General features: G+C 42.1%; 8 protein-coding genes and 1 long non-coding RNA gene across 23 annotated transcripts; 6 read left to right on the top strand and 3 right to left on the bottom strand.

Annotated features, from left to right (window-relative positions):
- Window positions 1–11,527: 11,527 nt before the first annotated feature.
- On the top strand, window positions 11,528–51,649 carry LOC133118087 (transmembrane protein 26-like). Of its 12 annotated transcripts, none has more exons than XM_061227798.1 (8): window positions 12,870–12,985; window positions 13,174–13,193; window positions 16,026–16,122; window positions 17,856–17,915; window positions 19,356–19,421; window positions 24,806–25,014; window positions 27,202–27,281; window positions 50,191–51,649. In XM_061227798.1, exons 1-8 carry the CDS (start codon window positions 12,983–12,985, stop codon window positions 50,556–50,558), a joined length of 903 nt encoding a protein of 300 aa, XP_061083782.1. In that variant the 5' UTR covers window positions 12,870–12,982; the 3' UTR covers window positions 50,559–51,649. The 12 variants fall into 12 exon arrangements, with proteins under 12 accessions (XP_061083776.1, XP_061083777.1, XP_061083778.1 ...); XM_061227796.1 differs by having other exon boundaries at window positions 12,879–12,985; window positions 13,153–13,193; XM_061227797.1 differs by having other exon boundaries at window positions 12,889–12,985; window positions 13,171–13,193.
- On the top strand, window positions 19,443–23,233 carry LOC133118088 (uncharacterized). 4 transcript variants are annotated; one of them, XR_009706360.1, is made up of 3 exons: window positions 19,443–21,036; window positions 21,536–22,952; window positions 23,110–23,233. XR_009706360.1 is itself a non-coding variant. In XM_061227808.1 (2 exons), exon 2 carries the CDS (start codon window positions 21,665–21,667, stop codon window positions 22,487–22,489), a length of 825 nt encoding a protein of 274 aa, XP_061083792.1. In that variant the 5' UTR covers window positions 19,443–21,036; window positions 21,602–21,664; the 3' UTR covers window positions 22,490–23,227. The 4 variants fall into 4 exon arrangements, 3 of the variants coding, with proteins under 3 accessions (XP_061083792.1, XP_061083790.1, XP_061083791.1); XM_061227808.1 differs by having other exon boundaries at window positions 21,602–23,227; XM_061227806.1 differs by having other exon boundaries at window positions 21,536–23,227.
- On the top strand, window positions 42,759–48,025 carry LOC133118089 (uncharacterized). Its single transcript, XR_009706361.1, has 4 exons — window positions 42,759–43,050; window positions 43,610–43,688; window positions 46,262–46,327; window positions 47,153–48,025. It is a non-coding gene; the product is annotated as an uncharacterized LOC133118089 (long non-coding RNA).
- Window positions 51,650–56,952: 5,303 nt separating the features above from the next.
- On the top strand, window positions 56,953–62,309 carry LOC133117875 (transmembrane protein 26-like). Its single transcript, XM_061227359.1, has 6 exons — window positions 56,953–57,349; window positions 57,701–57,797; window positions 58,114–58,185; window positions 58,844–59,052; window positions 59,755–59,834; window positions 60,430–62,309. The coding sequence occupies exons 1-6, from the start codon at window positions 57,162–57,164 to the stop codon at window positions 60,702–60,704; spliced, it is 921 nt and encodes a 306-aa protein (XP_061083343.1). The 5' UTR covers window positions 56,953–57,161; the 3' UTR covers window positions 60,705–62,309.
- Window positions 62,310–66,980: 4,671 nt separating this feature from the next.
- Window positions 66,981–72,700, top strand: LOC133117874 (transmembrane protein 26-like). Its single transcript, XM_061227358.1, has 6 exons — window positions 66,981–67,265; window positions 67,611–67,707; window positions 68,292–68,363; window positions 69,163–69,371; window positions 70,080–70,159; window positions 70,750–72,700. The coding sequence occupies exons 1-6, from the start codon at window positions 67,030–67,032 to the stop codon at window positions 71,022–71,024; spliced, it is 969 nt and encodes a 322-aa protein (XP_061083342.1). The 5' UTR covers window positions 66,981–67,029; the 3' UTR covers window positions 71,025–72,700.
- Window positions 72,701–77,543: 4,843 nt separating this feature from the next.
- On the bottom strand, window positions 77,544–98,537 carry LOC133118094 (phosphatidylinositol 3,4,5-trisphosphate 3-phosphatase and dual-specificity protein phosphatase PTEN-like). The gene is made up of 9 exons (XM_061227813.1): window positions 97,549–98,537; window positions 88,584–88,668; window positions 88,001–88,045; window positions 87,829–87,872; window positions 87,481–87,719; window positions 86,971–87,112; window positions 84,851–85,017; window positions 82,364–82,582; window positions 77,544–80,646 (listed from the first exon to the last, which is right to left on the bottom strand). Exons 1-9 carry the CDS (start codon window positions 97,625–97,627, stop codon window positions 80,461–80,463), a joined length of 1,206 nt encoding a protein of 401 aa, XP_061083797.1. The 5' UTR covers window positions 97,628–98,537; the 3' UTR covers window positions 77,544–80,460.
- A 2,642-nt stretch (window positions 98,538–101,179) lies between these two features.
- On the bottom strand, window positions 101,180–104,178 carry LOC133118095 (multiple inositol polyphosphate phosphatase 1-like). The gene is made up of 2 exons (XM_061227814.1): window positions 104,156–104,178; window positions 101,180–101,565 (listed from the first exon to the last, which is right to left on the bottom strand). Exons 1-2 carry the CDS (start codon window positions 104,173–104,175, stop codon window positions 101,205–101,207), a joined length of 381 nt encoding a protein of 126 aa, XP_061083798.1. The 5' UTR covers window positions 104,176–104,178; the 3' UTR covers window positions 101,180–101,204.
- A 1,405-nt stretch (window positions 104,179–105,583) lies between these two features.
- Window positions 105,584–108,857, bottom strand: LOC133118411 (multiple inositol polyphosphate phosphatase 1-like). The gene is made up of 5 exons (XM_061228411.1): window positions 108,176–108,857; window positions 107,820–108,014; window positions 106,622–106,719; window positions 106,405–106,535; window positions 105,584–105,965 (listed from the first exon to the last, which is right to left on the bottom strand). The coding sequence occupies exons 1-5, from the start codon at window positions 108,759–108,761 to the stop codon at window positions 105,605–105,607; spliced, it is 1,371 nt and encodes a 456-aa protein (XP_061084395.1). The 5' UTR covers window positions 108,762–108,857; the 3' UTR covers window positions 105,584–105,604.
- Window positions 108,858–110,292: 1,435 nt separating this feature from the next.
- On the top strand, window positions 110,293–135,302 carry LOC133118380 (phosphatidylcholine:ceramide cholinephosphotransferase 1-like). The gene is made up of 6 exons (XM_061228331.1): window positions 110,293–110,578; window positions 126,637–127,425; window positions 128,033–128,150; window positions 129,783–129,936; window positions 130,653–130,819; window positions 131,642–135,302. The coding sequence occupies exons 2-6, from the start codon at window positions 126,869–126,871 to the stop codon at window positions 131,816–131,818; spliced, it is 1,173 nt and encodes a 390-aa protein (XP_061084315.1). The 5' UTR covers window positions 110,293–110,578; window positions 126,637–126,868; the 3' UTR covers window positions 131,819–135,302.
- Window positions 135,303–143,385: the final 8,083 nt, after the last annotated feature.

The raw sequence follows: 143,385 nt of genomic DNA, 5'->3' as shown, positions 1-143,385 counted from the left end.
CTTTGATATCGTCCAGCAGAAGGCCATGGACGTTCTGTACTGCAAGAAAAGAATTGAGTCACTTCTTGCTTTTGTCAAAGAGAAGAGGTCAGAGGGGGCTTTCCAGGCTGTTTATGCCAAAGCAGCAGGTCTCACATCCGACCCACGAGATGAGCCCATGAGAAAGCGCCGTCTCTCCCAATTCCAGGATCCCCAGGAGCGCTACACAAATCTGTACATGGCCATCCTTGATAATCTCATGGAGCAGATTCCTCAGCGTTTTTCAAATTTGGAAAGTTTGCGCTTCTTAGAGTTAGTCAATCCAGGGAAGTTTGATGAGATGAGAGAAGTGTTTCCAGAGGAGGCATTCCAGAGTGTCCTGGAAAGTTATGGCCAGTACTTTGATTCAGGGAGACTGAGGTCTGAACTTAACATAACGCAATCCTTCATCCTATAGCTTCAGTGCAACTTGCACAGCATATACTACAGGGCATGTAACCATAGTATACAGTCCCTTCAAAAAGTATTGGAACAGTAAGGCCAATTTCTTTGTTTTTGCAATACACTGAATACATTTGGGGAGATAAAAAGATGAACACGAGAGTATTTCAGATTTTTAACACATCTAGTATTTACACAATGTGTTAACCTACTTTCAACATAGCACCTTTATCAGACCACCCAATTTTAGTTGAGCAAAAGTATTGGAACAGGGGTTCGCTGCTCCTTATGGAGGGTCTTGGCAGGGTTAGCTGATCGCCGCACATTAAGCACCTCAGAATCACGGACACGATTATGAGAGTCTTGTAGAAGGCGTGTAGCTCTTCCTCGGGCCGGCAAGGGGCTGGGTGTGGATGCTGTAAACTGTACACTGTGAACTAATATTTAGTTGCATAACCATTGTTTTTCATAACTTATGTGCATCTGTGTTGCATCAAGTCAACCAACTTCTGGCACCTAGAAACAGGTATTTCAACTACATTCCACAGCTCCTGTGAATTTTTAGGTTTTTCTTCAGAAACTGCATTTTTAATGTCACCCCACAAGTTTTCAATGGGGTTGAGGTCGAGGGATTGAGCTGGCCTGTCATGTTTCATGTTTGTCATGTCATGTTTTATGTTTAGTCATTGTCTTAGTTACGTTATTGTCATGTCACATATTATGTTAGTCTAGCCTCGCCATGTTTTTATGTTTTATGTTTCATTGTCATGTCATGTTATGTTTCATGTTTAGTTCTTGTTACCATTTATTTCTTAGTCTTGCCATGTCATGTTATATAGTTTATGGTCATTGTTTTGCAAATGTTATGTCACAATTTATGTTCCATGTTATGTTGTACTGTTCATTGATTTAGCATACACTTTTTCGTGTCTTTCTGCAAACCTTGCATTCCTGCTTTCTCTCTCTCCCTTACTGTCACTCACACCCTAATTGTTTCAATTTCCCTTGTCTATTTACTAACCTACTAATGCTAGATCAGGATTGGGTAATACTAACATTCTAATCATGTGTTCATGTTACCTTACGTTTCTTGTGCATGTCATTTACTAATTTACTAATGCTAGGGCAGGATAGGTTTATTACTAACGATGACTAATTACCTTGTTAACTTGTCAATCCTCCACACCTGATTTCCATTCTCTTGCTGCTCTCAAACTAATTGTCTACACCTGTCCACACCTGCATATAAGCTCAGTTTCATGTCATGTCTGTGCAAAATTGTTTGCCTCCTGTTTGTCAGTACAGTCTTTTGAGCGGTTATACCAAGCCATTCTACTCGTTACGAGCCAAGCCTGCTTACTGACCAAAGATTATTGACTTCTGTTTTGTTGACCATTGCCTGCCTGTACAACGTCTTTGCCTGCTGTTTTTGTACCTTTGCCCCGCGGAGCAGACTTCGGTCTTGACTCTTGCACCATCATTGACCCTGAGCCTGCCTACCGTCCGCCTGTACAGCTTTCCTGGCTACCGGACTTCCCGCATGGTGTACCGACGACGAGACTGCCTTCTCCCTCGGTACTGCACTTTGGTTTTCTGGCTGGATATTTTTGTGTATGAACATTGCTTGTTTTTTGACCATGCTCTCTGGATATTCCCCGAATAAAGCCCTGACGGGACTTCATTACATCATTGTTTCTGAGTCGTGCATTTTGGGTCCAAACCCCCCCATGCACCCGTCTCATGGCCAGTCCATTACCTCAATCCTTTTTGTCTAAGATGTTGCTTGCTTTGATGTTGCTTACTCGTGTTTGGGGGTCGTTGTCTTGTTGAAACACCCATTTCAGGGGCATTTCCTCTTCGGCATACGGCAACATAATCTCAAAGTATTTTGATGCATCCCCATACCATGATTTTTGCGCCACCATGCTTCACTGTCTTCAGCGTGGACTGCAGCTTGAATTCAGTACCTGGGGGTCATCTGGTTCGACTGTACTTTTTTTTTTTTTTTTTTTTGATTTTGAAGTGTAGCAAAATAAAAGAAGATGGCTGCATCGTAAGAGCCTGTTTTGTCTGTTCGGTCTTTGACATTAACGGATCAGAGCAGAACTATTTAACTTCATAGGGTTCCGATGTTCATTCGGTCCCATACCACAAGCAACAAGTAACCACCGACACATCCTCTGCCACATGACTGGAAAAAAAGTGATGTCATCACAAACTGGAAAATTACTGGCAATTAAAAGTATAAATGCATACACAATTGAGTAAGCACCGATGCTTTTGTACATGATACATAATTTAAGCTAATCTAGTAGAGAATACAGTACAAAGAACTGCACAAGATCCAATCCTTGTGCATGTTGGGTTCGTGTGTGCTGGGATTTGTATTGGTGTAGGGCTCAGTATCATGTGGCCTGTTGCTACCAGGTCGTAATTAAGGGCAGGTAATCTGACTGCTCCAGTGAAATGGTGAAAATGGAATAGGGGGTCGTTGCTCAGGTTGCGATTCGGTTGAATCAGAATCTTGGATGAACAGACGCGGGGAAACGTCCACACTCCTCAGTTTTGCCTTTCATGCCGAAGAAGTGACCAGTTTGTCGAAGGAAGGCCTTTCTAGCGGATAGGCATACGCTGATTTGCCACTTCCTAATTCTCCAGAGGCCTTCTCTGTCCTTCGAACCCCACTCACAGGAGATGGGCGACCAAGGAATTTGCTTGGGGGGGGGGGGGGGGTCTTATTAGAATTCAGCCATTGCAGCTGGAGTTTGGACTTCGAAGTGGAGCAATAAAGTTTACCATTGTTGTCAAGCTAGAGGCTCATTACATTACATTACATTATTGGCATTTGGCAGACGCTCTTATCCAGAGCGACCTACAACAAAGTGCATACACATAACCAGGGATAAGTTCGCTGAAAGACCCTAGAGGGAAGTACAATTTCAACTTCAACAACAAAGATAAGGATGAGGGCCTTTTTCTTTTTTTTTGAGAACAAAGAAACAAACAAACAGAGCAAAAGTGACCAAAGTTAACTATCCAAACACTGCTTACCTAGCCAACTAAAAATACCGATACACAAAGTCACAGAAACAACAATTGAGGTTCACAGGGAGGTAGAGAGGGATGGGGAGAGGTGCTGCTTGAAGAGGTGTGTCTTCAGCTTGCGCTTGAAGGTGGAGAGAGATTCTACAGTTCTGAGAAGGAGTGTTCGTTCCACCACCGTGGAGCCAGAACAAATAGTAGTCGTGAGCGTGAGGTGGAGGTTCGGAGAGGGGGAGGTGCCAAGCGGCCTGTGGAGGCTGAACGAAGAGGTCTGGCAGGGGTGTAGGGTCTGATGATTTTTTGCAGATAAGCTGGGGAAGACCCTTTAACTGCTTGGAAGGCTAGCACCAATGTTTTGAATTTGATGCCAGCCATGACAGGCAGCCAGTGGAGGGAAGTAAGCAGGGGGGTGACGTGTGAGTATTTGGGAAGGTTGAAGACCAGACGAGCTGCTGCATTCTGGATGAGTTGGAGGGGTCTGATGGCGGACGCTGGGAGGCCAGCCAAGAGGGAATTGCAGTAGTCCAGGCAGGACAGAACCATCGCTTGGACCAGGAGCTGGGTCGAGTAGGGGGTGAGAAAGGGGCGGATTCTCCGTATGTTGTATAGGAAGAACCTGCAAGACCGGGTCACCACCACAATGTTCTCGGAAAGGGACAGTCTGCTGTCCATCACCACGCCGAGGTTCCTTGCACTGGGTGACGGCGTGAGTGTGGTATCCCCGAGGGAAATGGAGAGATCCAGATGGGGAGAGGTTTTAGCAGGGATGAATATAATTTCAGTCTTGCCTGGGTTGAGCTTTAGATGGTGGTTGTCCATCCAGCTCTGGATGTCCCTCAGGCAAGCAGAGATACGGGCTGAAACCTGCGTATCAGACGGTGGGAACGAGAGAAGAGTTGGGTATCGTCCGCGTAGCAGTGGTAGGATAGCCCATGTGCAGTGATCACAGGGCCAAGGGAGCGAGTGTAAAGAGAAAAAAGAAGCGGGCCTAGGACTGAGCCCTGGGGAACTCCTGTGGCGAGGGGCCGAGGTGTCGATACCGAACCAGCCCAGGCAACCAGGAAGGAATCCAGTCCAGGGCTGTGCCACAGATGCCCGTTGCTGACAGGGCAGACAGGAGGATGGAGTGATCCACAGTGTCGAAGGCAGCAGAGAGATCTAGAAGAATAAGGGCAGAGGAGAGGGAGGCTGCTCGTGCGGCATGGAGTGACTCACTGACGGAGAGGAGCGCAGTCTCTGTCGAGTGGCCCGATCTGAAGCCAGACTGATGGGGGTCTAGCAGGTTGTTGTTAGAAAAGAAAGAAGAAAGTTGAGTAGAAGCGGCTCGTTCTATAGTTTTAGAAAGGAAAGGAGGAAGAGATACCGGGCGGTAGTTCTGGATGATGGAGGGATCCAGAGTAGGCTTTTTTAGCAGCGGAGTGATGTGGGCCCTCTTGGAGGATGCCGGAAAACAGCCGGAAGACAGGGAGGAGTTGACAAGGGAGGTGACAAATGGGAGAATGTCAGGTGTGATAGTTTGGAGAAGAGAAGAGGGGATAGGGTCAAGGGCACAGGTTGTAGGGCGGTGGCAGAGCAGGAGTTGAGAAACATCAGAGTCTGTAAGGGGGGAGAAAGTGGAAAAGGAAGGGATGGGCCTAGAGGGGGGGAAGGGCACAGTGAGGGGGGCGGTGGTTGTAAAGGATCTGCGGATGACTGTGACCTTCTCATCGAAGAAATCAGCAAAGTCATCAGCAGCGAAGGAGGACTGAGGAGGAGGAGGCGGTGCGTTGAGGAGAGAGGAGAAAATAGAGAAAAGTTTCCAGGGGTTAGAACCAGAGTTCTGAACTTCCTCAGACTTCCTGGCAACCACACTAAATTACCCAGGCTTTCTGTGGGCCTAGAAACAGCCCACTGTTCCTCAACAAAAAGGCCATTCAGGCAGGGGAGGATGGCCTCTGTAGGTTCCCCAAAGCTAACTTTATGCCAATGAATGTCTGCTGAGGGCTTCCCAAGAAAATGACCAGTGTGGAAAATGGTAGTGATGTGATTATGAATGCATTTCCAGTGTTTTTGTTGTGCCCCTCTCTTTTTCCCCCCTCCCCCTCTCCCTCTCTCCTCTCCACTGTTCTCTTCCTGTTTCATTTAAGCCCATTATTAGGAGCCTCAGAATACAAAACAAAAAGCCCAGGACCCCAGTGCGCCACTGTTTCCATGGATATGTGAAAACAGTGCTGTGGGGCTTCTGTTCCCATTGAAACGAGTCTGGGAGAGATGGAGGAGGAGGGAGGGGGATGGATCAGCAGGAATTTGGACACCTTAAAAACAAATTTGTAATCCTTCACACTCTTTTTTTTTTTCCTCCCCAAAAGAAAATGTTGGCATGTCTGGTTTAGTTTGTTGCTTGAGGAAGATTTCTTTGCTGTCGGAACTAAGGACGTTTAGTACTTCCCTTCAATGTTGGAAAAAAACCCCATTGTTAAAATCAATCAATGGCAAGTAATGTAGAAAGAAATACCAAGGGTACTCTAAATAACTATTTGAACTCCCTTGGAATCAAAATGTGTATTTTTATATACAAATATGACTATGTAGAGTGGTTTGGCAAGGTTAAGAACACTTTCATTGCTTGTATATGGTTTAGTTTACATTACAGAATATATGGTGTCTATTTCCTATTCTCTTGTCGCCTGATTTGAATTGTGTCAGTCAATTAACTGACTTGGTTCACCCGTGAGTGATTTTCCTTGGCATATTCTTTGGCAGTCACTCACAATTATCATATTCCCTGATGTGCCGAGATGCACAGTCATTTTTTCTGCATCGCTGTGAACAGCTTGTCCTCACGGAATCGAGAGTCTGTTTCACCTGTGGCTTTGTCTGTTCCTGACGGCCGTAAGGTGGCCAGTTCTTACAAGCATCCTCCTGGCCAGGTTGTGAGCGAGGACAGGTGGTAAGGCTGGAGGGAGAGCTGATTGCCTTTGGAAGCATACCTGCTGTATTTTACACTCGTAAGGAGGAAATGACTGGCTTCTCTACTGAGCCAACCTGATGTCAACTGCTAACGTAAGTTTAACAGCAACACAAGCACTGCGTACTTGGCCGCTAGCGATATCACAAGGACTGGACATTTGACAACACACAGGCACAAAAAGCTTACTTCCACCTTTATTTTGCTTACATCCCAGTGTAACATGGTTAGCTCAGCTAGTTCGCTAGTAAGCACGGATCGTGCAGTGAAAAGCCGCGCGGCAGCCGCGGATAGTTAAGCTTAACTTTCCTTAACTTTTCCCATTCATTCTCAACGGAAGTTCTTATCACTTCGGATGCGATATATTCTTGGCCGCACGTTGATATCGCGGCGCTGTTCCGAGAAAAACGAACGACGTCCTTACAGTGCGGATTCCTTAACTATTCGAAATCGCCTGGCGCGAATCATTTCCCTGGGCTCCTTTTGGTAAGTCTATCTAGATAATTATTTTACTATTAACGGGTCCTCGAATGATATTTATGTTGTTGAGGTATTCCCGATGTATTATTGTTATTTTGAATGTTCCAATTGTTCGTTTTTTATGTGGGAAAATTACAGGTAAACGGGATAATGTCTCTGCATGTCTGTTTCTCAACGTCGTAGCCAGCTACATTAACATGCGATCACTTTACGGTTTTAAAATATCACCGTCATTAATAGTATTGACAATTTGTATACACGTTTGATTCGTGAAGGTTTAGACATAAAATGTATTATTGTTGCTCTTATTTCACTGCCAATTGTTTATTGACATAGGCCTAACTTACTGTCATTCAGACATCTTGGTATATGTTCCTTTATTTTCCATTAATATATTATTATTGTTGTTGTTGTTGTTGTTAACTTGCCCATATTATGTAGTTGCCCAGCTAAGTACTTAAATAATAGAGCAGTTTCCACAATTATTATATTATACAATATTTACACCCATGTTACCTTAAATTATATGAATGTACAGTAAATACATATACTTTTTGTTCTGTTTTTTCTTTGTTTAGTACAACAATGACTGTAATTCCAGGCATTGCAGTATAATTAGGCACACAGTATAATTAGTACAGGTCTCTTGGTTACTTTCATACATTTGATAACTAATGTTACTTTGATATCTCCAGGTGATCAGCATGTGGAGGCGTCTATATTTTCTCCCAGGTAGGCGCAGATGTACTTCCGAAGAGGTCTGTGAAGTCCTTGGCAAAATCGGAAAAATACCAGTACTTCAGGAGACCCAGCCTTCACCTTCCCTCCTGCCCTGGCTATTCCAACTGCCCCAGTCCCAAGCCCAGTCTCCTTTAATACCTATGCATATCCACCATGCTAATATTGTTACAAACAACAATATATAGTTATTCGTTGATATTTTTGTTGCTGTTGTTGTTTTTATATGTTCATAAGAATTGTAATATGCAATGCCCTCCGTAATGCTTGGGATAAAAACATTAATTTAGCTCAGTACACCACAATTTTATATTCATAAACAAACGATTCAAAGTGCAAGTTCTCATATTTTATTAAAGGGTATTTTTATGCATTCTGGTTTCACCATGTAGACATGACAGCACTTTTTATACATAATCCCCCATTTCAGGGCACCATAATGTTTGGGACATATTTATGTGATGTAAATTACAGTCATGTTTACTGCATATTTTCTGTCTGCATGACTGGTTGAAGTCTGTGACCCACTGAGACATGACTGTGGTCTTTTGTGGACAGTAGTCTCTGACACATCCACGCCTGCCTCCTGAAGGGTGTTTCTGATCGGTTGGACACATGTTTGGGATTTTTCTTCATTATGATGAGAATTCTTCAGCTATCAGCTGTAGAGGTCTTACTTGGCTTGCCATGCCCTATGCCCCATTACATGTTCTCTCTCCTTAATGCTGTTCCAAACAGTTGATTTTGTTACACCTAAGGTTTGGCATAACAAAGCAGACATTACAGACTTTTTATTTTAATTTTTCAGTCTCATAATGGCTTCCTTGACATTCATTGGAATTTGGACATTCTGGCCCTCATGTTTAATGCCAACAATAATACAAACCAAAGGCAAGAAAAAGCCGAGAAAAATATGATGTTTATTGTTACTATATATAAAACACACTGTAATTTCAATATGGTGAAACCAAAGTCTGTAAACATGCCCTTCAATATTTGCTGAGAATATGCATTTTTGATTACAAATCTAAAATTGTGGAGAACAGAGCCAAATAAAAATATGTCTTTGTCCTAAACATTACAGATGGCACTGTATATAACATTGTAATCTTTTTTTGTGTATGTAATGAATTGCAATCATTGATCTAATGTCAGTAGTGATGTAATGTCAGTTCTACATCTAATGTGGAACTTTCCACATATTGTTATACACTGCTATTTTCACATACATACTACTGTACTACTTTTATGTTGCCTCATTGTGTAAGTGTAAATATGTTCATACGGTTCTGTACTTTAATAAGCTATACCCTTCACCTCAGTTACATATTTTGCATGTTCTATTTGAAAATATACACTCACTTTATTGGGTATTTATTAGACGTATTAGGTCTTCTGCTGCTGTAGTCTATCCACTTAGAGGTTTGACGCATTGTGTGTTCAGAGATCTGTTCACTGATATGTGCAGTTATTTGCATTACTGTCACCTTCCTGTCAGCTTAGACCAGTCTGGCCCTTCTCCATTACCTCACTCATCCTCAAGCCATTTCCGTCTGCAGAACTGCCGATCACTGAATGTTTGTTTGTTTTTCGCACCATTCTGAGTAAACTCAAGAGACTGTTGTGGATGAAAATCCCAGGAGATCAGCAGTTACAGGAATACTCGTACCTTGCACCAACAATCATGCCACAGTCAAAATCACTATTGGTGGATATGAACATGAACTGGAGCTCCTGACCCATATCTGCATGATTTTGTGCATTGCACTGCTGCCACGATTAGGTAATCGCATGACTAAGTAGGTGTACAGGTGTTCCTAATAAAGTTCTCAGTGAGTGGATATTTTGGCAATTGTCTGTACCTGTGTGCATGGATAGTAGACAAGTTGTAAATATTGTTGTCCTTCAGTTGCCATAAAAACTTTTACCCAACATCCAACCAGCTGCCTACCTTTCATTTTATTTCCTGCTTGATATTATTATGTACTTCATTATCGGTCACGACCTGGCTCATTGGCCGTGACAAAGAGGGAGACGCACACTGACGCATTTAAAAAACAAGGTCAAATTTATTTGAAATAACCAGTTAACAAAAATGTGTAGTGTGAAAGTCAGTTGCATCAGTAGTGTGAGTGAGTAGATGTGTGAAAAGTATGCTGAAGCAATGTTGTCTCATGCAAACCCAAAAAGAACCAACAGGTACGTGGGAAGAGAGTTCCCTCCTTCAGGCAAGAGTCAGGTACATTTTAACATCTGGTCACAGGTGCTCCCAATTGCGCAAATGACCTGGTACTCCACCAACAAGGCACCTGTGAAGTAACGCCAGAATAAGTAGCACAGAGCAGGGGGCCGTAACATATCCCTAATTTTAACAATTGTTAAAATTATAAAACAATAAAATTAAGAAATTTAAAAAACATTCTCAGAGTTACAATAACAGCCATTAAAAACAATGTACTTTAAACAAATTGCATATCCCATATTGTTCAGAGTGAACAGTGGGGGACAGAGCCAAATACCTTAATTGTATTTGAGATAACTATTAAGTAGAATGATGAAAAAAAGGATTTCCTATCCATAGTGAAATCGAGCTGGAGATATAATGACACGACAAACATGATTATGGGACAATTCTACAAGGAAATAGTTTCCATTATTTATGTCATGGTTTGGCAAAGGGCGGATTTGAGCCGTGGTGACCATCGTAGGGCTCTACACCTACACACGGCTGGCCAGCGAAGGCTGGTAGCAGATTACCGTGACAACACTCCCCGATGACGTAACCCTCAAATTCAAAAGAAGGTTGTTGCCCTTGGCTAGTGGCGAGTTCGTCTTTAGCTGATTGGTAACGCGTTCGTTCAACAAATAATTTGGACAAGTGAGAGGCCGGGGTTCAAATCCCACCTCGGACTCAGGCAAATTTCTCACCTGTTACACCAGACAAGAGCTGAAAATATCAGCAAGGCAATAGTTTTAACATTAATGCAAATCAACGGCCATGAAAAAAAGTTTTCCATTGGAGATTTATTAAAAGAAAAGAAACAGGGTGTGTCACTGCTGTTAAACAACTCCCATTACCCATTCTTGAAGTGAAACGGGTTTTAGGCATTTGGCAGACGCTCTTATCCAGAGCGACATACAGTTGATTAGACTAAGCAGGAGACAATCCTCCCCTGGAGCAATGCAGGGTTAAGGGCCTTGCTCAAGGGCCCAATGGCTGTGCGGATCTTATTGTGGCTACACTGGGATTAGAACCATCAACCTTGCGTGTCCCAGTCATTTTACCTTAACCACTAGGCTACAGGCCGCCCCACAATTAATTTTATTAATATGAACAAAATGTTTCAGTTCCTGTAGATGATGTTTATGTGTATACTACAACGTTGTCAGGAATCGTTCCAATTGAACAACAAACACAATGAAGTGTTTGTACTGGAATCATCTTCTCTGGCAGGAAATCAAAGCAAACCATGTTATGTGCTGTGAGGCAGAGGGTCCCAGCTCTTGACCCACTTTTTACTTGGACTTCACTTTTTCAGCAAACACATGTGACCCACCCTTGTTAAAACTCCATCTAAAATAAACAAAAGCCAAGTTTGACCCAGGAAAGCATCTGGCTAAGTAGCCGTACGTATTTATATGGTAATTTGAGTTTAATTGAGACGGGTGCGTGGGGGTTGGACCCAAAATGCAAAGCCCATACACGAAGATCCAGCCAAACAAACAGTAAACAAACAAAAAGCACGGTGCCGAGGGAAGAGGCGAACTCGTAGTCGGTAGGCGTGCAGGGGGGTCCGGTAGCAGGAGAGCTGTCAGCGAGGCAGAAGTACAGGCGGACAGCAGGCAGGGTCGTACTCGAAGGCGAAGCATAAGTCGAAATCATAAAACAAACAGCGAGGCAAAAGTACAAAATCGGTAGGCGAGGACGTGGTAAAAAAACAAACGATGGTCAACAAAACAGAAATCAATAATCGGTGGTCGGTAAACAGGCTTGGATCGTAACGTGTAATCAATCAATGTAAATGCTCAAGCGCTGCGTTGATAAACAAGAAGCAGACAATTTCGCGAAGAACCGTAGTGCGACTGGGCTATAAATGCGGGTGTAGACAGGTGTAGACAATTAGTTTAGAGAGCAGAAAGGAAATGAAAAACAGGTGCGATGGATGACGAGTTTAACAAGGTAATTAGTATTCGTTAGTAATAAACCTATCCTGCCGTAGCATTAGTAAATTAGTAAATGACATGCACGAGAAACGTAAGGTAACATGAACACATAATTCGTTTGTTAGTTCTACCCAATCCTGATCTAGCGTTAGTAGTTTTAGTAAATAGACAAATGGAAACAATTAGGGTGTGAATGACAGAAAGAGAGAGAGAGAAAAGGCGGAACACAAGGTTTGCGAAAAGACGTGTAAAAGTGTATGTTTAAACAGTAATCAGTCTACGTAACAATAAACATAAATCAACATAACACAAAACGAAACTAAGATGATAACCACTCAACGTAACAAGGTAATATAATTGTAACGAAACATAACTAGACATGACGAGAAAATAAATCGTAACAAGAAATAAACTAAACAACATGACGAACCTAGACTAACATAAGACATGATAAGACAATACGTGACTAAGAAAAAATGAATAAACATAAAACATGGCAAGACAGACCTGAAACGTGACAAGTAAACGTCATACAATGTGCTGATGGTAAATAAAGTGTATGACTCTATTGTAATATATAACAATGTGTTTTTTAATTTATTTAATTCAATCCAAAACCTTGTCCGAAAATATCATTATTACCTTATTTTGTTGTTCAGTTGGAACGATTCCCGACAACGTTGTAGTATACACGAAACATAAGCTACAGGAACTGAAACATTTTGTTCATATTAATAAAATATGTTCAAAAATATGTTATACGATATGAAAAGGAGTATATCGAGTGTGACAGAAGCATACAAAAACGGCCATAACTTTATTTGGACAAAGGACTCCTGGGAAAACGGGGGACACACAAGAAGGGCGGAGTTTGTATCCGAGACTGCCGAAAATGACATACCTACTAAACAAAACGAGTATAAATAAGATTACTGTCCCGGATCGTATACAGTTCTAATAGCCCAGGAACATTTTCATGTAACGAGAACGTACTATTCAGAGCATTATGATTCCAACATTTATACGTGCGATTATAACCAGATTATCTTTCATCATATTATCACTCATCGCTATATGGCGAGTGAAACACGTTAAAAATGATAATCGTTTTTGGTTTCTGACATTTCTCTGGTTGCCTCTCATTGTGGAGATGATAATAAATTTAAAAGTGAGAATGGGAAAAGACTACAAATGGTGAGTTAAATGTGTTGTGCAGTTGAATTTGTAGAACATTATTATTCCAAAATGTGTATGTGCGATTAAACGATTTAATTTATCACTATATGGCGAGTGAAACACGTTAAAGGTGATAATCATTTTTGGTTTCTGACATTTCTCTGCTTGCCTCTCGTTGTGGAGAGAATAATAACTTCAAAAAGAAGAAGGGAAACGACTACAAGTGGTGAGTTAAATGTGTTGTGCTGTTGAATTTGTAGAACACTGCACGTCAGCAGCAGAAACATTTGCAGCAGTCGTTCTTCGGCGTGTCAAACACATTGTAACCTAAACCGATGAGGGAAATGGTTTTCTCCTCAGACAAAAGTTATTCGTGTAAATAAAAAGTACCTGAGGAAGGTACTTCACACACACACACACACACACACACACACACACACACAGTAGAGCAGAGGCGATTTCTCTAAGACTTCAAGAGAAGCTCAGCTTCCCCTAAAATGTCAAAAAAAAAAAAAAAAAAAGTCAAATATGTACAGTTGTGTTAACTGTGTTAACTGTGCCTTGTTTCAGTTTAAAATAATTTAAACATTTCTTGTTCGAGTTTAATATCGTTTCGTTAGTTCGTTTAATCATTCATACTGTTGGCTAGGTTGGAGTGAACTAGCTATCCAGCTAGCAAGGTGCACACGATGGCAGACGATGCTAATATTGTCGACCTGATTTTGGCAAGGCCATTTGATAGACTACCATACGAGGAGAAACAGAATTAAACAGCAGGGCTGATCAACACCTAAGATTGACTTGGTGCAAAAAGTACGGGAAAGTAACAGGTCTTTTCAGCTCTCCTGGTATAACAAAGTTAGCTGGCTAACTGGAAGTGCTGTGACAAAGAAAGTGTACTGTTGGCCATGCCTCTTGATGAAACCATCTCGGGGATGTCTTGTTGTCTGGTCAAAAGTGGGTTTTGGGGATCTGTCTATCTTTGACCGGGCATATAAAAGGCATGAAAAGAGCAATGAACATGTGAGTGCATGTGCAAGGTTAAGTTGCCTGGGCAGGGTCAAGGCTGAATATGCAATTAATGAAGGTGCTCGCATTCAAGTGGCAAAACATAATGAGACAGTCAAACAAAACAGGGCCTTCCTAAACCGCCTTATTGATGTGACATCCTTGCTTGGTCGGCAGGAACTATCATTTAGGGGGCATGATGAGAGTAGTGAATCATCCAACAAGGGGAATTACAGGGAGTTCACAGAAACATTATCTAAGTATGACTCTGTCCTGGCCACACAATTCCAATCATCAGCTGTGTTTTCTGGTATGTCTCATTCTATTCAAAATTACTTGATCTCTGCTCTTGCTGCCACTGTTTCTGATGAGATCAGAAATTCAGGCTGCTCCCTGATGGCAGGTGGATGAAACAACTAATATTGTTTGCCGTGCCCAACTCTCTATCATTGTTCGCTATGTTGATAGTGCAAAATTCAGGAGCGCTTTATTGGTTTTTTTTATGTTTCTGAGGGTCGAGATGCTCAGTCTGTTTTTGAAGTATGCAGGGCTACAATTTTAGGGATAAACTTGTAGCACAGACATACGATGGCGCTGCTGTCATGGCGTCAGCCCTTAATGGTCTGCAGGCCAAAGTAAAGGCAATTGCCCCCAGTGCAATGTTTGTGCACTGGAGCACTGACCTGCAGTGTTCTACACACAGTTAATCTAGTGCTGTCACAAGGGGCTAAATGCTTATCTGAGTGCAGAATATTTTGTGCATCACTCTCTCGGTTTGCCACATTTTTCTCCTAATCCACAAAGAGGACAAATTTTCTTGAGTCTGCAGGCTGTTCAAGGTTGCCCAGAAACGCTCCTACTCGATGGAATTTCACATCACGGATAGTGAGCACTGTGGCAAACAACTATGGCCTCCTGCAGACTTTTGACAACATCATTGCAGATAAGACAATTGATGATGACACATTGGATTGTGCCAAAGGTGTTGTAATGAAACTGGAGGATTTTGAGTTTGTGTTCATGTTGTACACATATGAACAAATCTTCTCTGAGACTGATGTGGTCTTTGATATCGTCCAGAAGAAGGCCATGGACGTTCTGTACTGCAAGAAAAGAATTGAGTCACTTCTTGCTTTTGTCAAAGAGAAGAGGTCAGAGGGGCTTTCCAGGCTGTTTATGCCAAAGCAGCAGGTCTCACATCCAACCCACGAGATGAGCCCATGAGAAAGCGCCGTCTCTCCCAATTCCAGGATCCCCAGGAGCGCTACAGAAATCTGTACATGGCCATCCTTGATAATCTCATGGAGCAGATTCCTCAGCGTTTTTCAAATTTGGAAAGTTTGCGCTTCTTAGAGTTAGTCAATCCAGGGAAGTTTGATGAGATGAGAGAAGTGTTTCCAGAGGAGGCATTCCAGAGTGTCCTGGAAAGTTATGGCCAGTACTTTGATTCAGGGAGACTGAGGTCTGAACTTCAAGTCCTGTATTCAAATCAGGACTTGCAGGGTAACAGGGGAAAGCTGTGTGATTTCTTGGTTTTTCTAAAAGACATGGAGTTGGACAGTGCAATGCCCCAGTTGTACAAACTGTTATCATTAGTGGCAACAATTGGAGCTACATCTGCGGGTGTAGAAAGGAGCTTCTCCTGTTTAAAAAAGCTTTAGTCTTACACCCGCAACACAACGGGCCAAGGCCGTTTAAGCAGCCTAGCTCTGCTGGCCATTGAGAGGACACTGGTCAAGTCTCTGGAAAAGACACCTAGTTGGTACGACAGGGTCACAGACCATTTTCTTGAAAAGGAACGGAGGGCAGAATTTACGTATAAATAAATTGACAACTTTTATGATGTAGGCCAACAATGAGCTTCCCCTCTTTGGAAGACCAGCAGCCGCCACTGCAGTAGAGGTAGCTGAAAACTTAACGGCAAAGTGTGAGGTCAGGTGTAACAATTCTCTGTGAAACCACCAGAGCTCAGGTCAAATTTCCGTGCCTATAGAGATATACTCAGATTCGTCTTCACCTCATCGTAGTTGCTTTTGTGTATCTGATCCAGGTTCTCACCGACTATCCTGCTGGTTCTCATCACCATTATACCGCCAATCTGGATATTGGAACTGCACCATCGGCATGACGAAAAGCTTGAAAACAAGGTACAAATATTTGAAAAGGAAAAATAACTTTTCTGTAAACGTATTTGCAGTTGGTGAATTTCTGTGTGAGAAAACTCACATATGTCAAACAATCAAGTATTTTCATAAATATGATCAATTTCCATTTGTATAACCCACTTAAGTGCAATTAAATTAATTAATTAATGGGGAAATTTTAGTAGCCTACTGTTATTTGTTTGGTACATAACGCAATCCTTCATCCTATAGCTTCAGTGCAACTTGCACAGCATATACTACAGGGCATGTAACCGTAGTATACAGTCCCTTCAAAAAGTATTGGAACAGTAAGGCCAATTTCTTTGTTTTTGCAATACACTGAATACATTTGGGGAGATAAAAAGATGAACACGAGAGTATTTCAGATTTTTAACACATCTAGTATTTACACAATGTGTTAACCTACTTTCAACATAGCACCTTTATCAGACCACCCAATTTTAGTTGAGCAAAAGTATTGGAACAGGGGTTCGCTGCTCCTTATGGAGGGTCTTGGCAGGGTTAGCTGATCGCCGCACATTAAGCACCTCAGAATCACGGACACGATTATGAGAGTCTTGTAGAAGGCGTGTAGCTCTTCCTCGGGCCGGCAAGGGGCTGGGTGTGGACGCTGTAAACTGTACACTGTGAACTAATATTTAGTTGCATAACCATTGTTTTTCATAACATCTGTGTTGCATCAAGTCAACCAACTTCTGGCACCTAGAAACAGGTATTTCAACTACATTCCACAGCTCCTGTGAATTTTTAGGTTTTTCTTCAGAAACTGCATTTTTAATGTCACCCCAAGTTTTCAATGGGGTTGAGGTCGAGGGATTGAGCTGGCCTGTCACGTCTCATGTTTGTCATGTCATGTTTTATGTTTAGTCATTGTCTTAGTTACGTTATTGTCATGTCACATATTATGTTAGTCTAGCCTCGCCATGTTTTTATGTTTTATGTTTCATTGTCATGTCATGTTATGTTTCATGTTTAGTTCTTGTTACCATTTATTTCTTAGTCTTGCCATGTCATGTTATATAGTTTATGGTCATTGTTTTGCAAATGTTATGTCACAATTTATGTTCCATGTTATGTTGTACTGTTCATTGATTTAGCATACACTTTTTCGTGTCTTTCTGCAAACCTTGCATTCCTGCTTTCTCTCTCTCTCTCCCTTACTGTCACTCACACCCTAATTGTTTCAATTTCCCTTGTCTATTTACTAACCTACTAATGCTAGATCAGGATTGGGTAATACTAACATTCTAGTCATGTGTTCATGTTACCTTATGTTTCTTGTGCATGTCATTTACTAATTTACTAATGCTAGGGCAGGATAGGTTTATTACTAACGATTACTAATTACCTTGTTAACTTGTCAATCCTCCACACCTGATTTCCATTCTCTTGCTGCTCTCAAACTAATTGTCTACACCTGTCCACACCTGCATACAAGCTCAGTTTCATGTCATGTCTGTGCGAAATTGTTTGCCTCCTGTTTGTCAGTCTTTTGAGCGGTTATACCAAGCCATTGGCTACTCATTACGATCCAAGCCTGCTTACTGACCAAAGATTATTGACTTCTGTTTTGTTGACTATTGCCTGCCTGTACCACGTCTTTGCCTGCTGTTTTTGTACCTTTGCCCCGCGGAGCAGACTTCGGTCTTGACTCTTGCACCGTCATTGACCCTGAGCCTGCCTACCGTCCGCCTGTACTTCTGCCCCGCTGACAGCTTTCCTGGCTACCGGACTTCCCGCATGGTGTACCGACGACGAGACTGCCTTCTCCCTCGGTACTGCACTTTGGTTTTCTGGCTGGATATTTTTGTGTATGAACATTGCTTGTTTTTTGACCATGCTCTCTGGATATTCCCCGAATAAAGCCCTGACGGGACTTCATTACATCATTGTTTCTGAGTCGTGCATTTTGGGTCCAAACCCCCCACGCACCCGTCTCATGGCTACTCCATTACCTCAATCCTTTTTGTCTAAGATGTTGCTTGCTTTGATGTTGCTTACTCGTGTTTGGGGGTCGTTGTCTTGTTGAAACACCCATTTCAGGGGCATTTCCTCTTCGGCATACGGCAACATAATCTCAAAGTATTTTGATGCATCCCCATACCATGATTTTTGCGCCACCATGCTTCACTGTCTTCAGAGTGGACTGCAGCTTGAATGTTCCTTGGCATATTTTAACCAATTCTGTGCATGCCCTGTTCACAACAATAGTGCTTTACGGCGGCTTCTTGCTGATAGCTTAGCTTCGATTAAACATCTTCTGACTGTAACAGCACTTACAGGTAATTGTAGATCATCTTTGATCTTTCTGGAACTGATAAATGGATCACTCTGGATCAAAACATGTCCTGTGTTTCAAAAAACTGAATCTTTGCCATTCTGACTGTTCTTCGATCCGTTTTAACAGTAGTTGCTCGTTTTCTTCCGCTTGTTTCGGGTTTTTGTTGCGATTTTAAAGCAATCATTTTAGCTGAGCATCCTATAATTTGTTTTTCCCCTCTCCAATCAAGTTTTTAATCAAATGACGTTGTTCCCTCTGAACAATGTTTGGAACGGCCCATTTTACTTGCCAATTCAGAAGGAAATCTATTTCATAACAATGTGTAACACATTTGTTTCCCTTCTTCCTTAATAAATTAAACTATTTTCCTTGGTCGACCTGTTTGATGTCTGTTGCTCAGTACCCAAGCAGTTTCTATCTTTTTCAGGACATTCCAAGTTGTTGTACAAGCTATCCCAAATGATTTCCCCTCTTTTCTTAAAAATGGTTTTCTTTTCTCCCAAAGACCGTGCTTTTGTCTTCATGTCGATTATCTTTTCAAAAATAAATAGTCGTCACAGGCAAAACCCAAGCTAAAACCAAGAGCAGACTTTCAGAACAATTTATTGTTTAACCAATCAATCTAACAAGACACATTGGGGTCACAGGAAACACCTGTCAGTCACATGTTTCAATACCTTTGCTCACCTAAAAATTGGGTGGTCTGATACAAACGGTGATATGTTGTTTAACAAATCTAGGTAAAAATACCAGGAAATAAAATCTGAAATTTGGGTCTGTCATCTCATGTACATCTTTTGTCCTCAAATTCAATTGTCTCCAATGTATTGGGAAAACAAAGAAAGACTATGTAGCATTGCACCACCAAGGTTCTTAAACTTTCACCTTCAGGGTCTGAACCGTATTCACTCACTTCAATTATTAATATTTTTAGTGCAAGAAATTGGATTCGTGGGACAGTGTGGAAAAGATGATGTCTTCCAATGACACCGTGCTCAAGGTAAACAGTTCTCATCTTCTTTGTCTTTGTCCTCTTCTTTGCATTCTTCTAATCCTATTAAATCTGTTGTTCATTTGACATTCTAAATGCGAGAGATTAAATTGGTGACTCAAGTAATTTCACATCCATTGTAGTTTTGTTGTGACACACTTAAGGCATTGCCTCATTAGTTATCTCGAACAGTGTCTGTTTAATGGTTTTTAAGAAGAAAAAGGAAGGTTTCTCGAACTTGAACCCAGAATGTTTTTATACCATTCCAAGCCTTGATCAGGAATGTTCAACACACTTAATAGGAGGATGCCGATAATCTTGTGATGCCTATCAATTAGGCAGTCGCGTGCTGGCCATCCTGCTGTGACTGAAGTAGCATGTCTGTTGACTGCTTGCTGCTTATTGGAAGAGGTCATGCAGTACCAGAACGGGCATGGTTAACAAACACTTTAAATACAAGTAAAGGTCTTCAAGTGACAAAGTTATTTGTATACTCAAAGTATACATTTTTACTAATTGGCATTTCGTTTTTTACAGAAGGCCTAAGGACCTGGCTTAGCACCACTCAGAGAAAGTTCTCTACAGCCAGTGAACCAAAAGTGATTTGGATAATTCAAAATTACTTTCTGTTATGAACTAAACTATTGCGACAAGACAGAACAGAAGTTGTTCTTAATGGGATTAACAATATACACAATGCAACATGCATGCATTCGCACAGTACATTTACCGTACAGTCTGCCATTGAGCAGATATTCTTATGCAGAGCAACATATACAGCTAATCCATTTAACATGCCACCCTGCTATACAGCTGGACAGCTGTCCCGCCTGGACTACTGCAATTCCCTCTTGGCTGCCCTCCCAGCGTCCGCCATCAGACCCCTCCAACTTAACCAGAATGCAGCAGCTCGTCTGGTCTTCAACCTTCCCAAATACTCACACGTCACCCCCCTGCTTACTTCCCTCCACTGGCTGCCTGTCATGGCTCGCATCAAATTCAAAACATTGGTGCTAGCCTTCCAAGCAGTTAAGGGGTCTTCCCCAGCTTACCTACAAAAAATCATCAGACCCTATACCCCTGCCACACCTCTTCGTTCCGCCTCCACAGGCCGCTTGGCCCCCCCCCCCTCTCCGAACCTCCACCTCACGCTCACGACTACTGTCTGTTCTGGCTCCACGGTGGTGGAACGAACTCCCCGTTGAGGTCAGAACTGTAGAATCTCTCCCCACCTTCAAGCGCAAACTGAAGACGCACCTCTTCAAGCAGCACCTCTCCCCATCCCTCCCTACCTCCCTGTGAACCTTAATTGTTGTCTTTGTGATTTACGTAGTGTTTCGGTATTTTTAGTTGGCTAGGTAAGCAGTATTTGGATAGTTAAGTTTGGTCACTTTTGCTTTGTTGTTTGTTTGTTTATTTGTTGATTATATTGTGGCACCCCTGCTCCTGCATGTTGTGCCACGTGGGTGGAGAACCCTGGAGGGGCCCGTGCAGGTCAACCGCGCAGACGTCACGCATTGGGAGAGGTGTGCGAAGGAGTATATCTGCCTAGAGAGGTGATGGGGAGATCAGCACCTTGGAGAGAGATCCCTCTACCTGCGGTCCAGGACCCCGGACAGCGCACGTGAGTGAGCAGAGTGGAAAATCACTGACTCAGCTGCAGCCTCTTTTCCTAATGAGCAGGGAATGGGATTTAAGGCGCGGTCGAGGCTGCAGCCAGTCTCAGTTGGTGCCATTCCTGAGCATGTGAGAGTGTGGAAGGCAGAGAGAGGAAGGACCTGCAATGCCCTGACATACTGAAACTGAGGAAGACCCCACCTTCAGGGACGGCAACACCGAAGACCTGGAAACGGACGCCGGTCACGTGAGCCAGATAAAATCCCTTCCTATTCACCCCCTGTCTTTGTGTTTCCCGCCAGCCCTGACGCTGTCGAAGAGGGGAGGAGGGAGGAAGCCCTGGAAAATACCCCGGTCTGGGAAGAACCTTCGTTTATTTCTCCAGTTTTCCCCTACCCTTGCCCTGTGGGGGGGCGCTATCACCGATACCCCGGAAAAAAAAAACACGGAAAAAATAAAAAGAAGTATTTTTTCTGACATCTGCTATCTCCTGTGTTGGTTTCTAGCTGTGCCCACCCTCTGCACCTCAGGATCCACCCCGAGGCACCACATATGGTGGAGAATGCCGGCAGACTGATGCCACGCTGTGGAAGCTGATCTGGGCCGAAGAACCAACACGGGTGAGAATTGAGTGAATGGAAGCCACACCCCTTGGGGAAGAGCGACGAAGGAGACGATTGGCTGCCCCTACTCTCGCTGAGATGCAAGACGCGGAAGCAGAGGAGGGCTCCCGAGGGATGATGGAAGCGGCCATCACTGAGCTGGCGAGGTCCCAGCGGGCCCTGCAGGAAGCGGTGGTCGAACTCTGCCGCCTATCCCCCCGTGACGGATCGAGACGAACCCCCCGAGATGCGTTGACAAAGATGACAGCTGATGATGACGTTGAGGCGTACCTCCAGGTGTTTGAGCGCGCCGCTCAACGTGAAGAATGGCCACAGGCAGACCGGGCGGCCATACTAGCCCCCTTCTTGACGGGGGAGGCCCAACAGGCCTATCGAGATATGGACATGGCTGACGCCACCGACTACCTCAAGTTGAGGAGAGCCATCCTAGCCCGATATGGGTTCAGCCTAACTGCCCGAGCCCTGCGATACCACGAATGGTCCTATGACGCCTCCCAGCCTGCCCGGTCCCAAATCGCCGCCCTGACCCACCTGACCAAGAGCTGGCTGGCTGAGGGAGAGGGGCCACCCCTGTTGGAGAGGGTGGTGTTGGACAGATGCACCCGCGCTCTACCCAGGGAAGCCAAACGGGATGTAGCCCAGGTGGGACCCGCCTCCGTAGAACTACTAATGGGCCTCCTCGAAAACCATCAGGTCACTCAGAAGATGCTCCAACCTGAACGCACCAAAACCCCAAGCCGCCCAGTTAGGTGCCCAGCACATGTGAAGCACCCACCAGCCTGCCCTGACCCAAATCGGCGGGGCAGGGAGACCACGGCCAGAGTGGAGATGCTATAACTGTGGAGAGGAGGGGCATCTAGCCAGGAACTGCCCCGGGAGGGAGGTGTCCATGCCCACCGCCAGGGGTTCGAGCAGCCCAGCGCACCCCTGCCTGTACCTGACCACCTGCTGGGCGCACCAGAGTACGGAGGCCCCCAGGTTCCCGATACGAGTAGGGGGACAGGACACTGTAGCAGTGCTTGATTCGGGCAGCGCCATCACCCTAGTAAGACCAGAGTTTGCGGGAGAAAAGAGGGGTGAAGAGGTGGCCGTGGCGTGTATCCTTGGGCTGCCCACCAGAACCCCCTACCAGTCTGGGCCGCGACGTCTGGGGACAGTGAAGGAGAGGCCCTGCCACCAGAGAGGGAACCCAGCACCCCGGGCCGCCAGTGGAACCGTCAGTGCATCCGAGAAAGAGCTTGGGGAGGCCCTGCCCCCGGAGAGAGACGTCCGTCTAGCCTTCTCGGAGGGCCCCCAAGAGGTGAGGCCGAAGCACCCACCCGCTTTGGCACTGCCCAACTACACGAGCCAAAGTTCGCTCAGGCCTGGAGAGATGCCCGAGACATTAACGGGGTACCACAAGGGCCGTTGAGTACACCATCGTATCCCTTATCCCTTCTGTGTTGCGGCCCCACCAGAGGTATGCGGCAGCCTACCTGGATGACATCGTCATCCACAGCACCGACTGGGACAGCCATGTCGACAAAGTCGAAGGTCCCTGAGGGAGGCCGGGCTGATGGCTAACCCTGCAAAGTGCCGCCTATCTGGGCCACACGGTCGGGAGGGGGCGGGTGAAGCCCCAGTCGAACAAGGTCGACAGCATTGCCACCTGGCCCCAACCGGCCACAAAGAAACAGGTGAGAATGTTCCTGGGTCTGGTGGGTTACTATCGGCAGTTTATTCCGGAGTTTGCAGCAGGAGCAGCCCCCCTACACGACCTCACCAAAAAGGAGCAGCCCAACCGGGTCCAATGGAACCCCCTCGCCGCTGCAGCCTTCCAGGACCTACGGGCCACTCTAGGTGAGAAACCAGTACTAATAACTCCCAACTTCCAGAAACCCTTCGTGCTGCAGACCGACGCATCGGAAGTGGGCCTGGGAGCGGTCCTGTCACAGATCCAGGATGGGGTGGAGCATCCAGTAACCTACATCAGCAGAACTCCTCAGCCATGAAAGGAATTACGCCACGGTCGAGAAGGAATGCCTCTCCATCAGATGGGCGGTTGGTAAATTACGATATTACCTACTCAACCGTGAGTTTCTGTTGGTGACCGATCATGCTCCCCTCAAATGGATGTACCTTAACCGAGACAGCAATGCCCGAGTAACCCGCTGGTTTTTAGAGTTGCAGCCCTACCGGTTCAAGGTGGAGCATCGCGCTGGGAAGCTGCACCAGAATGCTGATGCGCTATCCAGGAGGGAGGATGGCCTAGGGGTAGACGCTCCCGCCCGGGGCTTGGAGCTGAGGGGGGGGGTATGTGGCACCCCTGCTCCTGCATGCTCCTGCATGTCCACAGAAAAAAAAAAAGTATTTTTTCTCACATCTGCTATCTCCTGTGTTGGTTTTTAGCTGTGCCCACCCTCTCTCAGGATCCACCCCGAGGCACCACAATATATAAAAAAATAAAAATAGGCCCTGGTCCTTATCTTTGTTGTACGGGTAGCAATTGAATTGCATTTCCCTCTCGGGTCTTTCAGCGCACTTACCCCTGGTTATGGGTATGCACTTTGTTGTACGTCGCTCTGGATAAGAGCGTCTGCCAAATGCCAATAATGTAATGTAATGTAATGTACACCTACAGAAGTAATTCAGACTGAGAGGCTTGCGCAAGGAGAATGATGGCAGTGTAGAGTTAAGTGACGAGATCAGCATGCAATGAATGCATCTGCTATTAATTTCTTTCGGGGTGGAATTTCCCTCCTGGAGTTCTAGTTTGTGTGCCATTATCTGATATAGCCTCAAAATGTACATGTGGTGGTTGTTGTTGTCAGTGTACAGATATGTACTTAATTGGTTGACTCAATAGAGGTCTGGAATGAGCAGTCTTTCAAAATGCATGATGTTGCATCTACTTCAGCATTAGATTAGACCGTTTAAAGTAAATAAATTGTTTGACGTGCAGTATGGGGAAACTCAGTCATCTTGTGCAAATGTGGTAAAAAACAGCTCAGAATTGTACTTGCGATAGCCACTAAGCCATTCTTGCTTCTCTCTCTAAAACGGGTGTTGGTTAGTGCTTGCTCAAAACATTTTGTCACTGCCTTAGTAGTCTCAATGCATGTAGAATTCTGTGTGCATCAAACAACTGTGTTCTTTTCCCCTCTGGTTCTGAAGCAAGTCAAAGCACTGCAGCATAAACTCTGTCCTGATGACTGGATTCTGGGGCTGCACCAAACATTAATCATCCTGCTGATTCTGGGGAAATGGGCGATGCCACAAGCGAACGACCTCACCAAGGACAAACTCCCCCAGCTCCTGCTAATTTTTGTTGGTTTGGGTGCAGACATCCTGGAGTTCACCAATGAGACGCTCTCGGATATCAAGTGAGTTTCCTGTTCGGAGAAACAAATGGTACATGTTCTACCTTCATTTCACCAAGTAAAGCAGTGGGGAACTCAATTCACATTCACAGTATTCCCCTCTGAAACATTAATATCGCAATTTTTCTTAGCCGCTAACCTCTCATTATCACTGTGTCTCTGCTACTGCTTCAGTGGAGGCTCCTCCATAGAGGTGGAGGAGGCCTGGCCTCCCCAATAATTTGAGAGAAGAGAGAGATTTAAAAAAAACAATAAATATATTTATTTTATTTATTTATTTTAACAAAAAACATATTTTTTATTTTTTATATTCATATTATTTTAGTTTTGTTCATAAATCTAAATTTTCCCATGGCTAAAACCCAATATTGCAATTGTAAAGCAACAGGCCAGATTTCCCTATCAGTTTGTATTAAGGGAGGCCAGGCCAGGCCAGGCCTCCCCTAGGAAATGAGATTCTCATAGAAGTCAATGTAATGCATTTTTTTTCTTGCCAATATGTGATTGGCCAGATCACTGAAAATGGGTGGGCAACGGAGGCCTGGCCTCACCATGCATTGTGTCCAGGGCAAAGATTGACATTTTGTTCGTCCAATCACATGCTACTGGTTCATTTGGAATCAACTATCCTTTCCTTTCTATTCAACACAGAAGCCATTTTGAGAATTCGCTAGTCACTTCAGTCAAACAAACACTCGCCATAGTGGCTACGAGTGTCCTATCAACTTGTGCTTTTCAGGAAATTTAGAGAACTATCTGGCTGGCTATCATCCCTGGAGTTTATAGCTCATTTGGCCAAACACTTTTGCTTAAAACTACCTCGGAAGTCGGCGAGATTCTAGCGCAATTTGAGCTCTTGGGCTGGAGATATGCAGATTCCAGATACTAGGGAGTGAGAATGACATTCAATAGGTCATGTTAGACACCATTTGGGATTTATTGAACAGTTTTATTTTTAATGTAGTCCATTTCGTTTTATTACAAGTCAATTTAATAATCTTCCATATCAAATTACCGAATTGTTGCTCTGTGAGGAAATTCACTCTAAATACGAATAGAGTGCTGCCCTCTAGTGGATAACGTTAACGTTAGATAAAGCCAACTGGAACCATATTTTTACATATTTTATATTAAATATATTGAATAAAACTACATATGATAAAGAAAGTGTTCTTATCTTTTTTATATGCTAAACTTGATTAAATTGGTGATTACATGTTGAAGCTGTAGAAGAATGAAAAATGTAAGCTAAACAAAATTGTTTTTAACTACATAATTAAAATTCCTGCCTTTTACACATGTTCACTTGGCATTTATATTACATCCAAATGTCATTTCTCAGCTTAATTATCAGGCAGGCTCATAGACTTACAGCAATGTCATTTCTTCAGGAAGGCACAAGGCTAAGCTCTGCACAATGAATTTCATCAGCCAGAACTTTCTGACTGTAGCTTACACTCCAAATAGTATGCCTTTGGCCAGCACAAAGACAGATAAGAGAACAGGGAACATTCCATCGCGAGTGAAGTGAGCAAGCGGAAAAAAATGGCCTCCTCAATTCTGGAAGTCACCAGCCTCCACTGTACTGCTTGTATTTATTTTCCTGTTCCTGTCTCTATTATGCCATTTCACAGAGGACGTGTCATTGACAAGATTGAAGTGTAACAAAAAACATTACATCAAAGTAATAATGAGACAAATAGAAAAGCAACACACAAGACTAATGTATAATTTCATTACGAGTAAACGCAGCACAATATTTAAAAGACTCCTGAGGGGCTGTCATTCAGATAGTGTACAATAGACTGCCACAGATAAATTATGTTGGTCTGTCGTTTGGTGATCCTTATGGAAGACACAGTTCTAGTGCTTGGATGGACCCCATGGTTTGAAGGGGAATGGAAAATTGACAGGCATTTGCTTGGCATAGGCCCACTGGTACACGATGATGTAACAAAAAACAAAAAAAACCTTTGGTATGAAAAGTACAATTTTATACTTTTTTTTGGAATATATACTTTAAGATGTGTTTGTATGGTTACAAAGAATTTACTAAATTGAGAGGAATGTTACATTTGATTTCAGCTTGTCTTTAAACATGAACAAAAGAGAAGTTAGCAGCAACCCATTGTGGACAAGTCAACTGCAATGACCTTGATTAACCCTTTCCGATACTTGTGCTTTGAACAGGGAGAATAACCCACAAATGGCGTATGCAATTCTGGGAGTTTGGACATGGAGTATGCTGCAGTTTACACTGCATCTGGCAGGTATGACTCTGAACTCTTATTAAATCTTATTAAAATCCTTATTGTACCATGTATGTTTTCAAACTAAACATGCATGGGGATGTATTATATAGTCATACAGTGTCCTCTATAATATGTGGTATAACGACAGTATTTTCTCTTGATTTGGCACCCATTTTTGACATTTTTAGATTTCATTCTTAGTTATCAAGCAATCCACATGTGATTAAGGTGCAGATTCTGTTTTTTGTAAAGGGTATTTTATTAATTTTGGTTTCATTATGTGGAAATAACAGCACATTTTTATGGGAATAACAGGATGTTAAATACGGTAACTACATAAATGAGGTCTTGAGTTTATGACTTACAGTCCTAAGTCACAGTAAAATATTCATTGTTAAATAAACTCTTGCGTAGTGCATATGGTCCATACTGGTCTCATATGCACTCTGTTGTGAGTTGAATGAAATCAGGAAATGTTATTGTGCACAAGTATTATGCTCTCATTTAGTATTATATTGTACTATTAAGAGTAAGGTAGTGTTTTATTAGAATTGTACCATTATTTAGTTTGTTTAAGCTGAGGGAAAACTAAATGCTAATGCTTGTACTGTACACTGTGTGCATTTCCCTCAGTGGTGTCCGAATCCAGATCGGATAAGTCCCCTGCCATGTGGAGCATCGCGGAGAGCATCTTCATCCAGGACGGTCCCTTCCTTGTGGTTCGACTCATAGTCCTCATCCGCTACAAGATATTCCACCAAATGCTGGTGTTCTTCACCTTCAAGAACTTACTGGTGGTCACCCTGAATATATACTGGTTCTGTTTCGTCTGCCGTGATAGAGGTAGCACTCCTACTTCAACTCCTAGAGATAGTATCAGCGTGTAATCACCCTTCGGCATTAAAACTGCATCACTTCTCTGAGATAGCCAACGCTGTCCTGCAGTTCTATAAGACAATTAGCAGGGAGGTTGTTCCAAGCATGTTGGAGAACTTCTTCTGCAGACTTTGATTGTTTTTATGTAAAAACTAGTCAATGGCTTACAGTAATATGTTACTTTTTTAAATACAGAAATGTCTCTGTAAAATTAAATCCTTTGGAAAATGAATATGATGGATGAGGATGATGTTCAAGGACTTTAGATTTGCATCTGTGCATTTAGCAGAAGCTCTTATCCACAGCAACTCACACAGTCTGGATTTGTACATAGAAGTAATTTCTGATAAAATGCCAAGGGTACAACAGGAACCCTCTAGCCGGGTATCTCAAAAACCAGATTAGGTGGAATAGCTATGTCATTAGTTGCTGCAATTAACCATTTAATTATGTCAGAGTAACCAAAAAAAAAAAAAAAACCCCAGAGTTACTGAGTTTTCTGAGTTGTTCAAGTCAGAAACATTTATAATATCCTGAAATGTGAAAATGTGAAGTGTCTTTCTCTATATAACTATTATATTAATAGTTAAATAGAGAAATGTTATATTGCCATTTCTAACTGCAGGAACTGAATATCGTGCACTGATATTGTCTATGTATACCTTTGGTGAGAGGACTGGAATAAAGTAAAGTAAATCTCATCTTAAATGACCAGTACTGTAGTTAACCAAGGTGGAAACATGACCTGTAGATCTCAGTCATTCCCTCTACAGAAAATAATACAGGAAGAACAAGCTTAAGCATAACAGCTCTGATTTCTAGTTTTTGACATGAATGAATTCTTTTGCCTTCTCTCTTGGGGTTTTGAGCATGTGTACATATGTGTGCATGTGCGTGTATGTGTGTGATTTCTTACATAACAGCAATAAAGAATATTATATTTAGCTAAGATGCCAACACTGTCAGACTTTATGACAAATGCTATACACAATGTACAGCACTGATGATAACAGAAATTCATAATGAAGTTGTTGTTTTTTTTGCATGCAATTCAAACCCATTCCACATGGAGGGGTTTTAAGTCTGCCTAATGCCAAGCCTTTATCTTCACAAAGCCATAAACCTCATCACAAATAATTATACCAGGTGATGAAAAGTCATTATATTTAATACATTGACAAATAAGTCATTATAAGAGTACTGGGGTTTACTGCGGGGATGGTTTGGTTTAGGCCAGCGATCATCAACTCTGGCCCTTGAATTCAAATTCTCTTCCGGGTAATTAGTGGTACTGATTGGACAGACTGCCTTCACACCTGACTCCCAGGTATAGGGAGGGTGCAAAAGCAACAGTTCTCAGCCCTCAAGGCCAGTGAGTTGCTGATTCCTGTTTAAGCTTTTCAGAGTTGAGAGACCCAGAAAACTGCAATGGGCCTATTATCCCCGAGGGAGGGGGGTAGGCCTGGTGGAAGATAAGAAGAGCTGGAACACTTTTGTTGGAGGTTCAGAATGGTAAACATGTACATATACCCCCATTGAGCACTTGACGCATTGTGTGTTCAGAGATGCTCTTCTGAATACCACTTTTGTATTGTGTGTTTTTTTTACTTTTGCTGTCAGCTTCCTGTCATCAGTTTCTGAGGTACTCAAACCACCCTCTGTCTGGCACCAACAATCATTCCACAGTCAAAGTCACTTAGAGTCACTTGCCCATTCTGACATTTGGTTTGAAAAATAGCCAATTGACCACATCTGCATGCTTTTATGCATTTAGTTGCTGCCATATGATTAAATATCTGCATTAACAAGCTGGTGAACAGGTCTACCTAATAAATTGCCCACTGAGCATAAGTGTTTGCATTGTCATATATAACCCCATCTGGTTGCCTTAGATACACCACAGCGTTCAGCCCTTTAGCCCAGAGGAGAAGTGCCTTATCTCTTACTCATTCCTTTGAGTTCTAAGGCCAAATGCCTCTGCTTCAAAGTCCTGACCGCCAACTAACCATTCTATGGGAGTGACCCAACATATTGGGTTTCTGATTGCTGATCAAACTTTCTCTTGGACTGCCCTGGAAATGCTCTCGGTGTGTGCGCTAATCGGTTACTGAATTGTCACTTATTGGGCCTGCTGTTGCTGTTTCACACTTTGGGGTTTCTGGAGTCTATCTTGGTGGATGCTCTGTGTGTTTGAATCAGCATCAAAGAGCAGAGGCCAGACTCTAGGAATCGGCACAGTGAGGTTTCATTTAGCTGGGTTCCTCTCGAGATTCCTTCCCATTGGGGAATTTTTCCTCACTGCTGTTTGAGGGTTTTTCTGCCCACTGGGGAGTTTTTTTCTCTCACACTTGGGGGTTCAGGCCTGGTGTTTGCCCTTTTCTTTTTGTCTGTCTGTTACACGGCAACATCTTTGTGACAGTATTCGGTAAAAAGCACAATACATATTGAATTTAATTAATAGTGACGGTCTCAGGGGAGCTGGTAGCAGTAGGATAGGCATCTTGGGTCGAGCTGTGGGTCTGGACGTTAAGGGGTAGCTGCAGGGGCATTATTTGAGGGCCCACTGACAGTGTCAATGTCAGGTTATCGGTAGGGACGGTCAGGCCAAGCCTCCACTGGCTTCCTATTACCGCACGCATCCGAGTCAAGGCCCTAGTGTTGGCATTTCAGGCTGCTAAGGGGCCTGCCCCACCTTACATACAATCCTTGATCACTCCCTACTCCCCAGCTAGACCACTCCAGTCTGCCAGCTCTGGTCGCCTTATGGTTCCCTCTCTACGTGCACCTGGCGGTCGAGCTGCACGTTCACGCCTGTTTTCCGTTCTGGTTCCTCAGTGGTGGAATGACTTGCCTACTACTGTCAGGACAGCAGAATCCCTCCCCCTATTTCGACGCCGACTCAAAACACACCTTTTCAAACTCTACCTTAGTCCTCCCTCCTGATTTCCCCCGCCCCCCTTTCTGATATCCCTATCCTCCTTGTCTACTGCACTTATGATGACGACTATATGTTTAGAACAGCATTCCATGTGTATTTTCCTAGTTATGGATGTGATGCTTTGACTTGTGGTAGAACCTATGCACTTGTAAGTCGCTTTGGATTAAAAGCGTCTGCCAAATGACAAAAATGTAAAATGTAAATGTAAATGTGTTGAGTATCTACTACAGGCGGAGGTGCAGGGAGCACCCCAGCCTGTGTTAAACTGGCATAGGTCAGCACTTCATGTGCTGAGAGTTGTGGGTGATTTTTTGATCTGAGAGTGAAATCTACTGCCCTGAAAGTGGAAGAATTTTACAGATGACTATTCATTTGTAAAGTTTGTAAAGGCTATGAATTCTTCAACAAGTCACTAAAAAGAGGACTAATTTCAAGTCACGTGACGGTACCGTTGTCCCCCGAAACCACGGCAGACAAGGATGAGATAAATTATTTTCTTAAAAATCGAAACCTATGTATACCTCGATGCATACGCTACCATAGTGGGAAGACTGGTTTGCACTTATTGCACAGTATTGCTCCGGATGTATGCAGACCTAAATATTATCTCAATTTAACGCAGATTTAACTTCAATTATGGTTCTAAAATATATATGCGCGATTGCAACCAGAGTATTGTTCATCAGTCTCGGACTTATCGGAATATGGCGAGTCACACAAGTTAAAAAAGATAACCGTTTTTAGTGTCTGATGTTTCTTTTCCTTCCTCTTATTGGGGAAATGATCTAAAATGATTTAAAAATGAAAACGGGGAATGTCTACAGGAGGTGAGTTGAACATTTTTTATATAATTGTTGAATTAGCTAAGTCCCCTATTTGTCTTTTCCCGCTTAAAAACCTCGCAGTGAAAAACTTTTATTTAGGTCGCCATTTACTCTTTGGATTTCTCTTTGCGAATACGTTGTAGCAGCGCTGAACGTAGCGGCAAAACACATCCGGTTATTTATCTGGTCACTACTTGTTCAGGAATGTATCACCCTATAACTAAGGGATCTTGGAGTAAATGCTTGAAGAACCCCTCAAATTACCATGCGTTGAGCCTATGGATTATCCGAACTACACAAAGTCATCACATCACATACTCCTGTGATCCAGGTTCTCGCCGGCCAAAGGAACCCATACAAGATATTAATTTCTTAATTTATAGTCCATGATGAAATACTAGACTGATTTTTCATTTGGTATTTTATTTACTTTTTGAGAAAGATCAAATTTATTGATTATAATTTGATTTGCGACAAGACTTTTGTCCAGGTAGAAACTGGCTTGTTCATCATTATCAAGCAATAAACCTTATAAGCATCTATGAAATTTTTGTTTTGCTAGTATCTAATTAGTTGGGTAATTAGCAATTGTCACTTTTGTCCACTCATGCGACAAAACTTTTGGCCGGGACTGTAATTCCAGGCATAGCCACACATCACCAGAGACTATGCTGTCAGCGGCTCATGCTGGAGTTTCACTCGAAAATGAACTGTGCTCATGTGCTTTCATTTGACCTGCACACTACATAATGTCCAAGCAAATCCCTTAAATGTTGATTGCCATTTCCCTTTAGTCAATTCAATCTTATTTTCTAAATTTTCTAAATTGCAATTAATATATTGAGACATGGGACATCTGATATAGTTGATTGAGTAATAATGCAACACAAACAACTACTACTACCACTATGACTACCACTACCTCTACCACTCCTACTACATATGGTAATAATAATAATAATAATAATAATAGATTAAAACTTATATGGATCCCCACAGCAGCACTATATCCATATTGTATATGACAGGAGAGCCACACACACATGGTATCATGTGAATTTAGAAATGTCCATTTCCTGGTACATCCTGGAAAATGGGTTATGCCATTCACCTTTACCGCCATGCCTGTTATTTACAATGTCAGCTTGATAGCAGGTTTGATCTATCTCATTCATCATTCATCATTAACGCGGCCGCCTCTAATCCCCGCAAACTGTTTTCAACTTTCTCCTCTCTTCTGGCCCCCCCTCCCCCCCCCACCCCCCTCATCACTCACACCTGATGACTTTGTCTCCTTCTTTGAAAAGAAGGTCGATGCTATTCGCAATTCCTTCTCCCAACCCTCCACCCCTGCTGACCCTCCTACCCTCCCCAACTCCCTAACCTCCTTTTCTCCCCTCTCTGACGCCGACACGCTGAAACTCCTTACTTCCCACCGCCCAACCACCTGTCCTCTTGACCCCATCCCCTCTCCCCTCCTACAATCTATATCTGAGGACATTCTCCCTTTTCTCTCCTCTCTAATCAACACCTCCCTCTCTTCCGGCACCATGCCCTCTTCCCTGAAGAGGGCCAGAGTCACTCCCCTCCTCAAAAAACCTACTCTCGATCCCTCTGCCCTGAACAACTACCGGCCTGTCTCTCTTCTTCCCTTTCTTGCTAAAACCCTGGAACGGGCGGTCTGCTCCCAACTGTCCACTTATCTTCTCCACAACAATCTCCATGACCCCAACCAGTCTGGCTTCAAGAGTGGCCACTCCACTGAAACCGCCCTGCTCGCGGTCACTGAGGCACTCCACTCTGCTAAAGCAAAATCCCTCTCCTCTGTCCTCATCTTCCTCGACCTGTCGGCCGCCTTCGATACAGTCAACCATGAGATTCTGCTCTCATCGCTGTCTGGGATGGGTGTCACAGGTTCTGCACTCGCTTGGTTTTCCTCCTACCTCTCTGGTCGCTCCTACCAGGTGACTTGGAGGGGCGCACTCTCCGACCCTCAACCCCTACGAACTGGAGTCCCGCAGGGCTCGGTTCTTGGGCCTCTCCTTTTCTCGCTATACACCATGTCTCTTGGTTCTGTTATCTCTTCCCACGGCTTCTCTTATCACTCCTACGCTGATGACACCCAACTCTTCATTTCCTTCCCCCCTGACACCCAAATCACCACACAGATCTCTGCCTGCTTGGCTGATATCTCTGCATGGATGACTTCCCATCACCTGAAGCTCAACCTTGCCAAAACTGAGCTTCTCTACATCCCTGCTAAGTCCTCTCCGTCAATCGACCTCTCACTGACTGTGGAGGACTTTGTAGTTTCCTCCTCCCGTACGGCAAAGAATCTTGGGGTGACTCTTGATAACTGCCTCTCCCTGGCTCCACAAGTATCCCCCACTGCCAGAACCTGCAGGTTCTTTCTGTTTAATATACGCCGCATCCGTCATCTCCTGACGGAGAAAGCCACCCAGCTCCTAGTCCAGGCGCTCGTCATTTCCCGCCTGGATTACTGCAACTCCCTCCTAGCCGGTCTCCCAGCGTGCGCCATCAAGCCCCTCCAGCTGGTCCAGAATGCTGCAGCCCGCTTGATCACCAGTCAGCCCAGGTCGGCTCATGTCACCCCGCTTCTCATTGGCCTCCACTGGCTTCCTATTGCCGCACGCATCCGATTCAAGGCCCTAGTGTTGGCATTTCAGGCTGCTAAGGGGACTGCCCCACATTACATACAATCCCTGATCACTCCCTACTCCCCAGCTAGACCACTCCGGTCTGCCAGCTCTGGTCGCCTTACGATTCCCTCTCTACGGGCACCTGGCGGTCGAGCTGCACGTTCACGCCTGTTTTCCGTTCTGGTTCCTCAGTGGTGGAATGACTTGCCTACCACTGTCAGGACAGCAGAATCCCTCCCCCTATTTCGACGCAGACTCAAAACACACCTCTTCAAACTCTACCTTAGTCCCCCCTCCTGATTTACCCCTATCCCTGTCTAACCCCCCCCCCACAAAAAAAAAAAAAAAAAAAATTGCACTTATGATGACGACTATATGTTTAGAACAGCAGTCCAGGTGTATTTTTCTAGTTCTGGATGTGATGCTTTGACTTGTGGTAGAACCTATGCACTTGTAAGTCGCTTTGGATTAAAAGCGTCTGCCAAATGACTAAAATGTAAATGTAAATCGGACCTTTCATTTGGCCCATTAGAAATCCTCCAAGACATTTTACTGGAACATAACGAGTATAACAGATCACAACATGGAAACTATATTTAGGCTCACACTGACAGCAACTCGCTGTGAATCACAGTCAATGACACAGAGAGCAAACCAATAGTTGCATAAATAATTATACACTTTGGAGATATTGTTTTAAGACCTGACAATCAGAGAATCAGTTGAATTGTATGAATGGAGTACTATACATGAGTAAGCTCTAATGCAGCATAAAATAGCAGACAGGCAAGAGTAATATTTCTATTTTCATATTTCTAGAGATCGCAAATCTATCCTGGCTGCTAATATCTGCAGTGAAAATGGCTGTATTGCATTGATTAATGTATTTTATGAATCATACCAAATCTGAAAGAAGTAATAAAACAATAAGACATATAGGATAATTATGTTTTCTGGAGTATGTTACAATGCGCATAATAAAAGTTCAGCGTTTAATAAACTAAAAAGTTTTAGCCTACAGTGACAGAGTTAATAACAGTTAAATAAAGGCCTCTGTTCAAAACAGTGTCAAGTTAGTGTGAATTATTAGTATATATGGACTACTAAACATGATGTAATATGTAATAAAAATGTAATAATGTAGTCAATGTACACTGTGTACCTAATTATTATGAGGAAAAGACAAAATAGTTAACTGGCTTTCAGAGGGATACAAAACAATTGAAATTGCAAAGAAGTTGAGTCGTGATCACTGCACAAGTGTCCACAGGGAAGGCAAAAATGCGTTGAGATCTAAATGCGCAAATTAACCTCAAGAGACTTGAGAAGAATTAAAAAGTGCCATCATCTTCCAGAACTGTAACCTTCCTGGACTGCAGAAGCACAAGGTTCAAAGTGCTTCACATGATTGGCAAGGTCAGAAAGGTAAAAAACCAGCCTCCCTTAAATACTAAACACAAGCAAATGCGTCAAGAATGGGCAAAACAATACATGAAGATGGATTTTTCGAAGGTGTTGCGGACGGATGAGATGAGTGGATAGACCTGATGGGTGGGCCCATGGCTGGGCCTGATGGTGGGTCTGTAGCTGGATTGCTGACCGACATCACACACCAGTTTCACTGAAGCACCAGCAAGGTGGGGGAGTGATAACAATATGGACTGGTACTATCGATAGTGAATTGGTTGGACCATTTCGAGTGGAAGGTGGATTGAAAATGAACTCCAAAAACTACTGTCAGTTTCTGGAGGCCACCTTCCTCAAGCAGTGGTACCAGACGAAGCCAGCATGATTCAAAAGGTCCACGATACTGATGCAAGACAATGCTCCATCCCATGCAGCCCAGTACACCAGAGATTGGCTAGCCAGCAAAGGGTTCAAAGATGGCAAAATTATGACTTGACATCTTGCTCACCTGATTTTAACCCAGTTGAAAACCTGTGGGCCCTCCTAAAAGAGGGAGATTCACAGTCAAGGTAAGCATTACACATCTCTGAACAGCCTGTGGGCATCTCTGTCTGCTGCTTCAGCTGAAATCGAACGCGATCACATTTAAGAAAACTGGCAGAATCTGTGGATATGAGGCTAATACAAATGTTAGAAAAGAAAGGTGGCTATATTGGCAGACTACTGAATTAATTATTTTTTATAATCATGTAAAAATGCTTTGTTGTTTGGTTATGTAATAAATTGGAAAAAAAAAAAGTATTTCCCAGGTGCATAATAATTGTGCACACCTACCTTTTGGAAAAAACGATTTTCCCCTTGTAACATCAAAATCTGTGTTTTTCTTTGTATAACATTTATTTTTCCTGCAAGGAATTAATTTGGATCACTCATACTGTTGTGTCTTTTTATCTGCCAAAAACACATTTGCATACTAATTATGTACACAGTATAAATATATAGTGCAATATATTACTCGTCGATCTCCAGCAATCCATTATTTGTTGCCATATTTTTATTCAACATTATAGTAATGTATTTGTGATATTATATTATTCATTAAAGTATGTATTGGGGGAAATTCAACTATATGTTTCGCTTTAATCTATGCCCAATATGTCATTTTAAAGCATCTGATTTTTGATTATAGTATATCAAACAGTGTACATGTACAGTTGTGTTCAAGAAAATAGCAGCACAACATCAGTAACCTGATGAACCACTGTAATTAGTAGTAGTGATATTTCTGCATGGCAAATACTTTACTTATAGATGTAGTAGTGTAATACAAAAACAACAGACCCAATTGTCATGACATGCATGCCGATTCATTCATTGAAAGGGGCTTGTTCAAAATAATAGCAGTGTGGAGTTTAATTAGAGAATTCAGGTGTCATTAATTGTCCTTTATTGAGGAAGGGAAGAAAATGTTTCACACATTGTTATCAAATATATTTCCTTCTGAAATGCTAACTAAAATGGCCCGTTCCAAACATTGTTCGGGGGAACAACATCATTTGATTAAAAACTTGATTGGAGAGGGGAAAATGTATAAAGAAGTACAGCAAATTATAGGATGCTCAGCTAAAATGATCTCAAATGCTTTAAAATGGCAACAAAAACCTGAAACAGGTCGAAGAAAATGAGAGCAACTACTGTTAAAACGGATCGGCAAAGATTCAGCCATTCATTAGCTCGAGAAAGATCAAAGATGATCTACAATTACCAATTACCCGTAAGTGCTGTTACAGTCAGAAGACGTTTGATGGAAGCTAAGCTATCAGCAAGAAGCCCCCGTAAAGCACCATTGTTGAAAAAAGGGCATGTGCAGAAACAGTTCAAATTAGCCAAGGAACAGATCGATTGGCCCAAAGAGAAATGGTGTAACATTCTGTCAGACGACCCCCGGGTACTGAATTCAAGCCACAGTACACTGTGAAGACAGTGAAGCATGGTTGCGCATGGTATGGGGATGTTTTTCATACTATGGTGTTGGGTTCATATACCAGGGATCATAGATCAGTTTGAATACATCAAAATGCCAGAAGAAATTATGTTGCCGTATGCCGAAGAGGAAATGCCCCTGAAATGGGTGTTTCAACAAGACAACGACCGCAAACACACAAGTAAGCGAGCAACATCTTGGTTCCAGACAAAAAGGATTGAGGTAATGGAGTGGCCAGCTCAATCCCTTGACCTCAACCCCATTGAAAACTTGTAGGGTGACATTACGCAGTTTCTGAAGAAAAACCTAAAAATTCACAGGAACTGCGGAATGTAGTTCGTTCATCCTGGGCTGAAAAACCTGTTTCTAGGTTCCAGAAGTTGGTTGACTTGATGCAACGCAGATGCACAGCAGTTATGAAAAACAATGGTTATGCAATTAAATATTAGTTCAGTCATTTAAAGTGAAGTTAAATCTTGAAAGATTTCTTCAGTTTATACAGTTTGAAGAGAGTTTGAAGAGAAAAATGTTGCTACTTGAGACGGGTGCGTGGGGGTTGGACCCAAAATGCACGACTCAGAAACAATAGTTAAATAAAGTCCCGTTAGGGCTTTATTCGGGACGAATCCCAGGAGCGTAGTCAAAACAAGCAAAGTCCATACACGAAGATCCAGCCAAACAAATAACAAACAAACAAAAAGCACGGTGCCGAGGGAAGAGGCAAGCTTGTAGTCGGTAGACGTGCAGGGAGGTCCGGTAGCAGGAGAGCTGTCAGCGGGGCAGATGAACAGGCGGACGGCAGGCAGAGGCGTAATCGTGGGCGAAGCGGGAGTCGAAACCATGAAACAATCAGCGAAGCAAAAGTACAAAACGGTAGGCGAGGACGTGGTCAAAAACAAACAGTGGTCAACAAAACAGAAATCAATAGCCAATGGTAGTTCAATATTATTTAATTCCAGACTTTGTTCTTGTTACTTTTTTCTGTCCTCTTTTGCTTCTTCCATATAGGCTTTATGGGACATTACATGAGAAAGAGTCTGGTGGGGATATATATAGATATATATATATAGATGTTGCTCCTTACTGAAGAGGTGTAGCAGAGCCAGAAACCGTTGGAGGAATTTGGGTGGTTCTAAACAAGAATGAACTCGGTGGAACCTGTCATGGAGCCAAGTGAGAATAAGTGAAGCGAATTACACTGATTCATACACAAAGAATGTCGCACAGGTATACACATGAAGAAATACAACAATCTAAGAGGTCAAAACAGGAACTGACAGGAAAGAAAGGGTGTGCAGATTGTTGAGGCGCAGCAATGGGATTCTTGGTTTCTAGTTGACTCCAGGAAGGGGATTTTGGCTGATTTTGAAAGGCGGAAGATTCAGTGAGACCACATGCACATCTCTTGTAATACATTTTCTTAGTAAATTTGTCTGCAAAGAGGAGCACACATAATACTAATAAATAACGAAGGACTGAGTGAATTCACCAACTTCATTTTCAGAAATTAGCTTTGGATGCATGGACTCATATATTCACATGCGAACCTGTTAAAATACAACATATGATTGATAAAAGTGGGCTAGGCTTGGGTGTGCAGCATACAAGCATACAAGAATCACTGATCCATCCACACCTGCCTCCAAAAGAATGTTTCTGATCTGTCAGATGGGTTTCTCTTCATTGCGGCATGAATTCTTCAGTTAGTTGCAGACATCTTCCTTTGCGATTACTGAGCTCACCAGTGCTCTTTTTCTTCTTAATGATATTCCAAACTGTTTATTTTTGTGAGCCTATTGTTTAGCCTTTTTGTTTTTCCTCATTTCCAAGAACATTTTTTTCCCTTCTTCCTTAATAAAGGACAATTAATGACACCTGAATTCTCTAATTAAACTCCACACTGCTATTATTTTGAAAACGCCCCTTTCAATGAATTAATCAGCATGCATGTCATGACAGTTGGGTCTGTTGTTTTTGTATTACACTACTACGTCTATAAGCAAAGTATTTGCCATGCAGAAATATCACTACTACTAATAACAGTGGTTCATCAGGTTACTGATGTTGTACTGCTATTTTTTTGAACACAACTGTACATGTACACTGTTACTATACTATAATCAAAAATCAGATGCTTTAAAATGACATATTTGGCATAGCCTCATAGTGGCTTTTTTGACTTTCACTGGCACAACTCTGGTCCTCATGTTGATGAACACCAATAACAATCAAAAGAATCAATACTAGATACTGAGAGCTCTCTTATACTTGCACTAAGAAAGGGATTGAAGACAGATGACTAATCATACACACCTGAGAAGCCATTTATGGTGCCCAGAAATGGAGGGACAATGTGCACACAAGGCTGTAATTCCTAAATAGATCATCCAATATGGACATGACAGGCTACACTTTAACCTCATACAAATTTCTAATCTAATGTGCTGGACTACAGAGCCGGAACAACAGAAATTGTGTCACTGTCCAAATACTTACAGACGGCACGTTATGGCCTCCACAGGCACCTGATTCGCAGCATAAATGTGCAGCTGAGAAATATGCAGGAACTGCGTGGTGCTATCATATCAACTGTAAATCATTTTGAAGAAGAGCATAAACTAAAGATCAGTTCAACCACAGTACAAAGTTCAAGTTAAATTTACGGTACAAACGTGCAGCCAGCAAACCAGCTGCACCTGTCATGGACAAAACTGTGAAAACAAAACTGACTTTGAGTTCAATGCCAGAAGGAAAAGTATTGGCGTTTAGTTTCTGAAGGACATTAGAGTCAGTGCTTAGTGTTAAGTGGCTGAAGAGTACTGGAGTCAGTGTTTAGTGTTTAGTATCAATGATATGAGTGTTTTTATGTCAGAAAGTGCCTTCTGAATTATGGCTGACCGACCAGTAGAGGAAAGTTCATACTGAAAGCAATATTTTACAGCAGAAGTGTAATCTGATGTGAGACTATCTAAGGTGACATTTAAATTTGAACTTTGTCTCTTCACTGAAAGTCAGGACATATTCTTCAATTGTGAGCGCACTAGTGGATAATTATAAACCGAGCTGGACCCTTTTGCACTACTGGCTCAGAGGGACAAAATCCCAGACAAGTCATGGGAAAATGATGGGAAAGACAAGACTGGACATTGTTACGACAATAAACTGCCCCGTAACCCACGGACCTTCAAGCACACTGTGCAGTTATGAGCGGTTACAGGGTTTCCCAGATTGAAAATGTATCAGACTCTCTTCTCATGTTCACAACACCTTTCCCACGTGTACTAACCTTTTCTGCTAAACATTCCAGTTACAGGATTTACATATGGATGCAAATTCTTTTCATTTTTCCTTCCAGCAATAAAATATTAACGGTTTTGTGACCGTTTTGTGACTTTTTCAAATATATACTACATTCTTCTTTATAAACATATTTGAAAATAGAAGCAAAAACTGTTCCGGACATAGAATTTTTTACCCAATAATTTAATTTATGTATCTTTCAGACTTATTAAGTCTTCTGCTGCTGTCGCCTATCCACTTACAGGTTTGACGCATTGTGCGTTCAGAGATGCTTGTCTGCATACCACTGTTGTAATGTGTGGTTATTAATAGTTGCTGATTTGATTTGAAAATAGTTGAATGTGAATACATTAATGCAAATCAACGGCCATGAAAACCAGTTTTCCATTGGCGATTTCTTTAAAAGAAAAGAAACAGGGTGTGTCACTGCTGTTAAAAAACTCCCATTACCAATTCTTGAACTGAAATGGGGTTTTAGGCCAGGCCAATGAAATGTTTGTACTGGAGTCATCTTCTCTGGCAGGGAATCAAAGCAAACCATGTTATGTGCTGTGAGGCAGAGGGTCCCAGCTCTTGACCCACTTTTTACTTTGACTTCACTTTTTCAGCAAACACATGTGACCCACCCTTGTTAAAACTCCATCTAAAATATAAACAAAAGCTAAGTTTGACCCAGGAAAGCATCTGGCTAAGTGGCCGTACATATTTATATACTATGGTAATTTGAGTTTAATGTTACCATGGCGGCGGCACGGATGGTGCAGTGGGTAGCACTGCCGCCTCACAGCAAGAAGGTCCTGGGTTCGAATCCCCATGTGGAGTTTGCATGTTCTCCCCGTATCTGTGTGGGTTTCCTCCGGGTACTCCGGTTTCCTCCCACAGTCCAAAGACATACAGGATAGGCTGATTGGAGAGTCTAAATTGCCCGTAGGTATGAGTGTGTGAGTGAATGCTGTGTGTGCCCTGCGATGGACTGGCGACCTGGACCTGTCCAGGGTGTATTTCGCCCAATGTATGCTGGGATAGGCTCCAGCCCCCCTGTGACCCTGTTCAGGATAAGCGGGTTAGGATAATGGATGGATGGATGTTACCATGGCCACCAGTTGCTGCCAATGTGTCAATACCAGAAAACGTCATACAATGTGCTGATGGTAAATAAAGTGTATGACTCTATTGTAATATATAACAATGTGTTTTTTTTAATTATTTCATTCAATCCAAAACCTTGTCCGAAAATATAATTATTACCTTATTTTGTTGTTCAGTTGGAACGATTCCCGACGACGTTGTAGTATACACGAAACATAATCTACGGGAACTGAAACATTTTGTTCATATTAATAAAATATGTTCGAAAATATGTTATGCGATATGAAAAGGAGTATATCGAGTGTAACAGAAGCATATAAAAACGGCGATAACTTTGTTTGGACAAAGGACTTCCTGGGAAAACGGGGGACACACAAGGGCGGAGTTTGTACACGAGACTGCCGAAGTTGACATACCTACTAAACAAAACGAGTATAAATAAGATTACTGTCCCGGATCGTATACAGTTCTAATAGCCCAGGAACATTTTCATGTAACGAGAACGTACTATTCAGAGCATTATGATTCCAACATTTATACGTGCGATTATAACCAGATTATCTTTCATCATATTATCACTCATCGCTATATGGCGAGTGAAACACGTTCAAAATGATAATCGTTTTTGGTTTCTGACATTTCTCTGGTTGCCTCTCGTTGTGGAGATGATAATAAATTTAAAAGTGAGAAAGGGAAAAGACTACAAATGGTGAGTTAAATGTGTTGTGCAGTTGAATTTGTAGAACATTATTATTCCAAAATGTGTATGTGCGATTTTAACCAGATTATCTTTAATTTATCCCTATATGGCGAGTGAAACACGTTAAAGATGATAATCATTTTTGGTTTCTGACATTTCTCTGCTTGCCTCTCGTTGTGGAGATAATAATAACTTTAAAAAGAAGAAAGGGAAACGACTACTAGTGGTGAGTTAAATGTGTTGTGCTGTTGAATTTGTAGAACACTGCAGCAGAGTCGTTCTTCGGCGTGCCAAACACATTTTAACCTAAACCGGGGAGGGAAATGCTTTTCTCCTCAGACAAAAGTTATTCGTGTAAATAAAAAGTACCTGAGGAAGGTATATGACACACACACACACACATAGTAGAGGTAGCTGAAAACTTAACGGCAAACTGTGAGGTCAGGTGTAACAATTCTCTGTGAAACCACGAGAGCCCTCCAAATTCCAGGACAAATTTCCTTGCCTATAGAGATCTACTCAGATTCGTCTTCACCTCATCGTAGTTACTTTTGTGTATCTGATCCAGGTTCTCACCGACTATCCTGCTGGTTCTCATCACCATTATACCGCCCATCTGGATATTGGAACTGCACTCTCTTTATGACGTAAATTCTAAAGTCAAGGTACAAATATTTGAAAAGGAAAAATAAGCTAAACGTATTTGCAGGTGGTGAATTTCCGTGTGAGAAAACTCACATATGTCAAACAATCAAGTATTTTCATAAATATGATCAATTTCCAGTTGTATAAACTTAAGTGCAATTAAATTAATTAATTAATGGCGAAATTTTAGTAGCCTACTGTTATTTGTTTTGTACATAACGCAATCATTCATCCTATAGCTTCAGTGCAACTTGCACAGCATATACTACAGGGCATGTAACCGTAGTATACAGTCCCTTCAAAAAGTATTGGAACAGTAAGGCCAATTTCTTTGTTTTTGCAATACACTGAATACATTTGGGGAGATACAAAGATGAATACGAGAGTATTTCAGATTTTTAACACATCTAGTATTTACACAATGTGTTAAACTACTTTCAACATAGCACCTTTATCAGACCACCCAATTTTAGGTGAGCAAAAGTATTTGAACAGGGGTTCGCTGCTCCATATGGAGGGTCTTGGCAGGGTTAGCTGATCGCCGCACAATAAGCACCTCGGAATCACGGACACGATCATGAGAGTCTTGTAGAAGGCGTGTAGCTCTTCCTCGGGCCGCCAAGGGGCTGGGTGTGGACGCTGTAACTCACACTAACTATAATTGGAATAGAGATAGAGAATTGGGGGGTCCAATTGGTTACCAAATTGGGAGAAAAGGGAAAAATCTTTTCAATATTTCATATGTAGTGGAAACATTACACATTCAATTCCAAATCAAAGCATTAGAAAATTGTATCAAGTCTGCGTTATTCTTTTACAGGAAGCAAAGAAAATGAATATTAATCTGGTCAAAAAAATGTCAGCCCCACATTTTTCTCTTCAAACTGTATAAACTGAAGAAATCTTTCAAGATTTAACTTCACTTTAAATGACTACACTAATATTTAGTTGCATAACCAACTGATGCGTTGCATCAAGTCAACCAACTTCTGGCACCTAGAAACAGGTATTTCAACTACATTCCACAGTTTTTCTTCAGAAACTGCATTTTTAATGTCACCCCACAAGTTTTCAATGGGGTTGAGGTCGAGGGATTGAGCTGGCCAGTCCATTACCTCAATCCTTTTTGTCTAAGATGTTGCTTGCTTAGATGTTGTTGCTTACTCATGTGTTTGGGGTCGTTGTCTTGTTGAAACACCCATTTCAGGGGCATTTCCTCTTCGGCATACGGCAACATAATCTCTTCAAGTATTTTGATGCATCCCCATACCATGCTTAACTGTCTTCAGAGTGTACTGTGGCTTGAATTCAGTACCTGGGGGTCATCTGACGTACTGTCGATGACCACAGACCCGGAAAGAACAATTTTACTCTCATCAGTCCACAGAATATTACGTCATTTCTCTTTGGGCCAAATCAATGTGTTCCTTGGCAAATTTCAACTGATTCTGCGCATGCTCTTTTCTCAACAATGCTTTACGGTGGCTTCTTGCTGATAGCTTAGCTTCGATCAAATATCTTCTGACTGTAACAGCACTTACAGGTAATTGTAGATCATCTTTAATCTTTCTAGAACTGATAAATGGATCACTCTGGATCATAACATCATGTCCTGTGTTTAAAAAAACGGAATCTTTGTCATTCTGACTGTTCTTCGAACCGTTTTAACACTAGTTGCTCGTTTTCTTCCGCTTGTTTTGGGTTTTTGTTGCCTTCTAAAGCATTTGAGATCATTTTAGCTGAGCATCCTATAATTTGCTGTACTTCTTTATAGGTTTTCCCCTCTCCAATCAAGTTTTAAATCAAATGACGTTGTTCCCCCAAACAATGTTTGGAACGGCCCAATTTACTTGCCAATTCAGAAAGAAATATATTTTATAACAATGTGTAACACATTTGTGTCCCTTCTTCCTTAATAAAGGACAATTAATGTCACCTGATTTTTCACAGAATGAATTAATTCTCTAATTAAACTATTTTCCTTGGTTGACTTATTTGATGTCTGTTGCTCAGTACCCAAGCAGTTTCTTTCCTTTTCAGGACATTGCAAGTTGTTGTACAAGCCATCAACCATGATTTCCCCTCTTTTCTTAAAAATGGTTTTCTTTTCTCTCAAAGACAGCTCTTTTGTCTTCATGTCGATTATCTTTTCTAAAATAAATACAGTCGTCACAGGCAAAACCCAAGCTAAAACCAAGAACAGACTTTTTTATTGTTTAACCAATCAATCTAACAGGACACATTGGGGTCACAGGAAACACCTATCAGTCACATGTTCCAATACCTTTGCTCACCTAAAAATTGGGTGGTCTGATACAAACGGTGATATGTTGTTTAACAAATCTAGGTAAAAATACCAGGAAATAAAATCTGAAATTTGGGTCTGTCATCTCATGTACATCTTTTGTCCTCAAACTCAATTGTCTTCAATGTATTGGGAAAACAAAGAAATTGACCTTGCTGTTCCAATTATGTTTTGAGGGGACTGCATGTAGCATTGCACCACCAAGGTTCTTAAACTTTCACCTTCAGGGTCTGAACCGTATTCACTCACTTCAATTATTTATATTTTTAGTGCAAGAAATTGGATTCGTGGGACAGTGTGACAAAGATGATTTCTTTCAATGACACCGTGCTCAAGGTAAACAGTTCTCATCTTCTTTGTCTTTGTCCTCTTCTTCCTCTTTGTCTTTGTCCTCTTCTTTGCATTCTTTTAATCCTGTTGAATCTAATGTTCATTTGACAAATTCTAAATGCGAGAGATTCATTTGGTTGACTCAAGTAATTTCACATCCAGTGCAGTTTTGTTGTGACACACTTAGGGCATTGCCTCATTAGTTATCTCGAACAGTGTCTGTTTAGTGGTTTTTAAGAAGAAAAAGGAAGGTTTCTCGAACTTGAACCCAGAGTGTTTTTATACCATTCCAAGCCTTGATCAGGAATGTTCAACACACTTAATAGGAGGATGCCGATAATCTTGTGACGCCTATCAATTAGGCAGTCGCGTGCTGGCCATCCTGCTGTGACTGAAGTAGCATGTCTGTTGACTGTTTGCTGCTTATCGGAAGAGGTCGTGCAGTACCAGAACGGGCATGGTTAACAAACACTTTAAATACAAGTAAAGGTCTTCAAGTGACAAAGTTATTTGTCTACTCAAAGTATACATTTTTACAAATTGGCATTTAGTTTTTTACAGAAGGCCTAAGAACCACACTGGCTTAGCACCACTCAGAGAAAGTTCTCTACAGCCAGTGAACCAAAAGTGATTTGGATAATTCAAAATTACTTTGTTATGAACTGAACTATTGCGACAAGACAGAACACAAGTTGTTCTTAATGGGATTAACAATATACACAATGCAACATGCATGCATTTGCACAGTACATTTACCGTACAGTCAGCCATTGAGCAGATATTCTTATGCAGAGCAATATAGACAGCTTATCCATTTATCACACCACCCAGCTATACAGCAATTCAGACTGAGAGGCTTGCCCAAGGAGAACGATGGCAGTGGCCGACTGGGGAATGGAGCCAACAGTCAAGTTACGAGCCCAGTCATGCTCCACTGCATCCCCCTTTCACTGTGATGGAGTGCATCTGATCAATCTTGGAATCAGATAAACGTAGAGTTAAGTGACCGATCAGCATGCAATGAATGCATCTGCTATTAATTTTGGGGTGGAATTTCCCTCTTTGGAAATCTCCATCCTGGGGTTCTAGTTTGTGTGCCATTATCTGATATAGCCTCAAAATGTGCATATGGTGGTTGTTGTTGTCAGTGTACAGACATGTACTTAATTGGTTGACTCAATAGAGGTCTGGAATGAGCAGTCTTTCAAAATACATGATGTTGCATCTACTTCAGCATTAGATTAGACCGTTTAAAGTAAATAAATTGTTTGACGTGCAGTATGAGGAAACTCATCTTGTCATCTTGTGCAAATGCGGTAATAAACAGCTCAGAATTGTACTTGCCATAGCCATTAAGCCCTAGAAATTCTTGCTTCTCTCTCTAAACGGGTGTTGGTTAGTGCTTGCTCAAAACATTTCGTCACTGCCTTAGTAGTCTCAATGCATGTAGAATTCTGTGTGCATCAAACAACTGTGTTCTTTTCCCCTCTGGTTCTGAAGCAAGTCAAAGCACTGCAGCATAAACTCTGTCCTGATGACTGGATTCTGGGGCTGCACCAAACATTAATCATCCTGCTGATTCTGGGGAAATGGGTGCTGCCACAAGAGAACGACCTCACCAAGGACAAACTCCCCCAGCTTCTGCTAATTTTCGTTGGTTTGGGTGCAGACATCCTGGAGTTCACCAATGAGACGCTCTCGGATATCAAGTGAGTTTCCTGTTCGGAGAAACAAATGGTACATGTTCTACCTTCATTTCACCAAGTAAAGCAGTGGGGAACTCAATTCACATTCACAGTATTCCCCTCTGAAACATTAGTATCGCAATTTCTTAGCCGCTAACCTCTCATTATCGCTGTGTCTCTGCTACTGCTTGTATTTATTTTCCTGTTCCTGTCTCTATTATATCATTTCACAGAGGACATGTCATTGACAAGATTGAAGTGTAAGAAAAAACATTACATCAAAGTAATAATGAGACAAATAGAAAAGCAACACACAAGACTAATGCATAATTTCATTACGAGTAAACACAGCATAATATTTAAAAGACTCCTGAGGGGCCGTCATTCAGATAGTGTACAATAGACTGCCACAGATAAATTGTGTTGATCTGTCGTTTGGTGATCCTTATGGAAGACACAGTTCTAGTGCTTGGATGGACCCCATGGTTTGAAGGGAAATGGAAAATTGACAGGCATTTGCTTGGCATAGGCCCACTGGTACACGATGATGTAACATCTTAAAAAATCTTGTATTCCAGGAAGTGGATGTAAAAAAAAAAAACCTACAATTTTATACTTTTTTTTGGAATATATACTTGAAGATGTGTTTGTATGGTTATGGGGGAATGTTACATTTGATTTCAGCTTGTCTTTAAACATGAACAAAAGACAAGTCAACTGCAATGACCTTGATTAACCCTTTCCGATAATTGTGCTTTGAACAGGGACCATAACCCACAAATGGCTTATGCAATTCTAGGAGTTTGGACATGGAGTATGCTGCAGTTTACACTGCATCTGGCAGGTATGACTCTGAACTCTTATTAAATCTTATTAAAATCCTTATTGTACCATGTATGTTTTCAAACTAAACATGCATGGGGATGTATTGTATAGTCATACAGTGTCCTCTATAATATTTGGGATAATGACAGTATTTTGTCTTGATTTGGCACCTGATTTTTGACATTTTTAGATTTGTTATCAAGCAATCCACATGTGGTTACGGTGCAGATTCTGTTTTTGTAAAGGGTATTTTTGTGAGGTCGGGGCTGGGCGGAGAGCCAGAAGGGACTAAGGGTAAAACCCTTCTAAGCGAACGTGTTCGCCACAAAATTCCGGGAGATGAAGGACAGGGATACACAGAAACGGAAAATAAATCCCAAAACAAGGGGAGGAACAGAAACTAACCCGAAGGTGATTTTGAATGAAAACAGAAATAAAGCCCAAACGGCTGTTGAACATAAATCAACCCTTATAAAACAGGGCGAACCCCCAAACCAAACTTAGTGCTTAAAAGGCGAGCACCGACGGTTGCAGACAGAGAATCAAAAGAAAATACAACCTAGCGAAAAAAATACTAGGCACGAAAAATAAAACCCTTGAGACGCAGCTCAGGAAGAAAAAAGAAACGAAAATACATTACCAGGGACAACGTCCCTCTACCACCGGCTCACACGAGCCCAAAATAAAAAGAAAGACACAAAGACCCTTAAGGAAGGCTTCAGTGTACAACCCTTAATACTGAACGCCTTCCTTACCTGTTTTGTTTTGTTTAGTAAAGGCACACACACCAGCACAGTAACTGACAGAGTCTACCTTGTGCTTATACCGGCTTTGCGCAAGAGCGAACAGTTGGACACAAAAGCCTTGAAAGACTGTCAGTACCGGCCTTAAATACTCTTCCGTGGGAGAATTCCCCTGGCGCTAATGAAGCCCAGGTGAAAACAATGAGCCCCTGCCCTCTGGTGGTTACACTGGGTCATTACCTCCCACCATGACAATTTTATTAATTTTGGTTTCATTATGTGGAAATAACAGCACATTTTTATGGGAATAACAGGATGTTAAATACGGTAACTACATAAATGAGGTCTTGAGTCTGTCACTGTAAAACATTCATTGTTAAATAAACTCTTGCATTGTGCATATGGTCCATACTGGTCTCATATGCACTCTGTTGTGAGTTGAATGAAGACAGGAAATGTTATTGTGCACAAGTATTATGCTCTCATTTAATATTATATTGTACCATTAAGAGTAAGGTAGTGTTTTATTATAATTGTACCATTATTTTGTTTGTTTAAGCTGAGGGAAAAACTAAATGCTAATGCTTGTACTGTACACTGTGTGCGTTTCCCTTAGTGGTGTCCGGATCCAGATCGGTTAAGTCCCCTGCCAGTCACTGCCTGCTCTCCAAAAGCACCACCGACATGTGGAGCATCGCGGAGAGCATCTTCATCCAGGACGGTCCCTTCCTTGTGGTTCGACTCATAGTCCTCATCCGCTACGAGATACTCCATCAAATGCTGGTGTTCTTCACCTTCAAGAACTTACTGGTGGTCACCCTGAATATATACTGGTTCTATGTCATCTGCCGTGATAGAGGTAGCACTCCTACTTCAACTCCTAGAGATAGTATCAGCGTCCCCTGCAATACAGATGACGCTTTGGAGGACGACCCAACTCCCATAAATAATACCAGCATTATTTGCAAAACAGATGAAGCATGATAGGACTACAACTCCCATACATACAGTACTGTGCAAAGGTCTTAGGCACCTGTATAACATTCTATACAGATAAGATTCTTTCAAAAATAAAAAATAATTAAATGAAATGTCCTAAATAAACGTACTGTACATTTTACATTACATTTTACTAATTTGGCAGGATAGATAGAATCAAATCAATATCCTTCCTTCGGCATTAAAACTGCATCACTTCTCTGAGATAGCCAACGCTGTCCTGCAGTTCTATAAGACAATCAGCAGGGAGGTTGTTCCAAGCATGTTGGAGAACTTCTTCTGCAGACTTTGATTGTTTTTATGTAAAAACTAGTCAATGGCTTACAGTAATATGTTACTTTTTTAAATAAAGAAATGTCTCTGTAAAATTAAATCCTTTGGAAAATGAATATGATGGATGAGGATGACGTTCAAGGACTTTAGATTTTTTTATTGAAGCATTTCTGATAAAATGCCAAGGGTACAACAGGAACCCTCTAGCCGGGTATCTCAAAAACCAGATTAGGTGGAATAGCTATGTCTTTAGTTGCTGCAATTAACCATTTAATTATGTCAGAGTAACCAAAAAAAAAAAAAAAAACCCGTCATTTCTTTGATTTGTAATCTTTAAAATTTATCTTAAAATTTCTGAGTTACTGAGTTTTCTGAGTTGTTCAAGTCAGAAACATTTATAATGTCCTGAAATGTGAAAATGTGAAGTAGGGATCTACCTTTCTATCTTTCTAATGTTATATTGCCATTTCTAACTGCAGGAACTGAATATCGTGCACTGATATTGTCTATGTACACCTTTGGTGAGAGGACTGGAATAAAGTAAAGTAAATCTCTTCTTAAATGACCAGTACTGCAGTTAACCAAGGTGGAAACATGACCTGTAGATCTCAGTCATTCCCTCTACAGAAAATAATACAGGAAGAACAAGCTTAAGCATAACAGCTCTGATTTCTAGTTTTCGACATGAATGAATTCTTTAGCCTTCTCTCTTGTGGTTTTGAGCATGTGTACATATGTGTGCATGTGCGTGTATGTGTGTGATTTCTTACATAACAGCAATAAAGAATATTATATTTAGCTAAGATGCCAACACTGTCAACACTGCTATACACAATGTACAGCACTGATGATAACAGAAATTCATAATGAAGTTGTTGTTTTTTTTGCATGCAATTCAAACCCATTCCACATGGAGGGGCTTTAAGTCTGCCTTTGGCACCTAATGCCAAGCCTTTATCTTCACAAAGCCATAAACCTCATCACAAATAATTATACCAGGTGATGAAAAGTCATTATATTTAATACATTGACAAATAAGTCATTATAAGAGTACTGGGGTTTACTGCGGGGATGGTTTGGTTTAGGCCAGCGATCATCAACTCTGGCCCTTGAATTCAAATTCAGCCCTGTTTGTTTTCTCTTCCGGGTAATTGGTGGAACTGATTGGACAGACTGCCTTCACACCTGACTCCCAGGTATAGGGAGGGTGCAAAAGCAACAGTTCTCAGCCCTCAAGGCCAGTGAGTTGCTGATTCCTGTTTAAGCTTTTCAATCTGAGTTGAGAGACCCAGAAAACTGCAATGGGCCTATTATCCCCGAGGGAGGGGGGTAGGCCTGGTGGAAGATAAGAAGAGCTGGAACACTTTTGTTGGAGGTTCAGAATGGTATGTACATATACCCCCATTGAGCACTTGACGCATTGTGTGTTCAGAGATGCTCTTCTGAATACCACTTTTGTATTGTGTGTTTTTTTTACATTTGCTGTCAGCTTCCTGTCAGCAGTTTCTGAGGTACTCAAACCACCCTCTGTCTGGCACCAACAATCATTCCACAGTCAAAGTCACTTAGAGTCACTCCCCCATTCTGACATTTGGTTTGAAAAATAGCTGAACTAATTGACCACATCTGCATGCTTTTATGCATTTAGTTGCTGCCACATGATTAAATATTTGCATTAACAAGCTGGTGAACAGGTCTACCTAATAAATTGCCCACTAAGCATAAGTGTTTGCATTGTCATATATGCATCTGCCCCATCTGGTTGCCTTAGATACACCACAGCGTTCAGCCCTTTAGCCCAGAGGAGAAGTGCCTTATCTCTTACTCTCATTCCTTTGAGTTCTAAGGCCAAATGCCTCTGCTTCAAAGTCCTGACCGCCAACTAACCAAGGCCATGCTAGCAGGCACCTAGACAAGGGGAGTGATAGAGTGGGAATCCTGATGAGGCAATCGCCGGGGGAATTGTGGTTGGAGGATGGCTGGTTGACCATGTGATGAGATGTAATTGGTGGATACATTCTATGGGAGTGACCCAACGTATTGGGTTTCTGATTGCTGATCAAACTTTCTCTTGGACTGCCCTGGAAATGCTCTCGGTGTGTGCGCTAATCGGTTACTGAATTGTCACTTATTGGGCCTGCTGTTGCTGTTTCACACTTTGGGGTTTCTGGAGTCTATCTTGGTGGATGCTCTGTGTGTTTGAATCAGCATCAAAGAGCAGAGGCCAGACTCTAGGAATCGGCACAGTGAGGTTTCATTTAGCTGGGTTCCTCTCGAGATTCCTTCCCATTGGGGAATTTTTCCTCACTGCTGTTTGAAGGTTTTTCTGCCCACTGGGGAGTTTTTTTCTCTCACACTTGGGGGTTCAGGCCTGGTGTTTGCCCTTTTCTTTTTGTCTGTCTGTTACACGGCAACATCTTTGTGACAGTATTCGGTAAAAAGCACAATACATATTGAATTGAATTAATAGTGACGGTCTCAGGGGAGCCGGTAGCAGTAGAATAGGCATCTTGGGTCCAGCTGTGGGTTAAGGGGTAGCTGCAGGGGCATTATTTGAGGGCCCACTGACGGTGTCAATGTCAGGTTATCTGTAGGGACGGCCAGGCCAAGCCTCCACTGGCTTCCTATTACCGCACACATCCGATTCAAGGCCCTAGTGTTGGCATTTCAGGCTGCTAAGGGGCCTGCCCCACCTTACATACAATCCTTGATCACTCCCTACTCCCCAGCTAGACCACTCCAGTCTACCAGCTCTGGTCGCCTTATGGTTCCCTCTCTACGTGCACCTGGCGGTCGAGCTGCACGTTCACGCCTGTTTTCCGTTCTGGTTCCTCAGTGGTGGAATGACTTGCCTACTACTGTCAGGACAGTTCGATGCAGACTCAAAACACACCTTTTCAAACTCTACCTTAGTCCTCCCTCCTGATTTCCCCTGCCTCCCCTTTCTGATATCCCTATCATCCTTGTCTAACCCAAAAAAAAAAAAAAAAATTGCACTTATGATGACGACTATATGTTTAGAACAGCATTCCATGTGTATTTTCTTAGTTATGGATGTGATGCTTTGACTTGTGGTAGAACCTATGCACTTGTAAGTCGCTTTGGATTAAAAGCGTCTGCCAAATGACAAAAATGTAAAATGTAAATGTGTTGAGTATCTACTACAGGCGGAGGTGCAGGGAGCACCCCAGGTGGTGTTACATTACATTACATTACATTATTGGCATTTGGCAGACGCTCTTATCCAGAGCGACGTACAACAAAGTGCATACCCATAACCAGGGATAAGTTCGCTGAAAGACCCTAGAGGTAAGTACAATTTCAACTGCTACCTGTACAACAAAGAGAAGGACAAGGGCCATTTTTTTTTTTTTTTTTTTTTTTTTTTTTTTTTTTTTTGAACAAACAAACAAACAGAGCAAAAGTCACCAAAGTTAACTATCCAAACACTGCTTACCTAGCCAACTAAAATACTGATACACAAGTCACAGAGACAACAATTAAGGTTCACAGGGAGGTAGGGAGGGATGGGGAGAGGTGCTGTTTGAAGAGGTGTGTCTTCAGCTTGCGCTTGAAGGTGGGGAGGGATTCTATAGTTCTGACCTCAACGGGGAGTTCGTTCCACCACCGTGGAGCCAGAACAGACAGTAGTCGTGAGCGTGAGGTGGAGGTTCTGAGAGGGGGAGGTGCCAAGCGGCCTGTGGAGGCTGAACGAAGAGGTCTGGCAGGGGTGTAGGGTCTGATGATTTTTTGCAGATAAGCTGGGGAAGACCCTTTAACTGCTTGGAAGGCTAGCACCAATGTTTTGAATTTGATGCGAGCCATGACAGGCAGCCAGTGGAGGGAAGTAAGCAGGGGGGTGACGTGTGAGTATTTGGGAAGGTTGAAGACCAGACGAGCTGCTGCATTCTGGATGAGTTGGAGGGGTCTGATGGCAGACGCTGGGAGGCCAGCCAAGAGGGAATTGCAGTAGTCCAGGCGGGACAGAACCATCGCTTGGACCAGGAGCTGGGTCGAGTAGGGGGTGAGAAAGGGGCGGATTCTCCGTATGTTGTATAGGAAGAACCTGCAAGACCGGGTCACCGCCGCAATGTTCTCGGAAAGGGACAGTCTGCTGTCCATCACCACGCCGAGGTTCCTTGCACTGGGTGACGGCGTGAGTGTGGTATCCCCGAGGGAAATGGAGAGATCCAGATGGGGAGAGGTATTAGCAGGGATGAATATCATTTCAGTTTTACCTGGGTTGAGCTTTAGATGGTGGTTGTCCATCCAGCTCTGGATGTCCCTCAGGCAAGCAGAGATACGGGCTGAAACCTGCGTATCAGACGGCGGGAACGAGACGAAGAGTTGGGTATCGTCCGCATAGCAGTGGTAGGATAGCCCATGTGCAGTGATCACAGGGCCAAGGGAGCGAGTGTAGAGAGAAAAAAGAAGCGGGCCAAGGACTGAGCCCTGGGGAACTCCTGTGGCGAGGGGCCGAGGTGTCGATACCGAACCAGCCCAGGCAACCTGGAAGGAGCGACCAGAGAGGTAGGACTCAATCCAGTCCAGGGCTGTGCCACAGATGCCCGTTGCTGACAGGGCAGACAGGAGGATGGAGTGATCCACAGTGTCGAAGGCAGCAGAGAGATCTAGAAGAATGAGGACAGAGGAGAGGGAGGCTGCTCGTGCGGCATGAAGTGACTCACTGACGGAGAGGAGCGCAGTCTCTGTCGAGTGGCCCGATCTGAAGCCAGACTGATGGGGGTCTAGCAGGTTGTTGTTAGAAAAGAAGGAAGAAAGTTGAGTAGAAGCGGCTCGTTCTATAGTTTTAGAAAGGAAAGGAAGAAGAGATACCGGGCGGTAGTTCTGGATGATGGAGGGATCCAGGGTAGGCTTTTTTAGCAGCGGAGTGATGTGGGCCCTCTTGGAGGATGCCGGAAAACAGCCGGAAGACAGGGAGGAGTTGACAAGGGAGGTGACAAATGGGAGAATGTCAGGTGTGATAGTTTGGAGAAGAGAAGAGGGGATAGGGTCAAGGGCACAGGTTGTAGGGCGGTGGCAGAGCAGGAGTTGAGAAACATCAGAGTCTGTAAGGGGGGAGAAAGTGGAAAAGGAAGGGATGGGCCTAGAGGGGGGGAAGGGCACAGTGAGGGGGGCGGCGGTTGTAAAGGATCTGCGGATGACTGCGACCTTCTCATCGAAGAAATCAGCAAAGTCATCAGCAGCGAAGGAGGACTGAGGAGGAGGAGGCGGTGCGTTGAGGAGAGAGGAGAAAATGGAGAAAAGTTTCCGGGGGTTAGAAGCAGAGTTCTGAATTTGCGTTTGATAGTATTTTGCTTTGGCGGCAGTGACATCGGAAGAGAATGCCGCCAGGAGAGACTGGTAAGTCATGAGGTCGGAAGCGTCTCTGGATTTCCCCCACTTCCTCTCCGCTGCGCGGAGGCTGGCCCTGGAGGTACGGAGGGTGTCAGATATCCAAGGACTGGGAGGGGATGTGCGAGGTGGCTTTGAGACAGGGGGACAGAGAGAGTCAAAGGCGGAGGAGAGAGATGAAAGGAGGGTGGCAGATGCAGAGTCAGCGGGGAGTTTGGAGAAGGATTCGAGAGGGGGGAGTGAGGCGGTGACGGTGCTGGCAAAGGAAGAGGGTGAGAGGGAGCGGAGGTTACGGCGGGCTGAGGAAGTGTGGGAGGGAGGAGGGAGAGGAGGATGGGTTGTGGTGAATTTTTGATCTGAGAGTGAAATCTACTGCCCTGAAAGTGGAAGAATTTTTCAGATGAGTATTCATTTGTAAAGTTTGTAAAGGCTATGAATTCTTCAACAAGTCACTAAAAAGAGGACTAATTTCATCTGCCTAACTGATAGTATTTCATTTTATCATATGAAGAACAATATATAGGCTATATATTTTAAAGTTATACTTAGTTTCATGAGGATTTAAAGGTGGTGTTAAATAGCATACTGTAACCAAAAAAACTGCTCAAAGTAGACCAGTTCAGACCAGCTGCACGATTAACGTGGTTTGACCATCTCAAGCATTGAAGCAGCTGGTAGTTCGAAATTTCAAGGAGGTCATAGGGGGTTTTTATAACAAGGAAGTCACGTGACGGTACCGTTGTCCCCCGAAACCACGGCAGACAAGGAGGAGATAAATTCTGTTTCTTAAAAATCGAAACCTAGACTTTTATTCAATTGTCTCGATGCATACGCTGCCATAGTGGGAAGACTGGTTTGCACTTGTGGTTGTTGAAGTTGGCTGACATAACCGCACAGTATTGCTCCGGATGTATGCAGACCTAAATATTATCTAAATTTAACGCAGATTTAACTTCAATTATGGTTCTAAAATATATATGCGCGATTGCAACCAGAGTATTGTTCATCAGTCTCGGACTCATCGGAATATGGCGAGTCACACAAGTTAAAAAAGATAACCGTTTTTGGTGTCTGTTGTTTCTTTTCCTTCCTCTTATTGGGGAAATGATCTTTAGTTTAAAAATGAAAACGGGGAATGTCTATAGGAGGTGAGTTGTTATATAACATTTTTTATATAATTGCTGAATTAGCGAAGTCGCCTATTCGTCTTTTCCCGCTTAAAAATGTGCTAAAAGCTTTAACCTCGCAGTGAAAAACTTTTATTAAGGTCGCCATTTACTCTTTGGATTTCTCTTTGCGAATACGTTGAAGCAGCGCTGAACGTAGCGGCAAAACACATCCGGTCATTTATCTGGTCACTACTTGTTCAGAAATGTATCACCCTATAACTAAGGGATCTTGGAGTAAATGCTCGAAGAACCCCTCAAATTACCATGCGTTGAGCCTATGGATTATCGGAACTACACAAAGTCATCACATCACATACTCCTGTGATCCAGGTTCTCGCCGGCTATCCTGCTGTTCCTCATCACCGTTGTACCGTCCATCTGGATATTGGAACTGCACCACCAGAAAAACAGAAATGACGAACCCCAGGTAGGCCTACATACATTTTAAAATAAAAAGTTGGTGCATTTTTTGTAAAGCATTTCTTCACAATGATGCTTAAAGTTTTGGTCTTGCTATGATATAATTTAATCAATTTATATTACTGTTATTTTATATAACTAAGACTATTTGCTTAGCTGATAACTTGTGTCATTTCCCCAAGATTTGTTGGAACATTAATTGTATAGCAGTACATCAATTTATACAGTGCCATGGGCAACAGTACAACCATAAGTGATTTGACCCTTCAACCTTTTGGGTCAAAGCCAAATTCACTCCCCATTAAAATGATTTCTATTCATAGTGCTTGAAATTTAACTCCTGGGAGGACGTGAAAAACATGACGGTTTCCATGGAAAGTCACCAGGTGTTCCAGGTAAAATATGTTAAATAATTTCATGTCATCTTAATATTTTTCAGTTCCTTTGTTGTCTTGATGCTTTAACTTGTGGAAGAACCGATGCACTTGTAAATCGCTTTGGATTAAAAGCGTCTGCTAAATGACAAAAATGTAAATGGCATACAGATTGTGAATGCTGCCTCCATGCCATTTAATGTGACAAATCCCGAAACCTTTTTTTAAAATGAAAATATTGTTTAAATGTGCTCCTATGAAGGATAAAATCTCAAACCAGTGAAACAAAGTGCAACTGGATTTGTCTTATGAAAGGAATCACACTGGTGTGAAGGAAATTTTAATTTTTCTGTCTCAAAGGACAGGCCTCTGACTCTGTGACTGCTTGCGTCTCAAATTTATTTTAGTTTTTTGCAGCTTGTGGTTTCACATCTGCAATACACAGTCCATTTCCTGCTTTCCCATCCACCTAGACTCTTAGATTTGCTCGTCTCTTCCATTGTCATATCTGTTTGTGTCAGAAAATGTTCCATAAGCTCACGCTTCAAGTTACACACAGTCTTTCTTCCAGAGCCCTAGAGCCAACTATGGCAGAAGCTGTGTGTGTGTGTGTGTGTGTGTGTGTGTGTGTGTGTGTAAAGACTTTAAAATAGATCTCAAGTCTCATTCTCCTGTGCAGGGTGCAGGTAAAGTGGAGACCTCTCTGTGTCCTGATGACTGGATTCTGGGGCTGCACCAAGCCCTCCTCATCCTGCTGATTTTGGGGAAATGGCTGCTGCCACTAGGAGGCGGTGTCACCAGGGATGAACTCTCCCAGCTCCTGCTCATCTTTGTTGGCACGGCTGCGGACATCCTGGAGTTCAGTACCGAGACACTGTCGGATGTTAAGTGAGTTTCCTGTTCGGAAAGAGTGAAACTCTTTTTCTGAATTTTTGCATTAATTTAACCAGGCAGAGATATTATATCAAAGCATTTAGCTGTTTTTTACACAAAATGGTGTTCACGACAATGGATAACGGTTACTTTATGTGAATTGTACCTTTTGTCACTTTGGATTAAGACATTTCTGTTAAAGAAATTGTAATGTAAAAGCAATAATGAGACAAATAATCATCAGGCAAGACCAGTACACAATTCCACAGGAAAACTAAAAATACTCCCAAAGGGCCCTCATTCAGACACTCTTACAGTAGACTGGCACGGATAAATCCTGTTATCCTGTCTGTCTACCATCTTGAAATAGAAAATAGTTGAATAGAAAGCCAAACCACAGCCTCTTCCATTGGACATGTCAAATAGGTCCAGCATACGTGGTTTAAATAATAAGTATATTTTCAGACCAGTGGTCACTGTGTGGAATAGCATGCCAGGTGACATAGTGGAAGCAGAAACTCTTGGGGTTTTCAAGACCAGGCTTGATACGAGACTAGAAACGATCAAGATACTATCTATCTTTCAGGTAAACTAAGCATCTAATGTTACGTTACGTTACGTGACGTGACGTTACTGTATGTCATGTTATGTTATGTTATGTTAAGAGTGCAAGAGATAGCTATGTCTAACTTTCTACACTTCTTATGTTTTTAACAGGGAGAATAGCCCCGAGTTGGTGTATATAATTCTCGGGGTTTGGTCTTTGAGTATGCTGCAGTTTCCTACCCATCTGGCAGGTAATAATAATAGTCCCTGTATAAAAACCTTTTCACTAACATATGCAAGGCATGAGTTATCAGTGCTATCTATTCATGAATTATACTCTAAAGTGGTCAAGTGATTTGACTCATGTGTTCCTAATTACATATGTTAGAAATTCAGTTACAGCTCTGCACAGCCTTCAAGAAATATTATTACAGTAATGTATAGTAGGCAAGTCTCTGGTAGACATTTAAAGACAAGCTGAAACAGAAGTTAGAGCAGCACTAGCTTCCGTGATAGGACACGAGTGAAACGGATCTTTTGGGGGAACTTTTGAAGAGCGGGGAGTCGATTTCACTGACATCAGACTCATCAGAGTGATATCTTTACTTGGAGAGTCAAGTCATATCAATTAAAATGTACACTGTACTGTATGTATAGAAACATTGATGAAAATATGTTCAACTTATATATTATTTTTCCCCCCCAGAATTCAGTCAGTGTTCTAGAACTTCATTGCTTTCAGTTACCAGTATTGATCATTTTATCATTGGAATGTCCAGTTGAGGACACTGTAATCTCTTATCTGTGGTCATACAGGGTTAACACTTGTGCACTTGTGTTCCTCAGTGGTGGCCCCAGACGAGGCCGTGGACCCTGCCAACGACTCCCTGGTTTACAGACGCAGCACGGACATGTGGAACATCATGGAGAGCCTGATCATTCAGGATGGGCCCTTCCTGGTGGTCCGGCTCTTGGTCCTCATCTACTACCAACACCTCCACCTCATGCTGCTCTTTTTCACTGCTAAGAACTTCCTGGTGGTTATACTCAACGTGTACCGGCTGGCTGTCATTTGCTTCGATTACAGGAACAAGTACAGTAACAGAAACGATATCTTTTAGTTTGATCTCACGCACTCCGTCACAAATCAAATACGAACCTGTATAAAATGAAAGAAAAAGAAATTGAAAGTCAGCGAAATAAGTGAAATAATCTAAATCGAAATGATTCTAAATGATGAATGGTGTTTCTTGATATCTTGGTAAAGTATTGTTTGTAAAAATGCCAAAACAACGATTTACAAAAGTTTTGAATAGAAACTATGAAAATATTCCTAGCTGATTCAACTAAATTCTAATAACTTGTTAGCTTTGTATCCAAATGAATATGAACAATAGTATTGAAGTAGACTCAATGGAATTAAGCTTTTACATCTGGAGGAAAATCACATTGGTTGCACTTAAAATAGCTGCGTTGACAATCTGTACGAGTCTGTCATTGTCTGACAAAAAAGATTAACAGCATAGCTCAAGAATTTATTTACATTACATAAACACTTGAATCGGTACATGAAGAGGAACATCCATAGTAGGTCACGTCACACAAAGTATTTCTTAATGTGCTGTAAATCTACCATTTCTGAGAATGGGCCATGGTCTAAACTTCATGGACTCAGGCCAGGGATACTAAAATCACTGCCTTCAAGGACAGTGGTACTTTTCTCTTTCGTTTACATTCAGAAGGTAATCGGTCCTGGTTAGAGAGGAGGAGTAAAAGCCAGCATTACCATTGACCGCAAGGGCCAAGTTTGTCCCTGGCATATTCACTGGTTTAACCAAGCTTTTGGGATCTACTGCATTTCAGTGACGTATTCGTGATCCCAGTCCTTGAAAGTGCTTGAATAATCCCCCAGCCCTCCCTACCCTCCTCCAGAGACTCTCTCTCTCTCTCTCTCTCTCTCCCTCTCTATTGAAATTTGATTTCCCTCGAGTGGCGCTACATACAGTACAGTATTTCCAACTGCACATGGTACATTGAGTCAGGGCTCACATATTGCCACATGGGGGTGCCAATTCCTCTATGCTGCTTAGTAATTAAGTTTTGATGTGTGAAATACTGTACTGGTGACCACAGTGGATTGCTTTTACCCAAGTTTCGAATGGGTGTAAGTTTCTTATTTTTTCTATGGGCTGACTATTCTGCAATAGTCGCTATTGCGATGGCTATTGCATTAGTACTGTAATGGGTCTTAAATAGTCATTGAGTACCCTGTGGATCTTATTGCTGTGCCAATCTGCTGTTGAGTGTTATGATTTTGCATTGAATATATTCAGCTAAGTATATCTTAAGGTGTCTCGAAGTAAGCAATTGTAAGCATTTTTAAGGATTGCTTTTACCCAAGTTTCGATTGGGTGTAAGTTTCTTATTTTTTCTATGGGCTGACTATTCTGCAATAGTCGCTATTGCGATGGCTATTGCATTAGTACTGTAATGGGTCTTAAATAGTCATTGAGTACCCTGTGGATCTTATTGCTGTGCCAATCTGCTGTTGAGTCTTATGATTTTGCATTGAATATATTCTGCTAAGTATATCTTAAGGTGTCTCGAAGTAAGCAATTGTAAGGATTTTTAAGGTGTTTTTAAAAAAATATAAAACCTTTTTGTTTTTTGCTCTACTGTCTATATGACAGACTGTTGCTTTAAAATAAACCTGGGAAATGGTCTAATACTGTCTCGTGAATTATATTGAATTACACTTGATGACTTATTATACAGAGGTTAAACTGACTGGTTGGAAGACAGCTTGGTTTAAGGCAGTGGTTCGAATGATAAAGTTGTAAAGTTTAGAGGGTTTGATTTTCCCTGTATTCCCATTCATGTTATTGGCGAATATGTTTTCCTATTGTAGGCTATGCAGCCAAACTTCCTCATCTTCACAACTTTCCTCAAAGGATTGCTGCAATATTTACAATACATAACACATTATCTTACAACAATAATTGAGCAAAGCGCTATGCATTTATTTTAATCCTGCATTTATTTTAACACACAGCTGTCTTCCACTCATGCACACTCATAGGTATTGACTTCATCTGGAGTTAATTGCTCTGCATCCGCTCCAGTGTCTCTGTTGCCTGGCCTTGGACCTGGCCTGTAGGTGGAGGAGGCTGGTGTGGGCTCGTTTTCATACTCCGGGCTTTCTGCCTTCTGTTCTGTTTACAAATTTACCATTTACAAAAACCCCCAAAGGAGTTTACTATCTCTGTAACTCCTTTGGGGGAAAACGACTTTGTGACCTTCTCTCTCAGAGCACCATTTTGATTTTCAGGACCAGGAAACGCTGCCGGAGAAGATAACGATGCGGCCAGCCAGACTGACAGAACAAAGAATGCCCGTTCATATTCACCCATTAATAACTCATGTGCTTCTCTCACCTTTTACACACATGCTAGTTAGTAGGGCATATACCCACATAGTAACATGAGCCATCAAGCCACCTTGACTGAGCATACTTTAGATGAAAAATGTATTGCAATATGCACACCAATAAAATACATTGTGAATTAGTATAATATGGAGATCTTCGGAGCTGGGTTGAGAATATTGCACTGTATTTATTATTGGTTACTTGGTATTATTGGTTAGATTCATAGGATGAGAGATGTCAGGCTTCTCAAAGGCACAGTGGATCAGTTTGCCAGACAATCCAGCAAGAAGCCAAACAAAAATGTTTTCTATATATATTTCTTTTTTTAAACTTTAGGATCCTCACCTTGTATATGCTTACCAGACTGGAAGCAAATGAGAGGGTATTAGTCTCGTCACTCAGACCTGGGAGAATGGCAATATCTGAGTGTGGAAAGGGTGAGGTCATTTTCTAAGTAATGCAATTTGAAGAAAGCTGGCCTTTCTTTATTTTCTGAAATTGAACTATGTAAATTACAGCAATGTAAGATCTGGACATACAGTATTTATTGGATATTTGATTAGACATGTGGTCAACCATGTTACAGTTTGCGTGACATTTGCGTGATTTTTGCTAAGCAACAAAGTAGGCATATTTACATTAATTACTGTTCACATTTAACACTAATACATTTAACTTAAGGCCTGTAATTCCAATGATTTCAAGCACAATTCCAAAGTGTGGCATTAATCATTAAAGTGCAGACAAACTGTAAAATACCTCATTAACATTAAATAAATAAAATAGCCCATTTATTATTATTCAGAAAATGAATAATGAATCCCTGTAGTTCATGCTAATACTTGCAGTTCAGTTGTATTAGACTGTCAAATGTGAAATGGTCAGGAGCATACCCAAGAGAATACAATTCCTGGGCAGGTATGTCTGCCTGTCTTAGGAAAAATATTTCACCACTTTTAGAGGGATTATTTCTGATGCCTGATGCATTGAAATTGCCCATAATTATTCATATCTAAGGACCAAATAAAAAGCTCTGAAAGTTTCCGTTGAAAAGAAATCCCAAGGATGTTCAATCCCTTTTTATGTCTAGTTATCATCATAATATTTAAAAGAACCAAAGTGGCAAGAACCACAAAGAGTGAGGGTAGTCTAACACATTGTTTGATTAAATAGACTCCAAAACATAATTTATACTCAATTATTAAAGGGACTACTTTACTCATGGGATCCCATTATCAAAGCTATTGATTTAAATCTCATCATTCCGCACCCAATTAAAATAAATGTTAAGAGATTCAAATTTCAGTTCTTCGATTTCAACTGTATGAATCGATTGCACCAGCTCTGTATCGAGACTGTATCTTGGTGGATGCTCTGTGTGTTTGAATCAGCATCAAAGAGCAGAGGCCAGACTCTAGGAATCGGCACAGTGAGGTTTCATTTAGCTGGGTTCCTCTCGAGATTCCTTCCCATTGGGGAATTTTTCCTCACTGCTGTTTGAAGGTTTTTCTGCCCACTGGGGAGTTTTTTTCTCTCACACTTGGGGGTTCAGGCCTGGTGTTTGCCCTTTTCTTTTTGTCTGTCTGTTACACGGCAACATCTTTGTGACAGTATTCGGTAAAAAGCACAATTCATCAATACATATTGAATTTCATTAATAGTGACGGTCTCAGGATAGGCATCTTGGGTCCAGCTGTGGGTCTGGACATTAAGGGGTAGCTGCAGGGGCATTATTTGAGGGCCCACTGACGGTGTCAATGTCAGGTTATCGGTAGGGATGGCCAGGCCAGTGTTGAGTATCTACTACAGGTGGCGGTGCAGGGAGCACCCCAGCCTGTGTTAAACTGGTATAGGTCAGCACTTTATATGCTGAGAGTTGTGGTGAATTTTTGATCTGAGAGTGAAATCTACTGCCCTGAAAGTGGAAGAATTTTTCAGATGACTATTCATTTGTAAAGTTTGTAAAGGCTATGCATTCTTCAACTAGTCACTAAAAAGAGGACTAATTTAATCTGCCTTACTGATAGTATTTCATTTTATCCTATGAAGAACAATATACAGTGGTGTGAAAAAGTGTTTGCCCCCTTCCTGATTTCTTATTTTTTTGCATGTTTGTCACACTTAAATGTTTCAGATCATCAAACAAATTTAAATATTAGTCAAAGACAACACAAGTAAACACAAAATGCAGTTTTTAAATGAAGGTTTTTATTATTAAGGGAGAAAAAAAATCCAAACCTACATGGCCCTGTGTGAAAAAGTGATTGCCTCCTAAACCTAATAACTGGTTGGGCCACCCTTAGCAGCAACAACTGCAATCAAGCGTTTGCGATAACTTGCAATGAGTCTCTTACAGCGCTGTGGAGGAATTTTGGCCCACTCATCTTTGCAGAATGGTTGTAATTCAGCCACATTGGAGGGTTTTCGAGCATGAACCGCCTTTTTAAGGTCATGCCACAGCATCTCAATAGGATTCAGGTCAGGACTTTGACTATGCCACTCCAAAGTCTTCATTTTGTTTTTCTTCAGCCATTCAGAGGTGGACTTGCTGGTGTGTTTTGGATCATTGTCCTGCTGCAGAACCCAAGTTCGTTTCAGCTTGAGGTCACGAACAGATGGCCGGACATTCTCCTTCAGGATTTTTTGGTAGACAGCAGAATTCATGGTTCCACTTATCACAGCAAGTTTTCCAGGTCCTGAAGCAGCAAAACAGCCCCAGACCATCACACTACCACCACCATATTTTACTGTTGGTATGATGTTCTTTTTCTGAAATGCGGTGTTACTTTTACGCCAGATGTAATGGGACACACACCTTCCAAAAAGTTCAACTTTTGTCTCGTCAGACCACAGAGTATTTTCCCAAAAGTCTTGGGGATCATCAAGATGTTTTCTGGCAAAATTGAGACGAGCCTTAATGTTCTTTTTGCTCAGCAGTGGTTTTCGTCTTGGAACTCTGCCATGCAGGCTATTTTTGCCCAGTCTCTTTCTTATGGTGGAGTCATGAACACTGACCTTAACTGAGGCAAGTGAGACCTGCAGTTCTTTGGATGTTGTTGTGGGGTCTTTTGTGACCTCTTGGATGAGTCGTCGCTGCGCTCTTGGGGTAATTTTGGTCGGCCGGCCACTCCTGGGAAGGTTCACCACTGTTCCATGTTTTCGCCATTTGTGGATAATGGCTCTCACTGTGGTTCGCTGGAGCCCCAAAGCTTTAGAAATGGCTTTATAACCTTTTCCAGACTGATAGATCTCAATTACTTTCTTTTTCATTTGTTCCTGAATTTCTTTAGATCTTGGCATGATGTCTAGCTTTTGAGGATCATTTGGTCTACTTCACTTTGTCAGGCAGGTCCTATTTAAGTGATTTCTTGATTGAGAACAGGTATGGCAGTAATCAGGCCTGGGTGTGGCTAGAGAAATTGAACTCAGGTTTGATAAACTACAGTTAAGTTATGTTTTAACAGGGGGGGGGGATCACTTTTTCACACAGGGCCATGTAGGTTTGGATTTTTTTTCTCCCCTAATAATAAAAACCTTCATTTAAAAACTGCATTTTGTGTTTACTTGTGTTGTCTTTGACTAATATTTAAATTTGTTTGATGATCTGAAACATTTAAGTGTGACTAACATGCAAAAAAATAAGAAATCAGGAAGGGGGCAAACACTTTTTCACACCACTGTATAGTCTATATTTTTTAAAATTATACTTAGTTTCATGAGGATTTAAAGGTGGTGTTAAATAGCATACTGTAACCCAAAAAAACCAACACGCTGCACGATTAACGTGGTTTGATCATCTCAAGCATTGAAGCAGCTGGTAGTTCGAAATTTCAAGCAGGTCATAGGGGGTTTTTATAACGAAACCACGGCAGACAAGGAGGAGATAAATTCTGTTTCTTAAAAATCGAAACCTAGACTTTTATTCAATTGTCTCGATGTATACGCTACCATAGCGGGAGGATTGGTTTGCACTTGTGGCTGTTGAAGTTGGCTGACATAACCGCACAGTATTGCTCCGGATGTATGCAGACCTAAATATTCAATTTAACGCAGATTTAACTTCAATTATGGTTCTAAAATCTATATGCGCGATTGCAACCAGAGTATTGTTCATCAGTCTCGGACTCATCGGAATATGGCGAGTCACACGAGTTAAAGATGATAACCGTTTTTGGTATCTGATGTTTCTTTTCCTTCCTCTCATTGGGGAAATGATCTTTAGTTTAAAAATGAAAAAAGGGAATTGCTACAGGAGGTGAGTTGAACATTTTTTATATAAGTGCTTAATTAGCTAAGTCGCCCATTTGTCTTTTCTCGCTTAAAAATGTGGTAAAAGCTTTAACCTCGCATTGAAAAACTTTTATTTAGGTCGCCATTTACTCTTTGGATTTCTCTTTGCGAATACGTTGTAGCAGCGCTGAACTTGGCGGCAAAACACATCCGGTTATTTATCTGGCCACTACTTGTTCAGAAATGTATCACCCTATAACTAAGGGATCTTGGAGTAAATGCTCGAAGAACCCCTCAAATTACCATGCGTTGAGCCTATGGATTATCGGAACTACCCAAAGTCATCACATCACATACTCCTGTGATCCAGGTTCTCGCCGGCTATCCTGCTGTTCCTCATCACCGTTGTACCGTCCATCTGGATATTGGAACTGCACCACCAGGAAAACAGAAATGACAAACCCCAGGTAGGCCTACATACATTTTAAAATAAAACGTTGGTGCATTTTTTTGTAAAGCATTTCTTCACAATGATGCTTAAAGTTTTGGTCTTGCTATGGTATAATTTAATCACGTTATATCACTGTTATGTGATATAACTAAGACTATTTGCTTAGCTGATAACTTGTGTCCTTTCCCCGACAAGATTTGTTGGAACATTAATTGTATAGCAGTACATCAACTGATACAGTGCCATGGGCAACAGTACAACCATAAGAGATTTGACCCTTCAACTTTTTGGGTCAAAGCCAAGTTCACTCACCATTAAATGGTAAATGGTTGGCATTTATATAGCGCCTTTATCCAAAGCGCTGTACAATTGATGCTTCTCATTCACCCATTCATACACACACTCACACACCAACGGGCGACTGGCTGCCATGCAAGGCACCGACCAGCTCGTCAGGAGCATTTGGGGGTTAGGTGTCTTGCTCAGGGACACTTCGACACGGCCCGGGCGGGGGATCGAACCGGCAACCCTCCGAGTGCCAGACGACTGCTCTTACTGCCTGAGCCATGTCGCCCCCATTAAAATGATTTCTATTCATAGTGCTTGAAATTGAACTCCTGGGAGGACGTGAAAAACATGACAGGTTCCATGGAAAGTCACCAGGTGTTACAGGTAAAATATGTTCAATAATTTTCAGAAATCTGGAGTCAATAATATTTTTCAGTTCCTTCTGTTCCTTTAACTTGTGGAAGAACCTATGCACTTGTAAATCGCTTTGGATTGAAAGCGTCTGCTAAATGACAAAAATGTAAATGTCTTGGGGAATCCACCTAAAATTACAACAGAGGCATACAGATTGTGAATGCCACCTCCATGCCATTTAATGTGACAAATTCCGAAACCTTTTTTTTTAATGAAAATATTGTTTAAATGTGCTCCTATGAAGGATAAAATCTCAAACCAGTTAAACAAAGTGCAACTGGATTTGTCTTATGAAAGGAATCACACCGATCTGTTCTCAGTGCAAGTAACAACATGCATCTTTTCAGTTATATTCCAGTGAGTCATTTGATGAATCCTTAAAAATATGCATGCGTTTAGCACTTTTCTTTTTTGGTGTGAAGGAAATTTTAACATTTTTGTTGAAGTGTCTGCCTCAAAGAACAGGCCTCTGACTCTAGGTTCTTCTATTTCATGACGCCTTGCTCATGTCTGTTCTGAAGCCCCTTTCTGTTTCTGGTGTGACTGCTTGCATCTCAAATTTATTTGAGTTTTTTGCAGCTTGTGGTTTCACCTCTGCAATACACAGTCCATTTCCTGCTTTCCCGTCCACCTAGACTATTAGATTTGCTTGTCTCTTCCGTTGTCATATCTGTTTGTGTGAGTCGTTGTCCTCTGAGTGAGGCTGTGTGTGTGTGTGTGTGTGTATAAAGACTTTAAAATAGATCTCAAGTCTCATTCTCCTGTGCAGGGTGCAGGTAAAGTGGAGACCTCTCTGTGTCTTGATGACTGGATTCTGGGGCTGCACCAAGCCCTCCTCATCCTACTGATTTTGGGGAAATGGCTGCTGCCACTAGGAGGCGGTGTCACCAGGGACGAACTCTCCCAGCTCCTGCTCATCTATGTTGGCACGGCAGCGGACATCCTGGAGTTCAGTACCGAGACACTGTCGGATGTTAAGTGAGTTTCCTGTTCGGAAAGAGTGAAACTCTTTTTCTGAATTTTTGCATTAATTTAACCAGGCAGAGATATTATATCAAAGCATTTTGCTGTTTTTTACACAAAATGGTGTTCATGACAATGGATAACGGTTACTTTATGTGAATTGTACCTTTTGTCACTTTGGATAAAGACATTTCTGTTGAAGAAATTGTAATGTAAAAGCAATAATGAGACAAATAGAAAATCATCAGGCAAGAGCAGTACACAATTCCACAGGAAAACTAAAAATACTCCCAAAGAGCCCTCATTCAAACACTCTTACAGACTGGCATGGATAAATCCTGTTATCCTGTCTGTCTACCATCTTGAAATAGAAAATAGTTGAATAGAAAGCCAAACCACAGCCTCTTCCATTGGACATGTCAAATAGGTCCAGCATACGTGGTTTAAATAATAAGTATATTTTCAGACCAGTGGTCACTGTGTGGAATAGCACGCCAGGTGACATAGTGGAAGCAGAAACTCTTGGGGTTTTCAAGACCAGGCTTGATACGGGACTAGAAACGATCAAGATACTATCTATCTTTCAGGTAAACTAAGCATCTAATGTTACGTTACGTTACGTTACGTGACGTGACGTTACTGTATGTCATGTTATGTTATGTTATGTTAAGAGTGCAAGAGATAGCTATGTCTAACTTTCTACACTTCTTATGTTTTTAACAGGGAGAATAGCCCCCAGTTGGTGAATTTAATTCTCGGGGTTTGGTCTTTGAGTATGCTGCAGTTTCCTCCCCATTTGGCAGGTAATAATAATATTCCCTGTATAAAAACCTTTTCACTAACATATGCAAGGCATGAGTTATCAGTGCTATCTATTCATGAATTATACTCTTTAAAGTGGTCAAGTGATTTGACTCATGTGTTCCTAATTACATATGTTAGAAATTCAGTTACAGCTCTGCACAGCCTTCAAGAAATATTATTACAGTAATGTATAGTAGGCAAGTCTCTGGTAGACATTTAAAGACGAGCTGAAACAGAAGTTAGAGCAGCACTAGCTTCCATGATATGACACGAGTGAAACGGATCTTTCGGGGGAACTTTTGAAGAGCGGGGAGTCGATTTCACTGACAGCAGACACATCAGAGTGATATCTTTACTTGGAGAGTCAAGTCATATCAATTAAAATGTACACTGTACTGTATGTATAGAAACATTGATGAAAATATGTTCAAGTTATATATTATTTCCCCCCCCAGAATTCTAAGTCAGTGTTTAATTGCTTTCAGTTACCAGTATTGATCATTTTATCATTGGAATGTCCAGTTGAGGACACTGTAATCGCTTATCTGCGGTCATACAGGGTTAACACTTGTGCACTTGTGTTCCTCAGTGGTGGCCCCAGACAAGTCCGTGGACCCTGCCAAAAAATCCCTGGTTTACAGACGCAGCACGGACATGTGGAACATTATGGAGAGCCTGATCATTCAGGACGGCCCCTTCCTGGTGGTCCGGCTCTTGGTCCTCATCTACTACCAATACTTCAACCTCATGCTGCTCTTTTTCACTGCTAAGAACTTCCTGGTGGTTATACTCAACGTGTACTGGCTGGCTGTCCTTCGCTTCGATTACAGGAACGGAAACAGTAACAGAAACAATATAGTTTAGTTTGATCTCACGCACTCAATGAAATACGAACCTGTATAAAATAAAATAAAAAGAAATTGAAAGTCAGTGAAATAATCTAAATCGAAATGATTCTAAATGATGAATGGTGTTTCTTGATTTCTTGGAAAAGTATTGTTTATAAAAATGCCAAAACAACAATTTACTAAAGTTTAGAATAGAAACTATGAAAATATTCCTAGCTGATTCAACTAAATTCTAATAACTTGTTAGCTTTGTATCCAAATGAATATGAACAATAGTATTGAAGTAGGCTCAATGGAATTAAGCTTTTACATATGGAGAAAATTCACATTGGTTGCTTTTAAACTAGCTGCGTTGACAATCTGTACAAGTCATTGTCATTGTCTGACAAAAAAAAAGATTGACAGCAAAGCTCAAGAATTTATTTACATTACATAAACACTTGAATCGGTACATGAAGAGGAACATTCATAGTAGGTCACGTCACACAAATTATTTCTTAATGTGCTGTAAATCTACCATTTCTGAGAATGGGCCATGGTCTAAACTTCATGGACTCAGGCCAGGGATACTCAAATCTCTGCCTTCAAGGACAGTGGTACTTTTCTCTTTCGTTTACATTCAGAAGGTAATCAGTCCTGGTTAGAGAGGAGGAGTAAAAGCCAGCATTACCATTGACCGCAAGGGCCAAGTTTGTCCCTGGCATATTCACTGGTTTAACCAAGCTTTTGGGATCTACTGCATTTCAGTGGCGTATTTGTGATCCCATGCTTGCTTAAATCCTTGAAAGTGCTTGAATAATAGTATACATACAGTATGTATGTAATTGAAGTTGAAATACATACAGTATACATGTAATTGAAGTTGAAATTAGATTTCCCTCGAGTGGCGCTACATACAGTACAGTATTTCCAACTGCACATGGTACATTGAGTCAGGGCTCACATATTGCATTACATTACTTTACATTATTGGCATTTGGCAGACGCTCTTATCCAGAGTGACGTACAACAAAGTGCATATTGCCACATGGGGGTGCCAATTCCTCTATGCTGCTTAGTAATTAAGTTTTGATGTGTGAAATACTGTACTGGTGACCACAGTGGATTGCTTTTACCCAAGTTTCGAATGGGTGTAAGTTTCTTATTTTTTCTATGGGCTGACTATTCTGCAATAGTCGCTATTGCGATGGCTATTGCATTAGTACTGTAATGGGTCTTAAATAGTCATTGAGTACCCTGTGGATCTTATTGCTGTGCCAATCTGCTGTTGAGTGTTATGATTATGCATTGAATATATTCAGCTAAGTATATCTTAAGGTGTCCCGAAGTAAGCAATTGTAAGCATTTTTAAGGATTGCTTTTACCCAAGTTTCGAATGGTTGTAAGTTTCTTATTTTTTCTATGGGCTGACTATTCTGCAATAGTCGCTATTGCGATGGCTATTGCATTAGTACTGTAATGGGTCTTAAATAGTCATTGAGTACCCTGTGGATCTTATTGCTGTGCCAATCTGCTGTTGAGTGTTATGATTTTGCATTGAATATATTCTGCTAAGTATATCTTAAGGTGTCTCGAAGTAAGCAATTGTAAGGATTTTTAAGGTGTTTTTTTTAATATAAAACCTTTTTGTTTTTTGCTCTACTGTCTATATGACGAACTGTTGCTTTAAAATAAACCTGGGAAATGGTCTAATACTGTCTCTTGAATTATATTGAATTACACTTGATGACTTATTATACAGAGGTTAAACTGACTGGTTGGAAGACAGCTTGGTTTAAGGCAGTGGTTCGAATGATAAAGTTGTAAAGTTTAGAGGGTTTGATTTTCCCTGTATTCCCATTCATGTTATTGGCGAATATGTTTTCCTATTGTAGGCTATGCAGCCAAACTTCCCAATCTTCACAACTTTCCTCAAAGGATTGCTGCAATATTTACAATACATAACACATTATCTTACAACAATAATTGAGCAAAGCGCTATGCATTTATTTTAATCCTGCATTCATTGTAACACACAGCTGTCTTCCACTCATGCGCACTCATAGGTATTGACTTCATCTGGAGTTAATTGCTCTGCATCTGCTCCCGTGTCTCCGTTGCCTGGCCTTGGACCTGGCCTGTAGGTGGAGGAGGCTACTACTCCGGGCTTTCTGCCTTCTGTTCTGTTTACAAATTTACCATTTACAAAAACCCCCAAAGGAGTTTACTATCTCTGTAACTCCTTTGGGGGAAAACGACTTTGTGACCTTCTCTCTCAGAGCACCATTTTGATTTTCAGGACCAGGAAGCGCTGCCGGAGAAGATAACGATGCAGCCAGCCAGACTGACAGAACAAAGAATGCCCGTTCATATTCACCCATTAATAACTCATGTGCTTCTCTCACATTTTACACACATGCTAATTAGTAGGGCATATACCCACATAGTAACATGAGCCATCAAGCCACCTTGACTGAGCATACTCTAGATAAAAAATGTATTGCAACATGCACACCAATAAAATACATTGTGAATTAGTATAATATGGAGATCTTCGGAGCTGGGTTGAGAATATTGCACTGTATTTATTATTGGTTACTTGGTATTATTGGTTAGATTCATAGGATGAGAGATGTCAGGCTTCTCAAAGACACAGTGGATCAGTTTGCCAGACAATCCAGCAAGAAGCCAAACAAAAATGTTTTCTGTATATATTTCTTTTTTGAAAGGGGAAAAAATAGTCACTGCAAACAGGCTTTTCATGAAGGCACTCAGGTGTAATTGCTATTGCAGAACTGCGTCTGAATGCCCAGGCTGTCAGAGCACCACTACCTGAATTTAAAGGCTGAATGCTGTGTTTCTATTGATTTTGAGGGTTACTGTCCTGTCCTGGCCATAAGTCCAAAGTTGCATTTTGTTTACAGAGTGGCAGAGACTGTCACAGTAACACACAGGAAAAAGTCATATAAAAATCTATTTATATTGTTTTGCACAGGTATTCATGGAACATGCAGAGGGAACAGGCTTGTCTGCTACATGTTAGTTATTGGAACCAATGGAACGAATTGTGCATTACTTTCGCTGACTATTATATGATTATTTTCACATTTCTTGTGCGCTTTGGCACCCCCCAGTGGTGTAAAATCACAAATTCATTTTTTAAGCCAAGTACCCACTTTATATTGCTGGGCATTCTACAGTATATTTGATTGAATGGCTTCGGATTCCACAGGACAGTGTTATCTACTGCTTTCATTAAAACTTGATTAGCTGTAATATTAAAACCTGAATTTCCCTGCCTGCAGTATGAATTGCAAATTAATTCATCCATGCGCATGCTTGGAAATGTAGTAATTAGAGAGGAACCCTTAATAAAGTAACGCTCGTCTGGAGAACAAAATAATTCTTCCATCATTTTATGTATGTATTGACTGAATTTTAACTATAGGAGAAATTGCTCTGTATAGCTTATGTTCTGGGTGAGCTCAATGTATAATGTACAGTAAATCTCAGGGGAACCAAGTCTTGGTTTCTCTCTGGAGAAGATGCCTTGTGGTACATTACTGCAGGCTTTGTTTTGTACGGTCAGCTAATATTTATTTAATGTTTGAAAACAAACCAGTTCTCCCATCGGGCTCCTCCCAGGCTCCTCGACTCTGGGACTGACAGCTTTCTGTGAAACCCCAGAATAGTCAGGGTTACGTGCAGGACCTGCACTTTGTTAAAGCTTCCTTTGGAACTGAAAAGTGATCAGGCGTTTCTCTGGAGCTCTTGAATTGTCCAGGCGCAATGCACATCTCCTGTGTTGCCATGTCCCTGTGGAGAAAGGGATCTGACTGAAAGAAGAGGAGAGATAATTAAATAGAGGGGGACTGGCGAATGAAGGATATAGGCATTGGCCAATAAAGAGATCATCCATCCATCCATCCATCATCTTAACCCGCTTATCCTGAACAGGGTCACAGGGGGGCTGGAGCCTATCCCAGCACACATTGGGCGAAAGGCTGGAATACACCCAGGACAGGTCGCCAGTCCATCGCAGGGCACACACAGCATTCACTCACACACTCATACCTATGGGCAATTTAGACTCTCCAATCAGCCTAACCTGCATGTCTTTGGACTGTGGGAGGAAACCGGAGTACCTGGAGGAAACCCACGTGAACACGGGAAGAACATGCAAACTCCACACAGAGAGACCTTGGCCAACGGGGATTCGAACCCAGGACCTCCTTGCTGTGAGGCGGCAGTGCTACCCACTGCACCATCTGTGCCGCCTGAAATATATATTCTGACTCAATATTTATTTGGGCAGAATTTAAGCTAGTGAAGGCTTAATTTCAATTCAACCCCTGTAGTGTAAGGAGCAAGAACAAACCGTAAGTCATTCAATAATTTGAACCAATCAGAGGCTGGTCTGGCAGCCATACAACCATGTACACTTCCTGTACATTACCATGTCAAACCGCTGAAACTAAGCGGGCGTTGGCTTGGTTACTGCATTGATGGGAGACCACATGTGAAAATTGTGTTCTAACTAAAAGAGGTGTTGTTATGCCTGTAGGGAGCACTCTTCCCTCCAGATGAAACCAAAATCCAGAGGCCCAGCACAGTGATCAGTGCACAATGTTGAAGAAGTTGTTGACCATCACTGATAGCTACGGCTAATTCAGACTAACGCGCATGCCTTTGGACCGTGGGTGGGAACTGGAGTACCCATAGGAAACCCATGTGGATTCAGTCGAACCCGGGACCTTCTTGCTGTGAGGAGAAAGTGCCAACCACTGCACCACAGTGCCTCCCACCTCTCTACATGTGCCCACATAATTATCCCTTACAACATCCCTGAAAATCCCTTTCATTTCTTACACACATCGATTCCCTAGGTTCTCACAGCAAGAGAACAGAGAAGAGTTCCCAGTTGGCCGGCCTGGTTAGTTCAAGGGGGCAAAGATCATTGTTCTCTGCAGGAAAATTTTAATTACTAGTCCAAATCCATGTCTATGACATCCTTATATAGACCTGCCATTTTGTTTTGCTCCGTGAAGTCATGCTTTCCCATCACTAGTGAAAGCAATGTCCTTAGCCACACTGAACACCAGCCCTCCAGCAGACCCTGGAACAGTTCTCTCAAAACATTTTCGTTCACTCTCTGGTTTCCTCCAGTTGAGGCCAGAGAGCAGATCACGGGAAACGAGATGTGCAGAAAATGACATTGGTCACGGATTACGTCCCGTTTGGACACTCAGCCAATAAAAGAGTACAGCGCTGATTAAGAAGGAAATCATCAGTTGGTACTACCAGTTGGAAGCTACTGTCAATCTCCCCCTGCAAAGATGTGGGAATAATATTCATTTTCAACCTCTGTTTCCTGGCTCCTCACCTTGTATATGCTTGTCAGATTATTTGCTTAGCAGACTGGAAGCAAATGAGAGGGTATTAGTCTCGTCACTCAGACCTGGGAGAAGGGCAGTATCTGAGTGTGGAAAGGGTGAGGTCATTTTCTAAGTAATGCAATTTGAAGAAAGCTGGCCTTTCTTTATTTTATGAAATTGAACTATGTAAATTACAGCAATGTAAGATCTGGACATACAGTATTTATTGGATATTTGGTTAGACATGTGGTCAACCATGTCACAGTTTGCGTGACATGCATAGATTTTTGCTAAGCAACAAAGTAGGTATATCTACATGAATTACTGTTCAGTAATAATACATTTAACTTCAAGGCCTGTAATTCCAATGATTTCAAGCACAATTCCAAAGTGTGGCATTATACATTAAAGTGCAGACAAACTGTAAAATACCTCATTAAAATAAAATAGCCCATTTATTATTATTCAGAAAATGAATAATGAATCCCTGTAGTTCACGCTAATACTTGCAGTTCAGTTGTATTAGACTGTCAAATGTGAAATGGTCAGTAGCATACCCAAGAGAATACAATTCCTGGGCAGGTATGTCTGCCTGTCTTAGGACAAAATATTTCACCACTTTTAGAGGGATTATTTCTGATGCCTGATGCATTGAAATTGCCCATAATTATTCATATCTACGGACCAAATAAAAAGCTCTGAAAGTTTCCGTTGAAAAGAAATCCCAAGGATGTTCAATCCCTTTTTATGTCTAGTTATCATCATAATATTTAAAAGAACCAAAGTGGCAAGAACCACAAAGAGTGAGGGAAGTCTAACACAAACATTGTTTGATAAAATACACTCCAAAACATAATTTATACTTAATTACTAAAGGGACTACTTTACTCATGGGATCCCATTATCAAAGCTATTGATTTCAATCTCACCATTCCGCACAAAATTTAAATAAATGTTAAGAGATTCAAACTTCAGTTCTTCGATTTCAACTGTATGAATCGATTGCACCAGCCAATCTCCAGTTACATTCATATGTTTCAGAGAAAGACAGATTGTATCGATAAGGGCACATCATAAGAAGTGACCAAGCACTAATGTGTTATGAGTTTCATTTCTGGACTGCATTATTCCAGATCTCAAATACCGATGAGTTATCAAACAAACAAACCCTCAGGCAGAACCACAAGAATGAGATTTTAATCGGTTTTATGTGGGGTTTTTTTTATATAACACTAAGATAAAGGGTATTTGAACACATACAATAACAAACGGACATTTGATGTGTACGAGCATTTATAAGCTGTACAATTTCCATACATGGTTGGTTGTGTATCTTCAGTGCATACCATTACACACAGGGCAACTGTCGCACAGCACAAGAATATCTGAACATGTGAAATGAAAGAAGGCTGTTTTACAGACTGAAAATAATACAGAGTATACTATATACTCCACATATAACAAACCCCAGAAACCATAGCGGGGGGAGAAGTGGGGCAGCTCCGCTAATTCTAACGCAAAGTAAAGCTGCTTCGATTTTTAGTGCAGTTCCGCCCCCTTTTGCATTCACAGGCGCGACAAACGTATTTCAACAGTATTCAATGGTTACCTTTTCTTCCTTTCCAAACCGTAAACAAGAGGCACTTTGTGGCAACCACGGGCGCTGTGAGTACATATTGCACAAATCCGCTACGAGCCGCGCGAGAACTCGTGCTCTGGCACCGCTGTGAAGCGCTAAAGTGGAGAATTCTCTCTGACGCCGCCCGACGGTCTTTTTCACCTGCGCCACTGTTAAGGGCCTCCAGAAGGTTCCACAACACCCCCATCTTACAAACATTTTTCAGAAGGGGAGGGAGGGGAGGGTCATTTGAGCTGCTAAATATTAAAAGTAAGCACCAAGCAAACCAAGGGCCAAGGGGCGAAAGGGACAGATACAGATGCGTGCAGGATGTCTTTACAGATACTCACAAATAAGGTCCAAATCATTTTCATTTTGCCAAACTGTTTCAGCGTTGTTTCTTTCTTAAAAACAATTGTGGGAAAAAAAATAAACCAAAAAAATGTAATAAAATGGGTCATTTACAGTCACACCTAAAACACAGTTTTTGTGGGTTTGGACCACGGGACAGGAGATTAATGGAGAGTCCGCTCCATTGACAGCCACTTCCAGCTCACACTTCCCACCTGATTTAAGAGGAGAGCACCAATGAGCAGGACCCAGCACTGGGGCCCAAGAGCGCAACTCCAGGCCAACAGCCAGGGCACACACAGCCACCCTTACACTTACACACCAGGTCAATCATCTAACCCATTCCACTTCAGTCAGTCCAGGAAATTAACTATAGTTTTTAAAATTTTTAAAAATCGCTTATGACATTTTTTTCCCCAAATTAAAATATTGTAGTTAATTTCCAAAGTTTTTACCCAAATTGAAATGGAACTGACCCGTAACAGGTCAGCACAGGAGAAGCAGGAGCAGTGGCAAGTATCCTCCTATAGGCAAGTATCCTCCTATAATCCTCCTGTGCTTTACCATACCCTCCCCTTCAAACCACACCCCACCCCCAAAACACCACTGGGGGGGGGGGGGGGGGGGATTAAACCTCAACTGCTTCCAGGATGACCTAAGACCACTTTGAATGAACTATGAAGCCTGGGCTAGTCAGGGGAACCAGCGGGAGAAGAGTAGACGACACAGGCTTATGCATTGCCGGTCACTCTCACAAACAGTGCACTTCTCTAAATTGCACAATATAGTCAAGATGAGCCAAGGATTATTGGCTACCACGTGATGTAATGCAGCAGCAAATATACATGGCTTGGCCGTTTGCAAGCACCACTTTTGGATCACCATTTAGTTTGACCTTGCTCTGTCAGGTTATGTTTACAAAATAAACTTGTCCTGCACAATCAAACAAAAATATTTCTCAAGGTAAATAGGGACGGTTCACTGTAGTATTCACAAAAAAATAAAAATAAGAATAAAAAAACATAAGGGGTGATTGTACTGGTGCTTCAAAAATGAAATATTGGCAGACGAGTCCTGCAGATGACTACTAGCTTCATGAATAGGGGGGGTGGGGGTCTGTGCATTGCACAATGAGCAACCCCGTCAGAAACTGCCTAATGTAGAAAATACATTTTACATCCACACAATTCACTGAAATGAGTCATGTCATTCGTAAAAAGTCTGCCCTAAACACAACGTGGGTTTTAAACGACGGGAGAATCCTCTTTTAGAAAAAACACTGTGCACCATTTATTAAACATGGACATTAAAATCTCCAATAACATGCACACTGCTTTGCGGCTTAAATGTAGTGTTAACATTATTGCAACACCGTTTCCCTGCTGATTTGTGTGTTATATTTTTTTATTATCTTTGAATAAAAAAAAAACATTGACAATTACATAGGACGCCGTTTTCTGCATATTTCCAACATAATACACAGTGAAGGAATGGCAAATGCTTAGATGTCGCAATGTCATTTCATAATAAACCAGACTGCGCGGCCCTGACGTTCAGAGTCCAGTCCGCAGACGCCAGGTCACGTGACACAGCCGGCCAGGTCGTCATGACGGCACGAGAAGCATTCACAGTAGGGAGGGGGGTAAGAGGGGCGGTGGTGATGGTGGAGGAGGGCCGGTTTGGAGCAGGTGGAGGGCTACAGAAGAACTGACAAAAGCACTGGCCTTGGATTCATACAGGAGACGGAGCAGCGTGTTCATATTTCTCTCTCTCTCCCTCCGCGTCTCCCATCTCCTGATTGCTTGACTTTTTTTCTCCATTGTCTTTTTGACACAAATAGGTATATACATAACAGCTATGGAACCTCTTTCCACTGGGCAACACTGTCAACACCGTGTGGATGTACAGGGGAAAACTAAGAAAAATTGGTCAGGAGAACTCTTCCTATCAGCGGTGGCATTAAACATGATGCGAATGTTCTATTGCCATTTGGGGGGGGGGGGGGGGAAGGTGGTCTTTCTTTAAGTTCATATTCAAGTTTTGTCCTCATGTCTTTTTTTGTTTTTAGTTTTCCTCTGGTGCAATTGATGTTTTTTTTTTTTGTTTTTTTTTTTTTTCCATAAAAATATTCACACCTTGGTAATCTGTGTGTGTTGCTCTTCGTCGAAAGGCTCGTTTTCGGGGTCAGAGTCAGTGGTGTCCGAGTAACGGTAATGGTCGGGTTCGTTATCGCTAGCGTCCGGGGTGACCAACGCAGAAGGGCTGCCGTCCGAGTTGGACAGCTCCTCCACGGTTTTGGTGAAGAACAGCTTAACCTGGGGAGAGAGAAGCACATTGTAGAAACGTGCAGAACGACACGACAGCGAGTCAAATTCAACGTGGCACACATTCCTGAATATTCCCATAAGAAACGCTCCAGTGGGAGCTTACACTAGCCTTTAATACAGGCTATGCTTGTCTCATGTGAAGCATTAACAACTAAAAGGCAATTTACGCTGACAAATATAAGAATGGACAAATATCATTATTTCGCACATTTCTCTTTCCCACCCTTCAAAGGCAGGAGTGGTCTCTACAGGATTATGGAAATTCGTGACATTCATATTTGAAACAGTCATTGTCCCCAATGGCTGCAACTATACATGGGGAGGAAATCAAAACGGTTTGTGAATAGATGTTTAACCAGAAGCCTGGGCTGGCAAAAAGCCTATGTTCTGTTTGCAATAATATAACTGCTATATGCGATTGTTTTTGCCTGTGTGCTTCTGCTAATCTCGGTTTTCAAGGCCATGCACAGCGGAATATAAAAAAACAAAAACAAAAAAACAAAACAACTTTACATACTGCTACTACACTTGAAGATTCCTTTAATTTAACTTTAATTAAGCCATGTGGATCCACTGCCGCAATACTCCCTTAAAAGACAGGGGGCGCTGCTCTCCAATATTATTAACCCAGGACACATGGACGGAACAGTCAGACACAGGTGAACCCGTGCCCATCAAAACTGCACTGAGACCATTTAACTCACAACACTGACATTAGAAAACCGGCAGACTGGCTGTAACAGCCATCTGTAATCTTAGTACAATGACAGTCCTGGAACAATGTTAGCTTAATTTGGTGATTGTTAATCTATAATATCTGCAGTGGACTTGATTGCACTTCATACAACACTTTTCTTATGGGTGCTCTAAAGCAGGGGTGTCAAACTCCAGTCCTGGACGGCCGCAGTGCCTGCTGGTTTTTGTGTTTCAGCACGAGAGATGCATTTCAAAGTCTTTCATTGGCTAAAAAGTCTACACACCTTGTTCTCAAGGCCTTAATTGGCTGCTGGTTTTCCTGCACCTTATTGCCACATTTCCATTTTTTCTGAGATGGAAGAATGAGCTTTAACAAGGACCTTACTTTAAATGCATTAGGACAAATCTGTTACAATCCAAAACACCTCAGCTGCTGTTGTAGGTGAAAACTGCTCCTCCTCGGACTCTGAGGTGAAACCTGCTCCTTTTTCAACCCCTGCTCACTTTTATTTGATAACTGATCAGAGTATTTGAGGTTGAACCTGTTCTTGCTCTCCATTTCACCAAGATGGCTGATGCTACTCACGATGAAGAACAGCCTACACGACAAATGTGAGAGCTGAGAGCATTTCGTAGACCATTTACCATTTACCGCAATAAGTACGGAATACATATAGCATCCCACCGCTCTTAAAGAATATATTCTTAACGACAAGGAAGGGACATTCTGGCTATGCTCCTTCAACAAATGCGCTGAACACTCGGATGAAAAAAATAATTTCATATGAGGAGACTTGGCTAAACGACTGGCCTTGGCTCCACTCAGCGTTTTTAAACTGACAGAGAAACCCCATCTGCTTCCACGGTGACAGTCTGCATCGTGTCACAAAACCAGAGCCGACAACCCCGGAGTCACGGATATCACAAAGCCCAAGCGCGTTGGCGAAGTGAACGCCGAAAGAGTAAAACCGGCGCCCGCGTTTCCAGATTTCCAGGAGGCGAGCCCCACCTTGAAGTTTGGAGAGAAGTTTCTGTTGGATTTGTCTTTGTTTGCTTTGTCCAGGTCGTTCTTGGTGAGCGACAGGATGAGGTAATCTCTGTCGTCAGCTCGCTCAGAGGGCTGCAGGCTCTCCATCTCCCTCAGCAAGCTCCCGTTCTCCATCTTCTCGAAGTTCTCCTCGGGCCCCGGGATGAAGAAGGTGTTCACCCAGAAGTGGAACATCTTATCCTGACGGACAGAGAACGCAGGCCGTCTTTTAATCTCACGCGTGCCAAATGCACGTCACAAAATAATTGAAATAAAAAATAAAAAATAAACATTAAATTGGCAAAACTAAAATGAAAACGCAAAAGCATTTGAAGCATCTCTCAGTAGTCAATGCTTGACATGAGAGATTAGACAGGTTGAAAACGGGGAAGAAAACTGGGTTTACTTAACAGACAGCAAATGCATTTTTTTGAATCCAAGAATTAAACGAAACAAAAAAAGGTTTTGTAGCAACCCGCATGTTTTGTTTAATGGTCTTGGTAGAGACAGGGCAAGAGATCATAAAACCTCTCTCAAAATTACAGCCACTTTCATTACGGTTTCATATGTGGGACTTTTGGAAATTAAATAAAATGGTTTGATGTCAAGTTGGACACAAGAAACCCAAATTGCTCACAAAAGGATTGGGGTACAGTGCTGAGTCAGCTGTTGAGCCACAGCATCACATTGATGTGCGGCTAATGAACACCATTATTCCTGAAATAAATATGCCAGCCATGCATTTTCACTGACATGTCTGAAGCATCATGGAATTGATTTGACAGCCTGGGCTGCTATATTATTTTGTTTGCTCACATAATTGGACTGTGTCCAAATAGCTTGCTCTAATGAAAATAATTGAAGTATTTTGACCTGAATTCATGGAGCAGAATAGCGCTGCTGCTGCATTGCTTGAAATTACGGGACTTTTATTTGGACACCAGGGCGAGGCACCCTTCAGTGTCAGGACTCCCACAGGGTTCCACTAGACTCCCCTCCTATCTCATCTCATCTCCTGCACCTCAACACAGGATCTGATTCACTGGTACAGGAGCTGATGTCACCCACTACCATCAGAATAAGTCTGGCAGCAGGTCCACTGCATGTTCCAGGGGGTTCTGGATAATAGCGAAGACAGTCTTCAGCTTTTATTTTCAAAATAGCTATAAAAATAAAATTCTATTTTGCAAAAAAAAAAAAAAAAAGCTGCAAGATGGATATCCAAAGACACAGCCATGGACGATAAAACATACATTTACATTAAATGGAACCGCACAAGCAATACTGTATGGAACTAGCACCTGAAAAAGTGCATCATAAGCTGCAGCGAGCTTAACCTTAAAGGGGAGGGGGGGTCAAGAAAACCAAGGAGCATATTTTACAAACTTTTATTAAAATAAATGAGAAGCAGCAAGTTATTCAGACTGGATCTAATGAAAAGAACTGATGATTTCAGTCTTGGTGATGGATGATGTAAATGAGCAGTAGTGCGTGTGCTGGAATTGACTCAACTGACCGAGCTTGGAAATGTCAAAAATCCACAAGTGTGACAAGAGTCCTGGAGAGCAATGAGGAAAGATTTTGAGACAAGTGCCAGTAAAATATATTAAAAATCAGCAGATTGGCAGAAGTCATTTTAAGCCATTTGGGGAAAGAGGATTGGCACGACGGCTCAAATATATTCTGAGCCAGTTAATGCAAAGCGTCAGGGCTTCACTTGGCAAATACACTTACAGATGGCACATTCTCTAAACAATGGATATAGCTTCAACACAACAGATAGTGGTTGGGTTGATAGATCGGTGCTACCTGGGTAATAACGATAGCACGGTCAGCAAAATCTACATAATCTACTCCTGCACAGCCACTAGCCGGAGGACTGGACAATTTTAATGAGTCATTGTGAGATTTCCCACTGGCCAGCTGAATACCATGTCCATGTTTACATATGTGTTACACGTTTTAAACAAGTCATTTGTGATCAAGCATTGCACTGTGGTTAAGGTTGTTAACATAGGACTGGCCTTCTGTGTTACTCTTTGCTACACATCAACAAACTGTGGTTAATATTTTGCCCAATAATGCTGCTAATGGTGAAGTCTCATTGGTTCTTGTTCTTCCTCATTATGTTGATGCAAAGATGGCACATGGGGGAAAAAGTGCAGGACTCCGATTGGCTCTTATTCAAAAGCCGTATTATGATGTCACCTTCTACAGCCAGAACAGCTGTATGAGCTTCCAATCGATTTCCATCCCCCTGATCACATGACCACCTACACTGCCACAGCTTTTGTTCATAAATGGCAGGGTAACATCATAATTTATTAAACAATCTATACATTTCTGGATTTTGAGATGTTGATGTGTACCAACCAAAATAAACCTAACTAAATTAAACTCAAAAGGTATTTTTTGCAATCTGTATGTGTGTGTGTAATAAATAAATAAATAAATAAATGTATTGAGTACCTTTTTCATCATCTTGTTTTGCTTGTGAAAGAACTCCACTTTGATGTCTCCGCACACGGGCAGAGGCTGTGGAAACTCGAAGAAGAGGTACTTGTCTTGGCGCCGGGTGTTCATGGGGTTGGAGGTGTGGATCTTCACCTTCAGCTGGTACACCACAAACTGCGGATCTGAGCAACAAAGAGAAACGCCGGTTTGGCGAGGCAGGAAGGAGACGCTTTTTTTCTGTTTAGCTTTTTTTTTAACCTGCCCTTTCTGTTTTAAAAAGGAACGCAGAAGAGGAACCGAGAAACACAAGGGCAGAGCACGAGGGCCCCGGCGCGACCGCAAACATCCAAAAGACAACCAGCAGCCCCTTAGTCAAATCAAGCCCCCTGCCAGCTGTACCACCCTGTGCAGAGTGGAATGTAGCTCAGCACACAAACACATCATGGTCCTGCAGCACTTACAGAAATATGGGCAAATTTACTAATCATATCTACAAATGGTTGCCACTCTCAGACACGGCATTATACTTCTAAAAACAGATTGCTGCGAAACACATTATATTTATACAAAACATTTTTCAATGACATATTATACTTCTTAAATGTGTGCAAGGCATTTACAATACAGTGCTGCATACTTCCTTTGTGTAATGGGTTGAATGAGGGTAACATGAAGACTGGACTATGCATTCCCACTACACTGCGCCGAGTGCCTAAATTAGAGGAATGAATGTTAAATGTATTCAAATAAACTGCCCTTCCTGCACATGTGTGCAATCTGCCCACCCTGAATGTTAAATACAGTGAGCCCTTAAAGACACAGGCATGTAGACATCTATAAGGCATATAGACAAATGAAATGCATATTTACACACACGCACACAGATTATGCAAGCGATTTGGTGACAAACAGCAAAATGAGGAAGAACTAGAGCCTGGTTTCAAATTTAAAAAATGGCTTCTCACAGCTTGGTCTAAAAAATTTAAAATAAAAATCAGTGAAAAATACGAAATCAATGAATTATTAAATAAATAAATGAATACATAGGTGCGCATGCCTGTGTATATTTCCAGGACATTAAATGCCCATGTCCCCTGCATCTGAATGATTGAGACACCACTCTATTACCATTGCCCCTGCTCACAGTAACATGCTAATGCACACAACCCCAAAACACCATCAACAAACAAACCTACGTCAAGCCAAGCTCTACCCATTCACTGTACAAATAGACCAACAAGCACAACGCTTTCAGTGTGAAAGTAAAAAAGGAAAATCCACAATAGGTCCCCTGGGAGTTAGAGGAGAGTTGTGTACAGAAAAATACAGCAAGAGTCACACAGCTGTACGACATGATGTATATTTATGGTCATCGTGTTCATGTACAATTTCTTCAATAAAAGCATGTTGGAAGAAACGGATTTAACTCCTTTTTTATTCAGTGGGCAAAGGCTATTTATTGCCAGGGGTCTATGTAAGCAGTATATCTAAAAAAGGAAGACATTAGCGTTAGCTTTGCGGGAGAGGCAATGAGCATGTGCAACAGACAGTGAACAGGGCAGTGTCCCAGACCAGAGACAGGTCAAACACAGGGCAGAGCCCCAGACCAGAGACAGGTCAAACACAGGGCAGAGCCCCAGACCAGAGACAGGTCAAACACAGGGCAGAGCCCCAGACCAGAGACAGGTCAAACACAGGGCAGAGCCCCAGACCAGAGACAGGTCAAACACAGGGCAGAGCCCCAGACCAGAGACAGGTCAAACACAGGGCAGTGTCACAGACCAGAGACAGGTCACGAGCACAGGGCAGAGCCCCAGACCAGAGACAGGTCACGAACACAGGGCAGAGCCCCAGACCAGAGACAGGTCACGAACACAGGGCAGAGTCCCAGACCAGCGACAGGTCAAACACAGGCGAGAGCCCCAGACCAGAGACAGGTCACGAGCACAGGGCAGAGCCCCAGACCAGAGACAGGTCACGAACACAGGGCAGAGCCCCAGACCAGAGACAGGTCACGAACACAGGGCAGAGTCCCAGACCAGAGACAGGTCACGAACACAGGGCAGTGTCCCAGACCAGAGACAGGTCACGAACACAGGGCAGAACAGCAGAGCGGGGCTGGGGAAGGCACTCACTGCACGTTCCGCCGCTGAACATGGGCACCGTCTCGAACATCATCTTGTGGAAAAGCAGTGCCACCGGTTTGTAGTCCAGCTGGTTCTTCAGCAGGAAGCTGTAGTACAGGACATAGCGCCTCTGACTGGGAATGGTCACGCCCTGCAGAGGAAACACACACGGGCGCGTGTTCAGACAGGAGCAAGCCCGCGTTTATACGCACGCGCATTTCCACTGCCACCCACAGGGCTTTTGCCATGAAACGGGAACTCAAGCAGACATACTCTCCTTACTTTGTGAACATTCAAACCTATGCAAAATGTTGCATCAGTTCATACACTCACCTTGGAGCAAGAGTTAAATTCTGTACAATGCTAAATATACACTCAACATGAAACAAACTTAATAAAGCAAAATATTGTTCTTGATAGTGTCCACCAGGTAGAACTTTACCAAGCGAACTGAAGCGAAAACTAGCAAAGAAAATTCACAAAACTACACTTCTGTTACGAGAGGAGCCGACGGCTGACCTTCTTATCTCTGGTCCTCACTTCACCGTAGAAGTCCAGCGCTTCTTGTGCTTCGAGGAACTTCCTTCGGTGAAGCAGGTAGGCGCAGATCATCACGCCCGTGCGCCCCTTCCCCGCTTTGCAGTGGATCGCTGCCACGTGATTGTCATCTTCGCTCAGCCACTTGTCCAGGTCTTCGCAGAAGGGTTTGATCAGCTCTAGCTGGGGCGGGTTGTGGTCTTCGAAGGGGTACTGTGCAACTGTTGAACACCACACCTCCATTAAGCTCACCTCGTCTCCCACTCCCACTCCCCAAAAAACTTAAAGAAACAGGAAATGCCCCCATTATGGCTCCGGTCGGTGTCTTACCTCTGCAGCTAAATTTGGCAGTGTCATAGTGTCTTTCTGCACATCTAGAATGGAAAAGGTATGCATGACTTCCATGTCATTCATAAAGTGTGCAAGTGTATGGTCACACAGGCATTGAACCACTTACAGACACACTAGATTTTAAATGGAAAAAGGTAGAAGGTATACTTACAGATTATATATCTTGTAATGGTTTTTATGTTTAGAATCCAGAAACCTATTCAGGAAGAAAGTTATTATTTACCAAAAACTAGCCAGTCAAGATCTTGAACCTGTAAACAGCCTCTGAAATGTTCAAATTTCATTCTGCCTAAAGGAATTCTATATCAAGTGCAGGAATGAACCAGCATAGATTATTATAGAAAGGTAAAGCTAAGATAATGGGTTGGAATAAAAACCAGCACGCAGGACCAGAGTTGTGTCCCCCTGCACTAAGGTCCCATCCTGCTGTCCTGCTAAACCTTATTAGGGGCAAACAGGCCTGCATAGCACGTTTACACATGAGTGCATGCTGGGCTTCTACCTGCCCAATCAAGACCCCACACCAGCATAGGTGTGTCTGATTCACACATACCATTGTCTTAATTAAGCTTAGATTAAGCATTATTACGGTGCAGCCCCATTTGTTAATGGACTGTCACACAGAGTGCTTTTATGAAGGGCGTTTTTCAAAGAGAATAAAAGTCTTAATAAATAAACAAATAAATAAGATACGATTTCAAAACAGCTCAGTAAAGTATAAGTGCACCACTTACCGAACTACGTCATCTATGTTATTTCTGTAGACACCCTCAAGTCTTTCAGCAGGAAAGCCCATGGCGATGATGTTTGGATAAATATCTGAATGCAGTTGTCAAGGAAACCTGGAATGGTCATCTTGAAGGCAAGTTCAATAATGTGTACATTTGTTCATACAGAATTTCACTCTTTTGTGGATTTTCACTCAAGGATGTTTCTATAAATATCTTTTTTTACTCAATGAAGAAAAAGAAACAGCCTTTGGCACGTAAAAGGATAGTAGAAGATAAATAAAAATATGCAGTTTATAGCTCCTATTAGAGAACACAATGCATAGTCGCCTCCTCCCCCACCAGTAATACAAGCCTATGAAAAATACTTTGGTTAGCCTAGGTCCATATACATTTCCCAAGTATGAACACGATCACCGCCATCGCTGCAGCTGGCAAGGTTTCAATGAGAGTTTACTGAAAGAACAGAGGCAGCCTGTTGCCCTGTGGCAAAGGTACATGACTGGGACCTAGAAGGTTGGTGGTCCAAGCCCCAGTGTAGCCACAATAGGATCTGTACAGCTGTGGGGCCTTTGAGTAAGGCCCTGTACCCCGCATTGCTCTAGAGGGGATTGTCCCCTGCAGAGTCTAATCAACTAGAAGTTGCTTTCGATAAAAGCGTCAGCTAAACAACAAATTATTATTTAGGTTGCGCACATGTGCGTGCCAAGGGCCTATAGTGATAGTTTAAGTCCGTTTCATGTGGATGCTGGCTTCATTTACTGAACCCTGAACCTTAAACCACCAACAACCATAAGTCAAAACCATTACCAGCCACAAACAATGCTGAAGTGGATCTTTCGGTCTGCGGGCAATATCTGAAAGAAAGCAGAAACGGGAACCAATGCGGTCGCACTAGAATGCAATAGGCTACTGACCGCATGGGGGAATGCCATGGGCTACAGACCACATGGGGGAATGCTATGGGCTACTGACCGCATGGGGGAATGCGATGGGCTACTGACCGCATGGGGGAATGCGATGGGCTACTGACCGCATGGGGGAATGCCATAGGCTACATCACACTCTGGCTGAGTCTGCAATGAATTTCTAAAGAAACAATGGAGACTACTGTAAATGTCGGTTATAAATCAGCTAAAATAACTAATATAATGTATAGTTCCAAGACATAGCAAGTGCAACATGAGCAGATTCAAAGGATAACGACCCAACTGAACATAACCATATAATAAAGAACAAAGCTAAGTATTAAAACCAACTTAAGCAAAGAAGAGGCGAGAACCACAGGGTCTGAACACAGAAAAATCTTTTAAAGCTCATACACACATACTTCTGCTAGAGAAGGAAGCACAAACTGTCTTTAACTCTGGTTAGTATTCATAGGAGCATAAGCTTATGTGCATGAACTAACAGCAGAGTAGCTACAAATAGCAGCTGCATTGTGAGCAAGAGCACAAATAAAAAAAACTCTCCATTAGGATATTAGCAGATGAAGATGCTGTAGAAATACAAAGCAGCATATCTTGCTATGTGGAGTGCAGGGAGATACTATGTGTGTGTGTGAGAACATGCCAAGAGCGACGACAAGCAAACTTTCCACCACACCCTCTGTCATTTCACAAATGAATGAGGAAACAAATGTGGTATCTCATTCATGGTGATTACATTCTAGCTCTGCTCAGAAGAATCCTGTACAGTGTATGTATGGTATGGTCGAGCCACAAGATGCACAAGATAACCCCCCCCCCAATGCATTCCTGCCCAGTTTATCAAATGTTCTGACCATGTTTCCATATGCAGCATTGTGTGTTTAAGAGCATGTTTAATGCATCGAATTACTGACTACTAAACAGGTGTGTCAGCAAAGAGCTAACGGGAGAGTGGTTGGAAGTTCCAGATCAGGTATGAGGTTAATGGGCCAAATTCACTTCAATTTTCTTTAACAGAACACCTGAGCATGTCAATGACTATGATGTACATGGAAAAAATGGAACAGGAGTGAAACAGGTTCATAAACCCCTTTCTCATTCTCGGCTTCCTGTTTGACCACGATGGTATACCAGCATTCTTTTTTGTACATTTTTACAGTTAGCGTGACTTGCGAATGGAAAGCATAGGAGAGCATTTCAAGTACAGAGAACTACAAGAACTACTTACTTCCCCAAAGTCATCTTCCATTCAAACTTAAGGACCATAGCATATTTTTTTAGTTTATCCCAACCACAATGAAAAAGCAACAATTACAACAGCTTGTCCACAATAATTCTGCATATATCCTATGACTGCCAAACTAAAATTCTTTCTTGACTGAGTTAAGTTGGCAACAAATGTAAGTAATATTCTGAAGATTGTACTGTAGTATCTATGAGCAGTTTCCGCACTGGGGAAGCAGAGCGGGCTGTCATTCAAATCAAATGTGCATTCATCACATTGCAAAAGCACCTTTTCCTCCTCTGTTTCAGAACATGAAGCATCAACTCAACTGGGACTCCAAGGGAAATTTAGCACGGAAATGTACCTAATCCCAACATTTTGTTATGAAATAGTATTAGCCTATAACCTATCACTGACCACCAACTAAGAACACTAGGATGTTTGAGATCCATCTCAGTGAGACTCTTTATTAAAAAATAAATAAAAATTTAAAAAAGGATAATAATAATAAACATTAGTTGCTCTTGTAGCTGCTAAAGAACACTTGTTGCTTGTAGTTCTCTGGGAGGTATACAACCCAGATGGTCATTAGTCATACTCAACCAATAACTTTTTGTTTCGATCGATTCAAAAACCCAGGCCCTTGTCTCATTTTAGGGACCTCAAAAAGACATTTAGAAAGGTCAGTTAAATTCAGCCGAGAAAATCTAACTCAATCAAAAAAAAAAAAAGTGTGATTGTAGCCTAGAGAGTAATCACACAATTTAAGACATATCTGCACACGTACGGGCAGGACAAACATAAATCTAAGTTAAAAAGCTTTCATATACTACCACTTCATTTTCGGTTAATCTATTCTTAATCCAAGGTCTAATACATTCTCATCAGAGAAGGGAAGCAGTGGAAGACACTGGCAGTTCTCCACCTCAGAAACCAGCCTCTTCTCTTTCAGGGACATAAGAAAATGCAGAAATTAAATTTTTTTTCAAGGAATAATGTCTGCGTTTCCTCTACATAGAGAAAATGTTCTCTCAGCATGTGTATGAAGTACACACCAAAGAGCCAACCCAACGATGAGTTCAGCAAGACTTGATCTTGTAACTACTACAGGAAGTGACATAATTGCTGCTCTCATTGCTGCACTTCTAAAATGCAATTTTTGGGAGAACAATGTATGCCAAAGCCACCACAAATACTCACTCCAATGCTGTATAAATATACAATTATGTATTAAAATAGCTTAAATTTAATCAATAAAGCGCCGTTACAGATCAGGATGGCAGCAAAGACTGCCAAGTGAAGATAGTTCAGATTCTTCTTGGAGGCTTCTTCTTGCCAAACAAACCATTCTAAAATCCTGAAATCTTGCATTCTCAAGTATGCGCATAACACACAGCACGCTAAACTTCACTTCAGACTGGCCTAAAATGCAGTATACTTCGTAACATAAAAAGATACAATTACAGCATCCAGTGAATATGTCCATATGTAATATTCACACATTTCTTAGTAATATATAGAATTAAAATACAATCGTGTTTTATTATTTTTAAATTGTACAAAAATAAAAAAAACAGTATTCAATGTTTCAAATTACAGGCATCTGAAGTGCCTATATCAGCACTATTAGGAATGCGAGACCCAGCTAACAGAAGCTAGGTGCTAGTGATGCTCTGGGATCAGGAGAGACCTGCAGAAGCAGTAGCTTGAGTTGTACATAGTGGTTTGTCTTTCTGCAACCTGCTAAAAGCAGTGTATGAGCTCAGCCTTAGTCCAGTTAAGTGCTTCAGAGTACAATAATTAACTTCCATGTTACACAGTATACTTTCCTCTGAATGAAACAAACCCCAATACAGGGGCTGGGACTCTGTGCAGTAGGAGAAACAATCTATCAGATGAGATGTTAAACCGAGGTCCTACCCTTTATGCACATTAAAGATCTCCTGGAGGTTACCACGATGAGTACGGGTTTCTCCATTTACTGGCAAAGTTCTCAAGCAGTGCTCCTTATTGTGCCCAAGAGTAACTTGCTCAATAATTTCCTCCCTCTCTACCTAAGTGAAAGTGATGAGTGAGATGAGGTACAAAATGGCGGCCACACTAGGTGAAGCATACTGTACATATTTGCGGTGGGTGAGCAGAGTTTCCCCCTTTCACTATGACGCCCTCAGATCATGAGGTTTGAAAGCACTATATAACATTCTTCTTGTTAATGCAACTTCTAGTTTATATACAGCAACTGCACAACACATTCTGTATACAGCAGCTTTTAAAGAGTTTGAATTTGTTTGTAATAGAATTATTCACCCACATAACAGTCTGTGCAGTTAACCCAGAATTTAAGAACAATGTGTAGACAATTGAAAAAAAGTGTCCTTTAGAAGTCTTAGTAATATTTTAATTTGCTGTACTCAAACTCATTTCAGTTTCGATATTTTATGCATTTTCCCAGATGATTTTTGTGTGCAATGAAAGATATTTCAGATATTTACTGAAGTTTCTGATAACCTGCTAGCCTTACAATGACAGATAGGCATTCAGAGGGTCCTGGTACAAAGCACTTCATGATACTCCAAATCTTTTTATAATGCTGTTGTGCCTCCAGAGATTGCACATATTTTACCCAATTATTCTTCAAAAAAAATAAGGGTAACATAATTTCCCCCCAATTGTATTCATTAGCTACAGCTCAAGCAACCTGAAACATTTGCAAGAGTGTTTCTCCACAATATCCCATTATCCAGCTTGGATTCTTCCAGGAGGCATCTTCAGTACCAGAGTTAGCAGTGTGCAGTACTTGTGTTCTCGTAAAGATCAGCACACATCTCCAGACTGTATTCATTTGAATCTGCTGCTCCCTTTTAGCTGTTGCAAAGTTTGTGTTGCTTTGCTTTTGAGCAGCAAATAGCCAACAGCCTGCAAATCATATCCTTACGGTTTCAGAAAGGACGTGTTCAGAGAGTGCAGAGAAAGCAAGAACCCATTTCAAAGCCTGAACTTAAACTGGCTATTAAAGTAGCCATCCGCTTCACTCACTTAGCATAATCTGTTCAGGGTTATGTTACACGGCTGTGTTGAGCTGGCCTACATACACGGACCAAATCATGCAAATTTCAAATTGTCATAATTCAACACGCCTCTGGCACTGCTTTTAGAAATCATTGATTTTTTAAATTTATATTTCAGTAGTCACGCCATTTCAGAAATCATACAAACTGTTGAAAACTAATAAGAAATTGAAAACCAATAAGAAATGGCACCAACAGATGTATGCAGTAATACTGAATTATTAGACACATCAAACCGGCAATTAGACACCAAGAGCAAAATAAAATGATGGAAACCAGCGGTATGCAATTTCTGTGATTATAGCTACCGTATACAGCAAATGCATTGGCCTTGAACTTCACTTTCATGTTTTTAAGTATTGTTGCAGCAGCATCAAATGTTATTGTCCATGTAGATAGTACAGCAGGTAGATAACTAAACGACACAGCACAAACACCTATGCAAGCAAACACAGGCATGAACAATCCAACTGGGGAAAAAAAGTTTACATTTTGTAACAAAAGGCTTTGTCCTATCTATGCTAAAGCTACAAATAAACTGGCAATATTGTAAAAGCAAATCACGCATCAGAAATATATATTCATTTATTTTTATATACATCATGGCATGCAGAAACACCCTGACCTGCCCATCTGGGCACATCACTGTGTATGGTGAATACAAACAGACAGGAATGCGACAGATTGAGCACTACAGCACCAGTCCATCTGACAGGAGTCTACCTCTGTAAATGCGTGAATGCCGATATACAAATTATGAACACTGAGGCCTAAACCGAAGTGTTCCTTATTGCCATCACATTTCAGTCCTTTTATGGGAAGAACTGTATGTTTCGCTGAACTTGTGGGGATACTGCCAACACAAACTCAAATCAGATTCAAAATGGAACCATATAATTAACAGGGTCTGAACATTTGCGAACTTTTTTTATGCTACGGGTAAGGGTTACAACACAGACGCCAAACCATCTTGTCATTCCAAAATATATGCTAAAATTAGACAAAGATTAGCTACTAGGGGTGACAGTGGCACAAGTGAGAAAGACAAAGGCAATTAAAGCTAATGAGCATGCTGATAGTTCAAAACTTTTTTTGAAAGCCTTGCCACTGCAATGCTGCAGCTCAACCATGTCCCAACAACATGAGCGCACTATTTTAAGGCCAATTCTTAGAACTCTGATAGAGCATTACATAACAGGAGGAGCCATATTGTTTTACACAGCAGCCCAAAGAGGCAAGACTCACTCTCATCCAGCAATGAAGCCAGTAGGCATTTCAAATTAAACTAATTGAAAACTTGCACAAATTGAACTTCCAATGTTTCTTAGAGTGATAAGAGGCTGACTGGAAGGTGGGGGGGGAAAAAATCAAATAAAAAGCAATATTGTGTTTGACTTCATAAATCATTTTACTGTATGCTCATGAGGCATATAAAAGCTTACACTGGTATTCAGTGTTATGTTTCCTGATTCAAAGGAATTATGTTTCCTGATTCCAAGCCTCCTTGAGAAAGCAGATACATTTTTACTTTCACTTTCCAATTAAATTGTATGTAGGAGTTGAATACAAATGAGGCAAATCAAGTTCAGTCAGCTTCCTGGCTTTCAAGACCCTGACCAATCACTTTAATTCCCTCACTTAGTAGAAACTAAACTACAAGATAAAGATGGGGGGGGGGGGGGGGGGGGGGGGGGGGCGGCGGCCTTGCACAGGTCTCTGAAACGCCACAAATCCTGCTGTAATGAGCAATACAAGAATTGTTTCTCGCAATCAAATAAATAAATAAGCTTAATATTATAGTACTTGTTTTTGTTGGTTCTTGGTGAATTATGAATTTAACCATATCATTTAATAGATTACCAATTCCCATGGAACGGAGCATAAAAACGACATGGCAAAATCCCACTGTCTTTGACACATGTACATGAATGCATTTTGCATAGTCAGTGAACCAAAAGTACCAACGGGTGCCTTTGCAAACAAGTACGCAGAATGCGATAGATCTACTGACTTTCCACATCTAGACTGAATTGGTATTTGCAGTTCAACGATTAATTTGCAAGAGTTCATGGAATACATGCAACAGTGACATGCAAAAGCCTGTCACAAAGTACAGTGGGTCAACAGAGTGCTACCAAGTACAGCTATTTGAATACACTTGTATATATAAGGTGCCTCTCAATGCGTGTGCACACGCTTCAACGGCATGAATGAACATGTCATCTAATCGATTGAGCAGGAGCATTTTCCCCCTCATTGGCTTGCTCAGCCTTCTGCTATCCTTGCACTGCTTTGAGAAGCGTTCCAAATCATTACATTATTCATTTGCTTGGAAGACACTGATCAAGGACTTTGTGAGACCTTCCATTTCAAGCATTTCCATTTACAGCGCTATATATTGGCTACAGATTAGGTTAACGTTTAAGTGCTCTACTCAAGGGTAGAGGAGTAGCACGACATCTGGGAATCAATTCTAAACCCTTCGGCTTGCAAGACCAGCACCTTCACTATGCCACACAAGCGAAACATACTGCCCAACGTGTCAAATTATTAAAATAAGGCTCTCTCACAAGGGGTGGTCTTTCATGAATCACTAAATTTACGAAGGTACCCATAACATAAAAGCAAACGGCATACTGATACGCACGAGAAAACACCTCAGGTAAAATACTGTGCACTAAATATTCAAAATAACTTCAATAGTAACGATTTGCCAAATCTTCACCACTATACATGCAACTGAAATATTAAAATGGTAGTGGGAAACATTTGAGCTAGCTAGGTTGTTTTAACTTCTGTATTAAACTATAACGAATTGGAGCTTTATTAGTCAAAACTGGTAAGATGATTACATAATTGTGTTTCATTGGGCCTTTACAGACAAATGCCTACTTTGATCACTAAAAATATGCTGCATTATTCACCAGCTCAGTCAGTCCATTGTTTCTTAGCTAACGTTAGCTGATCCAGCTAGCAAACAAATACAAAATATTGACTAGGCTAGTTAGCCAAGGTTAATAGTTAGCTAGCTAGTATTGTTAGTGAGCTAAAATATTGGAACGTTCTAGCTAAAAACATCCGTCAACGATTTTACTACGTAACGTTAGTGTAGGCAGGTTAACTACTTGGTGTTGATGGCATAGCACTGTAACTGTACGTTAACTAGCTAGCCAAGTGTCTGCTGGCGACTCGTTTTCTGCTTGACACTAGCTGCTGATGCAATGGCTCTTTGTGTAGCGCTACACTGAATGTGAACCCATTAGCTAGCTAGCCACCTAGCTAACATTAGCTGGCTAATGGTTAGCTAATCCACCTAGCTAGCATGTTCACCTAGAGGCTAGTACATTGGTAGTCAGGATTTATGCGGTGCATTTAAGCAAACATAACGAAGCAAGTCAACATAGCTCACAAAAATAGTTCTTGCATTTATTAGCCATCATGGCTAGCCATCTAGAACACTCAGTGCGTCAACTAGCTAGCCATGGTATATTTCACCTAGCCTAGAAAAGCCAACTTGCTAGCACTAGCTTTGAAGGAAGAATGCTAGCTAGCGGTGGTGACTTTATACAGGCGGAAAGTATTGGCTAGCTAACTAGCTAACGACCAGCCAGTCAGTCCCCATAAGGCGAACTCGCTCGCAAAGCCACTCATTTGAAAAACTAGCACCAGGTACCTCCGCGTAACAAATGTAAGTTAGCAAGCTAGATCCTTACCATTGAAAACCAAGACAGTGAGAATTACGAGGATACAGGTCAAGTCCAAATCGAACCCATCTTCCTGGTATCTCCTTTTGTTTCGGCTGACCATTTCCTTTATAATCGCAGCCATGTCGTGACAGTAGTCTTTGAGGTTTTTAAAAGCAGAATATCGCAATGTTATTGTTGCTCTTGTTAAGATGCCTCGGTCCCCCTTTCGTACTGTTGATTTCCCGGTTCCTTCGGTGAAACAAGCTAGCTAGGTAGCTGTCGATTCGGGCTGGATTAGAATGGCTTCTGCTGGATCATAAAGGAGGGCCGCAGTCTGCTCCTCAACAGGCCCTGCTGCCCCGATCCAGGAATTTGATTTGCAATCCCCCAAATTAAAAAGCATACAGTTTTCCACCTCCCGAAACTCAATGCATTAAAAACGACCAACGTCTCTGAATCTTCTGCAGCCGCCGTTTTTAAGTCGATAAAGCGGAGAGAACCCTCTCCTGCTCTTCTAACCCAGAAAATTGACACTCACACATACGCGACACACTCGAACACACACACGTAGCTAGCTAGCTAGCTAGGCAGCTAGCTAGCTTGCTACACTATATCTTTAAAAACCCAAGCCCTTTAATCGAACATTCTCTGTTGTAAAAATACCAAATACAGAAATAATCTGACAGCCTCCACCTCAAAACGAATAATTTATGTAAAAAGACCATAACAGAAATTTAAAAATATGTTTCCACAAATTAGTCCGGTATATCTCCTCCTTTCCTCGAACATCTCTAGCTGAACTCTAAAACTTCCATCATGGCTTCCAACAGAGAGGGGAAAAAAAAGAAAAAGAAAAAAAAACTAGGCTTATACTGTACGACATATCCTACCGCTATACATAAATAGTTCCACACTAGCTTATATCCGAATTAAACAAATCAAAGTCTCGTTATTATAAAACAAAGGCATTTTGTTATGCAACATAAAGTACGTTGAAATATGTTCAATCCAACTCTAAAAAATACATTACTTAAATGTATGCCGTGGTGGCGCCGTTACTGAAGTCGGAAGGACACTAACCGACCACAAGGACCGAGCTTTCTGTGGTAAGGTAGGTCACGTGTTAGACTAATTGGGGAATTTACCAGTATATTAATTTTTTTATTTCAGCTTACTAATTGCTTTATTATGAAGTGTATAAAGGGCATCACATTTTGCCGTCTTGAAATTAAATGTCAGTGGCGTTACACGTGACCAGTGTCATAATGCGAATACCTTAAAGAATTCAAATGGGAGCAAAAATGTGGGGGGGAATCAAATTGAGAGAGTTAAGCCTCATTTTACAAGGTTCAAAGCCATGGAGGGAACTCCGTGAAGTCCTAATACGGACAGAAAAAGTGTTGTCCAAAAAAGTAATGTCCACCAGATCAGCAGTATTGGCTAGGCGAACACTTAATGTTGATATATTCTAACAGGAGAGATTAAATTAAATATGCGGTCTATTTTGTGCGGTTAATCTAATTGTGGAACGGTGTCAACTTGCTCCATGGCGCCACCTGTCAAACGTGTGCGGCATAACAATGCGCCACTTTGCATGGCGAAATGTTCAGTCACTGTACATTTCCCTATATTGATTTATTTATCCCCTTGGGAGGGATACCATGCTTCTGGAAAATAAAATGCTGGTGTATTAGAACAATATGCTGAAAATTCCAGCCGAACCAGCTTAAGCTGGTCAAACTGGTTTAAGATATGTTAGACACTTTTAGCTGGTCAACTAGCTGTTCACTAGCCTACTCTACCAGCATAGCCAGCTTTTCCAGCCACAGGAAAGCTAGACGTACTGAACACGACCATGTCAGTGCATTAATGCATCTCCTGTTTGCACTTCCATATCTTACAGCCGTTTATATATAACTGGTGCAAACTCTGAGCAGGAAGTTAGTTCACCTAATTTTAAAATCTTGCCATTCATCATTAAAAAGTAGTGTGTATGGTTAATTTTTTTCAAGGAATAAAATGCATTACAGTTGTCTACTGTAATGTGCATACACACATACTTTTTAATTGGTTGAATGAGAAGCATTAATTGTACAGCGCTTTGGATAAAGGTGCTATATAAATGCAGGCCTTTACCATTTAATTGCAACTGATGACACATGGGTACACAGTCACAGGTAAGAATTATAGCATTCTTGTTGCTAGTGTAATCAATGAGTTATGTCAAGACTTCATTATCTGTATAAATGTGAATTTTCCATTACACAAAATCAGGTGTCAGGACTGCACTTAGTGAAACCAAACTGATATTTTTATATATTCTACATGTAACACCATACATTATGAGACTTATATGTGAGTCTTTTGATAAGACGTGACACTCCAGTAGCTTATCAAGACCCTGTATGCAGGCCAAATACATATAGACTAGGGGTGAGATTGAGAGAAATAACCTTTCTAGCTTTTGAATAAATTCTATACAGCGGATTCCAGAATTTTTAGGCATCCTTAATAAAAAATAAAAAAATTCTGCATATAAACACTAAAAATTATGTTATGTTCAAACATATGGGAAAACTACTATTTTATTTCAATACATTTCCTTTCATGTTTCAATGTATTGAAAGTCCTCACATTATTTTCTGAAAACCATAGGTGTCAAATGTATTGTAAATATAATAACAAACAATTATTGTAAATAAAGTCAAATTAAGTATCATTCTATTGACAATTTCACTTAATCTGTCAAAAGGAAGTACATACACTCACCGAGTACCTTATCACTGTTTTGTATACCTTATGACATCTCTCATTAACAAGGCATTTCTGTCTGTAGAACTGCTGCTGACTGGATTTTATTTATTTATTTATTTTTTTGCACCATTCTTTGCAAACTCTAGTGAGACTAATGTGCGTGAAAATACCAGGAGATCAGCGGTTTCTGAGATACTCAAACCACCCTGTCTGCCACCAACAATCATTCCATGGTCAAAGTCACTAAGATCACATTTTTCCCCCATTCTGATGGTTGATGTGAACATTGACTGAAGCTCCTGAACTGTATCTATATGATTGTATGGATTGCACTGCTGCCACACAATTGGCTGATTAGATAATCACATGAGTAAGTAGGTGTAAAAGTAAAAATGTTCCAAATAAAGTGCTTGGTGAATGTATATTCTTATGTAGACAGGTGCTGGATGGCCACACGTAACTCAATCAAAATCGTGCATTATAACCTCACGGATATAACAGTGTCCCTGTTATGAAGAATACATAAAAAAATGGTTATATTTGGATCAGGTGCAACTAAGAAAACTTGAAAAGAATAACCGAACTGTGGGCAATTGGAACCCCTTCTATGATGAAGTAATAAGACAATGCCAGCAGAGCAAAACAATACTGCACTTCTCAAGGCTACACCTTGTAAACCTCAGCTCTGAGCCCCTACATTGCTTTGCTGTCCTCAGACAGTCCTCAAATTCATGTCACTTTTTAATACATTTAAATACTAATTTATTATTTGTAGAATTTCCTTATCTTATTTGTGTCTTTTTTTGCAAATGTCACATTTTTAACTCACTGAAAAACAACAAAATGTCTGGTTTTATTATGTCTAGTCAAGTTCAATTATGAAGTATTGCATTATCACAAAGTATGTTGAACCTGTAGCATGAAAAATCACTTGACAAAATGACCATCATTATTATTATTTTTATTCAGATGTGTGAGGGCAGTTCACATTCTTGCTTGAAGCTGCAGCCCAGCAGAAGCTGTTGGTAAGCCTGTTTGACTGTATGATACAGAGGAGCACGGTGCTGGATGTTGGGGAAGTAAAGCGGCTTCTCGTTGAGCTGGGCCTGCAGCCTGAGCCCCTCAGGGCAGTCGTACAGCACGAAGAGCAGGTTGGCAGCGTAGGGCATGAAGCGGCTGACGCGGAATGCGCGGTCCTGCTGCAAGGCGTAGTTGCTGGCGTTGAGAGGCAGCTCGTCCTTGAAGAAACCCAGGAGAGTGAGCAGAGGCAGGAGGGTCTTAGCGTGACCCATCTGGACTGCGACGGCTTCCGTCACCTGACCAAGCCTGGAAAAACCCATCAGGACGCAACGGTGAACACGCAAAAGGAAACACAGGAACAAATCAAAGAGGAGACCAGTTTCAACCAATGAATAAATTCCCCTTCACAGTGAACTTCTTTCATAGCCACACGCTTGGTTACATCACCATTGCAGAATTCAGAAATGTGCTTATGGATATTATTTGTTAAGAAATCTAACCATCAAGTATGTTCATTAATGGTGACAGGCAGAAGCATGAGGGCTATTCAGAAACCAGAGCAAACATTTGCTTGAGCAAGACCAGTGAAGGTGTTCTTTTTTTAAAATTCATCAACTAGTTATTTTGTTGAAGGTCTCCAGTGTGACAAGCTGACAGCTCTTCAGACATATCTTTCCAATAATGGCACACTTACAGCTACTAAATAAACATCTGTCACGGATAACCTTCTGTCCTCTGAAACCCACCTGCTTGCATTGGCAACCCGGTCAAGACAATTGAAGACATCATGAAAGAGAGCAGCTGGACTTGCTGTTGATATCATGACCATAACCTCTTTTCCAGAACTTTTATTATGTAATTTGAATATTCCAAAACCTGTCAATAAAATAATAGTAAACTTAATAAAATGTCAAATGGGAGCAAATAAGTTCCATGCTGTATTTTAATACCTGGGTATCCTCTTTGTCAAACAGTCTGCACCAAGCTGAATTCTCAGTTTTGATAGCAAATTCATAAGCACACAGGAGGAATGCAGCTTCAACCAAATCTGTGAAGAAAATGGCAGTATAATCTTTTATTTTATTTAAAACTACAAAGAACACTTCTGTTAATAAATTAAATTAAAAAAATAAACCCCTTCATTCTCAACTTGGACATATCACAACTGATTGTGATTGCATAGGGCAGTCACGTCAATTAGGGAGAGCCCAGACTGTCCTGCGTGTGTCCTGTTACATGTGCAGTCAATCACTGCCTCGTTTCCGCCGGCTGAGCTCCGCAGATAGGGCACTGGAAGACTGAACATCCGGGCAGAATGCAAGCGTCTTCTCCACCAGAAGTCGTTATTGCATGACGAGGTGGGGAAATCCCAGCACATTGGGCGATATCCCGGCATTGCTGATAGCAGTGCTTCAATGCGAAGCCACATTCAGGAACCCCACAATATTATCAAATAATAAGTGGACAAAAACAGCAGTGTCAGCACTTTCGCACAAGTTCCAACCTGCAAAGGTCATCAGGTAGGCCTATACGTGATGAAAAGCACCGCAGGATAAAACCTCGTTTGAATAAGAAACTATTGTGCAGGCCTCAATTTTACATCAATGAAATTGTGTATCCGTACAGGAATTCATTTTGCTGTCTGACGGATTTTGTCTGGATTGTCTGTGGAGAAAATGCATGGGATTTCTTGCCTCTAAATTCGAGTATAAGTATTTTCTTGTTATTCTGTAAATTGTTTCCTCACAGTTTGGATACGGGGTCAACCAAAAAGTCAAGTTAATACCCCATTCATTATTATTTTTTAAACCAACACTGGCAGATACAATAGGCGGATCAAAAAATAATATAAAAGGCGCGAGGACCTGTTGTGATATTACTGTATGGAACTTGCAAGCGATTTGCAACCTCCTGGACTCTTCTCATCTCTGGTCTTGACCTGAACAAGTCCACCTCTGTTAGAGCCGTACGGCTATTGACCACATCTAGGATAAATCTTCTGCACTGATCAAAGAATCTCATTAATTCATTATTTTCTTCATGTTTAAACTCCAAACCTGTAAACAAAATAACTTGCCTTAGTCGGTTCATTTACACACTTGAGCACAACTAACTCCTCACAATGGTTATTTAAACGAATAAAGATACACAATAAATAATCAATACATTAAAAACGTTAGTTTAACGCATGCAGACTCCATAGCATACACTAGCCTACCTTCAGTTTTCCAGAGTTTCTCTAGTCCTTTCTCGAATGCCTTGATGCTGTCAACACATCTATGTTTTGAGCTAGTAATAAAGTCAAAGCGATTATTCCGTAAATTTCCCACAGAAATCAATGTTGGGAATGATGCGGCCAGTCGGACAGCCAAATGTCTGTGATCCTCGCGGCCCTTTTCCACGAGACGTCCGTCCATTTCCTCATTATGCCACATCTTCCACCGAGTTTTACGGTTCCACAAGCAGCTTTCACTGCCATTCGTCAGAGTTAACACAAGACGGTAAATATGTTCCATATCTTTAATATATTTGACGGATGGGTATCTTGTGCCATGCCTTAGGATAGCAGTGATATGACCTGCCTTGCAATCGGGCGACGGAGGTTCAACATTAGATTTCTTCACATAGAATAGAATAGAATAGCTTTATTGTCATTGCACAGTACAGAGCAACGAAATTACAGACAATATGTCAAAATATGTCATCTACCAGGTGCGGATTCACTTCATATGCCTTCTGTTCCGAAATACCTAGCAATTGCAGGCATGTTCGAATCAGCATAGGAAATATTCCCGGCTGAGGAAATTGAAAAACTACCCAGAACTATATTTAAAGCTGCTAACACCAAACTCGCCTTATTTAACATTGTATTAGAAGAACAAATGAATGCAATTACCTTATTGAAGCGACTAGCATACCTTCCGGTTCACTCTGTTGTACATATATTTAGGCCAGTGCAGTTAATTGGTCTGTTTGAATGGCCGACAAATATTTGCTTTTAAAGTCCAATCAGTTAAGGGACGTTTGTTTGACTTTCACAATAGTTGGCTACAGAAAAAACAACTTTTATAACCTCACGGATACATAATACATAAAATTGTTATATTTGGGCCAGGGGCAACGGAGACGGATGCGTGGGGGGGTTGGACCCAAAATGCACGGACTCCGAAACAATGATGTAATGAAGTCCCGTCAGGGCTTTATTCGGGGAATAGCCAGAGAGCGTGGTAAAAAAAAAAAAAAACCAAGCAATGTTCATACACAAAAAATCCAGCCAAAAAAAAAAAAAAAAAACCAAAGCGCAGTACCGAAGGCGAAGGAAGTCTCGTAATCGGTACACCATGCAAGAAGTCCGGTAGCCAGGAAAGCTGTCAGCGGGGCAGAAGTACAGGCGGGCGGTAGGCAGGCTCAGGGTCGATGACGGCGCAAGAGTCAAGACCGAAGTCTGCTCCGCGGGGCAAAAGTACAAAAACAGCAGGCAAAGTCGTGGTACAGGCAGGCAATGGTCAACAAAACAGAAGTCAATAATCTTTGGTCAATAAACAAGCTTGGCTCGCAACAGGTAGACCAATGGCTTAACAAAACCACTCAAAAGATGCACTGACAAACAAGAGGCAACAATTTCACAAAGACAAGACATGAAACTGAGCTTTATATGCAGGTGAAGACAGGTATAGACCATTAGCTTGAGAGCAGCAAGAGAATGGAAATCAGGTGTGGAGGATTGACAAGTTAACAAGGTAATTAGTAATCATTAGTAATAAACCTATCCTGCCCTAGCATTAGTAAATTAGTAAATGACATGCACAAGAAACGTAAGGTAAAATGAACACATGATTAGAATGTTAGTATTACCCAATCCTGATCTAGCATTAGTAGATTAGTTGCTAGTGACAGCAACTAAGAAGAACTTGAAAAGAATAACCGAACTGTGGGCAATTGGAACCCCTTCTATGATGAAGTAATAAGACAATGCCAGCAGAGCAAAACAATACTGCACTTCTCAAGGCTACACCTTGTAAACCTCAGCTCTGAGCCCCTACATTGCTTTGCTGTCCTCAGACAGTCCTCAAATTCATGTCACTTTTTAATACATTTAAATACTCATTTATTATTTGTAGAATTTCCTAATCTTATTTTAAATGTTCAACCGTCTTTTTTTGCAAATGTCACAAATTTTTAACTCACTGAAAAACAAATTGTTCCCTACCTGTCTTTCAAAAATGTCTGGTTTTATTATGTCTAGTCAAGTTCAATTATGAAGTATTGCATTATCACGAAGTATGTTGAACCTGTAGCATGAAAAATCACTTGACAAAATGACTATCATTATTATTATTTTTATTCAGATGTGTGAGGGCAGTTCACATTCTTGCTTGAAGCTGCAGCCCAGCAGAAGCTGTTGGTAAGCCTGTTTGACTGTATGATACAGAGGAGCACGGTGCTGGATGTTGGGGAAGTAAAGCGGCTTCTCGTTGAGCAGGGCCTGCAGCCTGAGCCCCTCAGGGCAGTCGTACAGCACGAAGAGCAGGTTGGCAGCGTAGGGCATGAAGCGGCTAACGCGGAATGCGCGGTCCTGCTGCAAGGCGTAGTTGCTGGCGTTGAGAGGCAGCTCGTCCTTGAAGAAACCCAGGAGAGTGAGCAGAGGCAGGAGGGTGTCAGCGTGACCCATCTGGACTGCGACGGCTTCCGTCACCTGACCAAGCCTGGAAAAACCCATCAAGAAGCAACGGTGAACACGCCAAAAAGGGAAGGAACAAATCAAAGAGGAGACCAGTTTCAACCAATGAATAAATTCCCCTCACAGTGAACTTCTTTCATAGCCACACGATTGGTTACATCACCATTGCAGAATTCAGAAATGTGCTTATGGATATTATTTATTTGTTAAGAAATCTAACCATCAAGTATGTTCATTAATGGTGACAGGCAGAAGCATGAGGGCTATTCAGAAACCAGAGCAAACATTTGCTTGAGCAAGACCAGTGAAGGTGTTCTTTTTTTAAATTCATCACCTGTTATTTTGTTGAAGGTCTCCAGTGCGACAAGCTGACAGCTCTTCAGACATATCTTTCCAATAATGGCACACTTACAGCTACTAAATAAACATCTGTCACGGATAACCTTCTGTCCTCTGAAACCCACCTGCTTGCATTGGCAACCCGGTCAAGACGATTGAAGACATCATGAAAAAGAGAGCAGCTGGACTTGCTGTTAATATCATGACCATAACCTCTTTTCCAGAACTGTTTTAGGTCACTTGAATATTCCAAAACCTGTCAATCAAATAATAGTTGCTCAAAGAATAAACTTAATAAAGTGTCAAATAGGAGCAAATAAGTTCCATGCTGTATTTTAATACCTGGGCATCCTCTTTGTCAAACAGTCTGCACCAAGCTGAATTCTCAGTTTTGATAGCAAATTCATAAGCACACAGGAGGAATGCAGCTTCAACCAAATCTGTGAAGAAAATGACAGCATAATCCAGACAGGTTTAATATTGAATTCACCACCAGAATGCAATTTACCCAGAGCCAAACTATGCATTTTCTTGTTATTCACCTCTTATGTGCTTTTAAGAACATTTCTGTTAATAAATGAAATAACAAACCCCTTCATTCTCAACTTGGACATATCACAACTGATTGTGATTGCATAGGGCAGTCACGTCAATTAGGGAGAGCCCAGACTGTCCTGCGTGTGTCCTGTTACATGTGCAGTCAATCACTGCCTCGTTTCCGCCGGCTGAGCTCCGCAGATAGGGCACTGGAAGACTGAACATCCGGGCAGAATGCAAGCGTCTTCTCCACCAGAAGTCGTTATTGCATGACGAGGTGGGGAAACCCCAGCACATTGGGCGATACCCCGGCATTGCTGATAGCAGTGCTTCAATGCGAAGCCACATTCAGGAACCCCACAATATTATCAAATAAAAAGGACAAAAACAGCAGTGTCAGCACTTTCGCACAAGTTCCAACCTGCAAAGGTCATCAGGTATACGTGATGAAAAGCACTGCAGGATGAACCTTGTTTGAATAAGAAACTACTGTGCAGGCATCAATTTTACATCAATGAAATTGTGTAAAAAAAAAAATTCCATACAGGAATTCATTTTGCTGTCTGACGGGTTTTCTCTGGATTGTCTGTGGGAAAATGCATGGGATTTCTTGCCTCTAAATTCAAGTACAAGTATTTTCTTGTTATTCTGTAACTATCGCCGATTCCTTAATTCCCTACACCGTGCAAGCTTTAATGCATAGCAAATTAATGTGCCATTGGCTAGAAATTAGAGGACACCAAATTACAGATTCTTATAAACGTAACTGTAACAGCCTCAGAATTACTGAATAAATACTGGGAAAGTTAAGCAATAGCATCATCTGCCGGTAAAGTATGTGTAACACATATCGTTACGCTTGCTTCGATAAATTGTTTCCTCACAGTTTGGATACGCGGTCAACCAAAAAGTCAAAGTTAATACCCCATTTATTATTATTTTTAAATCAACACTGGCAGATACAATAGGCGGATCAAAAAAATAATATAAAAGGCGTGAGGACCTGTTGTGATATTACTGTATGGAACTTGCAAGCGATCTGCAACCTTCTCCTGGACTCTTCTCATCTCTGGTCTTGACCTGAACAAGTCCACCTCTGTTAGAGCCGTACGGCTATTCACCACATCTTGGATAAATCTTCTGCACTGATCAAAGAATCTCATTAATTCATTGTTTTCTTCATGTTTAAACTCCGAACCTGTAAACAAAATAACTTGTCTTAGTCGGTTCATTTACACACTTGAGCACAACTAACTCCTCACAATGGTTATTTAAACGAATAAAGATACACAATAAATAATCAATACATTAAAAACGTTAGTTTAACGCATGCAGACTCCATAGCATACACTAGCCTACCTTCAGTTTTCCAGAGTTCCTCTAGTCCTTTCTCGAATGCCTTGATGCTGTCAACACATCTATGTTTTGAGCTAGTAATAAAGTCAAAGCGATTATTCCGTAAATTTTCCACAGAAATCAATGTTGGGAATGATGCGGCCAGTCGGACAGCCAAATGTCTGTGATCCTCGCGGCCCTTTTCCACGAGACGTCCGTCCATTTCCTCATTATACCACATCTTCCACCGAGTTTTAAGGTCCCACAACCAGCTTTCACTGCCATTCGCCATAGTTAACACAAGACGGTAAATATGTTCCATATCTTTAATATATTTGAGGGATGGGTATCTTGTGCCATGCCTTAGGATAGCAGTGATATGAACTGCCTTGCAATCGGGAGACGGAGGTTCAACATTAGATTTGTTCACATACAATATGTTATCTACCAGGTGCGGATTCACTTCTTCATATCTGCATTTTGTTCCGAAATACCTAGCAATTGCAGGTATGTTCGAATCAGCATAGGAACTATTCCCGGCTGAGGAAATTGAAAAACTACCCAGAACTATATTTAAAGCTGTTAACACCAAACTCGCCTTATTTGACATTGTATTCGAAGAACAAATGATGAATGCAATTACCTTATTGAAGCGACTAGCATACCTTCCGGTTCACTCTGTTGTACGTATATTTAGGCCAGTGCAGTTAGTTGGTCTGTTTGAGTGGCCGACAAATATTTGCTTTTAAAGTCCAATCAGTTAAGGGACGTTTGTTTGACTTTCACAATAGTTACCTACAGAAAACAACTTTATTTAGTCCTATCACATGTTGCCGTGTGGTTGAACTTTATATTTCTAGCTTTCTAAATGTAATCACGTCAGTGACAGCACACGCGTGCTTGATTACTGCATGATAAGGATTGTGTACAATTTATAAGGATAATTGTTTTCTTACTGGATTTGGCCACTAGAGAGTGCTCGTTAGTCGTGGCCTACCATAGGACGCGAACACAAAGCAGCCTAGTTATTTCAATATGCACTCAGTTCCATTTCATTTAGCACAGATGTGGATCTAGTACTAAACAGGACCTCCTTTTGACACCGGAACCGCTTTAGTTCTTCACGACATGGCATAAGGTGCTGGAAACATTCCTCAGGGAGTTGGACCATACTTACTTGATAATATTATGCAGTTCTTGCACATTCAAGCGGCAAACCTCAACTCAAAGGTGCTCTATTGGATTGAGATCTGAGACTGTACAGGCCATTGGCCTGACTGAATTACACCAATCACAGTCAAACTCAGTTAAGTAGAATGGCTTATTTGGTTGAACAAACACATACAGATAGACATCTGATTAATGACTGGCAAATAATTTACTAGTTATAAAAAAGGTAATACAATATTAAAAATTCTATTTAACTTAAACAATTTGAAATGGAAAATGTGCTAGTAATATTGTGCATGCTTCCTCACATTTGGCTTTAACTACCTGCATATGATTTACCAGTTATATAAAAAGGTTATATAACGTTGGCAAAAATGACATTTAACGTAAATAATTGGTAACAGAAAACGTATTGTGAAAGCTATTGCACGTAGGTTGGATTTTAGTATGGTAAATCATCCATAATTTCCAGTAAGCTTTCACTTCGCAATATAATAATAATAATAATAATATTTAAATTCTGGTTGAGATTTTTCAAAATAGTTCAGCCAAGAAACAGAAAAATAACAAACTTTCATTAATTACAAAGTATATGTTGATCATAAGGACACATTCAAAAAATGTTTATATAAAATAAAACTGTACCAACAGTAAAATAATTACTGATCTTAATGTAATGTCCCAACAGCGAATTATACTACTGGGTGCTGGTACAAGCACAATAGTCAGCTGTGTAAATGAGCCCCTGTGTGCTCTTGGGTGGGCATTGTAGTTTTAAGAGAATACAGAATAAATAACACAAATACGATAATATCCTTCCTTGTATAAATAAACGCACTAGACGATGGAAGTGACATCGATGACATGTATCCATTACATTGCCAACACTTGTTGGACAGTCAGAGTCTGCGTAAGAACATGACGCTGTGGATTGTGGGACGAGAAAGGAACCCCCCTCCCCTCCACGCGTATCAAAATTAGAAAACGTGTCCGCCCACTACAGTATAGGCAGCTAGCTACAATTATGTTTATATCATCGTTAGCACGTCGCCAGTAATATTAGACCAGTCAACGAATGTGAAGTAAGATCTATTTAGCAGCTGTTGTTGCCAATATAAGAGGGTAACGAACATACAACACGTTGAGCTACCTTCAATCAGACCCAAAAGGAAATGTTCGCCGTTTACTGCTATTTCCCTAGTTGTGTCAAGATGCTGTAACGTTTCGCTAACGTTAGCTGGCCAACGCAAGAACGCGGTGAGTACGGTTATTAAACGCTAAAACGCTACGTAACGTTGAACGCTGCATACAGCTAGCTAGCGAGCAAACTAATCTTCGCTTGTGTGTTAACAAGCCAGATAGGTAGCTATATTATCAATTTATATTCAATTAACGTGTATTATTAGCTAGCCACGTTGGTGAAAAGTTAATTTGCTAACGTAAGTTAGCTATTTCGCTAACATTAGTTCTAACTCACCTGGCTAGATAAGTTGGGTCGTTTAAGTTAGGTACATTAGTTAGTGCTCACTGGCTGTTAGTTAACGTTAGTTGGTAAATTGTATTCTCCATTATCCATATATCCATTAGAATATAATGTAGAGCTAGCCAACTTCTCAAATGTTCATCCTATGCAGTTGGCAATTTGTTGACGTATTGATAGTGCTCTGGTTACAAAAGTTACAAAAGAACGTAGGCTAGGCTGTTGAGCTCTAATGTCTGTATTCTGACCACAGTTCTATAGAATATAGCTACTCAGTTATGTGTATTGACGCTTACTGTAAGTTACCAGTGGTTGTAAAGAGGAAACATCTTTCCTATTGAACTGGACAATAGGTCTAGAAGAGTATTTTCAAGATAACGTTGTCAATATAACAGCGAACATGTAGCCTACAGGTAATGACAGGTTAATGTGCTAACGTTATATCAGTCCCTCGCATTTAGCCCACTTAATTGTGTTTTGCCCGGTCTATGGTTTTACCACAGCAGCCGACGTTTAACTTTAACTGAATGCACGCTCAACGGTAAGTTCGCTCTAGTCAAGTTTTCAAGTTAGTACACAAGATATCAGAATGATTTATGCTAGACTTGCGTAGCTAGCACAGACGTTGAGGTAATTGTTGCAACAGTCGCTTCTGGCTATGGCGATGCTTTTTAGTTAAACTGTTGAGGCAGCTGGCTTGTGAAATAGGAAGGCTTAACCTGATCACTGCAAAGTCGCTTTTTAAACTCGATGAAAGTATGCTTGGTTACGGTTACTGCCACAGACAGAATATTTATCTCAGATCATGTTCTCAGATCTCAGACCTTCATAACCACCTGCCTATAGGTTAGCGTCATGCCAAGTGAGTTTACGCAAAAATTGTCAACATTTTCACCACGTCCCAGTTTCACAATAACAATATTGTGTGTATGAAGCTTACAATGGTCTCATCTGCTTTTGACATTCTGCACTGTAGGCCTATGTCTTCTTGTCATATGAATATTTGTTTATTTAGTTTTACATGGTTTAGAATCGACCATGAACCCAAACCTGTCAGCAGGAACGTTGGAAACTACTCTAAATATGTAAACTGGGGGTTAACCATTCCTTTAAATGGGTTTCCATATGGAAAAACACTATTACATACTTAGTGCACCCAGAATGAGCCGTCTGAACCTTGGTCACTTCCAAGGTCTGCATGTCCTTTGTATTGTTACAAAGAGCCTCAGGGTATATTATGCACAAGAAGGGCAAAGTGTTTTGAGACGGCAGAACAAGAGCATTGCAAACTAGTATTGCTTACTGACTGGTCGGGCCTGACTTTCCGTAAGCACTTTTCAGAACCAGGAGGTGTGCTTACATTTTATACTGCGGTTTATAAAGAATGTGAACCTACAGCATACTGCTGGTTGATTTGATTATGCCTATTGGTTTACATGTATTAATACGTGTCTTTCATATCTGCAATTAAATGTTAAAAATAAACCCTTAATTGGACATGCATTTTCTCTGAAAATGTCTCTAATAATGCGAGGTGTGGCAGCCCCAACTCAAGAGGCTGTGAAAATAAATCATGGTGTGGTTAAATAGTGAGAGGTCCACTTGCATCACTCTTAGAGAGAGATTCAGAAATCATGCAGTTTGTGAGCCGTTTGACAGGGCACTGTGAAAATTTGTAGTCCATTGTTATAAAAGAGTGTCAGTGTACTAAGCACTCATTTTTGTTGCACAGTCTGACTGGCTCTTTCCCCAATTTTGTGCAGTGAGCAATTTGCACAGCTCCATGAGCCTGTACATTGGATTTGCACTCACTGAGCACTATATTAGGAACATGTCCTTTACACCTACTTATTCATGCAATTATGTAATCAGCCAATTGTTTGGCTGCAGTGCAGTGCATACAGTCATACAGATACAGGTCTGGAGCATCAGTCAATGTTCGCATCAACTGTCAGAATGAAAAAAAAAAAAAAAAAAAAAAAGTAACTGAGTGACTTTGACCGTAGAATGATTATTGGTGTCAGACAAGGGTGGTTTGAGTATGTCAGAAATTGCTGATCTCCTGGGATTTTCACACAGTCTCTAGGGTTTGCAGAGAATGGTGTGAAAAACCAAAAAAAACATCTAGTGAGCAGCAGTTCTGCAGGCAGAAATGGCCTTGTTAATGTGAGAGGTCCGAGGAGAAGGGCCACACTGGTTGACAGGAAGGTGATGGTAACACAAATAACCACGCATTACAACAGTGGTATGCAGAAGAGCATCTCTGAACACACAACTCAAACCTCTAAGTGGATAGGCGATGGGATCAGAAGACTTGAGTCCAAAAAATAAGTCTAATAAAGTGCTCACTGAGTGCATGTGTCCTGATATTTGTCCTGAAATAATGAGAAATCTGCCATGGTATTTAGCACATGAAATTTCAGGACTTGCAATTGCCTAAGAAAATGTACTTGTCTCATTCAAGCTAAAAAAATATTCTTGTCTTACATTCACCATTAGGAAACTATGAAGCCTAATGACTCTGGCTCATCAGATTTTAATTCTTAATGATCTCACTCTTTGTGGGGGCTGCGATTTGCAACTGGGGCTTTTTGTACTGCTCGTAGGTGTGCCCTGGTTTATCACATTGGTTTCCATGGAACCAAATAACTGGCACAGTTCTTTTCTTTTTGTTTTGTTTCAAAAGCAAAAACTAAAAGATTTGGAAGTTTATGCATTACATAAAATCAGATGTGGGATAAATATGATTTCCCAATGAATATTTCAAAAGTAACCATTAAAAGAATAACCACAATTGCATTGAAATATGTTTTTAGTTATTTAATAAGACTACTTTGAGATTGGAATTCAAACTTCGAGACTAGCTTTCTCAAAATATATTAGATGTCCATAAACTGAATCTTAGCATACATCTGCTTAATTATCCTGAATTAAAGAGATTTTACTTATTGGAATACATCAGAATAGGGTCAGAAATAACCAATTCCTGGTGTGGTTTAGTGGACACTTAGCCAAAACAACTTGCAAGGAGAAGCAATCACCTGATTTACATAAAAAAAAAAAAAAAAAAAATGTTTGTACAAATAAGGGAATGAGAGAGGAGTTTGAGTGCTTCCAACAGTTTGAGGGCTAAAATTTTGGCGCGGCTGCATTGTCTTCTGGCTGGAAACATTTAGCATGCCTTTTATTTCAACAGATGACATCATATGAGCACAGCACTCAGTCTCTGTGGATCCCAGCCTGTTAGCTTGGAAGATGTGCAGTTTGGCAGCGGTGTCTTGCTCTTGGCAGTGTCGGCCAGGAGGGAGCAGAGTGTGAGCACGGCCTTCGTGAAAACGTTTGTCTCAGTTATTTCCAAGGTGGTGGTGTTTGCCTCTCAAACACTGCTATTTTTAAGTTGAGCATTGGAGACCGACCCCCTGCTTTCTCGCTGAGCACATTGGCGCACTGTGGTTTGATGGATAGGATCCTTCAGCTCAGGCTGTCGCTGCCACGTGCTGTTTTTCCACTCCCGTGTTGGGACGCCTTGGCGTGTTTCAGGAGGCAGATCGATGAAGTCATGCAGTTCACGTGGCGGGGATGCGCTTGTGTAAAGTGGGCACATCCATTTCATTTTTTTTTATTAGCCTATCCATTATAAATGAACTGAAATCTAATTAAGGATGCAAGTTTAAAACTTTGTGGCTGAATTTAATCATGGTCAGTATCCTCTGTTATTGCTTGACGATGTCCATATAAATAGATGAATCGGTCTATGGATTGGGTTGGTTGTAACAGACAAGTATCATTTTGCTCCCTGTGTAATATTTGGAAAGATTCTCGCCTCTGTCCCAGACCTCCTGCAGGGTCAGGGTCAATGATACGAAAGGTAATTTCCTTGTGTGGAAAAAATGTTTGTAATTGAGGAGTTTGGAAGAACAGTTATTGTCAAATTCTAGAATTGAGTCCAGTTGCTTGAGGCCATTTACATTTCTGACCTCAAGGAATCAATGCACTGGATGAAGGCAGTGCGGTTTCATTTGGAGTGGACTGGGGTTGTAATATGTTGTCAGTTACTTTGCAAACCTCAGAATGTTTCAACACATTGGCTGTTTTGACTGCAGCTCAGCAGACTCACAGCACAATTTGACTATGACTGAACAACTTAATACCAGGTTCATTGTGTCAAACCACTATTTGAATAAGGCTTTTGTCGATTTTGTCGAACTGTGCCCCTGAACCCTTGGCAGCACAGCAGCATTTGGCGAGATATCCATCTCCAGGTGCACAGATAAAAATGGAGGTTCTGAGAATGTTACGACACTGAGAAGATCCAGGTTGCATTCAGCATTGTCCATTGTTCAGGGCTCACATACCAGTTTTATTGGTAGCTCTGAATTGTGCTCCATTGTCATTGACTTACTTCGATGCGCTGACCAATGTTGTTCTAGGACCACACTTCACAACATTTTCTAGACGTCCGCAAGTTTGTCAACTTTGGGGAAGTGGCTTGTACTTGTCAAGTTATTTCTGTGACCGCAGACCACAGGCCATCAGCTGACTTGTTACGTACTCATGGCTCTGTATGGAAAAGTATTTGCCGCCTTCCTGATTTCCTCTATTATTGTATGTGTCACACACTGGTTTCGGACCTTTGGACAAAATGTAATGTTAGATGAAGGGAACCCTAGTAAACACAAAACATGAAATGATCATTTCATTTTCTAAATTAAATAAATTATCAAATAACTCCGCTTCAGTCCTGGAGGGGTGCTGAGATAGTAGAATATGGTGAGTGCAAAATCAGAGTGGGAAACGATGGTGAAAACACAGGGAGCTCTAGTCTGAATAAACTTGTGTTTTATATAATTGAACTGCAGTTTTGGTGCGTACATATGTCAGGTTCAGAGGAGCACTGTGGGGGGGCTGAGGGTTTGTGTCGCTCACTCAACGCTTGTGCTCACAAGAGGCAGTCCGGCAGTCGGCCTAGTCCGGCACTGGTAGTGACTGTTCCTCCGGCCCAAGCCCAGCTGTGTGCTTAGCCTAGCACTCTTGGGGAAAGTCAAGGGACGAACGGGTAATAAATCTTGCACTGGTTAGGCCTGTGTTTCAAGGCATCATGCCGTACACATTTTGCACAGACTCAGTGAGATGGATCTTTACAGTTATTCAGCTGCTCTTGTCCGGAGTACAAGTATAAAGAGGTCAGCTAACCCTATTTAAAGTCCTGACTATCGGTTAACGTTAGGCCGCTTGACATCCTAAAACACAGCCACGCGCTGATGTGTTTCAGGTGTACTGTAATTAAATTCCATTATGGCTGTGACGAGTGTCAGTTTATGTGCACTGCACACCTTAGTTTCTGTAAATTGGTTGACCTAGTTGCTGAAATCACAACTCGGTCATTGGCCAGCCAGACTGCGGTTGCCCTCGTGCTTGTGGTTACGTGATTTCCACACCAGGCAGTGAGTTTGTTTCTGAGATTAGAACATCTCATCACATCGGTCAATGGTGTCATCTATTCTGGCGATGCAGCATTTCTGCAGGACCTCCTGTGCTTGACTAATCCTGTGATCCTCTGTCGACGAAGATTGTCATTTCGCTGAACAAGAGCATTTACATTTCTTTTTTTTTCTGAAAAAGTTCCATCTGACCGAATTGGCACCCATCAGACCAGAGTAATCCACTGTGCAGAACCAATCAATCATTCTAATTCCTTGTTTCTAAAGTGTACATCCAGGGCTATGAAAACTGTTTAAATGGTGGATTTTACATTCCCTCATCCATCGGTTTCTATTCCTGAATGTTTTGTTTGCTGATGGAAAGATTGCTCAATGTCCAGTTCTCTTTCGAATGCACCAATCGTCGAGAGCAGCAACCAGCCATCCTGTGTAGTGCTTTAGTGTAAGCAGCCTGGAATGGTCTCCTGTGTTGATCACCGATCTCAGCTCCAGTCTTGTGGCGGACTGCGGTGCGACTGTGTGGCCAAGTAGGTCACTCTGTTCTCTTTGGGCTCATAATATTGGGTCATGTAGCATCAGAGGCTGCCTCTCAGTGACATTTCAGTTTACGGGAGCGTCGTTTTAATGAGCTGGCGTCACCCTGGGAGGCCGGGGGTGTGCTGTGCAGGGAGCTAAAAACTGAGCAGCACGTGGCAGCATACCTCGCTGACAGACTGGCCGACCCAGTCCCTCCAGATAACGAGAGTACGGCCGCACTGCGGTCTACGTTCTGGCTACCGCCAAAAGGAGCTGGTTCCGTTGGTGCTAGATCTTGGTTTCAGGCTGTATTTTGGTCTTCTGACCTGATTTTATTCGTCCTACTTAACGTGAATGTCAGACGACTCGACTGGAAGAGGTCCTCCGATAATCTGCCTCATTTCTCTGAATTTTGGCGACCTAGCGTTCACTTCAAATAAGCGTGCGTCAGGGACAGGATGTGTAACACCACATTTATTCTTCATTTAGCTCTGTATCTGCAGTAAGCCATGTGAGCTCCCCTTGCACTGAACAGTTCCTTTTAAAACAATTTTCAAATGCGGGCTAAATATCCCTCCATTAAACCTGCCTACTCAAGTGCTCTGACTGTGCCATGAGACATGTGAATGTCGTCAGTGTTGATGTTATTGATGCTGAATGAATGGAGGACGAGACCATTCAGAGAAAGTGAGATCGCATTTTACTCCAGGGCCTTTGTGTCGGAACATGAGCCAAAAGAACGAGAGAAGCCCAAGCCAGGAAGGTCCTGAAATTAGTGTTCTCTCTTCATTCCTGCTCTGAACTTCTCTGGAGAGATGCTTAAAAAAGCAGTTGCTGCTAGCTGCACCCCCGAGACGCTGCTTCATTAACAGAGAGCTTGTAGCAACTGGGCCAGCTTTGTGTGGTCAGGTCGTTTGTGTGTGAACAGACTTCGTGTCACGAGCGTGCACACATTATACAGAGTATAGTAGCAAATGATTACAGCTGATTATTTCAGGCTATATTGTTTTTTTTGTTTGTTTGTTTTTTTTTCCCCCCACAAGAGCTGGGACAATGTTCATTAAAACTTGGAAGAGCAGAGTTTTTTTTGGAATTCTTTTCAAATTTCTAGGTCTGTTCTTGAACTCCATTGTTTCAATTACCAGTAGTGATCATTACATCAGCATTAACATGTTTGGTTAAAAACATTGTGATCATATATTTGTGGTCTTGCACCTTACATTTGCCCTAATTTAAAGCTGTATAGAGATTTGTGTAACAATTTCAGTGTTCACTGAAGTGAATGGATTTGTGGTTCTGCCAAGTGATTAGATCTAGCAGGAATTATGTCAAAAAAATAATAGAATATCTAAACCCCATTCAGCCCAATTGCATTTGAAGTTAATTTAAGTGAATTGTGTGCCAGCCTATTTGTCAAAACCACAGCTCCAAATATTGATTTTGGAGTACCATTTTATGGAGAAAAAAGTTTCAGGGGCCTAGACAGAACATATTTTTACACATAATATCACATATGGAGGATGGATTTTAAACTTTTAAAAAGTTCTTCTGGCCTCAGCACTTTTTCCCCCTCCCCTTTCATACTCAGTTATCAGGGGAATGTTTTGTTCATTTTCAGGTGTTATTCTCATTATCACTTCCGTTATTCCACAGTTACTGCCATAGTTCATCCATGTGAGCCAGCTATCGTAAGGGTTAACAGGGTTAGAAAAACAGATTAAAGCCTCTTAAGGTCCGTTTGGTTGCATAGCCTATTATGAACAAACATGAAACTGGTTGTCTAAGGGTTAACATCTAGGCCTATTTGAAAATTAACGTCACTAAACCTCCCGGCAATCACGTTATGCAACAGTCATACTCAGCAAACTGATCAAATGTCAGCTTGAAATAATCCAACTAGATTTGTATGCAAGAGGAAAGCTAGCTTTCTGTGTGAATAGTTAGGTAGTTTTGAGCAAGATGGCTGCATTTTAATATGGCCACATTAGATTCTGTATATTCTTTGGCATTTGTGTCCTTGCAAAACCTTCGAACATTAGGTGAAATCATGCCATCTTTCCTTCAAGATCAGTGTCAGATTTGATATTCTTTAGTGCTATAGAAGAACAGACTTTCTAAACTTCCATAAACCTTAGCCAGCTAACTTGGTTTACAGTGCTTGAATTCAGTTCACATAAGCTTAATGTTGTAATATTTTAAAAGTATGGAGCATGGATAAATTCATGTGAAACTAGAATCAGTCGCTTCAAATCACATAATTTAAAAGGAGGAAAACATTTTGTTCAGGAAAATCTGAATTGTCATTTTTATATTAAACAAATGCCTCTTCAGTTTAAAGGAGACTAAATTATTTTAGTTTTTCTTCATTTCCCTTTGATATACGATCTCTAGAACACAAAATGACAAAAGGAATGAAACCTCTAAAGAAAATAAAGTCTGCAGGTCTTGCAATGGGTAATCAAGCTCTGCCAGCCACCCTAGTCCAGGTGACCCAGCAAAGGTGTGTGTGTTTTTAAATGCAACACCTGAAAATAGCTTCCCAATACTGCTGCTGCTACTCCTCCTCTATTAGTAATTGAAGCAAAGGAAATCTCTAATTCAGTTCTTCTAAAGCGAGTAGATTTTCTAGCTAAAAGAGGTGACTGACATGAGAAATTCTAGGATCAGAAATAAATGTAGACATACAATTTCCAGATTTTTATAATCCCAACAGGAAGGGTGTTATCACACCCTGATTGGACAAGAGAAGAATGCACAACAGCTGCTCTCAATGACTAATTAGCAGCCAGTCTCCAAGACATTGATCCACAGCTGATCCACATAGCCTAACAATCCACAGCTGATCCACATAGCCCTACAATCAACTGCTGAGTCAAAGGAATCTCGAACCGAGCGAATACGATATTGAGAATAAATGTCAGACTACATGCACTGACTAAAGGAAACCAACTAGCAAGCAATATAGGGTATGGGTGACTGCTACATAAGGTTTTATAAGATCAGGTTTTAAACCAGTCATTTATTTAGATAAATTCACTCTAGAAGTCTCCTATCCTTGAGATATGCCTTCACATTATCATCGCTTGTTTTTTTACAGAAGCCATTTTAAGCTAGTTAATACTCTACCTCAACACAGAAAACTTTATGAAGTCATTTTGGCTATGCCCTCACTCCCTGCAGTGGAATGGGGTAAGAAAATGTAAGAAAAAAATGATTTCAGAGATTAGGGCCTCAAGTCGTTGGAACTAACCAAACAAGTCTTACATCCTTATCAGAATTTAGCATACCAAAACTGGCTGTTTTTCTGGATTTCTTCCCTGTGCAAGTCAGCCATTTTGTGATCGCCTCAGTTAGTCCTGACTAAATATTCTAGCTCCAAACATTCACTGTGTTTTCTTTACTCTTGTTGAAACAAACTAGCCTGCTGTTTACTGTGGCAGGGAAGGATGATCTCAACTTGGGTTGTGTAATTGTAGAAAACAGTGAAACTTCAGTTGCTACAGCTATAAGCTATAAAAGTGTGCTGATGTCCCTTGCGACCCTCTGTAAGGATATTCACGTGTTAGTGAGGGGAACTGGCAGCTCATCCGTTTCCCTTTTCCTGTACTTTAATGCCATTGAATTTCGGCCCCTGGCAGATTGAACCCAGTATCGCCCCATTTAGCGTGGGCCGTGTTAATAGCCATCCTGGTGAGCAGTCCTATGTGACCTATAGAAGGGCCCATCTGATTAAAAAATGACTGGAAAAACTGGCCCTTTGGTGAAACTCTGTGGCAGGGTTTCCATGGTAAATATTTCTGGCTGATTAGCTCTTTTTTTTAAAGCGGGGCAAAGTAGCAAGTGCCGGTGTACTGTTTACGTTTGTGAGCACAAGGAAAGTTCTGCTGCCAGACAGAAGAGGAGTGGAGTAGTTATCATAAGTTAAGTCATTAATATGTCTCATACACATACGTCTAGCTCCCTCCAGCCTTGTTGCATTAGGTCATGTCTCACAACCTACTGCGTGCACTTTGAGTCTCTCACTCACAGTGGGATATTTATTTTAGCATTGTATTTGCTATTCTCAGCTGACACCAGTCTTAAGAGTGAATGATTGTGTTTACAGTTTACGCAAGTACACTGACTTTGTCTGCCTGTGTGTTTAAAAAAAAAAAAAAAACCCTATGCAGGGGTGGAGACTGGGAACCAATGAATTTGTGACACACGAGACTGTAGGTATGTTACCGTGAGATAAACCGGTCTAGCTGCGTTTAGATTGGAGCTGATAGTGCGATGTGCTTTTTAGGCCTCTGTATGAAATCTCCTTTGTGTAAGACACAATGATTCTATATATGGCTAAGAGTTAAGAAATTTATAATGAACCTATTGCTGAAATTCCAGACAATACACGTTAAATATGTGGGTGCTACTCTACACAGAGCAATAGGCATCTTTAGCGAAGATTAACAAAATGGAGCGTGTCTGCGATACAGCTTGAGAACGGTTTCCCTTGCGACACTACACAGCCTCATAACTGTTTCTGACTCTGAACATTGCTCAAGGCAAATGAGGTTAATATGGGACAAACGGTATAATGGAATAGCTTTTCGGTCCTTGAGAAAAACTGGTTGAGCAAATTAGCATGGCAAAGTATCTCATTGACCAACGTGCCAAGTGGGTCATCAGTCCTCATTTTTAATGGCTGCAGATAGGAGAGTGCTCAAATGGCCGAGTCCTCCACATTAACACATTTGAGCTCTGCTCAGACCTTGGATTCTAATTTGAAAGGCTAAACCTATATGCTGGAACTGGCTGTTGTTGAACACGGCCTAGCTTGTATTCTGCCAGATTGGTTGAAGCCCATCTTTGACACACAATGGATATTTGACACGTTCTGTCTGCTCCAACATTACTTGCACAAAAAAAGGACATTTTCTACGGTGTGCAGTTATAAATAAGTACTTACTACTATGTAAGAATTGTGGGGGGGGGGGAGTTTGGGGTGAGGGAGGGGGCCGACTGGCTGTATTTCTTCCCAAGTGCAAGTATCTTTCTAGTAACTTCCATAATAATGTTTTGGGCAGTAAAAACAGGTGCTCTGCGTTGAATATCCTCAAGCTGTAGTAACAGTAGAGGCCTAGCGCTTTTACGGGTCCTGAGATGATCAGCCCCCCCCCCCCCCCCCCCAGTGGCCTCGGCTGCCATCTGTTCAGTTTTATTTGTTTGAACAGATGTGGGGTTGCAGACCGTACCTCCCTCCAGTTACTGCACGTAGCGTCAGCATGTGTTTGTGACCTTATTTCCACCAGAGTATGGGATGTGCTCTTTCCCTTGTCCTCTCTCCTTATAAGAACCAGTTTTGCGTTAAATAGTTGTCTCCCGTACGCTTTCTATCAATCAGCAACTTCTGACATAGCTTTATTTGAGGCGTAGTATTCAGCTGAGAGTCTTTCCCGATGGTATTGTAACTATGGCATCCGTATCTGTGTTTTTGAAAGAGACTTGAGCAGCCAATTGAACAGACTGGCAGTAGCTTTCCGAAGCAGTGGTTGAGCATTAATTAAAGCACATGACCTAAATTCGAGACCTGAATCCAGTGTGATACTTATTTTCTGCTCACAGTTAAGAGAGCGGACTTGCAGGCTTGTTGGTTTTGTACTGGATGAATCAGGTGAGAGGCCATTCCTACTTTTGAGTGAGGTGCTTTGTTAATTTTCTACAATATTATTGTCACTGAATTGAAGGACTTTTTGTGGGAGGAATATTACATTACATTACATTAATGGCATTTGGCAGACGCTCTTATCCAGAGCGACGTACAACAAAGTGCATACCCATAACCAGGGATAAGTGCGCTTTTGATTTGCATTTGAGTTGGCGGAGTTGATCTGAACTTGGAATTGAGATGAATTTAAAAGGTGTATGTAGAATTGGTTTGGAAATTGGATTGATATAAAAGGATAAGCAATTAGTGGAGCTGACCCCAACCCTGACATTTACCAAAAATGTTTACTGTTTGTTGAGCGTTGCAATATATGCGGTAAAGGATAACAGTCACGTGACATCCATGCAAGTTCTGAAGAAGCAGGAACTCTTGTGAATTTTCTCAGAGAGTGCGACCTTGAGCAATCGTTGAAAAAAGAAAACAAGCAGGTCATTTGCACAAGTTCTCCAGAAACGTTAGGCGCAAGCGTTACTGGCCAGACCAGTTTGGCAGAACGTAACGGGCCCCGCTGGTGAATTCAGCTCTCCCAGATCCGGGCCTCCAGATGCCGTGTTTTGAATTCGTGTTTCCCTCTTTTGTTGTTCCTGTTAGCGTATCCACGTTGCACTGGCTGCAGTCCTGTTTGGAAACGGAGGCCAAAGTTTGAGCGCTTCAGCTGACTCAGCCGGTTAATCTTTCTCCAGAGCTGCACTGTAATCGTTTGCCCTCTTTGCTGAACCCTGATGACAAAATCCTGTCCACGTTCTCGGAGGAAAACATCACAACGCATCATAAGGCTTCGAGGGGCTTATGCCTGAGCCATTCTCGACAAAGATGTTTTGAAATGTTTTAGTGCTCCCAACAGAAGCAGACCTGGATTACTCTAAACCACTGACTGCAGGCAAGTAACAATTCTCTCTCAGCAGAAATGTTTTTTTAATAAAAACATATTTTCACTTATTTCACTAATTATCAGTATGTGGCCTCTTATTTCAATGTTTCCCAATGTATACTTAAAATAAGACGGTCTTAAGAGATTGTCATAGTGATACTGTGGTGTGTACCATTAGTTATGTGCTTCCATGCTTTGTTGTGGTAGTGCAGAAGGCAGAGCAGAATGCTGTTCTCTCTGATATTCATTATTCCACATTAGATTTGACAGACCTGACCCCTGCAGTTTTTCTGCTAGTTTTTAAATGAGTGGAGTGAATGAGTGTAGAAATCCCAGTAGGCGAAAAAAGTGCCCCATTTTGTTGCCGCGGTTCTTGGGAAGCTAGTATCACTGGACAGTTCAAGAATGGTGAAACTCGCCTATCTCAGGCGTAGGGGCGTGTCCCACAGACCGGACCGTCCTATCAGGAGGGGGTCAGTGAGCACACAGATAGCACCTGGCTCCTTAAAGCGAGGTTACGTAACGGTCGGTTCCTGAGTGACCGTTGGACCTTTGACCGGGCGATGTGATGCAGCACAGCATGTGCCTGTCAGAACGGCGGGTGACGTAAGGGCGGTTTCTGAAGGCCTCTGAGAAGGATGCTGTTATTTTGAGAGCAGAACATCCTCAGGAAACTACTGGAAAGGGAAGAGACTAGCGATGACAACCACATCCTTATATTAAAGGTTAAACAAGGTCTGCTTCAGGGAGCACTGCCGGTTACAGATGGTACAGATGCTCGTATCTCGTGGAACCATACACCGCAAGGGACATTCAGTGAAAATAAAATACTTTATTTTAATGTTTTTGTAATTCTATTTTGTAAATGTAAAAAAAAGAAATGCCTAACCTGGGTGTCACTCACCCACCGTCCCATGCACTGACTCTTTGATGCCAAGCTATCAGCCACTGGAATGGTGGCTTAGTGTTCATGCTGCCAAGGAATTGCGGTTACGTGGCCATCAATCAACCAGACTGCTACTGTAAGTGTATATATTCTGACATGTCAACTAAATATAGATTTAGGGTTAACTCCTGTCTCAGGAAGTTAATGTCAATCAGTTGAGGTACTGATTGACAGTTGAGTTTCAGCTTAGGATTTAGTTAAAATGCTGATGATTTTTAGTCATACCGGTCTTTTGGAATGCCTGGCCATATTCTCTGAAGGATTGTTGGTGTAATGTCAGTGGTAACATCAGTCATGGGAGATATAGTAGCTACAGCATGAAATTGTCCATTTTGCATGTTCCTATTGGGTTGTGATACTGTGCGCCTGTGTCTGGTCTTTCGCCCCTTAACTGCGGTAACTAGGGTACACACGCAACAACCGTGTTGGGATTTCTCTGCTTTACAAACTGCTCTGGAAGCACAGGATACTAAATCAAGTGTAATGTACAGACTTCATGTTTGTATGGAAATGTTATGACCTTTGAGAAGCTGGTGTGGAAGCTCGCCCTCTTTTTAGTTGGGTTAGGGAAACCAATCCCCGCAAAGACACGGGTTGCTGTTGTGCAGACCCTGTTACTGCTGTATTTTGTATACACTTTCTCTGATGTCACATCATGGATCGTAGTTATATGTACGCGTGTCAAACGGTTTTGTAGCTGGACAGGTTTTTAAGCATTTTGCATATACATACTGCATTTCGGTTTGATTAGCATATTTTATGTGTTCATTTTGCCTTATCTGATGAGTAAATATTGACCTGCATCTCATATTTACCATACAATCTGCCAATAGTAACGGCAGAAAGCCACATCCTGGTTCATAGGCATGAACCGTGCCATGTGTTTTCCCTCCGAGCGGTACACGCAGGTGTCTGACTTTAGGGTCACGCCCACGTTCTCCGTGCCTGTCGTTCACCTGACGGATAGCAACAATTTTAATGGCCCTCACGTCATGACCTCGTGTTTCACATTTTTCCATCAGTCATGTTTTTGGCGTTCATCTCTTGACGCCTTCACCTCAAGCTGTTCCTTTTCAGAGAGACAGACACACACACACACCATTCCTTGCTCTTATGCTGTACACGTGAACAGGTGTGTCGCAGAACGCATACATGCAGAAAGGGCATGGGGCAGCGATAGCACACAGTCTCTGAGGAACGTTCTAGCGATTCAGTGAAGCAGTTGGCTGATCTCGTAAACCCTTCAGATGGCTTACAGCCTGATTTCCATCATTTTTCGAGGGCAGCCGCATCTTTGAAACTGAGCACCTCTCTTATCCCCCTGATTGGCTCAGCCTGGAGAGGAGACGGAGTTCCCATAGCTGTCTGCTCAAGGTTGCCATGGTCACTCGTTAGGATGGGGGCGCGGCTGACGGTGGGTAAGATGGCACACTGGGGCTTATGGGAACTTTAGCCCCAGAGATCTACACAAAGAAAGAGACGTTCAGGATGGTGGAAGGTTTAGAAGCCTAATTAATGTTCAGCTTCACCCAAAAGCTGAAATATCCATCTTTTCCCAGGATGTGCATGACAATATGTACTTACTGTTACATTCATAGTACTGTAAGGACCAAGGACAACACAATAAAACGTGGAGCACGGGTAACATTCCCCTTTAAATTGCATTTAATTTCTGAATCACTGCATTGTAACCTTACTACACACCACACACAGTACAGGGACAGTCATGGTGACAGAAGTTGCATGAGGAGGATGGAGATAGAGAGGCCCTCTCGTAACCTAATCTAAGAGTAGACTGATCTCTTCAAATGAGCTTTTCCTCAGTCCATAACCTTTTCTACAGTCTATAAGCATCAGCAAACGCATCACACCCCAAAGGGACTTACCCAAAGCCAGGCGGTTAACGTGAAAAGGACAATTTTGTGGCCAGGCATTAATTCTATTGGTATTATAGTTGGACAGCTTGATTCTCGTAATTAACTGAGGGCAGAAAGCTCTGGCCTCACACACACTATATCTCCTGGGTTCTGTGTTCCTGGAAAGCAATGGCCTCATTTTCTCACACACCGAAGCCAAGAATAACCGCAAATGGGAATGATCGTTCGGATAAAAGGAGCTCCCGAATATTTGGTTCTTGGATTTGGACCCTCTTCCCCTGAGAGTGGCCCTGTTTTTTGTGTGCCTGTGTTTGGGTGGCCCTGTGTGCGACAATGCCAGTCATGTAACATTTCTACAGTTCCACACGGTTTCTCCACAGTTGCACTTGAAGTAAATTTCATGGTTTAGCAGCAGCACTTTGACATTTCATATTAATTTAACGTAAAAATATAATTCTTTTTTGACTCGTGTCCCCGCAGGAAAGAATTTGTCCCGGAACACAATGAAGTAGCCTGCCGCGGCCGTGACGCAAGACCCCATCGTATCGTTCTCGCCGTTCCCTCGAACCCGGATCGCTTTTTTCCCCCCGAGCGGCATTCCCGAGCGGAGCCCCTTCCCCTGCAGGCGGCCGTGTCCGATGTCCGTGCCGGGCGGGGCTGAGGACCCGGGGACCGCCCTGCGCTCAGAGACCGCCTCCCCGCCGGGGCAGAGATGAAGGAGGTGTCGCTGTGGACGGGCGAGGAGGTGGCGCACTGGCTGGCTGAGGAGGGCCTGCAGGAGTACTGTGGCCCCGGGGCCGGGATGAGCGGCCGTGAGCTGCTGAGCCTGGCCCCCGCGGACTTCCAGCGGCCCCCCCTGTCCCTGGTGTCGTCGGACGGGGGCCGGCAGCTCCTGGAGCGGGTGGAGACGCTGAAGATCGAGCGGCACATGGAGGCGCACAAGAACGGGCACGCCAACGGCCACGGGCCCAACGGCTTCCGCAAGGACATGGTGCGCATCGCGGTCCCCGAGCCCGACCCCCAGCCCTACCCCTCCGAGTGGGGCAAGACCAGGGCCGCCTTCGCCTACGCGCTCTGCTGCTTCGTCTCCACCACCATCATCATCTCCGTGGTGCACGAGCGCGTGCCCGACAAGGAGCTCTCCCCGCCCCTGCCCGACAAGTTCTTCGACCTTTTCAACAGGGTGGAGTGGGCCTTCTCCATCTGCGAGATCAACGGCGTGGTGCTGGTGGGCCTGTGGCTGCTGCAGTGGACCCTGCTCAAATACAGGTAAATCCATGCGTCAAACCCCTGAAATACCGGTAAATCCATGCCTCAGACTGCTCAAATACAGGTAAATCCATACGTCAAACCCCTGAAATACAGGTAAATCCATGCGTCAGACCGCTCAAATACAGGTGAATCCATGCGTCAAACCCCTGAATTACAGGTAAATCCATGTGTCAAACCCCAGGCCAAATGTACACACTGCTTGCTTACAGCCATTTTGATGTTTTGAAACTCTGTCCTGTTAGACGCTGGTTTTTGCTACAGCTAATATTTTGATTAAGGTTAAGATCTTCTGGCAGTTTTTCCCACATGAGACCTATTGCAAATTCCCACTGACTGCACCTGTCCATTCATCTGAATAATTTTCCGTGCAGCACGTTACTGAAAATAGTATAGTAGTATAGTATTATTTACACAACTGGATGTATATTGAAGCAAATTTGGTTAAGTACCTTGCTCAAGGGTACAGTGGCAGTGTCTTACCTGGGAAACCTGCAACAGGTCACAGCTCCTTTCCCATTATGCACACTACACTGCCAGGTTACTGGCTCATACTGGCTCATACTGGATTGTATTGCGTATTTAACACACCCACCCTGCCTTCCAGGTCTATCATTGGGCGAAGGTTCTTCTTCATCGTGGGGACGCTGTACCTGTACAGGTGTGTGACCATGTACATCACCACCCTCCCTGTGCCCGGAATGCACTTCAAGTGCTCTCCAAAGGTATGTCCCCAAACTCATACGAAAAACGTATACAGAAGTTTCCATCTTCCGCTCCAAACATCTGCTATGTGACTGCGAACGTGACACATTTGACCAGTAACACCCACGGCTAACAGTGATTCAGCTTCGTACAGCTCATGATGAAATGAGGTGAAAGGGTGTTAGGGTTAGGGTTAGGGTTAGTAGTTTATGTTTCCTTTGTTTTATTAAAACCACATTGCATATATAAACAAGTAAAGGCATGCGCAATCAATATGCTAATATGAATAATGGATACATATTTTATTCATAGAATAATCTCCTACAAACAAATTGAAACCTATTTCACTTTGGACTGTATAATGATTTGATCTGAGCTTAAAGTAAACTTTTAAAACTTAGATAGGGAGAAGCTGTCAGGCACTGTAATTAAAGTTAGTTTAACAAGCAGTGGGGAAAAACCCTAGGGTCGACTCTAGTTCCATATCGGTGAGAATATTTACTGTCCTTTTGGTGTATATTTCTGAAACCGTGAATGCGAGGGTAGGAAATGAATGTTAAAGAGCCAGAACATTTATCATGGGGCGATGAAACGACTAAGTCTGTTACCACAGTTTCCTCTGAGAGCGCTGTGCACCCCCATTGCCATGGAAACCGCCCCCCACCCAGAGTGGGTCTCCTGCCATCTTTGCACTGTGTGGGGTCAGGGCAAGTCCCCTCTCGCCAAGGCTACAGGAAGCTGTTGCACAACGCAGACAGATAGGGACATTTTGTTTCCAGTCATTGCTCAGCCGCCGCCTTACTTCTGTTTCCGGCTGGGACACGCCCCCCGACTAGACGGCGATTGGTTGCCGCGTGTTCCATCCTGCACAACACACCCTTGGGTGTGGCGTTAGCACAGTCATAGCTGGACTCAACACCCATTCTGCCAGTGTATAAAATAAGTTTATGAAAACATGTGAAATGCAGGATTGTGTGTTATGTTGTCATGACATCCATGTCAGGAATGTTACGTTGTAGAAACCGTAATTCCACTGACATTGTTTTCTGCGAAAAATGTATCCATGTTTTGCGTCATCCATGATTTCCCAAGTGCAATTCGAATTTACCAGTGTGACGTATTTGCCGTGCTACATTCTTTTGGCTCTTAAGTTGCTTCTTGCAGTTGACTGAATACATGAAAATGATATACTTAACCAAATTAAATGCAAATTAACTAGTTTGTAACTGGTTCTCTCATAAAGATAGATTTTCTTTCTCTTAGGGCGTGACATTTTGTAAAGCCATTCAGCCATTTGTGAACAATTATTTTAGTTTTTAAGTAAGTAAAAAAAGTGACAGACCTCACAAGATATCCACAGTTATATATCATAAATAATCAAAATAATTAGATTATTAATTAATTAGAAATAACAAAGGAGTCACAATAGCTCCCTGGGCTTTTCTATAATATTTATATAAGATCTTAGGGGTTTGCTGTGCAATATACCATTCAGACAGGTATAACCCCTTCATCTTGAATCATTCTGCTGGTTTTTTTTAGTTGATCGATCATCTAACGTACAGTTTTGACCTGCCTTAGTAAGCTGCGTGTCAGAAAACCACTTCAAGTAAAACTGTTCATTGTGTTTGTCCTTATTTGTTGTGCTTTAGCTCTTTGGTGACTGGGAGGCCCAGATGCGCAGGGTGGTGAAGATGATCGCTGGAGGAGGCCTGTCCATCACTGGATCCCACAGCATGTGTGGAGACTATCTGTACAGCGGCCACACCGTCATGCTAACGCTCACTTACCTCTTTATCAAAGAGTGTGAGTACCTCTCTCCTGCGCTAACACTGTACGCTAACCCTCACTTACCTCTTTATCAAAGAGTGTGAGTACCTCTCTCCTGCGCTAACACTGTACGCTAACCCTCACTTACCTCTTTATCAAAGAGCTTGAGTACCTCTCTCCTGCACTACCACTGTACGCTAACGCCCACTTACCTCTTTATCAAAGAGTGTGAGTACCTCTCTCCTGCGCTACCACTGTACGCTAACGCCCACTTACCTCTTTATCAAAGAGTGTGAGTACCTCTCTCCTGCGCTAACACTGTACACTAACCCTCACTTCTGGAAAGCCTACCATAGATATAATTTGCTGGGAAATGTGTTGATGCAATAGTGACACCTGGTGGATATTTGAATGTAATAATAATTACTTAATTATTCTGACTATTTGCAGTTTACACATCATTTTAGTGTTGAGATACTAAGTGGATAAGCTCAAACTGTTAAATTCAGTTACAGGATAGAAATAAAGGCCCATTATAAAAGCTACATCCCCTGGATCAGACCGGCTTCTGCTAGTCCGGTTGTGCATTAGAAACGGCCAGTAAAATAGTCAATAGTGGGATATGGTTAAATATGGTTAAAACTTGAAGACATTAGTTTAGAAACCTAAATATTGCTTGTTAATGTTTCGTTCATATCATAAAAATGATTGTCAGTTCTCCTAATGAAATTTTCAACTCCCATCATTCCTAGATTCTCCAAAACGGTTCTGGTTGTACCACTGGTTCTGCTGGACCTTGAGTGCTGTAGGAATCTTCTGCATTCTGCTGGCCCATGACCACTACACTGTGGATGTAGTGGTGGCTTACTACATTACTACACGGCTGTTCTGGTGGTACCACACCTTGGCCAACCAGCAAGTAAGTTTTGAGTCTGCTTGGTACCAAAAGTACCAAGAAGACCAAGAACTCTTTGGCTGATTAGGCAGTCTTAGAATGCCTGGAGAATAAATTATATCCTGTGTGAACTACCATGTTTTAGAACATCTGACGTGATGACCGCTTCTGTAGTCTGTAAGATTGGCACTGTGGCCAAGATTGGACATGCTGAAAGACAACAGGGATTCCCTCGACCAACTCAGATCTAATTGTTCTGGAAACATTTTGTGGTGACAGGCCCATACGAGGGGCAGTATAGCTTGGCACAGAGCGATATGACCGTTCCAGTAATTACCAGAGTAATCTTCACATCAACAAGGTGACAGGTTAATTTTTTATTTTTTATTTTCTAAGTCTCAAAGTCTTCACTTTTCTCCCTCACTGGGAATTAAAACAAGAAAAAAGGAAAAAAACTGTGGTGAGGGTGTGGCAGCTCTCTTCAGCCTCTTGTTCGCACTCGTGCAGTTTGTGGTTCCCAGTATCCCACACTTACTGTAAACGGAAGCACACCCTTGCACTGATTAGGTCATGCTGCCCCAGCAAAGGACCAGCCCCTGCCACAGGCAATTAAGAGATTAAATGACTTTCCAGAGTGAGTGGATTCTCTTCTTTTTTTTTTTTTAAATATGTTGCCGATAATCTGGAGCCAACTGCTGATATTAAATGAGTATTGCTGAGTGTTTGACTTTGCTCTTTTAGATGAAATTCCGCCACATAAACCATGACTACTGCTGAATATCAGTTGTAATGCCTGCATGCGTGACGTTTAGATGTCATTAGGTCCGTGTGGTGTCTGTCCCCCAGGTGCTGAAGGAGACCTCTCAGAGTAACCCCGTTTCGCGGGTGTGGTGGTACAGACTGTTCCAGTACTTCGAGGAGAACGTCCAGGGCGTGGTCCCTCGGAACTTTCAGCTGCCGTTCTCCTGGCGGTCCATAGCGGGGAGCAGGCTGGGGTACGCCAGGGTGGACACCTCGGAGTGACCGGGAAAACGTTCCCAAAGAGCGGTCCGACCTCGGCCGCGCCACTCAGCCAATCAGCCAATCAGCCAAGTCTTAAAGCTCCTCCGTCTTTGAAAGATTTTACAGGCTCATCACAGTTATGGCTGGTCAGCACTGTGACTTCTGTTTCTAAAGCATTTCAGTTCGATTTTTTTTTGTTTTTTTTGTTTGACCATCGGAAAGTGCTTCACGTTACACCTTGCGAGCATTTCAACTTTTTCATCAAGTAAGATTGTTGCATCTAAAATGTCTGGATTCAGAACAAGCTATTTTCTACAGGCTCATTTCTTCCTGTCCATCTGAAAAGGTCTCTTTGTTGTCGCATTGTTAAAATGCTTATGACCAGGCCAGACAAGTTTTAAATGCAGGAAGTGTTTCTCCCCATTTTTTTTTAATGGTTATCATTTTCTACAACTTCTCATGCAGCAAAAGTGCAAAGCGATTTTTGTAAGTATTTCACAGGTTTATTTTTCAAACGAATGATGATCAAAAAGAACCTTTTAGATTTTTACATTTTGAAAAGAAAGTAAACAGAAAATATAAACACTTATTTGATGTTTTCTAGTGCCTTTCTTGTCTGTACAATCTGTAGGAGTTTATCAATGTATTTTGTTTTGTATTTTAATTCCAATGCAAAAGTGCATCTTTATGATGGCTTGAACTAATCGAACTGAAAGCAGTCTTGTGAAGCTGATTTCGGGTTGTGTCAACCAACAGTCTTTCTGTCCATGTTTTTGAATGTACGTATGTATTGTTAGCCTTACTAGGTCTTGGTCTTCCCAAGCCGAAAAACCTTGAAAAATCGAATCATTTGCATGTTATTTTGTTCATTATCTGTATTTATTGTAGCATTTACCTGAGAGATATCCCAATTATGAAATGTATTCTTTGTTTGTGTAATCACATTTAGTAAGTTTTGGCTTTGATTGGCCAGAGCAGATGACAGAGTATCTGGTGACCACACCATTAACGTTGAGGTCACAGCAGCGATAGTGGAATGGATATTTTCTGACAGAGGAGATCCACCATACATGGAGTATCTCGGTAACCATGCCAACGACGATCGGTAGATACTCACCAACTATGCTTCCAGGCTCATTCGCTCTTAAAGTAGTATCCACCAATCGGCATTATTCGGCTGGCTGTTACCCAGGACCTCCACAATTGGTGGAGCCTCCTCTCTGATTTCCACCAAATAAGAGGGTGTTGCGATGGTCTTCTGTATTCTGTTGGCCCTGGATCATGGTGGCAGTTACCCGGCACTGGGTTTTAACTCGCTTGTCTCTCCCCGAGTCTATACCTCAAAAAGGACCTGTTAGCAGGCTTGAGCATCGGACTGAGCAGCCGTAAGGATTAATTTGGCTTAAACTCAGCTGCGGCTGTCAGCTTAGTGCACAGATTGTGTGAGCGTGCTTCTGAAGCGCCTGGCACTACTCCTTTTTCCAGCGTCGGGGGGGGAAACTGTCTGCACTTTAACTGTGCGACTGCAAGGGGGCGCACTTGGAACGATGTGCCATTCTAAGGTGCTGAACACCTGAAAGCAGTGGGTCTCCAACCCTAGTCCTGGAGATCTACAGGGTCTGCTGGTTTTCGTTGTTACTCTGCACTTAATTAATCGCTTCGAGCTGTTGCGTACACAGTTGACTCACCTCAACCGGTGAAGACAAAAATCAGCACACCCAGTAGCTCTCCAGGACCAGGGATGGAGACCACCGCCTTGAGGGCTGGTCGCAGACATGCTTTACGTGGCTGTAAGGTGCAGTAAAGAGGTCACCGAAGCTCTGTTCTCTGGGTTATACCACGCTGATTTAGACTGATGTGACTCCTGCAGTCAGATCCACTCACGTCCACACTGCGCTTTAGCTCTCCGGCTCCAGGAACTCTGGAAACCCGCTGTACATCTTCCTTCTGATCCGGCTTCGCCTGGAAAAGCATCCGATAACCATTGTAAAAACCTTTCCTTTTATTTTATACCGTTCAATGCAGAACTGAAATGGAGGGCTAAATGAATGTACACTGCTAATCGTCACTGCTGTTTATTCTGTGCTGCTGGGCTGGGGGGTGCGTTTGGACCCCATCATGCTGTGTTCCCTGCCCCTCGTACCTCACTAAACCCTGGTTTGAATGTGGGGGCAACCAAGCTTGGATAAAAGCCAAATAACATGTAATGTAACTCACGCCTGTGCCATGTTCTGTAGAAGAATGAAAAGACGTGTTTTTAATGGCAGGTCCCCTCACTGCTGTCCGTTTGGCAAACGGGAGGAGGAGCATACCTGCTCCGGCCCTTGTAATTCAGTCGCGCAGGGTGTATGTGTTGTGGATGGCGGTTTCTGCGTTGGCGTAGGCGCTGGTTTTTGGACAAGTGACAACTTCTGGGCTTCGAACGCAAACCCTCTATTCTGACAATCTGGATCGAACCACTCCTGTCTGTCTTTTGCACTGTTTGCAGACTGTTTAATGACGCAAAAGGTTTTGGTAAACCCACCTACATATCCATAACCTCCCTGTGGGGTAACCTCACCTCGCCCTGTGTCCTATTCGTGGACTCCCTGGACAGACAGATTCATTTTAACATGATCCCTGATTCACCATCGACACTACGATACTGAGCAAAAGCTCCTTGCAGAAAATGCATTAATTCAGAAATGGTTTGTGGTACAGTACACTTAATTTGCCGACCTCACGCCTGTTTAGTATGATCTTGCATTTTACCGCCATGACTAGGGCACCATTGCTTATGTGACAGATAGGGAATGCACACTGTACTTAGCAAGAATACATTTGGTCAGGGCAATCGTGAACAAATGTATAAAAACATTAGATTAGAGAACAGTTTACCATTCATTACTGCTGCTCTTATTCGCTGTTTGTTTCTGTGGTCTTAAAAAAAAAGAAAAGAATATATTATTGGCGAAATTGTTCTGCTGCTGTCACAGTGTTGTCCAAAGAAAAGCAATACAGAAATGTACTACAGAATGAAATTGTATAATTCAGCATACAACCATAAATATCTACATGTTTATATTAATCCCTCATTGGATAATCATACCACAAGGCTTAACCCAACAGAAATGCAATGAACCACTGAATTTAGTGGAATGGTTAAGTCTTTTCAGAATGTCTTTTGTGATTTGAGAGTAAGGCAAACCAATGGGGTTCAGATAGGAGCCAAGAGCCATTTCAGTCTTTGAATTGAGTGAAAATTGTGAAATTGATGGATGAAGGTTTACATGTTTTGATCCCGCCAATCATATAACTGAAGGCTGTCCATTATTGCCAATTTATCAATGTATTAAACGTTTGTTTTCAATTATGGAAGTATTTAAAATTCTTTTTTTAATTAAAATCAATGTTCCATATCTTGCAGATTTTTTTTGTGTGCATACGTCAGGTGATATTTGTATGGTAAATATATGGGTTGAATAGGGGCGAGATTGAGAAGCTTTTGAATAAAGCATTTTTATTATTCCATGTGTAGATGTTGCTGTTGTTGAAGGGGGAGAGTGTGTGTGTGTGTGTGTGTGTGTGTGTGTGTGTGTGTGTGTGTTTTATACATTTAGGTTGTATTTTGGAGTATATCTAATGAAAACCCAGCATTACAGACACACAATAAAGTACAATTTCTCAGCAATAGATTCAGACCGTAAACAGTAAGTACAAATTTTTCACAAAAAAAAAAAGGGCAATTTTATTTATGCATTTATTTATGCAGAGCAGGCCAAACTGCTTGACCAGGGTTTGACACGTTACCCGTTTGTGCCGTGTGATATTTGCTGAAGCAGGTTAAGTTAAGCCGGCTTCTCCGACCGCCAGCACGCTGCCCCTCCATGTTACAGCTGCAGGCCTGAGCGCCCGTATGCTCCGCACTGATCTCCCCAGCCTCCCTCTGTGAGGGACTCCGACACGGACGGTAATGAGATGATCCAGCATTTCATCTGCACGCTTGCCATCGACTCCCCGCTCACATTAGCACATCAGAGACCTCGCACAGCGCGTGAACCGCTCCTAATTAACCCCGCCGTCAACTGCCCAACGCGCCTCGCCGAGCAACTGAAAGAATGGCAGGGGTGGTGTTTTGATGGTCTTTCTTAATTATAATTTGTTGCTGTAAGATTAAATGGGGGTGAACGATGGTGCTTGTTATTACGGTCATTTTTAGCTTTGATCATGACATTACATTTTGACACCGGCTGACAGTGTTTTTCTGAAGGGACTGATTCATCTGCCGGATATCTACTCACGCAGTTCAGGGTATTCCCTTACTCAAGGGGGCAATGGCAGCACCACAGTCCTTGGGAATTGAACCCCCAACCGGAGTTAATAGCCCAGTTCCCTTACAGTTCTACTGCTCTGCTCCCCCATGTTTGGTCGTACTGTTAAACATTAGTGAGTGAGCTCTATTAGATCTCTCTATGATGACAATGAAGCATCGATTCGATTTTTCGACTGTTACCTCCACATCCTGGGACATGTAATCGAGACAGACCATCGATTACATGATTCATCCTGTCCATGATTCATCCTACTGGAGAGGTCTAATTTTTAGATTATCACCTCTATTTGGGGGGGGGGGGGGGGGGGGGTCATGTTTATTGGACAGTAAAGTGAGAGAGACAAGAGGGATGGCAGAGAGCAGAGAGAGGGAAAGACTTGCAACAAATGTCAGGCGGCCAGATTCAAATGACTCAAATTAGCATGCAGATAGTACTCTACGGGCTATGCCACATTTTTTGGAAGCGGTTCTATTTTCAACCAACATGGTGAGATTTGGTTTTGTTATGTGGAAAATATTTTGCCTTTAGGTGGAGATTACTACTGGCTGGATTTAACAATTGTCAATTGTTACGTCCATTTTTGTAGCGGTATTCATTAGTTGAGCTGGATTACCTCCTAACATATTCATGTTTGGTCTTGATATTAAGTGGCGAAAACCATGAAACTTTTGATAATGAAGGAAGATTTTTCATCTGAAGCCACACGGTAACCTCCGGACTGAATGAACAGATTGATGAAAGTCACTGTTATGGTTTTCTAAAACCATCTTCCCATCTCTAGCTGTATCCCAATAATAAATTCAACTGAATCAAATGTTTGTATTAAAAAGTTATAAACACACACTTCCACATCCAAACCTCTTAGGTGGTTACAAGAATAATGCCAAAAACAAACCCGTCAAAAAGCTAGTCTGTGTCCATGGTTTTTAAATGTTTCTCTTAACTTTGGGCTCAGGTGTGCATAGCTTTGTAGTGGCCTTGGAAGAGAGAGATTGTGTGCAGCTGACCCACACTGCGGTGATAGGCAGGCTTGTGCGGTGTGAACACCCACAGGACTGTGCTTGCGCGTTGGCTGTGTCTGATCTTCAGCCTGGTCCTCAGTCCCTCCAATCCCCACACCTCTCTGATCTTCAGCCTGGTCCTCCCTTCGATCCCCACACCTCTCTGATCTGTTCATTGTTGATGCGTGCCACACTCTCTCCTGCTACGACTGTTTGTTTGCTTTTTAATGCTTTGAACATTCCGCTGTGCGTTCCGTACAGTTACAACATTCGGTTCCCTTTTGTCACTGGGAACAAAGATAAATACCGATGTTTCCTTGGAGCATAACCTGGAATGATGGCAGAATGCAATGGATTCTTTTATCTGTGCACCATATTTGTAGGTTCAGAAGAGTTCAGGAATATATTCAGTGCTCATGGTCATGGATAAGCATGTTCATTCACCATGCAGTTTGCGGTGTTGCTAGTGTTGACTGCTGTGTTTGCTATATTTGCGTTCGCTGTGCTGACTGTATTAGTCATGCTCGCTGTGTACTGTTCTGTTTACTGTGTTGATAGAGATGACAGTTGGGACAGTCAATAGTGCTGTGTTTGCAGTTATCGGTTGAGTTCACTGCGTTGCATGTGATCAGAAGGTCCTGTAAAGTCGATGTGGCTAGGACAGATCTGGGACCAGCAGCTCCAGCTATGCTCTGCAAGCACTCACTACATTAATACATGAGGTCAGGACACCCTGTATTTGGAATGCCTTCCCTTGTCTCTCACTCAGTGAAGTGAACATTGGCACTTCACACTTTAGGGGCAGCCTCCTCTGTACAGCACTGGCAGACAGCAGGATGTTCCCCGTCTCACCGTCAACAGTTCTCCGGTCCAGAGGAGCCCCAGCAGTGGGACAAATAAGTAGACGAAAGATTTTAAAAGTGATTTTAGTACATTTGAGTATTAAGGGAAGCATGTACTGTATGGGAGAGGAAATGAGGAGAGATTGTGAATGCTGAGTGCCTCCTAACAGTGTCAGTACAATCTACCTCGAGGCTGTGCTTTATCCCACTGCGAGCGCAGCCACCAGGGGGCGCCGTGTCATGCTCCCTCGCCGTGTCTCGCTTTGATGTTTGACAGCGTCGCGCATGAAAGAGGCAGAGCTGTCAGTCACCCCGTTTTCAAGGCCTCTGGAGCTCCGGCGCACCATTATCCGCCAGCGGTTCATAAAGCGCCGCTGGTGTTCCGGAACAAACCACCCCGGATCATTACCGCCACTGCAATTAGCGCCGCGAGCCCCGCTCTGAATGGTTCCTGCAGGGGCGCGCTACGGTTGCTATTTGCGGTCAGCACTGGGCACTGCTCCGGCTGTCTAAGTGGTTTCCATTACACCGGCCTCCCGAATGAAGAATGGAAAAGCAATTCCGGCATGACAGAGGGGGTGGGTACTGGTGTTTTTTTTTGTGTAGTCACTGCCACTTAAGGTCCTCCCAAGCGCTCTGCTCCAATTAAAACTGAAAGCAGCAGGAAGACGGGAGAGAAATCCCGCAGTCTGAAAATTAGATGATGTCATAATTCAGATTGAGAGAGGAGAGGGCTTCTCGCATGATTAGTTTAATATATTGTTTGTATCAACTACAATGAAAACCTCTGCACCCTTAACATTACCTCTGTACTGGGCATTATATTGGAGGAAAATTACATTGATTTTTCATTCAGAATAATGCCATATCCAACTATTTAGCACAATTTTATGGCCAGGTCTGCTCTAATAGATGGGTTTTGTATGATGGGCTATTATGGATTGTGTAACAGCATCTCCATATTATCTAATTTCATTTTCTATATTTGTTAGAAGGGTGTTAACAGAACTGAAACCATTGAAGGAAGCCTTTTCCCATCATCACCATGATTGCTCTTTTTGCTTGACATAATACGCCTGAAGATGGCAGCAGTTCTTTTTTTGGGACAGGCTTGAACACAGGCTTCAAATCGATAAAATGTCGTTAGGATTTTCATCTGTTCACACCCGCGATATTAATATAGACTCTGCTTGAGTATGTGGAACGCAGTATCGTTGCACACGATAAACAGGTACACAATCAATGTAATGATGGTGGTTTCTGAAACGATCTTGGGGATTCAGCCTCATCAATTTCAGCTTTCCGAAAATAAACTCAACATTGTTGAAGGAGACAAAGAAACTGCATGAATTATGATCCCTTTAATAAATCTATACATTCTAAAATCCTTAATAAAGGCAAGTATGTTTGGAATTACTCATCATTTTACTTTGATTTGTTATCTAATGCAGTGACCGCATGCTTAAATGCTTCTTGGTTCTGGGATCTGAAGGATAAATTTTCTTAATAATCTGCATTATCTGTGACTCTATTATTTTTTTTATTCCCCAGGGTCATGAAATAACTGGGAGCATATGTTCAAGAAGCACACAGCCAAGTTAGCCACATTTTGTTTAGCTTTGTTTCTTATACAACATAAGTCAGTTACAGTTTCACCGATTCTATATATAAATATATAACATGACGGTTGTTGGTCATACGTGAACCTATCGGCTACATTTTCAAAAGCAAATTCCTGGAGCATGCTCAAAACTGAAATAAGTAATAAAATAAATCTGTCATCATACTCCAGATGTGTAGCAGTGGCTTTAGTCACAGCTGGAGAAAAATGAACCGGTCCCTGCGATTGCACACAGAGCTACGCCTCCCAGAGGGCTGCCTATATTCGGTTCCCATACCATACTTAGTCTGGCACGCAGTTCTTGGAGCGAAAATGTCCAAGATGTTCTATTTTGGGTGGGTTCAAGGGTGTGCTGCCGGAGTTATTTGGCTGATTGTGTGGTCTGAAACAGACCCAGGTTTACGACAGAGGGAGTTACCAATGAAACCTAGGCCTACATCTTAAAGTGTCTTAGTGTAACGAATACTGATCCAGGAGTAAGATTCCCCATCTAGATCACACCTTTACCAATTACGAACTGAAGGACAAAGCTGATCCAACAAGCCAAACCTGCATTTAATTACAATGCAATTGTGTTGCCTTAAAAACGCAAAACAAAATATATATATATGGAAGAACTGGAAACTCATTTGATCAAGAGTGGGGAGGGATCACAGGGGGTCCCCAGGACCACATTGGAAAACCCCACACACAGGGGGTCCCCATGACCATGTTTGAGAACCCCACACACAGGCAGTACCCGAGACTGCATTTGAGAACCTCTCACACAAAGAGTCCCTAAGACCAAGCTTAAGAATCCCTCATCTGTAATATGCGTCTTGGCTCATTCAGTCCTCTCGCTCTAATGGACTCAGTGATGACTGGTTTGCTGCTTGACCTGAGGAACCAGCAGAAGAGCCAGGTCTGTGGTTCTGTCTGATTGGCCTGAGGGACAAGGAAATGGGACAGGTCTGTGGATGTGGCTGATTGGCCTGAGGGACAAGGAAACGGGACAGGTCTGTGGTTGTGGCTGATTGACCTGAGGAACCAGGAAAAGGGACTGAGTGACTGATTGAGCGATGGCTTCCAGGCACACACTGACAGGGAAGTCTGAGGCAGAGATTTACAAACGTTAGCGTTAACTCATCTCACATCAATCACCAGTGTCTGTCACCCTCCCGCTTGCGGAAATTTCATTTTTTTTTTGTAATTATGGCGAAGTGCTCTGTTCTGTCTCACTGAATATTATGACTGGAATCAGCATGAAGGCTAGCAGAGAGATGGAGATGGGTAATTGAGGGAGTCAGAAGAGTCGTCCCACTGCTGTGCAACTAGTATCTCAGTCTGATTTCCATCAGATAACTTTTTCATGCTTCTTCTTGTCAGTTGAATGGCATGAAAGGCAATGTGTAATCCGGTCGAGCCAGAATGGCAGCTGTGTCGGGCTCAATGACCTCACCACCGGTCACCTGACCTGTACAGTGTAACTTCAAGACAATCTGAAACGGAAGTGATAGGAGTGAAGCAAATCTTTTGGGGGGAGTTTTTTAAGAGCAGGGAGTTGATTCGACTAATGCCAAATGAAGAGGGGGACGTAAAATGAGGACGTGTGTCGCTGCATGAAAAGGGGAAATTGACAGACATTTCATCGACATACAATGTTGTAAAATCAATGACGTATAATCCAAATTGAAATTATTTTCCACAAAGTGGATGGAAGTTCTACTCTAACCTCCATTTAACAGGTGGGGAAATGCATGCGTAAATCACACAGATCTGCAGGAGGGATACTGTTATTGCACCACTGAACAGGGAGCTTCGGCTGAGCTGTTTCAGTAGATATCCAACTGTGTTATTAGAGTGTACTGGAGATAGTTATGTAAGCAGTCCAAGTTGCTCTGGAGAACACAGTCTGCTAATCAACTAAATAACAACAAAGCAAATCTCTTCTGCTCATCAATGCTGCTTCTACGGGACAATGGGGCTCAGTTACCAGGAGAGGCTTGGTGATGTCATCATGCACGTGCATGCACAAGTGTCTCATTGGCTTCTGAAGGTGAATCCGGTGGGAATCACGTGCAGGTATGTTGCTCGCTCGTGTTTGCTAATAGACGAGAGGCTCAGCAGAGGTGTGGCTCACGCTCTGAGATTCACACCCATCTCGCTGCCACAGCCCAAATCTGACACTTTCCACAGAGCAGAAGATTGAGTAGGAATGTCCCAGATCGGTCTCACCTAAACAACAATCTCACAACAACGCACCTCCTGCAGCCTCCACTCAAGGGCCTCATAGCACACACACCCCCGCCCCCCCATCCCTCAGTTCTGCCATACTCAGCCTCCTTAAGAAAATGAATTAAAACCAACAGACCCTGCAGCTTTGGACCCGGTTTGGCCCCCTAATTTAGGCCATAAAAAGATTTTACAGTAGCCATCTTTCAAGCGATATCTTACCGCAGCACCACTGACAGTCTTAATTTAATTTCAATAAATGTCAAGTGAAAGGAGTATTCCAGTTTCTGACTTAATTTCATGTTTGTGGTGAAGTACTGTTGGGCATTAGCTTAGGTAAGAGTTTATTTTAGAATACACAATGTAACTATTTACTGGACATTATTGGAGAAAAAAGTCTGTATGGACAGTAAAGTCTGTATGTTGCTGTGTTTAAGAGGAAATGTATCTGTACAGTTTCTGCCAAGTTGAATTTGAATATGAAGTTGAATTGATCAGACAAAGGAGTTGAATCAGCTTGCCTTCTTTCAGGGGTTGTGATGATTTGAATAAGTAACAAAGCAGGAGAGGAGCTTGACTGGGTCTTGTAAGGTTGGTGGTTCAAGCCTCGGTGTAGCCAGAGCCTACACTGAGGCTTGCTCCAGGAGGGATTTGGCCCTGCTTAGTCTAATCAACTGCAAGTTGCTTTGGATAAAAGTGTCAGCCAAATAACTAATGTATAGCTATAGCAGGCCTCATTCAGCACCCACAGTGACGGGCAGCAGTCTCTCTGCAGGCTGGGCTGAGGGTTTTAGCACTAGGGACTGCAGGCCAGGCAGAGACTGCAGGCCAGCCGGTAGCACACAGCACACCTGTAGCGTATCCTGGGGCACAGCTGTAGCCACTCGTGTAATCAGACCGTCTTCAGTAAGAGCCCCTAGCCGTGGTTGTGAAGGATGCCCTCTGTGGTGTGTCTGCTCCTTTTCCTCCCCCTTTTCTACAGAGGCTCCCACTAACGACTATTAATTGCCCACCCCCCTTTTTAATAAGATTTTTCAGTCTTATTTTATTCAGGTCCAGATTTTGGCAACATTTGCAGTGGGGGATTTTAAAATGTGCGTGATGAACTGCCCTTCCATATTAATGGAACTGTGTTTTTGGTGATAGAAAATGTCAGAGGAGCAGGGAACATTTTTGCAAGGTATCCCTCTTGCATATTAACGGCAGTTCTGATGTGAAGCTACAATAATTAGGAGGAGAGAAGCTTTTGAATACGAATATATAATCATAATTCTCTTGCGATTTCTCAAGGCCAACTGATATTCAATAAAGTGATTGCACATGCTATGTAATGCATGTGCCGTCTTGTTTGAGAGCATTTATCCATCCATCTATCTATCCATCTAAACAGTGTTAAAAATAGAAGATGAATGCAAATAAAAATGAATGGATCAAGCCAAACCAAACAAAGCCATGTCCCCTCAGTAAGCTGTGAGACACGAGGAACGGTGTGAGGTCTGAGGCTTGATGAATGTGTGAAAGCCTTCTATAATTACTCCTCTGAGTGCACTGCTGAGATCACCAGACAGAGATATCACGTTTGTGGTCAAGATGCACTTAG

The sequence above is a fragment of the Conger conger genome, chromosome 18, assembly GCF_963514075.1.
Source record: "Conger conger chromosome 18, fConCon1.1, whole genome shotgun sequence".
Lineage (NCBI taxonomy): Eukaryota > Metazoa > Chordata > Actinopteri > Anguilliformes > Congridae > Conger > Conger conger.
Note: the sequence above shows the minus strand (reverse complement) of the source record. Positions and strands in the feature narration are given on the sequence as shown.

What these genes read in the sequence shown, in the direction of transcription:
- LOC133118087 (XM_061227792.1), top strand. Translation starts at nt 12,798, where the DNA reads ATGATTCCAACATTTATACGTGCGATTATAACCAGATTATCTTTCATC. An exon ending in ACGAAAAGCTTGAAAACAAG is followed by an intron (nt 16,123 to 17,855) that starts GTACAAATATTT and finishes CCCCGCTGACAG; the next exon opens with CTTTCCTGGCTACCGGACTT. An exon ending in CGAGACTGCCTTCTCCCTCG is followed by an intron (nt 17,916 to 19,355) that starts GTACTGCACTTT and finishes TAATATTTTTAG; the next exon opens with TGCAAGAAATTGGATTCGTG.
- LOC133118088 (XM_061227808.1), top strand. Translation starts at nt 21,665, where the DNA reads ATGGAAGCCACACCCCTTGGGGAAGAGCGACGAAGGAGACGATTGGCT.
- LOC133117875 (XM_061227359.1), top strand. Translation starts at nt 57,162, where the DNA reads ATGGTTCTAAAATATATATGCGCGATTGCAACCAGAGTATTGTTCATC. An exon ending in ACAGAAATGACGAACCCCAG is followed by an intron (nt 57,798 to 58,113) that starts GTAGGCCTACAT and finishes TTCTATTCATAG; the next exon opens with TGCTTGAAATTTAACTCCTG. An exon ending in GTTTCCTACCCATCTGGCAG is followed by an intron (nt 59,835 to 60,429) that starts GTAATAATAATA and finishes TGTGTTCCTCAG; the next exon opens with TGGTGGCCCCAGACGAGGCC.
- LOC133117874 (XM_061227358.1), top strand. Translation starts at nt 67,030, where the DNA reads ATGTATGCAGACCTAAATATTCAATTTAACGCAGATTTAACTTCAATT. An exon ending in ACAGAAATGACAAACCCCAG is followed by an intron (nt 67,708 to 68,291) that starts GTAGGCCTACAT and finishes TTCTATTCATAG; the next exon opens with TGCTTGAAATTGAACTCCTG. An exon ending in AAAGTCACCAGGTGTTACAG is followed by an intron (nt 68,364 to 69,162) that starts GTAAAATATGTT and finishes TCTCCTGTGCAG; the next exon opens with GGTGCAGGTAAAGTGGAGAC.
- LOC133118094 (XM_061227813.1), bottom strand. Translation starts at nt 97,627, where the DNA reads ATGGCTGCGATTATAAAGGAAATGGTCAGCCGAAACAAAAGGAGATAC. An exon ending in GTTCGATTTGGACTTGACCT is followed by an intron (nt 88,669 to 97,548) that starts GTATCCTCGTAA and finishes AACTGCATTCAG; the next exon opens with ATATTTATCCAAACATCATC. An exon ending in GTTCAGCGGCGGAACGTGCA is followed by an intron (nt 85,018 to 86,970) that starts GTGAGTGCCTTC and finishes TTTGTTGCTCAG; the next exon opens with ATCCGCAGTTTGTGGTGTAC.
- LOC133118095 (XM_061227814.1), bottom strand. Translation starts at nt 104,175, where the DNA reads ATGCTAGTCGCTTCAATAAG. An exon ending in ATGCTAGTCGCTTCAATAAG is followed by an intron (nt 101,566 to 104,155) that starts GTAATTGCATTC and finishes GGGTTTTTCCAG; the next exon opens with GCTTGGTCAGGTGACGGAAG.
- LOC133118411 (XM_061228411.1), bottom strand. Translation starts at nt 108,761, where the DNA reads ATGTCAAATAAGGCGAGTTTGGTGTTAACAGCTTTAAATATAGTTCTG. An exon ending in GGAACTCTGGAAAACTGAAG is followed by an intron (nt 108,015 to 108,175) that starts GTAGGCTAGTGT and finishes TTTTGTTTACAG; the next exon opens with GTTCGGAGTTTAAACATGAA. An exon ending in ATACAGTAATATCACAACAG is followed by an intron (nt 106,720 to 107,819) that starts GTCCTCACGCCT and finishes TTTTCTTCACAG; the next exon opens with ATTTGGTTGAAGCTGCATTC.
- LOC133118380 (XM_061228331.1), top strand. Translation starts at nt 126,869, where the DNA reads ATGAAGGAGGTGTCGCTGTGGACGGGCGAGGAGGTGGCGCACTGGCTG. An exon ending in TTACCTCTTTATCAAAGAGT is followed by an intron (nt 129,937 to 130,652) that starts GTGAGTACCTCT and finishes CATCATTCCTAG; the next exon opens with ATTCTCCAAAACGGTTCTGG. An exon ending in ACACCTTGGCCAACCAGCAA is followed by an intron (nt 130,820 to 131,641) that starts GTAAGTTTTGAG and finishes TCTGTCCCCCAG; the next exon opens with GTGCTGAAGGAGACCTCTCA.